This window comes from Microtus oregoni, unplaced genomic scaffold (genome assembly GCF_018167655.1).
Source record: "Microtus oregoni isolate MIOR12 unplaced genomic scaffold, Mior012 000016F_ref0000370, whole genome shotgun sequence".
In the NCBI taxonomy this organism is placed as follows: domain Eukaryota; kingdom Metazoa; phylum Chordata; class Mammalia; order Rodentia; family Cricetidae; genus Microtus; species Microtus oregoni.
The window spans coordinates 5,368,715-5,512,893 of NW_024543075.1; the positions used below are offsets into that span (position 1 = coordinate 5,368,715).

At 50.5% G+C, this 144,179-nt stretch overlaps 3 protein-coding genes across 4 annotated transcripts in view; 2 read left to right on the forward strand and 1 right to left on the reverse strand.

Annotated features, from left to right (window-relative positions):
- The first annotated feature begins 8,390 nt into the window (after positions 1-8,390).
- Positions 8,391-110,212, forward strand: Cfap46 (cilia and flagella associated protein 46). Its single transcript, XM_041666876.1, has 59 exons — positions 8,391-8,476; positions 8,707-8,831; positions 9,002-9,133; positions 9,748-9,812; positions 11,497-11,661; positions 12,499-12,622; positions 13,111-13,205; positions 14,189-14,299; positions 31,296-31,395; positions 37,109-37,207; positions 37,774-37,964; positions 41,648-41,876; positions 42,112-42,232; positions 43,884-44,007; positions 44,605-44,735; positions 45,467-45,591; positions 46,709-46,842; positions 47,840-48,052; positions 48,773-48,938; positions 49,232-49,381; positions 50,135-50,242; positions 50,758-50,924; positions 57,359-57,490; positions 58,019-58,181; positions 59,639-59,726; positions 62,892-63,030; positions 63,579-63,762; positions 67,046-67,217; positions 67,809-68,014; positions 68,528-68,833; positions 69,094-69,243; positions 71,670-71,818; positions 72,470-72,568; positions 74,546-74,678; positions 75,464-75,610; positions 78,121-78,321; positions 78,434-78,540; positions 79,230-79,406; positions 80,710-80,845; positions 89,624-89,812; positions 90,589-90,781; positions 92,277-92,413; positions 92,493-92,672; positions 93,078-93,248; positions 94,730-94,827; positions 95,341-95,417; positions 95,828-95,922; positions 96,436-96,533; positions 97,349-97,428; positions 99,438-99,590; positions 104,164-104,234; positions 104,335-104,395; positions 104,470-104,505; positions 104,853-104,955; positions 105,614-105,729; positions 107,446-107,527; positions 107,857-107,993; positions 108,096-108,173; positions 109,973-110,212. Exons 1-59 carry the CDS (start codon positions 8,428-8,430, stop codon positions 110,092-110,094), a joined length of 7,890 nt encoding a protein of 2,629 aa, XP_041522810.1. The 5' UTR covers positions 8,391-8,427; the 3' UTR covers positions 110,095-110,212.
- A 17,253-nt stretch (positions 110,213-127,465) lies between these two features.
- Positions 127,466-130,870, forward strand: Nkx6-2 (NK6 homeobox 2). Its single transcript, XM_041666419.1, has 4 exons — positions 127,466-128,117; positions 128,198-128,370; positions 128,560-129,396; positions 130,733-130,870. Exons 1-3 carry the CDS (start codon positions 127,712-127,714, stop codon positions 128,812-128,814), a joined length of 834 nt encoding a protein of 277 aa, XP_041522353.1. The 5' UTR covers positions 127,466-127,711; the 3' UTR covers positions 128,815-129,396; positions 130,733-130,870.
- Positions 130,704-144,179, reverse strand: part of Inpp5a (inositol polyphosphate-5-phosphatase A) — a 195,420-nt gene continuing 181,944 nt past the window's right edge. Inside the window, exons 13-16 of one of the 2 annotated variants that reach the window (XM_041666416.1) lie at positions 135,407-135,518; positions 132,944-133,012; positions 132,130-132,166; positions 130,704-131,995 (exon numbers count right to left, since the gene is read on the reverse strand). In XM_041666416.1, coding sequence (XP_041522350.1) covers positions 131,922-131,995; positions 132,130-132,166; positions 132,944-133,012; positions 135,407-135,518 — 292 coding nt within the window. In that variant the 3' untranslated portion in view covers positions 130,704-131,921. Of the gene's footprint in view, positions 131,996-132,078; positions 132,167-132,943; positions 133,013-135,406; positions 135,519-144,179 lie in introns of both variants that reach the window. The other variant, XM_041666418.1, reaches the window with a different exon arrangement.

Consider the following 144,179-nt stretch of genomic DNA (forward strand, 5'->3'; position numbering starts at 1 on the left):
CCCTGACAGTCTTCTCAACTTGCCAGGCGCCTAACGGAAATTACCCGTAGAACACAGTGCCCGGCTGACAGAAAAGGACAACAGCCGACATGCAGAGAAAGACGCCCTGGTTAGTGCAAACAAATGCAAGTTGGGACTCCTGTGGGAGCTGCAGAAAACATGTTCTCCATCACACTGGTGATACTCAGTGAATTTGAGCATCCTGTGTAGATTGGGTGTGAGGCAGCAGCCCCGTTGTTCCTTGTCAGAGGAAATAGAAATCAATACTTCACGGAAATGGGGGAGAGGTTGAGTCATGGAGACAAAATTTTAGATGCACAGGGGCCTGTGACAAGACAACTCTGCAAATTCCTTGACAGACTGACAGACAGAAAGACAAGGTAGCTAGAGGATTAAGGTGCACAAAAGGAAACCAGAAAATGGGTGCAAGGTAAGCCCCACCCACTCCTGTCTCACCTTACCAGACCACGGACTATCTTAAGTAACCTCCCCCCTCCTCTGTGCTTACTCCCCAGTGCCCCTTTCCTGAGTCTCCTGCTTCCACACTTCACCCCTCTGTTGAGATGCTGCAGGCACTAGGACCTCCCCAGCTGCAGCCTCACGTTCCTTTCTATCCTCAGGAGACCCTTAAGCACGCACAAAAATTAAAATATTAACATCAAATAAAATGTGTATCCCATTTCATTTCTAGGGTCCCAGATGCTAAACCCAAGAGGAAAGGGGGAAAGTTCTTACTCCCTTAAAAGAAATGGGAGGCCAGACAAGAAAGGTAAGTTCCTGTTGCTGAAGGTAACACATGCCCTTCAGACACCAGGTCCAGAGGACCCTGAGCTGGAACTGAACTCACTACCTCCTCCATGAGGACCACCTTTTAGGGTTCCAGAAGGCACCATGCAGGCTTCCAAAGGAAAGAAGCAACTAGTGTCCCACCTAGCAGTGAGGCCCATGAACTACAGTGACAAGCACACTCTGGTAGGCATGCATACATTGATGGGAACCAATGGCTGTCTAGTCGGATGTAAGACCTGCTCAACAGGAGGCAAATCACGCCTGGTACTGGAAACCTAGCTAACTACCCAAGGCTAGGAAAGCCATGGATCTTAGATAAAAACCTATAACCACTACTTAACTAAACCAGCAAAATCCCTAACTACTTTCTAAATGTTTGCTTTTATACCCACAGGTAAGTGTAGTCCTTACCCCCCATTAGGGAAACTTCTCTTTGCAACAGACAAAGACCACTACAGAAAACCACGACCAGTTGAAATGCAGAGCTGTGGAGTCTAGTCCCGAGAGATCAATCTACAGAGTGATTCCCACACCTAAGGTGCAGGGGACATGGCGGAAGAGGGGCCAGAAAGATCACAAGAGTCAGGCCAGGAGGTTTGTTTTGAGAGTGTGTCTCCTAGTAAATGTCAGAAGTTACACCCATAGTCTCACAACCATGACTGCATAAACAGGAGCTGAGCATGACAACATCAATAGACATAGTCTGCTGGATGAGGGTGGGATGGGGTACCTCATGAAGCCTCAACTCTACACAAAGAACTACAGGCAATCAGGGAATGCTGAGAACAGGAGACATGTAGTCTTCCCCAGAAGAGTATACCAATTGGTTATTTAGAACCAAATAGCCCCCAAAACATACAAGTAACATTATGCAGGTTGTATTTATGACCCTGTGTGTGTGTGTGTACATATAAGCATGTAACAACAATTAATGGGGGAGACCATGAATCTGAAATGAACAAGGAGGGGTAAATGGATCTGGAGGGAAGAAAAGGAAGGAGGAAATGATGTGATTATTATGATTTTAAAAATAAAATAAGTTAAAATGGTTTAAAACAAACAAAAATAGATGAGAGATATGGAGATAACCTGGGGGGTCTCTACTGCAGTTCTACCCCAAGGGATGCATGTTTGTAAACATTTTGGGGTGCTATAACCCAGGCGGGAAAGCAGTGCTCCTGACAGCTAATGCCATTCAACATCCCATTATGCACATGGCATTCTCTAAAGAACTATGCGATCCAGAGTGTCTCCGTGCTGAGCCTAAGAAGCCCTGATCTGAAGTGGCCATAGCTGCAGTGACTGCCACGTTGGCCCTTGGTAAATGATGCTGAGTAGATGGATGTCTGAGGTAGAAGAAAGTGCGAAAGACAGGTGGTGGTGCATCGCCACTTCCGTGGACAAGAACAGAATAGATGTGCACAGGTCACCTGAGCCACGCTGTGACTGGGGGATGCAGAGATGAAGCAAGAAGCACAGAACGACAGTTGCACACTCTCAGATGCAAACACAGGAAGCCAAGTAAAGTCTAAATGTCAGCTAAATAATGAATAAGCCGTTTAGCATTTCCATAGAATCCTTACATATGCTCGCGCGGTACTAAAATATCATCCGTTACGTGATACTGTGTTTAACTGGTCCCCGCGTGTCACCTGACTGGCTGGAATGGAAGTGCAGTAGGTTTCTGTGGCCTATTTGAACGTATTCCTTTGTGAAGGGGTGCTGACATACCAGAGACAAAAGGGACAAGTCTGGTCAATGAAGAAAGACTCAGGTTGAAATGCAGAAGGTGGTAGAAGCCATAGGACCATTTCCTGGAGATTCTGAGAAGTTTCTAGTGCTAGAGACACCCCCGGTACTCAGGATGCTGGGGTGCCAGGTGTTGGGTGCTGGGGATACTGGATGTTGGGGTTGTTGTGCGCTGGGATGGTGGATCCTGGAGACATTGGGATGCTGGAGATGTTGGAAAGTTAGAAGGGGGATGCTGAGATCCTGCGGATGCCAGAATGTTGGTGATATTGGCATGCTGAAGAAATTTGGGGGTTAGGGTTTTAGGGTAGCTGGGGTGCTGGGTTGCCAGGATGTTGTACCGCTTCACTGTTTGCAAGGTGGGGTTACAGAGCCCTCCCATGGCCCTCCAGGGAAGTGCAGGAAGCCATGTGCCCAGGGAGGCAATGTCCTTTCTGTCCTGGGCTTGTTCCTTGAGATAGGCAAAGATGGAAGCTAAGTTGTCATTTTCTCCTGCTCTGTGCTCTCCTTACACTTCCTAAAGTCATCAGCGTCCTCTTCCTGGAAGGAACCAGGTAATATAGGCTTGGTCTGTCCTCTGATCAACGCCCAGGGCCTGGTCCCACACACTTGCTCTGGTAACATCTGAGGGTAGGAGGACTGTACCTCTGCTCCCTGGGCAGCAGCAGGTCATATGCATGCTCTTATAGACACACTCAGGAACACTTACATCGCACACTGTATACACTCACCTTCTTGTGCTCATACACATTACTTGCTCAACACTCATAAACAACTCACATATCCACAGTCACACATATCAACACAATCCCATTTACACACACATACAACTCGCAGTCATGTTTCTGCACTCACACATGTGCCTTTAACTCACACACTCACATGTACATGTACACTCAGCACACACGGGAGATGACTTGGAGGACCCGCTGACCGGCTGAGCATTCCCTCCAGGCCCATCATGACCTCCATGGGACCTCCTCTGGAGCAGGCCATGGATCCGATTTGCACATCTCCTGATGGCCTCTGATCAGACTGTGCCCACTTAGGGTCACTGCAGCCCAGTGTTCGCCCATACTTCATGCTTGAATTCTCATCCCATCATAAAGCAGACTCAGTGGTTCTCAAAGTGAGCACACAGCCAGGAAAAGCCACCACGGGCTGCTGCCTGCAGTGAATAGAGGACTCACTCCCCACGGCGGTTTCTTCCTTGTGTGGGAGATGCAGACCAGCAGCCCACCCATTTCCTCCAGGGGACATGCAGCCAGGGATAAGCTCCAGCCCACCAGTGGAGACATGTGTGGGTAGTGGTTAGCTAGGCAAACCTTAGGCAGTCTGGATGGGCTCTGTCCGGAGGAAAAGAACCAATGTTTTGGATCAGGAGGCCACCTTTGTGTTTCCCTGGGGGAGTTACTTTTCCCTGTAGACCCTCCCTTCCCAACTTTGGAAACTCCCAGGTAACCATAGTACCACAGTCTTCTGAGAGTAGCTAGTGTCCCTCCTGCCCTTTCTTGCTATTGCTAGAGTTCCAGGTGCATTTGGGCTGTCCACCTTCTGGAGTTTTGCTCCCCAGCTGGCATGGGCAGGAGAGTCTATGTGTCTGCTCTCTTGGATATATTAAGCTCTGGTAAAATACTGGAACTTCAAGGAGTCGGGAAGTTGTAATCACATTAGATGGGTGTGTAGGAACTCCTGGGGCTCATTCTTTAGAAGCAGAGAACCTTGCAACACTGCCATAGCTTATGGCCCCCATGCCAACTCAACTCCGCCCAAGGTTAACTTATGGGACACCCAGTGGTGTCTAGAGAAGGTGGGAATGTCCCCTTTGTGGAGGAAAACACATCCCACAAAAACTTCAGAAAGCTTGGTTACTATCTTCCTGTTCGATACTGACCTCAGCACTGCCTGAAAGGATGTTAAAGACTTCCTGCTATAGATGGGTGCCAGTGGCACCTGGGCATCTGAGAGGCAGAGAGAAGTATGAGGAACAACTTGAATAAAAACGTGCCGACCCCAGTCCCAGGAGGCCCCACCTCGGAAGAGCCTGACACCAGGGTCTCTGCTGTCAGCCAGGAGTCGCTGCTCTGTCTCCAGCACTTCTGCAGACAAAGGATGGCGGGTGGCACCTGCAAGAAGGGATGTGAGTTTCAGGGGTGACACAAAGAACCCCACAATCTCACGCTCTCGGAGTTAAAGGCTGACCTGAGTGGTCCGTGGCAAAATGAGGCACATGTAGTCAGAAAAAAATATTTTGTGTTGCAGCCTTCATATTTATAGCTACTATGTAGCCAGAGAAATGAGTTTCAATATCTGATGTGCTTGGATTTGGAAACCGAGGTCTTGCTACATAATGCGTGAGCGATGGTTGCTTGGTGGAAGTAAACATCTTTATATTTACTGCAGTGTACACACTGCAGAGAATCTTTATGAATAAGCAAAGACTCATAACGGTGCCGTCTTAGGAATGGAGAGATGGTCAACTTAGAGGGACTTGGGGCTTCTGTCTCTAGGGTGGAATACTGCTCTGGGACCCTTGGGAAAATGTGACATTTAAGTTTCAAAATTGTATCAGCCATACCCAGCTTTATTATACACCCACACATAGACAGTCCATGGCATTTTCCTGCCTCATGAAGCTGCAAAAGAAGCCTGTATTCAGTAGCACACACACTTCAGTATTGGATTCCAATCTCTTCCCTGATTGACCTGTGAAAGACAAATCTTGGATGATACAAGGCAGTAGCTGGAGCCATAACCTCCTCCACATCCTGTATTCATGTTTGTGTCCTCCAGACCTCGGTGGCCACCCCAACAGATCTTCACCCTCAGCATCCACAAGTTCTAGAAAAGAAGAAAGTACCTTATAGATGCCCCAGCCTCCCAGTGCAAACCCAGTGTGATTGAAATCTCAGTCTGACCTGCCCAGGGCCCCAGGGAGCTCCTGGCCCCACTGCACTCTCTCCAGGTGGGGTTCTCTGCTCCTGGCCCCACTGCACTCCCTCCAGGTGGGGTTCCCCACTCCTGGACCCACTGCACTCCCTCCAGGTGGGGTTCCCCACTCCTGGCCCCACTGCACTCCCTCCAGGTGGGGTTCTCTGCTCCTGGCCCCACTGCACTCCCTCCAGTTGGGGTTCCCCACTCCTGGCCCCACTGCACTCCCCCCAGGTGGGGTTCCCCACTCCTGGCCCCACTGCACTCCCTCCAGGTGGGGTTCCTCTCTGGCTTTGGGTTTTGTTTGGTTCCTTCACGGAGGGAACAAGAACATAAACCAAGATGCTGCCAGCTAAGAGACCAATCCCAACCTCTGAGGTCTGATGACTATGTACCATGTGTGTATACCACCAAGACCTTCACCATCAATCCTAGCCAACAGTCAGTCTGAATGTAACACCCTAGCCTCTCAAGCTGAAACTGTCACAGTTCACCAACATACACAGACCACACATGCATACACACTTGGCTCTGGGCCCATTGTCTCCACATTGCCGGAACTCATCATGGTATTGTTGCCTGCCAAGGTTCATTTTTTTTTTAACTTTTATTCTCCACTGCAGTTTCTCTTCCTTCTGCTCCTTCCAGTCCCCCCACATCTCCCTTTATTAGGGTCTGAGAAAAAGCCCCCAAAGAAGACCAACAACCATGGGGTGGCAAAAAAGCGACCCCCAAAGAAGGTCACAAGCTCCTTTTGAGTGGAGTTTGGGAAATTCCAGAGAGGAGGGATTAATCTGGGGCTGATTGGTGGAAGGTCCCGGTGGTTGGGGACCTTCCAGCAGCAGGGTAGGAAGAGCTAACTTTAGCCTGCAGAAGTCTGGAGGTGGGGGATCTGCTGACGTAGCAGAAGGGCTTTTGGGGCCTGCTGATTCAGCAGAAGGGCTTGTGGGGGTGCTGGCTGATGGTCACCCATAGGTTGTGGTTTCATGAGACCTGCTTGCTCAGCTCTGTCCTACTCTAGAGAAGTGAAACTACGGTCTGGTCTCTATCAGAGCTCTGGTCTGCTGCCCCCCCTCTAGCCTTTTCACTTTCTCCCCCAGATCAACTCCTCCTTTTTCCCTTATTGCAGAGCAATCGCCCATTGTGTAACTGGCCATCCTTAGTGAGGCTTTTGTTGGCTATTTGGGTCATTTCTACTCTCGGGCTATCATGAATAAAGCAGCCACAAACACTCTCTACAGGACTTCCAAGGATAGATGCGTCCATCCTTCGGGGCAAGCACATGTGAGGAGAATTTCTGGGTCATCAGGCAAGTACCTCAGTTTACCTGGAGCTAATGGTTTCCCCGCGGCTGTCATTTTACATTCCCACCAGCTGTGTGGCAAATGCAGCTGTTTGTCCTCCCAGGCTTCTTGATTTTAGCTGCACTAATGGGTTTGAACGTGGGAGTCATCTCTTGGTGCTGTCTTTTGTGATTAGTGACAACGTCAGCACTCTTTCTGTGCTGGCTGGATAATCATGTATCTCACTTTGCCACGTGTCTGACATCCAAGTCTTTAGCAGCTTTTAAACTTGGCTATGATTCATCTGTTGAACTCTTGATCTTGTAAAAGAGATTTTATTGTGAATGTTCTCTCCCAACCTGTGCTCTACCTTTTTATTTTCCTAACAGCCTGTTTCAAAGTTCAGAAGGCTTTGCTTTTGAAGACAAATTTGTCTGTTTCTCTCTTTGTACCTGCTAAGGTCTCACGGGCACATGTGCTGACTCATAGTCCCAGCAGGTGGCGCTATTTTGAGAGACTCTGGATTCCTTAGAAGGTGGCTCCAGGCTAGAGGAAAAAGGTCACTGGAGGCGTGGCCTTGGGGACTGCGGCTCCTTCCTAGGATGCTTTGTTTTTTCTTTTTGGTTTTTCGAGACAGGGTTTCTCTGTGGTTTTGGAGCCTGTCCTGGAACTAGCTCTGGTAGACCAGGCTGGTCTCGAACTCACAGAGATCCGCCTGTCTCTGCCTCCCAAGTGCTGGGATTAAAGGCGTGTGCTACCACCGCCCGGCTCCTAGGATGCTTTTGTCCTTCTGCACTGCACTCCGTTCTAAACGCTTATTTGATCTTCTAGAGCCAGCTTTGTCTTTGCCTACGCGCCTGCTCACCTGATGCTCCGGGGGTCTCCATCGCTGCCCACCCACCATTGCTGAAGCACAGCCCCAACAATAACCAGGGGCTCTGCCCAGCTAGGACCTCCAAGACTACTGTGTCTTATTTGGAGTCCTCTGAGAGTCTTCTTCGGCCAACGGCCCTAGAGAGCATAAAAGGAGTCTTCCCACCTTTCCTGACTCCACGACTGCTCCCATCCCTTGGAATGGAGCTTCTGTCCCAGACGGCAGCTACAGGCGGATCTGCCCAGTCTTCACTCCTCACGTCCCGAAAGGCTCAGATGGATGTCACAAGTAGACCTGCCACAGGTGGCACCTGAAAATAGAAAGGGAGGCTCTTTCCCAGACTGGCAGCCTCCCTGTCCGCTGGTACCCAACAGCCTTCCTTCCTGCTCCTCGAGACATCCTCTGTTAGATTCTTGCAGACGTGCGTCCAACCCGCGCTCTCCCATAACAGGGAGGTCTTATGAAGAACTCATATTTTCCCTAACTCAACAAAGCGGGACCTGAAGAATGGGAGGTGAGCGCAGCCTGGCGAGAAACTGAGGAAAGCACGGCGTTGGTACCAAATCAACACTCAAAAGTTCTTGACCTGGCCGCACTCGGTGTCTGCCAGTCCTGCCCCACCCCTTCTTGCTTCCTTCCCCGCCTCTTTCCCCTCACTACTCCCGGAGTCACTTACCCCCTCCCTCCCCAAGTGTAGCCCCGCCCCGACCTTCCGCGTCCTCAGTCTGGATCCGTCTCTTGGCAACCAACCGCTACTGGTACAGCAGCGAAGTCGCTGTCTGGCTGTGGGCCTTAGGCGCCATGGATTTGGTTATCACGCAGGAACTGACCCGTGCCCAGAACCAACAAGGTGGGTCTCATCCTAGCTCTGCTGATGGGAATCTCTTGAGCCCAGGAGAGTGGCACATGATGCGGTGGCTACAGCTGTTGAGCCTGACCTAATTGTTGAGTAGGGAGGGTTGTGGGCAGCCTGACTAGGAATTCAGACCCGTGTTTCTGTGCCAGAGGAAGGCTTTTTCGGGGACTGTATCTCTCTGACACACCCATGCCGGGCCCCTCTGCTGATCCTCTGCCCGACAGATGCAGCTGCCCTGCGACGAGCTTATGAGCTGATCAAGTCCGCAAACCTGGGAAAATCGGAGTTCGACCCCTCAGAGAGCTTCAGCCCGGACCTGTTTGTGCTGTGTGCAGAGCAGGCACTCAAGGTGGAGCCCCGGGCCTGGCTGGCACTGGCACACGATGAACCTGCCCCCCCACCACACACACACACATTTGGGAGTGTTAATGGCACAGAAGAGGGTGGGTGGGACACCGATGAGTGTTGTGGGAACGGGGATGACCAAGCTTTACTTTCCCTGGTTTCGATCTCCTACAGATGGGAGAGCCTGAAATGAGCGACGACTGCATCCAGATGTACTTCAAAGTGAAGGGGCCAGTAACTCAGTTTCTGGGTCGAGCACACCTGTGCAGGGCCCAGCTCTGTGCCCCACAGTCAGAGGAAAACCTGGTGAGAACATCCCCGTCTGTTTTCACCCCACCCCCGGGGAGAGCAGCAAATCAGGTCTTAAGAGTGACTTTTAGCCTGGAGAGATGGCTCAGGGGTTAAGAGCACTGACTCCTCTTCCAGAGGACCTGGGTTCAATTCCCAGCACTCACATGGTGGCTCACAGCTCTCTGTAACTCCAGTTCCAGAGGATCCCATGCCCTCATCTAGACATATATGAAGGCAAAAAACACCAATGCATGTAAATTTTTTTTTTAAAGTGGCTTTTAAGCAAGATGGAGTTGAGGAACCATTCTCTCCTCTACAATGCTGCACAACAGTCAGAGTTCCCGTCTGTGCTTTTCTCTCCACTCGGCATTTGCAGTGTCCGGCATGAGTCCGTCTGACCTCCCATCCCCACGCGGCAGTGCTATGGTCTCTCTGTCTTCTAGCCATCCCTGAGCTGGGCAGAGAGGGAGCTGGGAGAGTCAGGCACTCAGGGGCACAGCCAGCTGTGGTTTCTGTGCAGAAGCTGGGGTGCCAAGCAGTTTGCATTTGGTGACGGAAGTGGAGATGCGTGGTGACAGCTGCTTGTGTGGCAAAAGCGCCTTACCTGTGCATTCGCTGGGCTCTTTTAGGAGGAATTTGAGAACTGCGTGACTCAGTACATGAAGGCTATAAACTTCGCAAAAGGAGAACCAAGGTAGGCATGCAGGAACTGTCTGCTTCTGCAGGATTGTGTAAGACTTTGGTGCCCAAAGGTACCAAGTGATGCTATTTATTTATGCTGCCCTCCATCCATCCCCTCTCCTTTCTGTTTTGTGTTTAATGGAGTCATGGCACAGGCTTGTCTTATTACCTGGGAGAACCAGCCATGTTCATGCAGACTTCCCAGAGCGGCATCCTTTGTCGTGCTCGGGACTTGTTGGGATTTGTTAATGGCTGTCAAAGTGTTTTCTCTATGGCCTCCTTTCCAATCCGTCCCCCAGTACCCCTTGTTCCTGACTTTGGGCGTCAGCCTTTCTGAAGGGAGAAGGGCACACTCTGGGGCTCCTCTGGTTGGATTGTGGTCCTTTACCCCTTCCCCTCTTCTTGTCTCTGCAGCTGTGAGTCTGTGAAACCCTAGCACAGACTTCTAGTTGGTGGCCGTCTTTTTTCCACTCAAACCCAAATTCAGCTATTGAAACGTTAAGTTAGCATACACTGGCATTGGCACACCTGCAGTGGGACCCAACATTAGAGGGGCTTTCATTCATTTTGCCCATGCCCACTGCTCATCTGTTGAAAGCCTTCTCAGGTCACACACTGCACAGGTACAAGGGTCCAGGGTCCAGCCCCATAGGCCTTCCCTCCAGGGGTCAGGAGCCGACCCTGCGCCAGAGAACTCAGCAGAGTGGATGTTTCCAAATACAGCCTGCAGTTCCTGGCCATGATCCACTGCAAGGGTCTCGGAGACAGCTATAGCTGGGCTGAGCAGGTCACTGCGACTCACTGGTCTGGTTGCTGGTCACTTGGTTTCCCTTCTTCCTTCCTGGGTAATGAGCAGCCATGGCCTGTCTGATGACCAATCAGTGATAGAACAGCAGGGCTGCCCGCTCCAGACAGTGGCTTTCTGGTAAGAAAGTCCTGAAGCTTCCCTATGTGACTCCCTCTGATGCTGCCCTGCCCCTCAGAGGGAGGTGCTTGGGAAGTGCCTCTCCACACACCTTCATCACCTCCTCAGGGGTTTATGCTCAGACATGGAGTTTGTCCTTCAGCCCCCATTTCCACCTGCAACACACTGTGTCTGACCATCTTTTATCTGCTCAGCTCCTGGCTGAGTCTTGGACTTCTTTTTGGTCATGGTAGGATGCTATCTCCTCCAGGAAGCGTTCCACGCTCTTCCTTCCTTCCTTCCTTCCTTTTTTTGTTTTTGTTTTTTTTTTTTGTTTTGTTTTGTTTTGTTTTTTGAGACAGGGTTTCTCTGTGGTTTTGGAGCCTGTCCTGGAACTAGCTCTTGTAGATCAGGCTGGTCTCGAACTCACAGAGATCTGCCTGCCTCTGCCTCCCGAGTGCTGGGATTAAAGGCGTGCGCCACCACCGCCCGGCCTCCACGCTCTTTCCTTCCTTGCTCATGACTGTGTTTTCATGGGGCATGGTTAATTTGTGGACTAAGGTACCATGTCATCACCACCACGAGACAGCCACTGCTTGTATGGAACAGGGCTGTGTGGGGCAGGGGTGGCTCTTCATCCTGGTGCTGATGCAGGCTGGAGAGAAGTGTGTCAAATGAAGTGCCTGCATCTGATGGTGATGGGACACACCTCCACATCCCTTCTGAATCGGTCCAGGAATCAGGATGCCCCAGCCCTGTGCCTCAAGCATTCTGATTTCCCCTCCCTGCCTAGGTATTACTTCTTGGTGTTCAATGCTTCTGTTCTCTACTGGAACATGGTGCGGCCATTCCTCAAGCCTGGATATCACCAATTTGTGATCCCCAGCCTCTCTCAAATCATCACCGTGTTAAACCAGACAGAAGAAGAGGACAAGGAGTGGCAGGCAGAGCTGATGTTGTGAGTGGGGGCAATAGAACTTAAAAGCCCTGGGCAAGTCCTATACTTATTGTGACTCAGGCCATATGAACCTCTTTCTCTCCCAAGGAAGGGGCTGGGTTCCTGACTTGTCAGGGCATTCTTTCTAGAATCTATGGCTATTGCAGCAGGTCTTAGAGATTCCTCGGGACTCAAAGAAGATGAAATGTGACTCCATCGCTGGTCCTGGCCCATGCTTTTAAAACCTTAGTGAGTAGAGTTTGTTGTTGTTGTTTGGTTTCGGTGTTAGTAGGCACTTTGGCAAGTAGCTATGCCGATATGAGCATCACATCTGGGTTCCCAGGTGCCTGAGCATGGGAGCTCTGAGGTCACTGCTCTGAAGCCACAAACTGTCAGCAAATGCCTGGCCACTGTGCCAGCTAGACCAAGAGGCGATCTCTCCCAGGTTTTCTCAGGATCTTTCTACAAGCACGAGACCAAGTGGATTTTGACAATGTAGATCCCAGCACCAAAGATGTCAACCCAAGTCTAGACCACAGTCTGCAATCTTGGGGCACCTGCTTGTGGCCAATGGGAGGAACCTCTAAGAGAAAGTTGATGCAAATGAGATCTGCCTTCAAAGTGCCATCCGGAAATGTCCTTGATAATTAAAATGCCAATCACCCCGTGCTGTCTGCAGTAGTTTCTTCCACTCCAGCTGGCCTTGCTGTGGATCTTGACGGGTAGAAGGCACTTTCCTGGGAAGCTTTTTTAAAGCTCGTGAAACACAGAGTTTGCAAAAGCCCAGACCCTGGCTCTCAGAGATTTGCAGCAGAAGACTGCTAAGAAGGCTAATGTCTGCTGTTTTCTGTTGTCCAGGGAACTTCTTGAATGCTACTTGCAAGCCGGGAAAAATGAGGATGCTGCCAAGTTCTGCTTGACGGCTGCACCATTCATCAAAACCCATGTGCCACGCAAGTACAGGCAGATATTCTCAGTCATGGTAAGCGGACACGTTACAAGGAAAGTCAAGGAGTGGCGCTGTCAATCATTCAGAGACTATGCAGAAAGCCTCAATAAGTCCATTTGTTGAGGAATATAAAAACATACACATATGTGAACAAAACAAGCAAAAATGATGAAGAGAACAGGCAGTTCATCTTATAGGGAAGAGCAAAGTTCTCTCACTACTATTGGTTAAGTATTTCTTTTGTTCTAGCATCAATTTTTTAAAAAAAATATTCACAGAAAACTTGTGAAATACAAGTAATTGCTATAGCACCATGTCCCCAACATCTACAACCTGCTAATTTTGATGTATAAGAATCATCATAAACCATATCTAAAAATGTATAAAACTTAGTGAGAATTTGTCTTAATTACAAACATTAATTTTATAGGGGAAATAAAAAATACGTAGACACAAAATCTGAATGCATCTCTCGTTCCTCATTTGAACGCAAAGTAACATGCAGTTGCATTCCCGGACAGGTGCGTCATGAGCTAATGGATGATCATCAGTTAAGGGAAGAGAAAAAGCATTCCATGAGTCTCTCCATCACTTACCACATCAATTCACTAAAAGCGTAAGTAGTCAGGGGAAGTTGAGCTCAGGCTGGGATAGGGACACCGTCTCTTCTCTTAGGGTGCCCTTTGTCAGTGAGAGGGAGTTTTAGGGCTTAGGACTGGCTATAGGGCCTGTCCTAGATGAGATGGTACTAGGGGTTTTGTGGGGAGGGCCTAAAGTAACCCCCATTTACTACATCCATTACTGAGAAGCAAGGGGGGGATGATCAGAGTCCCAGCAGGTGAAAAAAGTCCCCAGCTGAATCAGATGCTTCTCATAGCCCTGCTGGCCTGCCAAGGAGAGTGAGGAGGAAATCACAATGTGCCTGGTCCTGAGAAGAGAGAGGAGATTACAGTGTGCCTGGTCCTGAGGAGAATGAGGAGATTGCAGTGTGCCTGATCCTGAGGAGAGAGAGGAGATTACAGTGTGCCTGGTCCTGAGGAGAGAGAGGAGGAGATCACAGTGTGCCTGGGCCTGAGGAGAATGAGGAGATTGCAGTGTGCCTGGGCCTGAGGAGAGAGAGGAGATCACAGTGTCCCTGGTCCTGAGGAGAGAGAGGAGATTGCAGTGTGCCTGGGCCTGAGGAGAGAGAGGAGATCACAGTGTCCCTGGTCCTGAGGAGAGAGAGGAGATTGCAGTGTGCCTGGGCCTGAGGAGAGAGAGGAGATCACAGTGTCCCTGGTCCTGAGGAGAGAGAGGAGATTGCAGTGTGCCTGGGCCTGAGGAGAGAGAGGAGATCACAGTGTGCCTGGTCCTGAGGATACTTCCCTGGCATTTTCCTGCAGTGATATAAGAAAAGGAATATTTCCTGCAAAAAGAAAGCTAAGGAGGCATGGAAATTCGCCCGGGAAATTAGGCACAAAGAGAGGAGAGGGATCCTTTAAGATCTCCATTCTTTAGGAAGCATGGGTTCATTGATTGAAGACTTGCCCTGAGAATAATTTTTTTAACAAATATGACAGGATGATTTGACAACATAGCGTTTAATTAAATCAATTCTAGGAAATTGGATAAACATAATTTGCCAGAAGACATCGACCAGATTCTGAGGAAAGCCTATAAACACTTGAGTCACTACAATCACCAACGCTTCCCTTCCATCAAAGAAGAAAAGTAAGTGGAAGCTTTGCTTTATGCGCACACAGAGACACCCACACAGCCAGCACACAGCACTCAGAACACACCAGAGTGTGACACAGACCCACACAGCACTCAGAACACACCAGAGTGTGACACAGACCCACACAGCACTCAGAACACACCAGAGTGTGACACAGACCCACACAGCACTCAGAACACACCAGAGTGTGACACAGACCCACACAGCCAGCACACAGAACTCAGAACACACCAGAGTGTGACACAGACCCACACAGCCAGCACACAGCACTCAGAACACACCAGAGTGTGACACAGACCCACACAGCACTCAGAACACACCAGAGTGTGACACAGACCCACACAGCCAGCACACAGAACTCAGAACACACCAGAGTGTGACACAGACCCACACAGCCAGCACACAGCACTCAGAACACACCAGAGTGTGACACAGACCCACACAGCCAGCACACAGCACTGAGAACACACCAGAGTGTGACACAGACCCACACAGCCAGCACACAGCACTCAGAACACACCAGAGTGTGACACAGACCCACACAGCACTCAGAAAACACCAGAGTGTGACACAGACCCACACAGCACTCAGAACACACCAGAGTGTGACACAGACCCACACAGCACTCAGAACACACCAGAGTGTGACACAGACCCACACAGCACTCAGAACACACCAGAGTGTGACACAGACCCACACAGCCAGCACACAGCACTCAGAACACACCAGAGTGTGACACAGACCCACAGAGCCAGCACACAGCACTCAGAACACACCAGAGTGTGACACAGACCCACACAGCCAGCACACAGCACTGAGAACACACCAGAGTGTGACACAGACCCACACAGCCAGCACACAGCACTCAGAACACACCAGAGTGTGACACAGACCCACACAGCACTCAGAAAACACCAGAGTGTGACACAGACCCACACAGCACTCAGAACACACCAGAGTGTGACACAGACCCACACAGCACTCAGAACACACCAGAGTGTGACACAGACCCACACAGCCAGCACACAGAACACACCAGAGTGTGACACAGACCCACACAGCCAGCACAGAGCACTCAGAACACACCAGAGTGTGACACAGACCCACACAGCCAGCACACAGCACTCAGAACACACCAGAGTGTGACACAGACCCACACAGCCACCACACAGCACTCAGAACACACCAGAGTGTGACACAGACCCACACAGCCAGCACACAGCACTCAGAACACACCAGAGTGTGACACAGACCCACACAGCCACCACACAGCACTCAGAACACACCAGAGTGTGACACAGACCCACACAGCCAGCACACAGCACTCAGAACACACCAGAGTGTGACACAGACCCACACAGCCAGCACACAGCACTCAGAACACACCAGAGTGTGACACAGACCCACACAGCCAGCACACAGCACTCAGAACACACCAGAGTGTGACACAGACCCACACAGCACTCAGAACACACCAGAGTGTGACACAGACCCACACAGCCAGCACACAGCACTCAGAACACACCAGAGTGTGACACAGAACCACACAGCCAGCACACAGCACTCAGAACACACCAGAGTGTGACACAGACCCACACAGCCAGCACACAGCACTCAGAACACACCAGAGTGTGACACAGACCCACACAGCCAGCACACAGCACTCAGAACACATCAGAGTGTGACACAGACCCACACAGCCAGCACTCAGAACACACCAGAGTGTGACACAGACCCACAGAGCCAGCACACAGCACTCAGAACACACCAGAGTGTGACACAGACCCACACAGCCAGCACTCAGAACACACCAGAGTGTGACACAGACCCACACAGCCAGCACTCAGAACACACCAGAGTGTGACACAGACCCACACAGCCAGCACACAGCACTCAGAACACACCAGAGTGTGACACAGACCCACACAGCACTCAGAACACACCAGAGTGTGACACAGACCCACACAGCCAGCACACAGCACTCAGAACACACCAGAGTGTGACACAGACCCACACAGCCACCACACAGCACTCAGAACACACCAGAGTGTGACACAGACCCACACAGCACTCAGAACACACCAGAGTGTACCACAGACCCACACAGCCAGCACACAGCACTCAGAACACACCAGAGTGTGACACAGACCCACACAGCACTCAGAACACACCAGAGTGTGACACAGACCCACACAGCACTCAGAACACACCAGAGTGTGACACAGACCCACACAGCACTCAGAACACACCAGAGTGTGACACAGACCCACACAGCACTCAGAACACACCAGAGTGTGACACAGACCCACACAGCACTCAGAACACACCAGAGTGTGACACAGACCCACACAGCACTCAGAACACACCAGAGTGTGACACAGACCCACACAGCCAGCACACAGCACTCAGAACACACCAGAGTGTGACACAGACCCACACAGCCAGCACACAGCACTCAGAACACACCAGAGTGTGACACAGACCCACACAGCCAGCACACAGCACTCAGAACACACCAGAGTGTGACACAGACCCACACAGCCAGCACACAGCACTCAGAACACACCAGAGTGTGACACAGACCCACACAGCCAGCACACAGCACTCAGAACACACCAGAGTGTGACACAGACCCACACAGCCAGCACACAGCACTGAGAACACACCAGAGTGTGACACAGACCCACACAGCCAGCACACAGCACTCAGAACACACCAGAGTGTGACACAGACCCACACAGCCAGCACTCAGAACACACCAGAGTGTGACACAGACCCACACAGCCAGCACTCAGAACACACCAGAGTGTGACACAGACCCACACAGCCAGCACACAGCACTCAGAACACACCAGAGTGTGACACAGACCCACACAGCCAGCACACAGCACTCAGAACACACCAGAGTGTGACACAGACCCACACAGCCAGCACACAGCACACAGAACACACCAGAGTGTGACACAGACCCACACAGCCAGCACACAGCACTCAGAACACACCAGAGTATGACACAGACCCACACAGCCAGCACTCAGCACTCAGAACACACCAGAGTGTGACACAGACCCACACAGCCAGCACTCAGAACACACCAGAGTGTGACACAGACCCACACAGCCAGCACACAGCACTCAGAACACACCAGAGTGTGACACAGACCCACACAGCCAGCACACAGCACTCAGAACACACCAGAGTGTGACACAGACCCACACAGCCAGCACACAGAACACACGAGAGTGTGACACAGACCCACACAGCCAGCACACAGCACTCAGAACACACCAGAGTGTGACACAGACCCACACAGCCAGCACACAGCACTCAGAACACACCAGAGTGTGACACAGACCCACACAGCCAGCACACAGCACTCAGAACACACCAGAGTGTGACACAGACCCACACAGCCAGCACACAGCACTCAGAACACACCAGAGTGTGACACAGACCCACACAGCCAGCACACAGCACTCAGAACACACCAGAGTGTGACACAGACCCACACAGCAGGCACACAGCACTCAGAACACACCAGAGTGTGACACAGACCCACACAGCCAGCACACAGCACTCAGAACACACCAGAGTGTGACACAGACCCACACAGCCAGCACACAGCACTCAGAACACACCAGAGTGTGACACAGACCCACACAGCCAGCACACAGCACTCAGAACACACCAGAGTGTGACACAGACCCACACAGCCAGCACACAGCACTCAGAACACACCAGAGTGTGACACAGACCCACACAGCCAGCACACAGCTCTCAGAACACACCAGAGTGAGACACAGACACACACAGCCAGCACACAGCACTCAGAACACACCAGAGTGTGACACAGACCCACACAGCCAGCACACAGCACTCAGAACACACCAGAGTGTGACACAGACCCACACAGCACTCAGAACACACCAGAGTGTGACACAGACCCACACAGCCAGCACACAGCACTCAGAACACACCAGAGTGTGACACAGACCCACACAGCCAGCACACAGCACTCAGAACACACCAGAGTGTGACACAGACTCACACAACCAGCACACAGCACTGAGAACACACCAGAGTGTGACACAGACCCACACAGCCAGCACACAGCACTCAGAACACACCAGAGTGTGACACAGACCCACACAGCCAGCACTCAGAACACACCAGAGTGTGACACAGACCCACAGAGCCAGCACACAGCACTCAGAACACACCAGAGTGTGACACAGACCCACACAGCCAGCACTCAGAACACACCAGAGTGTGACACAGACCCACACAGCCAGCACTCAGAACACACCAGAGTGTGACACAGACCCACACAGCCAGCACACAGCACTCAGAACACACCAGAGTGTGACACAGACCCACACATCACTCAGAACACACCAGAGTGTGACACAGACCCACACAGCCAGCACACAGCACTCAGAACACACCAGAGTGTGACACAGACCCACACAGCCAGCACACAGCACTCAGAACACACCAGAGTGTGACACAGACCCACACAGCCAGCACACAGCACTCAGAACACACCAGAGTGTGACACAGACCCACACAGCCAGCACACAGCACTCAGAACACACCAGAGTGTGACACAGACCCACACAGCCAGCACACAGCACTCAGAACACACCAGAGTGTGACACAGACCCACACAGCACTCAGAACACACCAGAGTGTGACACAGACCCACACAGCCAGCACACAGCACTCAGAACACACCAGAGTGTGACACAGAACCACACAGCCAGCACACAGCACTCAGAACACACCAGAGTGTGACACAGACCCACACAGCCAGCACACAGCACTGAGAACACACCAGAGTGTGACACAGACCCACACAGCCAGCACACAGCACTCAGAACACACCAGAGTGTGACACAGACCCACACAGCCAGCACTCAGAACACACCAGAGTGTGACACAGACCCACACAGCCAGCACTCAGAACACACCAGAGTGTGACACAGACCCACACAGCTAGCACACAGCACTCAGAACACACCAGAGTGTGACACAGACCCACACAGCCAGCACACAGCACTCAGAACACACCAGAGTGTGACACAGACCCACACAGCCAGCACACAGCACACAGAACACACCAGAGTGTGACACAGACCCACACAGCCAGCACACAGCACTCAGAACACACCAGAGTATGACACAGACCCACACAGCCAGCACTCAGCACTCAGAACACACCAGAGTGTGACACAGACCCACACAGCCAGCACTCAGAACACACCAGAGTGTGACACAGACCCACACAGCCAGCACACAGCACTCAGAACACACCAGAGTGTGACACAGACCCACACAGCCAGCACACAGCACTCAGAACACACCAGAGTGTGACACAGACCCACACAGCCAGCACACAGAACACACCAGAGTGTGACACAGACCCACACAGCCAGCACACAGCACTCAGAACACACCAGAGTGTGACACAGACCCACACAGCCAGCACACAGCACTCAGAACACACCAGAGTGTGACACAGACCCACACAGCCAGCACACAGCACTCAGAACACACCAGAGTGTGACACAGACCCACACAGCCAGCACACAGCACTCAGAACACACCAGAGTGTGACACAGACCCACACAGCCAGCACACAGCACTCAGAACACACCAGAGTGTGACACAGACCCACACAGCCAGCACACAGCACTCAGAACACACCAGAGTGTGACACAGACCCACACAGCCAGCACTCAGAACACACCAGAGTGTGACACAGACCCACACAGCCAGCACACAGCACTCAGAACACACCAGAGTGTGACACAGTCCCACACAGCCAGCACACAGCACTCAGAACACACCAGAGTGTGACACAGACCCACACAGCCAGCACTCAGAACACACCAGAGTGTGACACAGACCCACACAGCCAGCACTCAGAACACACCAGAGAGTGTGACACAGACCCACACAGCCAGCTCTCAGAACACACCAGAGAGTGTGACACAGACCCACACAGCCAGCACTCAGAACACACCAGAGAGTGTGACACAGACCCACACAGCCAGCACACAGCACTCAGAACACACCAGAGTGTGACACAGACCCACACAGACAGCACACAGCACTCAGAACACACCAGAGTGTGACACAGACCCACACAGCCAGCACACAGCACTCAGAACACACCAGAGTGTGACACAGACCCACACAGCCAGCACACAGAACACACTAGAGTGTGACACAGACCCACACAGCCAGCACACAGCACTCAGAACACACCAGAGTGTGACACAGACCCACACAGCCAGCACACAGAACACACCAGAGTGTGACACAGACCCACACAGCCAGCACACAGCACTCAGAACACACCAGAGTGTGACACAGACCCACACAGCCAGCACACAGAACACACCAGAGTGTGACACAGACCCACACAGCCAGCACACAGCACACAGAACACAACAGATTGTGACACAGACCCACACAGCCAGCACACAGCACTCAGAACACACCAGAGTGTGACACAGACCCACACAGACAGCACACAGCACTCAGAACACACCAGAGTGTGACACAGACCCACACAGCCAGCACACAGCACTCAGAACACACCAGAGTGTGACACAGACCCACACAGCCAGCACTCAGAACACACCAGAGTGTGACACAGACCCACAGAGCCAGCACACAGCACTCAGAACACACCAGAGTGTGACACAGACCCACACAGCCAGCACTCAGAACACACCAGAGTGTGACACAGACCCACACAGCCAGCACTCAGAACACACCAGAGTGTGACACAGACCCACACAGCCAGCACACAGCACTCAGAACACACCAGAGTGTGACACAGACCCACACATCACTCAGAACACACCAGAGTGTGACACAGACCCACACAGCCAGCACACAGCACTCAGAACACACCAGAGTGTGACACAGACCCACACAGCCAGCACACAGCACTCAGAACACACCAGAGTGTGACACAGACCCACACAGCCAGCACACAGCACTCAGAACACACCAGAGTGTGACACAGACCCACACAGCCAGCACACAGCACTCAGAACACACCAGAGTGTGACACAGACCCACACAGCCAGCACACAGCACTCAGAACACACCAGAGTGTGACACAGACCCACACAGCACTCAGAACACACCAGAGTGTGACACAGACCCACACAGCCAGCACACAGCACTCAGAACACACCAGAGTGTGACACAGAACCACACAGCCAGCACACAGCACTCAGAACACACCAGAGTGTGACACAGACCCACACAGCCAGCACACAGCACTGAGAACACACCAGAGTGTGACACAGACCCACACAGCCAGCACACAGCACTCAGAACACACCAGAGTGTGACACAGACCCACACAGCCAGCACTCAGAACACACCAGAGTGTGACACAGACCCACACAGCCAGCACTCAGAACACACCAGAGTGTGACACAGACCCACACAGCTAGCACACAGCACTCAGAACACACCAGAGTGTGACACAGACCCACACAGCCAGCACACAGCACTCAGAACACACCAGAGTGTGACACAGACCCACACAGCCAGCACACAGCACACAGAACACACCAGAGTGTGACACAGACCCACACAGCCAGCACACAGCACTCAGAACACACCAGAGTATGACACAGACCCACACAGCCAGCACTCAGCACTCAGAACACACCAGAGTGTGACACAGACCCACACAGCCAGCACTCAGAACACACCAGAGTGTGACACAGACCCACACAGCCAGCACACAGCACTCAGAACACACCAGAGTGTGACACAGACCCACACAGCCAGCACACAGCACTCAGAACACACCAGAGTGTGACACAGACCCACACAGCCAGCACACAGAACACACCAGAGTGTGACACAGACCCACACAGCCAGCACACAGCACTCAGAACACACCAGAGTGTGACACAGACCCACACAGCCAGCACACAGCACTCAGAACACACCAGAGTGTGACACAGACCCACACAGCCAGCACACAGCACTCAGAACACACCAGAGTGTGACACAGACCCACACAGCCAGCACACAGCACTCAGAACACACCAGAGTGTGACACAGACCCACACAGCCAGCACACAGCACTCAGAACACACCAGAGTGTGACACAGACCCACACAGCCAGCACACAGCACTCAGAACACACCAGAGTGTGACACAGACCCACACAGCCAGCACTCAGAACACACCAGAGTGTGACACAGACCCACACAGCCAGCACACAGCACTCAGAACACACCAGAGTGTGACACAGTCCCACACAGCCAGCACACAGCACTCAGAACACACCAGAGTGTGACACAGACCCACACAGCCAGCACTCAGAACACACCAGAGTGTGACACAGACCCACACAGCCAGCACTCAGAACACACCAGAGAGTGTGACACAGACCCACACAGCCAGCTCTCAGAACACACCAGAGAGTGTGACACAGACCCACACAGCCAGCACTCAGAACACACCAGAGAGTGTGACACAGACCCACACAGCCAGCACACAGCACTCAGAACACACCAGAGTGTGACACAGACCCACACAGACAGCACACAGCACTCAGAACACACCAGAGTGTGACACAGACCCACACAGCCAGCACACAGCACTCAGAACACACCAGAGTGTGACACAGACCCACACAGCCAGCACACAGAACACACTAGAGTGTGACACAGACCCACACAGCCAGCACACAGCACTCAGAACACACCAGAGTGTGACACAGACCCACACAGCCAGCACACAGAACACACCAGAGTGTGACACAGACCCACACAGCCAGCACACAGCACTCAGAACACACCAGAGTGTGACACAGACCCACACAGCCAGCACACAGAACACACCAGAGTGTGACACAGACCCACACAGCCAGCACACAGCACACAGAACACAACAGATTGTGACACAGACCCACACAGCCAGCACACAGCACTCAGAACACACCAGAGTGTGACACAGACCCACACAGCCAGCACTCAGAACACACCAGAGTGTGACACAGACCCACACAGCCAGCACTCAGAACACACCAGAGTGTGACACAGACACACACAGCCAGCACACAACACTCAGAACACACCAGAGTGTGACACATACCCACACAGCCAGCACAAAGCACTCAGAACACACCAGAGTGTGACACAGACCCACACAGCCAGCACACAGCACACAGAACACACCAGAGTGTGACACAGACCCACACAGCCAGCACACAGCACTCAGAACACACCAGAGTGTGACACAGACCCACACATCCAGCACTCAGAACACACCAGAGTGTGACACAGACCCACACAGCCAGCACACAGCACTCAGAACACACCAGAGTGTGACACAGACCCACACAGCCAGCACACAGCACACAGAACACACCAGAGTGTGACACAGACCCACACAGCCAGCACACAGCACTCAGAACACACCAGAGTGTGACACAGACCCACACAGCCAGCACTCAGAACACACCAGAGTGTGACACAGACCCACACAGCCAGCACACAGCACTCAGAACACACCAGAGTGTGACACAGACCCACACAGCCAGCACTCAGAACACACCAGAGTGTGACACAGACCCACACAGCCACCACACAGCACTCAGAACACACCAGAGTGTGACACAGACCCACACAGCCAGCACTCAGAACACACCAGAGAGTGACACAGACCCACACAGCCAGCACACAGCACTCAGACCACACCAGAGAGAGTGACACAGACCCACACAGCCAGCACACAGCACTCAGAACACACCAGAGTGTGACACAGACCCACACAGCCAGCACACAGCACTCAGAACACACCAGAGTGTGACACAGACCCACACAGCCAGCACTCAGAACACACCAGAGAGTGACACAGACCCACACAGCCAGCACACAGCACTCAGAACACACCAGAGAGAGTGACACAGACCCACACAGCCAGCACACAGCACTCAGAACACACCAGAGTGTGACACAGACCCACACAGCCAGCACTCAGAACACACCAGAGTGTGACACAGACCCACACAGCCAGCACACAGCACTCAGAACACACCAGAGTGTGACACAGTCCCACACAGCCAGCACACAGCACTCAGAACACACCAGAGTGTGACACAGACCCACACAGCCAGCACTCAGAACACACCAGTGTGTGACACAGACCCACACAGCCAGCACTCAGAACACACCAGAGAGTGTGACACAGACCCACACAGCCAGCTCTCAGAACACACCAGAGAGTGTGACACAGACCCACACAGCCAGCACTCAGAACACACCAGAGAGTGTGACACAGACCCACACAGCCAGCACACAGCACTCAGAACACACCAGAGTGTGACACAGACCCACACAGACAGCACACAGCACTCAGAACACACCAGAGTGTGACACAGACCCACACAGCCAGCACACAGCACTCAGAACACACCAGAGTGTGACACAGACCCACACAGCCAGCACACAGCACTCAGAACACACCAGAGTGTGACACAGACCCACACAGCCAGCACACAGCACTCAGAACACACCAGAGTGTGACACAGACCCACACAGCCAGCACACAGCACTCAGAACACACCAGAGTGTGACACAGACCCGCACAGCCAGCACACAGCACTCAGAACACACCAGAGTGTGACACAGACCCACACAGCCAGCACACAGCACTCAGAACACACCAGAGTGTGACACAGACCCACACAGCCAGCACACAGCACTCAGAACACACCAGAGTGTGACACAGACCCACACAGCCAGCACTCAGAACACACCAGAGTGTGACACAGACCCACACAGCCAGCACACAGCACTCAGAACACACCAGAGTGTGACACAGACCCACACAGCCAACACTCAGAACACACCAGAGTGTGACACAGACCCACACAGCCAGCACTCAGAACACACCAGAGTGTGACACAGACCCACACAGCCAGCACACAGGACTCAGAACACACCAGAGTGTGACACAGACCCACACAGCCACCACACAGCACTCAGAACACACCAGAGTGTGACACAGACCCACACAGCCAGCACTCAGAACACACCAGAGTGTGACACAGACCCAAACAGCCAGCACTCAGAACACACCAGAGTGTGACACAGACCCACACAGCCAGCACTCAGAACACACCAGAGTGTGACACAGACCCACACAGCCACCACACAGCACTCAGAACACACCAGAGTGTGACACAGACCCACACAGCCAGCACTCAGAACACACCAGAGTGTGACACAGACCCACACAGCCAGCACTCAGAACACACCAGAGTGTGACACAGACCCACACAGCCAGCACTCAGAACACACCAGAGTGTGACACAGACCCACACAGCCACCACACAGCACTCAGAACACACCAGAGTGTGACACAGACCCACACAGCCACCACACAGCACTCAGAACACACCAGAGTGTGACACAGACCCACACAGCCAGCACACAGCACTCAGAACACACCAGAGTGTGACACAGACCCACACAGCCAGCACACAGCACTCAGAACACACCAGAGTGTGACACAGACCCACACAGCCAGCACTCAGAACACACCAGAGTGTGACACAGACCCACACAGCCAGCACACAGCACTCAGAACACACCAGAGTGTGACACAGACCCACACAGCCACCACACAGCACTCAGAACACACCAGAGTGTGACACAGACCCACACAGCCAGCACTCAGAACATACCAGAGTGTGACACAGACCCACACAGCCACCACACAGCACACAGAACACACCAGAGTGTGACACAGACCCACACAGCCAGCACACAGCACTCAGAACACACCAGAGTGTGACACAGACCCACACAGCCAGCACTCAGAACACACCAGAGTGTGACACAGACCCACACAGCCAGCACTCAGAACACACCAGAGTGTGACACAGACCCACACAGCCACCACACAGCACTCAGAACACACCAGAGTGTGACACAGACCCACACAGCCAGCACTCAGAACACACCAGAGTGTGACACAGACCCACACAGCCAGCACTCAGAACACACCAGAGTGTGACACAGACCCACACAGCCAGCACTCAGAACACACCAGAGTGTGACACAGACCCACACAGCCAGCACTCAGAGCACACCAGAGTGTGACACAGACCCACACAGCCAGCACACAGCACTCAGAACACACCAGAGTGTGACACAGTCCTACACAGCCAGCACTCAGAACACACCAGAGTGTGACACAGACCCACACAGCCAGCACTCAGAACACACCAGAGTGTGACACAGACCCACACAGCCAGCACTCAGAACACACCAGAGTGTGACACAGACCCACACAGCCACCACACAGCACTCAGAACACACCAGAGTGTGACACAGACCCACACAGCCAGCACTCAGAACACACCAGAGTGTGACACAGACCCACACAGCCAGCACTCAGAACACACCAGAGTGTGACACAGACCCACACAGCCAGCACTCAGAACACACCAGAGTGTGACACAGACCCACACAGCCAGCACACAGCACTCAGAACACACCAGAGTGTGACACAGACCCACACAGCCAGCACTCAGAACACACCAGAGTGTGACACAGACCCACACAGCCAGCACTCAGAACACACCAGCGTGTGACACAGACCCACACAGCCAGCACTCAGAACACACCAGAGTGTGACACAGACCCACACAGCCAGCACACAGCACTCAGAACACACCAGAGTGTGACACAGACCCACACAGCCACCACACAGCACTCAGAACACACCAGAGTGTGACACAGACCCACACAGCCAGCACTCAGAACACACCAGAGTGTGACACAGACCCACACAGCCACCACACAGCACTCAGAACACACCAGAGTGTGACACAGACCCACACAGCCAGCACACAGCACTCAGAACACACCAGAGAGTGTGACACAGACCCACACAGCCAGCACACAGCACTCAGAACACACCAGAGTGTGACACAGACCCACACAGCCAGCACACAGCACTTAGAACACACCAGAGTGTGACACAGACCCACACAGCCACCACACAGCACTTAGAACGCACCAGAGAGAGTGAAAAGATACACGAACACAAGCAACTAGACCCAGGTAACTACCTGCTCCACGCCAGGGGAGGATTTGGGGCTGCCTCCCTGGCAATAGCATCATGACATTTATCTCCTCTGTGAACTGCACTTGGGGTGTGGGCCTTCATGTCCTGCCTCGGAAAATCAAACTTAAACTTCTAAGCACAATCATTTTCAATTCACCGCCGTGCCTCGGAAACGTCTTAGTAGCTACACAGAAGAACGCATTGATTTGAGCCTTTCTGGGGAGCCTATCTTAATTCTGAGGTCTCTGGCATTTCTGGATCCTGGAGGAGTCGGGAGGAGCTCTGGGCTGGCTCCTGTATGAAGAGTGGGTGGTGTGAAGCAGAGTTGAAGATCTGGAGTGTTCTCTCACAGAGGTGGCAGGAGTCTGTTTCTCGCCTCAGTGGCTGTCCGTCACACCCTGTGAGCGCAGCATTTGTTTGAGATGATGAGATCATAATTGCCACCATGTGTGGGCTTTTGCTTTCCAAGTCTCTGATCACCAGAGGGGTTCAGCGTTCACCTATGATTGGGGCTTTCGAACCTCCTCCTCTGGGAATTTATCTTCTGAATTCTCAATGATTTTCTCAGTAACTTCTGTTCACTTCTGATGGAAGAAACCCATTGACCCCTTGACTATGATAATTGTTTAAGCCACAGAGCCTCTCCATATGAAGTCCACTGTTACCAGAGGCAGAGCACCGGCTGGCCTCACTGGTCATTTGGCCACTGACTTGGGCTGTGGTGTGTAGTTTTGTATACAAGAGGATGCACCCTTGATGGGAATGGAATCAGATGCAAACATGATGTGGAAACAGGCCCTCGTAGCCAAGAGTTCAGATATGCCACCCTGAATAAAGGTGGGCTCTGGCTCCCAGGACAGGTGTCCTTCTAAGGAAAGGGAAATTTAGGTCCAGAGACACACATGGGAACAGAAGGTACCAACAAGTACCGGCCACAACCTGAAGAAACAAGGAGGGATTCTCTGCTGAGTCTCTAGATGCAATGTAGCGTGGGGGAACGCCTCGATCTGAGGCCTGGCCTGAGAACTGGGAGACAATCGTGCCTGTCATTTTACGATACTTGGCCTGTAGGGCTTTGCTGTGGGAGCCCAGAAAGCTGATGGAGAGCACGTGTTAGCTGTCTGTGGCTGTGTGACAAATGGCCACTCGCTGGACCTCAAAACAGGGCACATTTGTATCTATCTGGTTGTGTCTGTGGGCAAGACTCCCATGCGTTTACCAACAAGATGTTAGCTGCCTCCCTCAGGTCTCTCTGGCAGCTAAGCTAGGAGAGAGCTGCCCTGCTCACATGGCTGCTGGCACAATTAGTTCCTTATGGCCCATAGGGTATCTCCACGGGGGATGGCTTGCCTTACCAGAACAGCCAGGGAAAGCACCAACTGTCTATAGAAGGGGCTATGTATGGTTCAGGGCTGGGGTAGACTCTACTTACATACAGGAGCTGTGTAGTGCTTGACACATACTCCTGGGGGGGGGCACGCAAAGGGCCACACTTGGGGTCCCAAAGGCCTGAGTAAGAGCCAGAGGAGAGGGATCGAGTGTACCGGACTCCCCATATCAGCTGCCAGACCCTCCCGTCAGGCTAATAGCCACTCTGAGAGGAGTGAGTGAACGTGTGGCCGTGTTTGTTCCTGGAAGGAAAGCCGCTTCCGTCATCAGATTCTCCAAATTTAACCGCAATCGACTCCTGCAGTCAGGCAGGGTATTCTCCCAGGGGTTTGGTGATGGTGAGGTCCCTGCAGTCAGGCAGGGTATTCTCCCAGGGGTTTGGTGATGGTGAGGTCCCTGCAGTCAGGCAGGGTATTCTCCCAGGGGTTTGGTGATGGTGAGGTCCCTGCAGTCAGGCAGGGTATTCTCCCAGGGGTTTGGTGATGGTGAGGTCCCTTTATGAGAACATGCTCATTGTTCTCCAAGGCAAATTCCTAGAAATAGGGTTGCAGGGCGCTGCACAGATAAGCATGCAGGGAGCTTGCTTTCTGATCTCTTGGTGACTCCTCTGAGCCTGTAAGGTAGAAGTTCCACTGCTTGACTATGATGAAGCCAGATGCTTACCTATGCGTGTATGAGTATTGGTTTCTTTGTTGGCCCCCCTTCCTTTCTTTTACCTGACTTTAAAAATACGGCCTATATCCCCTCTGTACTGCTCACTGATAACATTCTTGTACTGAGATCCAAGGATCCAAGCCCTTCAACTTTGTGATAGTTCCAAGTTATCCAGGTGACCAGTTAAGCTTTTTCAAATTTTGATATACAGAAATGTTTTACTTACTATAGAAATAGTGTGAGCTAGCGTTCATTCCCACCAATCCTGGGCCAGGTACTGTCTTTGGTCTTTTATACATGTGAATTCAGCTGCCTAGTGGAACCTGAGGGTGGATGTGTGGATTCTCAGAGGAACTCACTAACCCTGGCCTCCTGGCTGACGTTTTCTCTACCAACATACTTCCGACAGCATTCCCTACAGTGAGCTATGGGGAAGCTATTCTCTAAGGCTCCATTTCTGTGTGAACCTCTAGTTGAAATGCACAGGGACCCCCCAGAACCCATGTGTCTCGAAGGACCCCAGAACTCTTTCCGACCCCCAGTTCTTCGTGCAGTCACCACTCGCTGCCACTCCTAGGGAGCAGCTGTGTAGCTCCCGACTTGCCCAGGATACATCATAAGCAGCTCGAGCTGCCTTTAATGGCTGTAGGACCCTTCCCCACAACCTAGAGAGCCTTGGAGCTTCCTGACACTACGGGGCCCTACCGCCATATCTTCATTTGGGTTTCTGTGTCTAGAATTCTGACTAGAGAAGAAAATGTAACATCTGTTTAAAGCCAAAATGGTCCAGGGACCAGCTCTTTACCCTTCCCTGAGTTCCTCCTTTTTGGCCTGACTATCAAGCCCAGAACACAGGTGAAGCAGAGAGGCAGAAGTGCTAGGACCATGCCTTGAGTATGCAGAGCCTGAGGAGAGAAGGGTGGGCAGTAAAAAGCTGCCCCCACCTGGAAGAGCTCAAGACAAAAGAAAGGGAGGGTGGTGCCACCACGCGAAGTCACTGGGACTCAGCCTGAATGTGTCTCTAGCAAAGGCAATGAGATACTGGGTCTGTTCCTGCAGAATAGCTGCCAGTCTCTGGAGACACTTGATGGTCATGGACGGGGATGTTGCTGGAGTCCAGTGGGAGGAAAGCAGGGATGCAGTGGTGGGACTGAGGATGCTGAGATGCAGAAGGCCCGAGGATGCTAAGGTCAGGAAGCTCTGGCCAGTCTCCTAAAGGACCTTGGCCTAGCACACGTCTCTCCCAATTTGTTCTTTTTCAAAATTGTTCGTCTATCACAGGTCCCTGCACTTTAATACACATTTAAGATCACCTACTGAGACTCACATTAGTGACAATGACTGTCTTGACGCCATCCCATACGCCTGTCACAGGGAGGAAGAAGCTGGGCTGTGTCTCTCCCCGACATGGCCTTTTTTCAAACTGCGCTCACCAGGTGGGCGTCGACAGAGCCTCAGTGGGCACCTGTACAGGGAGTTCGCGATGACCCAGTATTGCCAGGGCATCTGGGCCGCAGCCTAAAACCCTGGGTGGGGACAGTGTGTCCAGTGGGGACTGATGTAGCCTTGTGGAGAGTTTTGGGCCCCGCAACAGCTGTGGGGGCAGGGCCAGCACAGCAGGTACAGCTGTAGCTTGGCACGTCTCACTTTGCTCTCAGCTCCTGCCCCTGCCACGCCACTGCCACGCCACTGCCACGCCACTGCCACGCCACTGCCACGCCACTGCCACGCCACTGCCACGCTGGAGCAAGACTGGCACTGCCACTGCCAACATGCACTTATGCCCTGTGCTGAACCAGGGCCTGCTTGTTTCTTTGTTTCCAGAATACTTCTGCTTTTTGAACTGGCTCGCCTGTCTCTGACCTTGAAGAATGAGCCAATGACAAACGACTGCCTCTCAGATCTGAAGAAAATTGAAACCAAAGTAAGTGATTAGCTCTGAATGGTGGCCACAGGGGGTAGCTCAGAGTTGGTGGGAAAGGCTTCCATTCTCAGCATGTGCCGCCTGCAGGAGTGTACTGGCCAAGTCCGCTGGTCTGCCCCTGTGTCTTCTCTTTTACCTCTGGCCCGTGTTGCTACCGCTGTTCAGGGAAGGGCTGTGTAATGCTCACAGAAGTAGTGATGTACCCCCTTGATCCTCTGACCCCTAGACATTTAGATCATGATGAATTTTTGCTTATTTCTTGAAGGACTACCATAAAAATTCTGTGCTTAAACCAGCAGTTAGGGACTCCTCAGTGACATGGATTACCAAGGAACTGTCACTGTTAATTTTTTTTTATGCTTATGACAATATTGCCATCCAAGGGAAATTTAGGACACACACAGTGGTGAAAGCAGGCTTTGGGATGGTGGCCCCTGTAACTTCCGAAGCTGCCTGAGGCATTTCCAGAGTGGAGAGTGCTCTTCTTACACATGCTGTCGCCTTCAGGAATGAGGTTGGATGATGGCGGGCTGGATAACCTGGTCCCTGTCTTGACCACTGCTTCCTGACATCTCCATTGAGGACTTGCTCTCTGCTCGGTCCTGGTGGCCTGTAAAGGTGATCTTTGGATATTTGTCAACTAAATAAAGCCACGGGGCTGGAGCAGACAGTCAGGGGCAGTTCACATTGCGAAAGGGAAAACGGGGGTGCAGATGGGGTGGCAATACAGGATTGCTTTAAAAGGAAATAAGATGCCATCTGGACTTTGATCATCAGGCAACCCTTGGATAGGATTTTCCAATGGGGTGAGGAGAAAGCAGTTGAGGCTGGGGACACATGGAGTGTGGAAGGAGCATATGATAGGTTTATTTTTCAGCACTTAACCAAAGTCTTTTGTGGTCCATTTTCCTTTTCTTGGTGTCTATGACACCAGCACCCAAACCCAGCATTGCCCCTTCTTCACCAAACACTGGCTTCCTTCTCTCTCTGAATCCTGGGTTTTGTCTATAAGGAGGCAGTGCTAACAGGGCACGTCTCAAAATGACATCTGCTCTTGGTGAGGGAAGAGGTGTGGAGACAGGTCCAGCTCGCCAGCTAGGCCTGCAAGGGCTCTACCCACAGAGCACTGCCCAGTCACAGACCTCTCATCTCCTCTGCCACAGCTACTGCCCATCCACCTCTCTGCCACCTGCTGGAGCAGGCCCCAGCTAACATTCCAAGGAGGCCGCTGGGCTTCCCGGCTCTTCCTTCCCTAACTGAAGCTGTGGTCTGTGTGCTAATGCACCTTGGCTCTGGGTATCTCTAACCTTCTCCTCCTATTCTGTCTGAGGCCTCCACCTCCATATGTCCAAGTGTGTCATTCTTATTCATGTATACTTGAGAGAAAGAAATTCATTTTTAGTTAAGGATTCTATAGGCAACTGTAAAATAGTATGTTTGTGTCAGTAAGTTTTCCAACCTTTTACCTTTTTTTTGGGGGGGGGGGTGTTCAAGACAGGGTTTCTCTGTAGCTTTGGAGCTTGTCCTGGAACTAGCTCTTGTAGACCAGGCTGGCCTCGACCTCACAGAGATCCGCCTGCCTCTGCCTCCCAAGTGCTAGGATTAAAGGTATGCGCCACCACCACCCTTTCCAACCTTTTACATCGTGTTTGATGTTTGCTTTGTGTTTACTTCCTGTGAGAAAAATCTCCATTCTTCACTTGTGAGATTGGATGTCTCAGTCTGGCCAAGAATATCTCTCATTTGTTATGTTCCTTGGTGTGAGTTCAGGGAAGACAGGTCATCCTTTGCCGGTGGAGTCTCCGGGGTCTTCCTGAGAAGCACGCTGCATTGTGTGGTCATTGTCCACCTTCCCTGCTGGGATGCAGCCTTCCTGAGATGGGGACATGCCTGCTTTACTCCCCACTACACCCCACCTCCTGCTATAGAAGCTGGTGCCTAAGAGCTCCTCAGGAAATGTCTCCATCTTGCTGAAGATGGCCAGATTCAGGCCTGCAGGAAACTATGGCTGAGAGTCAAAGAACCAGGCCACTACCAGGCTCAGTACAGAGACACCCCTAGGAGGAAGAATCCCTGAGCCCAAACATCTGGCACTTTGGCAAAAATGAAAGCAAAAACCCAATTCTATGCGACTGTCCAGAAATAAGCGAGCCTTTTGCCATGTGAAGCATTGCAGGGAGACGATGACGGAGTCTACCTTGTGGCCCAGGCAGCAGAGATGCAAGAACATTGTCTTTGAGTCGGAAGTAGCTAAAAACCAAGCAACATAGAAGAAACTGCAAGCTTCAAGACCCTGGAGAGCAAGCAGATAATGAGGGAAAGTTCTGTGCCATTTAACCATCTCAGGAACCTCAGGAGAAGCCTAGGGCAGGAACCTGTGGGAGGGGGTGTAGTGGGGTGCAGTGGGGAGAGAGCAGCTACAGGTCACAGGAGCAGGGGCGTCAGGCACACAGGAAAGCCGCCCTGACCCCTTAGCTGAGCGCTGAGGAGCACATTCAGCAGCAGCTCTCATGTTGGGGAAGCAGTTTACCTGCAGATGACGACAGCAGAGCTCTCTGCAGACAGCCTGGGTACAGGTCCTGTCCTCTTCAGCCAGAGACCAAACTCTGGATTCTCAGGTTGAGTGCCCAGAAGTGTGGTGAAGGGCCATCCCTTCTCTGCTGCGTTCTGGTTGTGTGTAACAAAACTTAAGGTCAGGAATAAAGAACTGAGTTATGATGAGATAAATTTAGGTGTAAACTCACAATGGCTGTGACTATTTGCACAAACAAGGTCAAGCCAGACAAAAGTCCCCATGGTGGAGGGGGTTGCTATGTCCCACTCTAGCTGGGGAATTATTGGCAGTTGATACCTGTTGGCAGGAGAGTAAGTGTTCTTCAAGGATGCAATCCCCAAGGAGGTAACTCAAACTCTAGTAGATTATCCTGGACCCATGCTCATTCTAGAGAACTAAGTAGACTCAGTGCATGAGAAAGAGAGAGAGAGAGAGAGAGAGAGAGAGAGAGAGAGAGAGAGAGAGAGAAAGGAGGAAAGAGTAGTGAGAGGAATATGGAAAAAGCTGGAGTAAGGCAAAGGGAGGCAGATCAAAATACGTTATGTGAATTGTGAAGTACCCAAACATTAAAGAAATCTACATTATCCAACAAGGTAGAATCGACAGTCTGTGGGACCTGATAAAAATTACCAGACATGCAAAGAGAGGAGAAAAAATGACCCATGAAAAAATGAGAGAGAAAAGCAATCAAAATCAACCACTAAATGATATAAATAGCACTATCGGTTGGCACGAGTGCTATTAACTCTATTATAATTTATCCCAGATGTTTAGAAAGGTGCTGAGAATCTCTGAGGACAGAAGAAGGGAGGGGAAGGAAGGAGAGGAGGAGAAAGGAAAGGGGAGGGAAAAGGAGGGGAAAGAAGAGGGGAGAGGAGAGGAAGAGAGAAGAGAAGGGAGAAGACAAGATGGGAAGGGAGAGGAGGAGGGGGTAAAGGAGAGGAGGGGAAGGGGAAGGGAAGTGAGGGGAGAGAAGAGAAGGAGAGGGGAGAGGAGAGAAGAGAAGAGGAGAGGAGAGGAGAGGAGAGGAAAGGAAAGGAGAAGAGAAGAGAGGAGAAGAGAAAAAAAGAGAAGAGAAGAGAAAGATACTGGAAGACATAATGATCCAAATGCTACAGTTGGCAACCTTGAAGAAGGAGGATTAAGGTATGTTAGGTATCTAGAAAGTGCAATTAGGGGTGGCATCAGCCTGCTTGCTGGAGACAGTAAAAGCAAAAGACAAGGATGGTCATTAAGATCCTAATGTCTAGTCAACAGACTTCCAGCTGTGGGATTTCAAGACTGCGATGGGGTCTTCACACAAGGCTCACTCAAAGAACTCTGCAGTGGTCACAGTGATGGCAGGGACAGGGCTTCTGTCACACCCATCCACAAGGGCAGGGCGCCTCATACCAAAACCAGGAGTTTTTGCTGCTCAATTATAGTTGCTAAATTTTATAGATGTTGTAAGGTAGTTTGTTATTTAAAAATTTAAGCCAGGATCTCACAGACTCCCCACTTCAACATTACATTTGTTCTTAGCTGCCCTCCAAAACTTGATGGCTTAGACCCTATTGCTGAAGATACCACAAGCTTTAGACATAGAATTTAAAGAAGTCAAGCCAGTATGTGGAAGCTTCATTCCTATTCAGAACTCTGGCTTTCAGAGTACTAATTCTAAACACACTACCAAGGGAGAAAAGTTGCCATTAGTCTTGCATGATTGTGAATCAGCAACTTCAAGCCGAACAAGACGTGCCCATGGTACAATAGTGGCACAAATGTTATAGGGAAAACCAACCACTTTCTGACTGCCGTGTCCACTCCACATGGCAGAACTCACGTCTGGCACTGCTAGCATGGCCCAGAATCCAAGGTTATCCAAAGCGAGGCAGGTTTCAGGCTCCAGAGAGAACCTAGTGTTGCTGTTCTACTGTAAGGGCATCGCAATAGACCGACTCCTGAAGACCTGTCATATTCATAGGTCAGCGCATCGCTCAGTCGTGAGAGAAGTTCTGTATGGTATAAAATGAACCCAGAGTCCCACAAATGATCAACATACAGAAAACAAAACATTGCAGCGTGCTCAGCCCTAAATGTATTGTACCCCACCTCCCAAAACTCAGGATTGTCGCAGAAGCGAGGGTGGAAAGAGTCTAAGAGCCAGACACAATGAAAGAGTCTCATGGGCTGTTGCACACATGAGCCAACTGTGGCTGTGACAGCAGGCACAGGACCCGTAGAAGATCAAGCCAACCCAAATCCCAGCATGCAGTGAGGAGGTCAGAAAGATTCCACACCTAGCTGAGAAACTATTGGCGATCAATGGCTGCTAAGAGAAGGAGGGATGCCACCCCCGAGAGGTTACCCAAGCTCTGGTAGATGGCTCTACACCAACGTACATGCTGACAGCAATAAGTGGGCTCTGTAGTTTTTTTTTTTTTTAAGTCAACACGGAATTTGGAGGGAGTAGAGGTGGTGCTGATGGAAGAGGCGTTAGAGGGGAGTGCATGGGAGTGAGTTTGGTTCAACCACATTGTATGCACTTATGAAGTTCTCAATAAAAAAGGCAAAAGAATTTAAACCAGAGGCTAAGGAGACGACTTGGTGTGTAAAAGGTGCCTGCCACCAAGCCTGAGCACCTGAGTTTGATCCTTAAAAATCCACATTGTGAAAGGAGAGAGCTAACTCTTGCGTGCTGCCCTCTGACTTCCATACTCATGCAATACATTTACATGATCATTGTTTGAAAAAATCTAGGCCAGGTGTGGTGATTTACTTCCATTGTCCTAACACTCAGGAAGGTGAGGTAGGGCTGGCGTGAGTTCAAAGCCTTCCTGAGCTATGTAGAGTGAGTTCCAGGAGTCTTGGCTATCCTGTGAGACCCTGCATTTTAGAAAAGAGAAAACGAAAAACTAAAGACAAATTCAAGGCCATCTAAAATCAGTGAGGGTTTTCCTCCCTCCTGTTAAAAGGTTTCAGAAGTCTCTCTCCCTTTGTGTCTTTCGAGACACATTAGGTTTTTGTCCCCGTGACTTTGCACTGCTCTCTGATTGTCCGTTTTCTGGTTCCTGTTTCTTCTGGGAGTGGAAGGCATTTGAAGGGTCTTTAGGGCTGATGAATGTGGCTTGATTGCCACCATTTGTGTCTTTGTGCTCCAAGTTCCACCTGCATCCACAGGATCCTGGCAAGCTGCTCGAAATCGAAGGCCTGGAGTGTGAACTGGAAGCTTTGAGACTGGAGAGTAGAGTTAAAATGTACTTTCGAGGAGCCGTTGAGGTAAAGCCCAAGTCAGAGTTCCCCTGGAGCCAGGATCCCTGGGGTCAGGCTAGCATTGCAAGCACTGGTGCAGCCTGACAGTGAGGTGCCTGGATGTAGGGAGCCGGGGACCATGGGGGATACGACTGAGAACAGGATCAGTGTGGGGCTTGAGGAAGGCTCAGAAATGGTGAGTGTGTTCCCCGGGCTCTGAAATCCCAGCCTGGAGCATTTCTTCTGGGAAGGACCCATAACACAAACCAGGGGTGATTCATCTCAGGTGGTGAATGAAAGAGGCAGCCCTAGTGAGGAGACGGCGATAAGAAACAGTGGGCTCTGACTCCACTTGTGCAAGAAACACGATGAACCACAGCTGTGTCTAAGCCCTTCATAAAGTGCCCACTTCAGAATAGGAAGGATCACTGTGGCATCCTCAGAGGGACCGGGGCCCTGGTCTGATGACCCTGCTAATCTGCCACCTACCCTGACTGCCATCCCCAGCACTGGCTTTTCCAGATGGCCACCATAACTAGTTTCCCACCCTCGCCTCCCAGCCCTCAGCCAGCCACTCAATATGCCCCCTACAGGAACTGCTGAATATCATCAAGAGACTGGACATCACGCTGCAGCGGGCCATCCGTTTGGGTGACTCCAAGCTCATCCACGTGCTGTGTACCGCACAGTGGAACACCTGCCTGCCCCTGCTGCAGCGCAACCTGAGGTTCTACCTCCGGAAGCCACTGACCACCATCGCTGAGATCCTGGAAAAGATTGATAGGTGGGCACCATTTCTCCTGTTCTCCCTAGGGTCGGCCTCTCAGTAGGGGAGAACTGGGAGAGTCCAGGGTGTGAGTGCCCTGTTCTTGGCATCACTTGCGGGACGCACAGGTACAAGAGCCCGGCTTCCTCCTCTTGTGCCTTTCAGTCACCCAGGCAACACAGATCAAGAATCCTCATGGTATAAACAGTCCTCATCCTGTCTACCTGTCAGCGGAGGGCGGTGGTGATTATCTGGAGGGAGACTTGGAAATGTAACCTCAGTAGCCATTGTGGGCATGTTGTGGATGGCCTAGCATCATAATCCGAAGACTCCTTCTAAGTGCACCGCCCTTAGCTTGCAGCACACTGCAGGTCCCCTGCCATTTCATGTCCTCACAAACACTTAGCTTGATTCATCCCTTGGCTTCGGCTGTGATGTGGACGTGCGCTTATATTCAACAGGAGATCCTTTTTATTTCCCTGGGTGGGCAACAGTCTTTTCTGTGCTGTTGACATTTGCCTGTCCGTTTTGGTGACCTGCCTACTCAGACCTTACGTCCCTGCCAGTTTAACATCAAGGCCATGCTGACTTCATGTGCTGATTTGTAAGGTACCTTTCTAAAATCGCTTTCCAGAGGAGTCGATACACCTGTTTGTCATGTTTGCCATCACCATGAGGGAAGTCGTCCAGGTCCAGGGTGTGCTTGTCTGATTGCCACTATCCTGAGAAGGCCTTCAGTCTGAGACAGTCCCCGAGTCTGGACTGAAATGAGTGAGCCCGTTCCCAGAGCACTGTGTCGCCATGCTTGAGTGGTCACGTGGCTCATGATCTGCATCCTGCTTTTGGCCAGTTGTAAAGATCTCAGGGAGGGGAGCACCACACGTCCTAGCAGGGTGTGATACCATCGCCTTCTCTCTGCTCTGGTAGATGCAGTCTCCATTAAGGCTGAGTGTGTGCCTAGCTTGGCATTCTGTGTGGTTTGATGCAGACTGTGACATGCCTGCTTCCTGTGCCCCCTGTTGCACAGCTTGGTCTACTAGAGCTTGCCTTGAGGTGAGCAGCCTGGGCCCTCACCAGAAGGCTGTCTTCATTCTGCCACTGCTCTGTCCCCAGGAGCTAGCTGAAAAGTCGAGAATTCCCTCTCCCTTCTGTTGGCCTCCTCGCTTTTATGTGTCTCTTAGGAGATTGGGGGGGCTCCTCCAAGATCATAACTGGGCTCCCTTTACCTAAGAGAGCCTGTATGAAGCACTCAGTTCCCATGATCCCTCTCTCCACTCATAGAGATGCCAGCCTTATACCACCATGGTGCCACCCCACAGCTAATCTGTGCCCATTGCTGGTCATCTTTTAATTCTGGGAAAACCATAGCCTTTTCTGTTCACCTCATCTTTGCGGCTTCCTGGAACATCTCCTTCTTCCAAAGAGCAGAGCTCTCCAGCTGGGGGGGGGGGCACCCATCCTGAAGCACAGGGTATGGCCGATGGATACCCTCAGCCCCGCTGAACAGATCCCACCCCATCTTAGTTTCAGAAACTGTTGCTTGTTACTGGATGCAGGGCTGGCAGACACACTGGTCTTTAAACACCTTGCAGGGGTTTTCCTTCCGGCCTCCGCCATCTCTGATGGACAGTCCAGGGCAGTGTGACTCTCTGTGCACTGTTCCCCCCTATATTTTCAGCATGTTGATTATAATATTCCTGAGAGCCTTTAAAATTTTTAATATAATTCCAGTATGCTAAATGACACTTTTATAAGATTTGGGGAGTTATGAGCTATTGTTTCTTTAGATACATTCCTCTTTCTGGGATTCTAGCTATATGCATGCAGAATGTGCTGTGTTCCTCATGGCTCCTGGACACTGCTTGGTGTTTTAACCTTTTTGATCTCCATTCCTCTGATCAGACCATTTCTGCTCCCAGGCTTGTGAGCTTGCTGGCTGCCCACTCTGCCATCATACTAGTCTAGAATGGCCCTTCTTTCACTCACTATGGATTTTGGGTCTGGTATCGACTTTTTCCCACTGTTTTGCTTTTTTTTTTTTTTTGTGAGCAGGCTCATGATCTGTATATTGTGATATCTACTTTAAAAGATTTATCTGCAAAACCCAACAGCTGGTCCATCTGCGTCCTGACCCTGTGTTAGAGTCTTCCATCTCCTGGCACAACTAATGGACTCTATGTTAAGCATTGCAGATGGTATCCTATGGATTCTTTGCATTTTTGTTTGTTTAAAACAGAGTCCTACATAGCTAGTAGACAACGAGGCCCTGACTAGCTCTGAGTTGACCTCCAGTTTGCAATGATCCTCCTGCCTCTGCTTCCCAAGTACTGTGAAAGCACCACCATGGTTGTTGCCATTTTAAAAGAAGTGTTGTTTCAGTTTTGGTGGGCAGTTTAATGTTGGCTGGTGCTCTTAAAATCACACTGACTGGTCCACCTTGCTCTAGCGTATCTCTGGGCGACCAGGTGTTTCCCATGCCCATCCCAGAGAGAATTTGCCTGCGACACAGGCTCTGTTCAGGCTGAGCTTTGTATCTTGCTGCGGGCAGAGGGACAGAGATCCCTGCCATTCAGCAAACCCATGCTCTGCCTACCGTCTGCTCAGAGGACACTGTGCCCAGCTGCTCTGCCTCTCAGGAGCCCATGGCTACCTCCTTCCTGAGTTTTCTTCCACGGGACCTCGATTTCATGCTTTCCAGGATCAGTGCCTAGAAACAGCTGCCCTCTTGTTAGATCACTTTTCAGATGCTGTGGGTGACTGGGTAACTGTCTTCTGGAAGCAGAAGCAACTGTAGCCTCAGGCCAGCTCTCTGACTTGTTTTCAGGTTGAGAACTCTGGTTTTACATCTGTTGGTTGTGATTTTCATTTCTGGCCCCCTGTGGGCTTCTCTTTATGACTCCTGCTGTCTGCTCCTGGCAAATTTCATGTGGGCCCCTCTTCCCCCATCCACACTAGGCACCGTGGCGCACCAGATCCCTGCTCCTTTGGGGAGCAGAACTCCAACACCTGTTAACCACAGACTCTCTCAGCTTCTCTGTACAGGTTCATAGTATTTCTATTACCCCTGAGGTCATGGGAATGTTACTATCACTTTTCTTTCTCCATTTTAGTAGAAAAACCAATAAGCCCATGCCCTAGCAGTCCATAGGTGGTTAGCTCTGTGTCCTGTGGTGGTGGTTAAGGTGGCCCCCTCCATCACCACTGTCCAAAGCTTTTACTCAGGTGTAGGGGCTTCTCTAACCCTGGCTGAGTTCCCACCAGAATGTGGCTAAGCCTCCTGGGCAAGCGTCCCGTGTATCTGTAAGAGTAAAGACAATGGACCGCAGCACCGACACCAAGCATGTTCCAAGAGACAGAGGTTCTTCACGGTAGACAGCAGGGCGACAGTGACATCTGGGTGGCCATGGGAAAGCTGAGCCTGCCCTTGTGCTCTTGTCACTGTAGGGAACACTACACTAACCTTTCCTCTGCTTCTTCTCAGCCTGGGCCCAAGGCTCAGGAGCACAACTCCAGCGGCCTATACCAACCGCTGCGGATTTTCTCTACCTTTGTGAGGTTTCTAGAAAAGACAGGAAGGAGGCTGGAAAGCAGGGCTCTGGGGCAGCTATGTCAGTCCATGCCTCTTGCTGGTGACTGGACATAAGGCCCCCAGGCATGCCAGCAGCCCACCATAGCCTCCTCACATGTGCTGTTATCTCTAGTCTCATGATCCTGATGCGCTGCCAAGTCCACATGGAGCTGGCGTATATCGACCAGGACGAGGACCGGCTGGAGCCCGCCATTGATCACCTGCAGAAGGCCATGCGTCTGGACAGCCTGGGCCTCTACGAGGACAAAGTGAAGGTCGCTTACAAACGGCTACAGCTGTGTACCATGCTGTACCAGTCCCCAGACCGTCCTGAGGACAAAGCCACCATGGCCATTGAACAGGTGCAGACCCAAACCATTGTGGGGCCAGCCTGCAAAGGAGGAGACTAAGGGGAAACCCTTAGTGGCCATGCACACCCACGCATGAGGCCCAGGCTTAGCTACGCGAGGTCTGTCTGGCATCCTGAAGACCTGTGGGAGTTCTGTTGCCTGAGTGTGGAACCATAAGTTACCTTAAGAGTCTCAGCTGTCCCTGGAGAGGGACTACCTCACATTGTGTCCATCATCCTGTCTGCAGGCAAAGAAAGCCACCATGAAAGACAGTGCCCGGAAGAAGCGTGCACTCCTGGTGAACGCAGGCCTGGCCCTCGCCCCTGACACCTTCCAGATTGTGCTGGACAGCGAGAATGAGGCCAAAGGTTAAGTGCTGCCCTTGACCTCGCTGCCCTTGACCTTGTGACACACTGCATTGGCCTCTGGAAGCACTAGAGAAGGATTGTGTCTACACGTAGCAGAGGACCACCGTCAGAAATTAACTTCTCTGTTCTAGATGCTGGACATCAGTGATAGGGATGCAGTGGGCTGCTCTCTTTCAGAGCCATCTCCCCTGGCTTGTGGATACTCGTCTTTGCCTTACGTCCTCACTGTCTGTCCTATACATCGACCTCAATGTCCTCTTTGCACAAGGACTCAGTCACCCTGTGAACAGAGCCTCCTGGTGGTTTCCTCAGCCTTATCATTTATTCAGACCCCATCTCTTGAAAATGAGGCTGTGTTTTGGAATCCCAAGGGCAGGGCTTGAAAGCAGCCTGTCTGGGTACACAATTCAGCCCACAGTGCCATTTGAGGAACAAAGGCAGCAGCTCTGGGGATGCTCTTTGTATCAAAACCGAGTATATTTCACTGACCTGCTTACCTGGGCCACCTACTTTGTCCCCAGGGTAGAAACAGGATTGTACTATACCCTAGTCGCAGCTGCTGAGCCCAGCTCTCAGGGTCCAACCAGCAACTCTGGCTAGATTGGTAACGCCTCTGTCGCTGGAGCCGCAGACAGGTCTTGGTTGGTGGGGGCACTCTCCTGGATCTCCCTCCAGCACAGCTCTGACAGAAAGCGTTATAGGGACGGGAGCCTTGGAGATGACCGTTTGAAGTTCAGTTGGCTGTAGCCCATGTTGTGGGTCCAAGACAAGGGGCAAGAAAGGGAGGGCGGAGTCATGGCCCTGGGCTGGGATCAATGAAGTCTCTGGAAAAACAGCCCTGCTGGCCCAGGAGCTGTCTGTCTTACTCCACCGCTTCCTTTAGACTTTTCACAACTCTGGCTTTGTTTTGCCCCTCATGAGTCTGAGAATGAGAAGCTGGAGGTCTGTTGACATTACATGGGTGGGCCCATCCTACTTGGTTGGTTCATTTCATTAGATGAATATAAACAGCCAAGAGTCTGCATTTTTACCAGACGACAGAGTGCCAAGCTGGCACCTGAGGGCTTATCAAGGCAAGGGGTGGTTTCAGGGGGGAGGGGACCCCAGCAAGTGAACACCTATGTTATATATGGAAGCACTGAGGAGGTAGGAGATCACCTGAGAGGAGACACACTCTCCCAAAGCCCCAGTTTCCACCTGGTGTCTCCTGTGGCTGGCTCTGCACTGGACAGCTGGTTCTCACTGGGAAGCTGAGCTCTGGGTGGGTGCTCATCTTAGATTTGGAAAAGGGGCAGTGATTCAGAACCTCCACATCAAGCAGACATGACTGCTGAGTTTGTGAGTGAATAGTGGGTGCTGCCTGAGAGGCCAGGGTGTGTGGGGCAGGTCAGAGGCTTGATGTTTCTGAGTGAACTTAGACTGTCTCGGAGGACTGGAGGCTCTACTCACTCCATAGTAGCTCAGTGTCCTTGCTGGTCCAAAAGCACTAAAGATGCTTTTAGTGATGATGATGGGGCCTCTTTATACCCCTAGAATGAGCTCAGCTGTCCAAACCTCATTCCTGACTTTGATCCCATTTGTCTGGGTCAGCATTGCTATCGCACGCCCAACCCTGGCCCACCTCCTCAGCTCGGATGTTTCCTGCTTTCAGTTTCCACAGGGAAAAACAGGGGTCGCTTCACCTACCTCTGCGCGAAAGCGCGACACCACATCCTCAGTGTGGACAAAGCTGCTGGGCACCTGAGGCGTCTGGGAAATGAGAATGACAAAGAGAGGTGAGCCAAGGAGGAGAGATAAGGTAGGTCTGTCAGCTGATGCCTTCATCCAGGCACTGACTCCGTGGCTACCTGGGACCCTGTGAGAGGGGACAAGTCACGTAGCTCCATGGGCAGCCTCTGTGCTGAGGACATGGCTTTTTCCTGTGGAACAACTGGGCCACTTATTAGGGCATTCTGGCCAAGGCAACCACAGGAGTCCCCAACCTACGGATACCCATCCACACCACACGCAGGAAACGACTCTGTGGGGACATTTCTCGTTAAGTGACCAGAAGTGTCACTGGCACTGGGGAAAGGCCAGCAAGAGAGCTGCATATGACTTTGGGGACAGTCGTAGCTCTGACCTCTGGGCCTTGACCCAACGAATTGTTCTAGCTCTGACCCCTGAGTTATGACCCCTGCATGACCCCACTGTCCAGGATGGTCTTCCCATTCATACCCTCAGCCAACTGCACTTCCGTGTCTCATTCAGTACTTGGCACCTGCTTGCCGTAGGGTGGCTTTCCCCCCCCCCTCCCGCCCCCGGAACCATCCCTCCAGTTGTTCCTAACTTCACCTGTGCTTCCTTTCCACCGCCTGGATCCTGATGCGCAGAATTGTGATTTGGGCCGAGCTGGCTAAAGTGGCCTGGAAGCAAGACGTGTGTGACGTGTGTCGCACAGCAACCCGCTTCTGCCTTCTGTATGACAATGTCAAGTCAAGGAAGTCCACAAAGCTAAAGCGAGGTGTGCATCCCTACCCTGTGTCCCCTCGGCTTGTGGGCAGGCTGAGCTTCAGGGCGTCACGAACCTCTGGTGACTGTGGCAGCCACGGCACCTCTGCACCAACAGAGCCCACCACGGGACAGCCAGCAAAGGGCGCAACCCGGAGCCAATGGCCACTTCCTGGAAGGATGCTGGCCATGGGTTTGGGTTTGGAAGGGCCTTTTCACAGATAGCAGCATCTCTGAGTACATATTGGGTCTGGCCTCTGTGTCTGCAGACTCCACATCCACAAGGTCAGCCACGAAAGTCTGAGAGTATCGGCAACAAAAACAAGCATTTCTGCTGAGCATCCATAGCCTGCTTCCTGGCCCTTAGCCCCTGACCATTGCCCTTTAACAGTGAACCACACGATGCATAGATGGCAGTCAGTGTCACGGTCAACTACAGATGGTTTATAGTTCAAAGGGGGACTGTGTAGATCCCAAGTTTACTTGGCATCGTTTTATAGAAGGGAGTGTGCCTCAGTACCCTTGGGGGCAGGTCCCAGCAATACTGAGCAGCAGCTGGACTTAATACTGATCAATAGTAACAATGAGGGCTACAGGGTTATAGCAACCCATGCTGCCCTTCTTGAAGGGCTTGTCCCACCAAGAGCTGGACAGAGACTCGGGGAAGCAGGTTGGTGGGGGAGGAACTGCTGAGGTTTGGCTTGCTCAAAAAGGGCCTCTCTGTGCCTGCGGCTGTTTTCTCAGGGAGGAAGAAAAAAGGTGCCGAGGCCTCCCAGCACGACTGGGGACAGTCTGAGGTGGTCCTGCACAGAAATATGCCCGCTGATCTGCTGAGGAAGATCGCGGAGGTGGCCTTCCTCAGTGCTGAGGTGCGTCATGAAGGTCTTGGCTGTCGTAGCTGCCAGTGTGGATGTGGCCAGTAACACAACAGAGAGACTTGTCATACGGGCTCCCCTTGGCACACACATCCCTAAACAAGACTGTACTCTAGAGAGAGAGAGAGAATTAATTGATGTCTTAGAACAGTGCATGAGAAAAGTGTGAACTGAGATGCATTGTGCTGTGTGTTGGTGTAACTTTTCTTCATGGGAAATAATTTCTGAATTCTCTGGATGTGAAGTTATATCTGGGGATTGAACGTGGAGGTGACTTAGGAAGTCCCTGAAGGAGGTGTGATCTCCGCTAGTATGACTCTGTCGGCTCAGCCGAGACTTGGGCTGGATCCTGGTTCCCCAGGACCAATAGGCCTGCTCCTTTACAGATGGGGTACTGAGACCCAGGGCTGGACCTACCCAAAGCTAACCATGTGTATTGTGACCTAGATGTATCTAAAGCCCTTGATGTGAGCTCTCAGTCCCCACACCCGTGCCAGCATCAGAGGCAGCCTTGGCCATGTGTTTAACCCTCACCGTGGTACAGCATTTCCATCGCTTTTACCCAGTGGGTTCAAAGCAGAGGCTGGAGGCGCTCACCTGTTTATTCCATCAGAGTCTAGTGACACAGGGTGACCAAAGACAAGCCCTGCGCTCAGGGAGCAAATTGCCAGATGGCAGTGCCGAGAGCGGACATGCAAAGAGACCTGTGGCTGAGACTGACTAACTGGCCTGCCAGCTCGGGGCCGGCCTGACCCATGTGTCCTCCCACCCCATCTGCCTGCCAGGTGGGCTTTGCAGAGGCCTTTGGTGCTGCAGAGCAAGATTGGGAGGCTTCAGGGAGATGAGCAGTTAGCCGGTTGCTGTGGGAGAACACGAGGACTGTTCTGCCCGCTTGCCAGAGTGTGATGTGGCTGTGGGCTGTGCTCCTGAAGGAAGCCCTCCTCCCCTGGGGATGCACGAATTGGCAGGCTGTTGAGGCAGGTGGGGTGTGCAGGCCCCTCGTGCACTCTTTACTTGTGTTTGGCTTTTTCAGAAGCAGAATTTGCTGTGTGCTCCCCGAGTGCTGTGGTCTGCCTAGCTATGACTTCTGTGACCCTGTACTTCCTCACAGGCCACGGTCCACTTGCTGCGCTTAGAAGGTGTGGAGCTGAATGAGCAGGCCATCCCCCCTGAGGACTTGAGCCAACACCCAGCTGGCTATGTGCCTGAACCACCAGAGAGCAATCCCGAGTGGATCACGTACAGGTGGGTGAGAGTCCCAGCCACCCTGTAGACCAGTGGCTCTCAACCTATTGGTCACAATACCTTTGGGTTCACATACCAGATATCCTGCAGATCAGAGATTTACATGATATTTCGACATAGTAGCAAAAATTAGTTATGGAGTAGCAATGAAATAATTTTATGGCTGGAGGTCTCCACAACATGAGGAACTATACTAAAGGGTCCCAGCATTAGGAAGGTTGAGAGCCACTGCTCTGGACCACGGGTTGAAGAACTGCTTCATTTGCCCAGACCCAGTTGTGGGTGAAGCAGGATATACAAGTGAGAGCCTAGGCTGTTTGTAAGCCGTGGCTAAGAGTGGCTTGGACAAATCAAACAATTGTAAAACAAAATGAAAGAAGCATGCTGCAGAGACTTTAGCAACTCACTAAAATACCAGCTTGGCTCCTGACAGAAGGAAGTTTCCCAGCCTGGGCTGGTAGAAGAGAGTTGCTTTTACCACGAGCACTGTGCAGAGCGGCTACATTGCCCTGCTCTAGGTACCACCCGGCAGGCTATGTGTGCTGGGGGCAGGCACAGCTATAGATTGTCTTGGAGCCAGGGGGTGAAGGCCACCAAAGAAGTGAGAGAAGGCAACCTGGGAAAGGCCTTAGGCCAGCACCCCTCCTCAAATCAGGGAGCTCTTAGCAGGGCCTGTAAGACTCATAACATGGATGAGAGGTAGCTTGCCAGTATCTGGGTCGTAAGGAAGGACAGACGGGCATTTCCAGAGAATACGGCAAAGTCTAGCTAGGACTAGGTGTAATCAGGGACATTTGGGGGCAGCTGCATGAGGAGATCAGCACCAAGACAGTCTCTCTAGAGCCTGGATCTCTGGCCTATACAGACAGTCTGAAACACCCTCCAGACCTAGGTGGGGATGACACAGAGAGCCCAGGCTCACTTCCTCAGTGGTGTGTGGGATGGGGAAGGTAGAGTCCAGATATTGAGCTGACCGCTACATGGTGTGCTGTTGCAGAACCTGGATAGAAAGCCTGTCGCAGTATGCCATGAACAACTGGCTGCGGGCTGCAGAGATCGGGCAGGAGCTAGGGGAAGCCTGGATCGTGCAGAACGCCGTGGTCTATGTTTTAAACCACAATCGTCACCTCATCGTGGCTGGGAGGCAGAAGGAGCTGGTGGATTCCCTGTGTCACCTCCTGAACACCCTCAAGGCCACTGGCTATAAAGGGTGGGTGTTGCCACCACATCTGTTTATGTTAGGGAGTCACAGCTGTGGCGTCAGGCATGGCCATTGTGGGGGCAATGAGTTGAGAGACTGCTAGGCACAGGTAAGGTCTATGCATGGAGGAGACGCTCAGCCTGCACTGGGATGACCTGCTCACCATGACCCAGGGTATTCACAGCTGCCTCACTGCCCCCTGCTGGCTCTGCTCCAACACTGCCCTCTGAAGGCTCTGCTCCAAGCCTTTGCAAAGAGTTCAGCTGAGGGCCCAGGTACTCTGTGAAGTAGCTCAGCGGTCACCCCACCTTGGGCTGGAGGTGGGGAGAGGGTGAGATCTCATGACTGTGTGTTTCTTTTCCAGATGAATGAGAACTTAGATTAATGTTTCCCCAGAATAAATTAGAAGCCTGAATGCATCATGTTAGGTTGGGTTTGAGGCCAGCCTGGTCTACAAAGTGGGTTCCAGGGCAGCCAGGGCAGCATAGTGACAATCTGTCAAGAACTAAAGAAAAAAGAAGGAAGGAAGGGAGGGAGGGAGGGAAGGAGGGAGGAAGGGAAGCAAACCAGCACTCAGCAGCACTCACCCGTGGTCTGTGTTAAACCACAACTATCCTCTCCTCTTGACTGGGAGGCAGAAGGAGTGGGCGTGGTGCTGTGAGGTTGTGCCTGGGGCTGAGCCTTGTCCTGCCCTTGCTGGTGGCACAGCTCGCATGTTACACCCTCCAGGGATTTAGTCATGCTGGTCTCGCTGTGTGATGCCCTTGCTCGAGGCCTGATCATCAGCTGGATTCCCACCCAGACATCTGAAAAGTCGAAAAAGAATGTGCGCCCTAACCTCGTTCATGTTCAAGCGGAGTTTTCTGCCTCCTCTGAGATCAGAGCAGCGTTGGAGGTACTCCATCCTGCAGCCCAGGAATGGGCCCTGGAGTGGGCCCTGGAGTGGGCCATGGGGTAGGCCCTGGGGTGGGCCATGGGGTAGGCCCTGGGGTGGGCCCTGGGGAGGGCCTTGGGGTGAGCCCTGGGGAGGACCCTGTGGTGAGCCTTGGGAAGGACCCTGGGGTAAGCCCTGGGGAGGGCCAAAGGTTAACTTGATGCCTGGGTACAGAGAGCCATGGAGACAGCCAGAGGGAGGATGGCTTAAGGACCCCTCTTAGATTTGCCTCGTGATGAAGACGCTTGTTTTAGGTCTGTGAGTTTGCGCTGCAACTCACTAATGGAAATGTGCCTGATGACATCGTCCCCACCAGCGTGCGTCAGCATCTCATCTCGACCTGGGTGAAGGCCAAGCAGCTACTGCAGCAGCAGATTGGGCAGCGACTGGGCACTGATGAGCAGGTGGTTGCCGAGGATACCCTGGGGGCTTAGGACCCACAGACTGCCTTTCCCCGGCGTTCTCCTTATTCAGTGTGGCCACAGTTGCTGGAAAAGGGGTGTTTCCGCCTAGTAAGGTCTGAGATTATTCTCTGCTGTCACCAAAATTGCCGCTCTTGAGAGCCAAGGCAAAAAGTCTTCACCAGGTCTGAGCGCTGGGCCTCTGGGAGTGCTGCCCACTCTCAGTGCTACTCAGTCATCGCTTTGATATGGCACCAGCCCACCCCCAACACTAAACCTGTGGGAGCCGGTCTGGGAAGGAGCAGGGAATAATTTGAACTCGCAAACCCTCCCTATGACCCCGACACAGCAGCAAGTAAACCCGGGGGAAGAGCGGTCAGGAGGGAGCAGGGGAGAGCTCAGGAGGGACATTTATCCTGGGCCAGACAGAAGCGGTTCATGGGATAGTCCCAGACCAGCAACTTCTTACCAGGGCTCAGCAGCCTTCTCCCTCTGGAAAGTCGTCCTTAGTGGCCAGACAACACTGTCTTCAAGGCTCAGAAATATGCAGATTTCATGCCTTGTTGCCTAAGAAGACAGCGTAGAGGTTGATTCCTACCAGAATAGCCTCAGATATCAACTTTCCGAATACTGTGGTCTGGCTGTCCCTTGCGGCTAATGCAGCACAGGGTTATCTCAAAAAATGGCTCAGATATCCACAGCTTTTCCTCCCTGTTTCCTGGGCAGTAAGACACTCTATCCCTTCCATCCCTCCAGGGTACCAATGAGGATATCAACTCCATAACCAGAGTCCTTGTGGCCCTTGAGATGTATTCGTGCAATGGACTGGGTCTCATGGACTTCACGGTTCCCCCGCTAGCTCAGGTGGGTTTCCCAAGAGGTAAGTCAACAACCCCCATCCAGGAAAGACGAGGAAACTGAGGCCTAAGGTCCTGCCTGAGGTAGTCAGAACTCAAGCCCACATCTCCCTCTGCTTCCTGACAGCTGCCATCTCTCTAGGCATACATATCTGGCTTTTGTATGGGATAGTCCTTTATACCCATGGGAGGAAGATGCTTCTCTGGGTGGCTTTTCTGTGTCCTTCTTCATCCCACAATCTCAGCCCAGGCAGAGACATATAAGAGAACAGGCATGCCTTCAGTGGTGGGAAAGTCATGAGGACGGAGCAACTGAGATCAGTTAGGCTTCACTGATCGCTAGCCTATCTAGGACTGCATATGCTTAGTAATCTTTGAACGCATGCATGCGAAGCCGTGTGCGGACATTGCAGGGTGGATGAAGCTCAGCAGGCTGGCAGCAGGGCAATTGTTGAAAGCCACAGACTCCTAGAGAGTCACTGTTGCTAATGCAACGTCCTTCTCCCCTCACGTGCTGGGAAGGTGGTGAAAATGGCTTCTGAGTGCAACTGGTCAGAGCCCCTCGTGGAGCTGCAGACCCTGACGCGCCTCACCCACTTCGCCTACGTGGCCCACGACCATGAGATCACCATGGCATGTTCTCACAATGCCACCCAGATGGGCCTCAAGCACCTGAAGTCATTTAATGAGTAAGTGACCTCCGCAATGGCATCCTAGAGGCATGCAGGAACATAAGCAGAGTGTGGACTATGTCCCATGCCACAGAGCAGGGGCCAGAGGTGTAGCCCTGCTGAGCAAGGGACACCTGGCAGGAATCTGACTGCCATGCCGCTTCCTCTGTGTGTACCACAGGACAGCACAGAAAACAGGACCCGCGAAGCTATGTGGGGTGTTAATGGGGACTCAAAAGACACATAGGTCTCAGTTAGGAGGTCTGTGCAAAAGCTCTCTGTGTGTGACAGATAGATAAGAGCTGATAGTTCTCTTAGATGAGGCTCCTGTGTTAAAATACCACAGCTGGGGAGGCCTTAAGAAATGGGGATTTATTGTTCATGGCATAGAAGCTGGACGTTCAAGTTCAGGGCATGATAGTTGGTATCTAGTGACTGTCGCTGCCTAGTTCAAAGTTGGCCACTTCATGTGGTGGAAGAGGGAAAAAGCACTGTTATTCTCCCTTATGGGGCAGGATTCCATCCTGGGGTGCCAGCCCCGCACTCCACCACCTTCATCTTCCAACAGCCCTTCTACTTATGCCGTCACCCGGGGAATCAGATATCAGCATGTGACTTTAGGGAACACATGTGGTTCTCAGATCAACCACGGTTCCATCCTGACACATGCAGCTTTGTCCGAGGGATTTTGGGAGAAGCAAGATGCGTGATGCTGAAGTGTATTAATGCCCCTGGACAATGCCCCTGGCTTGTTAAAATGGGAGACAGCTTCTCTGTCAGGTCTCCATGGTAACTGCTGGAGAATGCCAGTCACCAGGTTGTTTTTCTCACTGCCGCGAACTGATGAGAAGCAATGCAAGGGAGGCAAGGATTACCTTGGCTCATGGTTCCAAGGTCCAGTTCATTATGGAGGAAGGCATGGCAGCAGGATGCTGGAAGGCAGCTGAAGTGTGCAGAAGAGGAAACCGGGAGCAGACAGGGAGTAAGGCCAAGCCACACAAACATCATGACCTATCCTCAATGACTGGCTTCCTTTAGCATGGAAGTGCCACCCCTTGTAGGTCCGACAACCTCCCACAACAGTGCCTCCAGCTAGGAACCAATGCTCACACATGTGAGCCAGTGAGGGACATTTCTCATTCAACTACAGCAGCAGTGAAGCACCGGAACACGTCCGTCTTCCTTCATGGTTTCGACAAGGTTCCACAGTGTTGACCCATGATCAGAAATATCAGCCTTTCCTTCTCCCTGAATCTGGGGCTGTTGTAAAAGGCAGTGTTGTAACAAATGCCCATGTAGCCAAGATGGTTTTCTTCCGGGCTCTTCTTTTTGGCTTCTTTCCCAAGTCCAAGTATCCTGAAAGATAGAGTCAGACCCAGGACTATAAAGGTGTTTCCTTTGCCCAGTGGCCAGTTTGGACAATGGTCACCAAATCCACAGAGTTCTTCCCCATGCCCATGTTACTGGTCTTGCACCATGTCTACCAGCCTTGCTTTCTGAGCCGTTGATGTGCTCCTGGTGTGTTGGCAGGATTTAGTGGGCATGTAACATGTGCCTCTTAGTTGGTTGGATCCCTATGAGGACAAGGCCAAGCACGTGCCTTGCTCACAGTGACAGCACCAAGGCTATGTTCATACAACTGCCGAGAGTCTGAGAATCAGCAGAGCCCCATGCCCTGCAATGTCTGTAACAGAAGCATCCACTTGTCTAGACCCCCTGCACACACAGGGGCAAGGACATAGCATTGGTACCGAGGAGTAGGGTGCTGTTCCTTTGACCAACCTGCTCATGTGGTTCATGGGCCTTTAGAACTGGTTTGTGTGAGGAATGTGGAAGAGTTCGTAGGACTGAGAATTCCTAGAAACCCTGTAAGCAAAACTCAGTGGACCATTTTGATCAGAGTGTAGAAGAATAGAATGCTAGAGGGATCGGCAGGGGAGCCCCAGCTCGTGAGATTTTCAAGAGGAAGAAGAGCTTTGTTGGGGACTGGGTCACACTCCTGTTCTATTCCAACAGAAAATCTGGCTGCTTTCTCCCCATGTCCTGATTATTTTAGTAAGGCTGAATTCAAAAGTAATGGAAAATCCATTATAGCACAATGACCAGGCTGTGGCATGGTTACTGGTCACTGTTGTTAGTCAGATCTACAGTGATAAGGAGCAACAAGGTAAGAAAAGTGTGCAGCCTTGTGAGGAAAGGAGAGGCACAGGTTCCAAACTTGTGCCTGAGCAAAGCAGATGTGGTCTTAATGCCACTGGAAAGGAACCTAAAGTTCTGCCCTGAGAGCACAGGAAAGGTGCCTCTGGAAATGCAAAGTCATTTGAAAGAAAGAAAAAAAGAAAAATGACACACAAAGTATTTTCTGCTCAGAAGCAGCTGTCAGGGACATCTTTTCCCAGATTGAGCCAGGGTACAGAGACCACCACAGCTTTGGGAGAAGGGGACCTAACTACATCTCAGGCTAACATCAGAACTTGGCAATGTCCACATGATGCTGGTTTTGTAAGCAGGCAAAATTCAAGAGTGAGAGATTTACAGAGGCTTATACCCAAGTTCTGAAAAGTCGTTAGGGCCAGACAATGTGTGACAGAGTCTAGTTTCCAGAAGGGAGATGCTGAGAAGCCACCCTATGAAATGTGAAGGTGTTACTTAAGTTGCAGTAGGGAACCCAGGATGTTGGAGATGCCAGGACCACAGTAGCCAACAAAGGAACACTGTAGACATGAGCATAGTTATCCTGAGAGAGAGGCTACGTGTATCGCAGGTGATAGAATTGGAGGTGTGGGCTCCTTGGTGCTACTGAACCCATATGATTCCATTATAATGGTAATTCCAGATGCTGAGTGGGAGCTGCAGGGTTTGGTTCCAACCCTGCTGAGTCTGTCTTTCTTTGGCTTTGTGTTTCTTTGGATATGTTTGTTCTGTATCACTGTATATTAGAAGTTTGTAACTTTTAGATTGTATTTTATAGGGACTCATAAATGAGAGATGGCCAGAGTCTTAGAAGAGACTGAACCGCTTAAAACTCTAAAGGCTTTGGAAGTTAGAATTGCTTCATTTTCCATTATGAGAGGGCCGTGAGACTGGGGGACCAGTGATGTGCAAACACAGGGGGAATCAGAGATAGCTTTATTCTGAGCCACAGGGAGCAGGGCTTCAGATGAGATTGCTCTGAACGAAATGTTCCTCCTTGAAAACAGTTGCACCTTGTTAGGCACAGAACAAAAAGAATTCCTAAATCAATGTATTTACTCAACACACTGGTGGGAACGGCAGAAAGGCAGATTACAGACAAGCAGGGAACTCTGCTATCGGAAGACATTCTTCCTTTTTGGGTTGGTGGAATCCAGTGTCTTTATATTAATACATTTCAAAAGTTTGCCAGTAGTTAGGAGCATGTTAAGTCAAATACCAAGATGACACATGAATGGCTGTTAGGCGCACTAGCCCAAGGTAGTCTTGACTTTGGATCTGCAGCATTCCAGCTCTGACTGACTGGTCAGTCCTATAGAATCTTTACCACATTTTCCCCTAAAACTTCAGTTCACAGAGAGAATGTTATGGCTTAAAGTGATGTGTTTGGGTGTCAAGTTGATAACAGGTCAAGGTGTAGTGGTTAGTTTACTTCAATTGCCACTTGATCGTATTAAGACGCACATAGGACGTTAATGAGGCAGACCTCTGGGGCTGTCCTTGAGGGTGTTCTCACAGAGGTTTAACAGGACAGATGGACTCACCTTGAATGCTGATGACACCATCTCATGGGCTGGGGACAGAGACGGAATTACAAAGTGGGACAGGAGGAAGCCAGTGGAGACCAGAATCACCTCTCTCTGCTTTCTAATTGTGGGTCCCATCCATGTGGCCAACGGCCTCCTGCTCCTGCCTTTCCTGCTGTCACTCCGGTTACACGCACTAGCCATGAACTCTGAGGCATCCTTTGTCGTATCACATTAAAGGAAGAAAGAAAAACTCCTCCCCTTTGAGTCATTTAACTAAGAGCGAGTCCTGATTGAGTTCTCTGCTTCATGCTCCCTGTGTCTTCTGTCCTCTGTCTGTCTGGTGCATGAGTCTGAATCTGTGCCTGCCTGAAGACTGTGTCTGCCCCCCCAACACCCCCAGCATTCATCTGTTCTGTCTGTGTGTGTCTAACAAAGCGCTTCCGTCGGTCTTTATTGGACCACACAGAAAGCATCACTGGAGGAGTTTTACGAGGGATCAGGTCTCTGGTTCCAACTGGCCCAGACAACAGACACCAATCAGCATTTATCAACCAATATCCACAAATGGTGGCTTCCAACCATTATCACAGATTTTAGGGAGTGGCTTTCAACCTCTGTAACCATTATCACAGATTATAGGGAGTGGCTTTCAACCTCTGTAGTTGCTACTTTCAGCAAATGATACACACGCATCGTCTGGGGCAGGGACATGGACGAGTCCATAACTTAAGATCATAGCTATGCATTAGCTCAGGTTGGAGAAGTTGATGCTATGAAAACCCAAGGCAAATAAGGTTGATTGTTACATTGTTTCTTAAAGACAGGTTCAACAAAAGGTTTGAGTACACAGCAGTCTTAAATCTTGAGTGACCACACAGTGGTTAAGGCTGTGAGGTCCAGCAAAAGTTCTGGTCTCTTAGAGTGTGGAAGAGATATGTTCACAAGATAGTATTGCCACAAGTCATGAAGGACTATATTCCCTCAATTGTGAACCCAAACAAGCCCCCCTCCCCCAAAAAAATAGTTCTTCAGGAATTTGGTGACGGCCATGAGAAAAGCAGCTAATACAAAATCTTTCAGTGCCCTTGCCTTAGCGGGCAAGACTTTTACCACTGAACCATCTCACCCACACTAATCTCGCTCTTACTTAGACCTCATAGTGAGCTGGAAGGGGAAGTGGGCGAGCAGAGTAGCTGAAGTCCACTTACCACAGGCTCTTCAGGGAAGATTGACAACGCCACAAGGGTGGGGGTCAGGAACACAAGGTGACTACAGATTAGAAGTCACACCCTGTGGGGTCAGGCGAGGCCTGGCAGAGGTGGTCCTATTCAACCCTGTGCAAGATTCACTTCCATAACTCCAACATTGTCCTTAGAAGACGTCAACCAATTGCGCATCCCTCCAAAAAGGGTTGCTGTTAGTGCTTCCGTACGCAGCCACCAACTGCTTGGGCACCGGAAGAGAACTGGGCACAGCACCAGGCCAGGCTAGCACACTCTTCCATCAGTGATCCTAGCAACTCTAATTTATAAAGAAAATCCGTGTAATAAATAAAGCAAAGATATTCACGCTTACAAACAGCGACAGGAAACCTGGAGATTGCGCTAGGCCCTCTGAAGTTCTTTTGTAGACCACTGTTGTCCCCTCCTGGTGACTGCTGTCATTGCACCCTGCTGGCTGCAAGGGTCAAAATTCCCAACTGCCACTCCCCAGGCAAGGGTCACAGCCTTCTTTGCACCAGCCTACCACCTATGAAGGGGCGTAATTACTATCCAGCCTCCATTTACCTTCAGACCACGAATTCCCACCATACAGCAGGTCCTTGCAGGCTTAGGGTCAGACACACCTTCCCCCATTGCCTCCTTGGAATGTATTTGGCTGTTTGCTTCAGCAAGCAGGTGCCTCTTGTAGAGCATCAGGACCCAAAGGAAATGTTGCCAGAACAAGTATATCGCTCACAGAATAAAATCTGTGCTGCTGAGCTGAGCATGCCCTCCACCTTTCACCCCACCACACCCTAACTCTGCAGGTGCCCAGACCACTGCGGTGCCCCGGTTTGGAAACCAGGAGAGTATCTGCAGGGCTGCCGTGCTGCTCTGATATGGCACTGCAGGCCTGTGTGCCCCTCTGGGCAAAGAGTGCAGAGAGAGACAGGACTTTCTGTCCAGGGAGCAGAGCCTAGCTGAGGACAGAACCCAACAGATGGTTCTACCTGGCCCATTGATAGATGGGAAATCCACTCCAAAGAAATGACTAACAGCCAGTTAAGGAGTCTGTCCCATGGTTCTGTGGTTCACTGGACTCTGCAAATTCGTTCTGGTTTGGGATCTCTCGTAAAGGTCTCTCAGTCAGGCACCCACAGAGCTGATTCTCATGTCCCCCAAAGTTCTCTGTGGGTTGGGCATCTCCAGGAACTGCCACTGGCCTTGATGTGTAGTATCTCTGTAAATGCAAGCACCGAGAGACCATCTCCTCAGTGAATGCCCAGGACACCCAGGCCAAATGTGGGCATCTCAGTCACTGGCAAGGAAGGCCCCGAAAAGCAGAGCCACTTGTCCTGCATCATCTATCAGTTGGGCACGTCGCTCAGGCACAGGGTGGGTTGGAAACACGCCTCCATCTTTGAATGCACCTTCAGGGCCATGGATGAAAGGAGAGCATTTGCAACAAGTGGAGGCCAGCATGCATCACCCCCCACCTCTCCTCTAAATCACTCTGTGCCCTCTCCAGGACTGACGCCAAGCTGGCCGCAGAGATGTTGTGTACTGTGTCCTGCATCCGGGGCCGCAGCATCATGGAAAACTTGAAGGGTAGGAAGCAGCTACGCCTAGCAGCCTCCAAGACGTTCGTAGAGAGTGCCAAGTATGCAGCTGGGGATGGGCTGGCGATGTGTGGGGGAGGGGAAACTGGTGTAGTGCCACAGTGATGCTGTGGGAACATTCCTGAGTCCCAGGGAGGGAACGGGTGGTACCAGCAAGCTTTCGGCTACATCCTGTGGTATAGCCGAGCTCACAGACACCAGGACATCCGTGGGCAGTACTGTGAGAAACTCAATAGAGCTGTGAGTTGAGTGGGTACCAAGGCTGTCTGGAGGGTCCCTAAGCATACAGGGGCTTAAGTGGCAAGGGGCAGGTAGACACAGCAAAGACCAGACCAGAAGAACCCGTCACTGCCCTCTATTGTGGGTAGTACCTGACCCATACAATTTGCTAAGGTGGAGATATGGCAGGCTTGCCTTTTCATGGTGCCTGCTGTACAGTGCCAAAGCTGTACTGTTCAGATTCCACTCCTTCTCTACACAGTTCAGAAGCTTCAGGATTGGATGTAACAGGGGAAAGGTGTGGCTGAGTGAGCCACCTACGTAACTTGGGATGAGGCATGTCATTTCAGGTATGGGGGCCTGGCAGGCAACAGTTCCCTGGTGATGATGGCCGCCCGGCACTACTGGAACACATGGCTCCCACTTCTGTCCTCACCGGGCAACAGGAAGAAGGCCAAGGGATCCCTCCAGCGAATCATCAGCATCATCAACAAGACAGAGAGCAAGAAGCAGGTGCCATAGGGACATGGACTAGGGTCCTAGGAGGCCTTACCCTCAGGCCTGGCCAGACTCATAGGAAAAGACAACCTCGGCTTGCCTCCCACAGAGGACGCCTGCCTTGGGGCTTGACTGGGACATGGCCCCCATGGGACACGACTTTCACCAGACACAACTCCCGTGGGACATGGCTCCCACAGGCTACGACCCCAACCAGACACAGCCCACATTGGGCATGACCTCTACCAAACAGCTCCTTCAGAACGTCTCCTGGGAATAGCAGCATTCTCCAGATCCCAGAGAGGCCGGAGGTTCCTGGCCAACCTCAGTGGTGGCCTCTGACCTCCGGTCCCCAGATCCAGACTTCTCTCCCATTCCCTCTTTGTTTTAAACAACTTTGAAACAGCAGACTTCCCCTATTCTCACTTTGGTTTATTCTTCCCTCTCTGGTTCATAATTTTCTGTTATCTGGAGAATTAAAGGCAGGTTATTGATTTGAGATCCTCTACACCCACAGGAGTATTCACAGCTGTTGGCTTGCCTTGGAGCAGGGCTTCCACTATGTCCCATACTTTTTTTTTCTTTTTTCTTTTTCTTTTTCTTCTTCTTCTTTTTTTTTTTTTAGACAGGGTTTCTCTGTAGCTTTTTGGAGCCTGTCCTGGAACTAGCTCTTGTAGACCAGGCTGGCCTCGAACTCACAGAGATCCGCCTGCCTCTGCCTCCCGAGCACTGGGATTAAAGGCTTGTGCCACCACCGCCCTTATTTCACATCATTGAAAACAACTAGATCAGGGAGGAAGTAGTCTGTGTGCTGTATGTGTGTATATTACACGTGATGTAGGGGATGTGTGGTATGTGTGTGTGTTGTGCTGTAATGTTGTATGTGGATGGTACATGTTGTGTGGTAGGTGGTGTGTATTGTATGAAGTGTGGGTGGTATGGTGGAGTGTGTGTATGGCATAGTGTTTGATGTATTCATATAGTATGATACGTGTTGGGTATAACATATACATATGTTCATATATGCGTGTGTGTGGTGTGTTGGTTACAGTTTGGTATGTGTGGTGTGGCACATGTGTGATATCATATGTGTATGGTTATGTAGTATTGTACTATGGTGTGTATGGAATGTGTGTAGTATGGTGTATGCACAATGTGGTGTCTTGTGTAGAGTTTGAGAGTGTGTGGCATTGTGTATGCTTGGAACAGAAGATTTGGTGTGTATAGGATGTGCATGGTATGACCTATGTGTAGTGTGGTGTGTATAATATGGCACACAGTGTGTTATGTATGTGCTGTATTGTGTGCATGTGACATGAATGATGTATGGGCTTAACATTTTGTGACTTGATAGCTGTGAAATTTTGCTGCAATTTCTGCCTTTTGCTTGTTTTTACTGAAACTAATGACGAACAAGACGGAAGGAAACATCAGTCCCCTCCAACATGTTCCATTTGTTTATTTCACTTAAGGATACAGAGAAAACACTGTTTCTGCACCAGTGGCCAACAGCTGACTTCCAGGGTGGAGGCACAGGACCCGAAGGCCCATTTCTTCCAGGTTGGTAGCTGTAGCGCCAGTGAGAAACGGGGAGTTCTGGAAGTTTGAGCATTCTGTGCTTTACATCCGTATCCTTACATGAGGCACAAGTCATGGCTATGCCCAAGAGTCTATCTGCTTCTCACCTGATGTTTCCCTTAATATCCCATGGAAGCCTATTCTGGAGAGAGAACACCCAGGGTCCTCCATCCTACTAACATGGAGAGCCTTCACAGGCTAGCCCTTGACTCTGTTGATAACATGAGTCTCCTCTTTTTCTTTTTGGTTTTTCAAGACAGGGTTTCTCTGTGTAGTCCTGGAACTCACTCTGTAGGACCAGGCTGGCCTCAAACTCACAGAGACTTGCCCTCTTCTGCCTTCCAAGTGCTAGGATTAAAGGTGTGTGCCACTAATGCCCAGCTTTATATCACCTTAATCATATTTTCTGCCATAAAACATTTGGAGATGCATTCCTTGGCAAAATAAGGAAAGAGAAACACTGGCCACAGACCAGAAGAGCTACATTCGGTACTGTCTCAAGTTTTTTAAAAGAATACATTTTTTTTTCTCATGATACGATTCTCTGTCACTGAGCAGTGGTGGCACACGCCTTTAATTCCAGCACTTAGGAGGCAGAGGCAGGTGGATCTCTGGGTTTGAGGCCAACCTGGTCTACAGAGTGAGTTCCAGGATAGTCAGGGCTACACAGAAAAACCCTGTCTTAAAACAAACAAAACAAAACAAAACAAACAAACAAACAAACAAAATCAAGAGTCCTATGTATATTTGGCAATTCTTCAGCACTGTGAAATAGAGTAGTGGACCCTACCTTGAACATGTTAGAGTCTTTTCACAGGTAAAATTATTTAAAATTAGCAAAAGTATTGCCTTGTGTAAATAAGCATAGGGCACTGAACCCCCAGAGTTTAGAATGTTGACAAACATTTCAAGAAAAAAAATACAGATAGCATAGTCTGAGAGGAGGACTGCCCCAGACTCCAGGGGGATGCGGAGACTGGTGAGACCCTTTGTTCATATGGAGCCAGACGGAAGCTGGAGGTCAAACTGCCATCACCTAGGAAACAGCCATTAGATAGGTCAGAATTTTGTGTCTTTAAAAATTTCCATTCTGATGCGGGAGGGGTAGCACTACTGTCAAGAACACTTGGTGTTTAAGAGGACCTGGGTTCGATCTCCAGCACCCACACAGTGGTTTGCAACCATCTGTAACTCCAGGGCATCTGATGGGAATCCATGGGCACAGTCATACATGTGGTACACAGACACACATACAAGCAAAAAACTCATACACACAAAACAAAACACTACCACCACCAACAACAGCAAAAGAAAAAAAAATACCCTCCCATTCCGGACCAGGTGTGTTATCACACACCTTTAATCCCAACACTTGGGAGGTAGAAGCAGGCAAATTGCTGTGAGTTAGAGGCCTGCCTGGTCTTTATAGTGAGTTCTAGGCCAGCCAGAGTTACAGTGAAACTTTCAAACAAATGCACAACAACAAAACCACCTTCTACTCCAGAGGAAAAGCATCAGAAAGTAGCATCGGGCAAGCAGAAATTCTGTAGAAAGAGGCATACTTTCAAACCGATCAAAAAAAAATTTACAATGATAAGAAAGAAAGAAAATTAAGGAATAACAATGTGAGAAATCCCCATATCCATGCGGCAGCGTGGGAAATCCTCATATCCAGTGTGACAGTGTGGGAAATCCTCGTATCCAGTGTGACAGCGTGGGAAATCCTCATATCCAGTGTGACAGTGTGGGAAATCCTCATATCCAGTGTGACAGTGTGGGAAATCCTCATATCCAGTGTGACAGTGTGGGAAATCCTCATACCCAATGCAGCAGTGTGGGAAATCCTCGTATCCAGTGTGACAGTGTGGGAAATCCTCATACCCAATGCAGCAGTGTGGGAAATCCTCGTATTCAATGTGGCAGTATGGGAAATTCTCATATTCAATGTGGCAGCCGTGGGAGGTCAAAGGCCCAGCAGCTGCTAGTGTTAGCCTGATGAGAAGGAGCTCTGGCTCAGGGCTCAGCTCTCCCAAGCATTGCTCCCTTTCCGCAGCCTGTACCCTGAGGCTCAGAACTGAGCCTCCATGGAAGGACAGCACTGAAAGGCAGCCCACTGTCCTGCTGCTGGGTGGATGGGAGATCTGACAAGCTGGGTCTCTGACCTAAGTCTTTCACACACTCATTGGTGAAGCACCAGGTGGACAGGGATATGTCCGTGGTATGCTTCAATACACCTAACAAGGAACCAAGAACGAAACGTGGAGTCTGAGCTATGCAGGATTAAGAATGAGCATGTGTATAAGTGTCCCTCCCATTCCGATGCAGCTGGCAGGTTCAGAGAATAAGCTCAAATAATAAAGAAACTGTGAGGTCCCCAACTATCCGAGGTTAGCCACTTTTTCCAGCCCACCTTGGGTTTGGGGAAAGCTAGCAGAGCCACCAACCTGAGCTGTGCCTCATGGTGCAAGAGCATGGGAGTGTTCAATTCTTTACCCAGCGCCCCTATGCGAGAACACTCAGCATGAGAACCAAGAGGAAAAGAAGCACCCTGCTGACCACTGCCACCCACACCCACCTTCATGCTCAGTGCCAGGATTGACCCTGGGGACATGTGACAAATTTGGTGGCAAGGCCTGCAAGGCCTGCCACTTTCCCTGAATGTTACTGGGAACATGTAATATACAGAGGCAAGAACAGACTTCCATTTCCTCATGGCCATGCTGTTTACTTGAGATGAAAAGTAACAGACTTTCTGAGAAGAGAAGAGAGAGGTCATGGGACACCCTGGCCCTCGGACCATGTGCTGGGCAACCAAGAGACCCCATGAGAGTTAGAGGGAGTTCCTCAAGGCCAATAGACAGAGATAAGTAGAGACCAGAGTGGGCACTTAGAGCTGGTTCCTCCAGATAGAGGAGTACCTGAGCCATGAGGTGGGGGTGCTGTAGGCAGGGGCCACATTGATCTACCACCGGCACTATAGGACAGCTTCCAGCCTTCTGATACACAGTTGCATATGAATGGAAGACTGTGACATGGCTTGTGAGAGAATAGGGGTGGGGGGTAAGAGGTCAGAGGGCATCAAGTCAGTTGGCAAGGAGCTGGCTGCCCAGTCCCCTTGAGACTCCATCTCTTCTCCCCCTCCCCCAGGGTCTGAGGATGACCTCACCCTCCGTGCAGTACTCTATAGCCTGCTCTTCCATAGCCACGCTGACCAGAATGACTGGGAGATGGGCCTTAAAGTGCTGGATGAGGCCGTGCAAGTGCTGCCAAGGACAGCCCACCGCCTGTGAGTGCTCTTACCCTGAGCCCCCCGGAATGCTCTCTGTACTCCTCAGCGGGGCTTCCCTGTGGTCCCTTTCCACTAAAGGACCTCACCTCCCACAGGAAGAACCAAATATACAGCACAAAACCTCAGCTAGGTCCCTATCTGGTTCCATCCCTGCCCGCAGGAACACGGGCAGCAGTAGTTCTGTATGTCATATGTCACATGTATGCAGTAGTTCTGTGTGTCATATGTCACATTTATGTAGTGGTTCTGTATGTCATATGTCATGTGTATACAGTAGTTCTGTGTGTCATGTGTCATGTGTGTGCAGTAGTTCTGGGTCATATGTCACATGCATGCAGTAGTTCTGTGTGTCATATGTCACGTGTATACAGTAGTTTTGTATGCCATATGTCACATGTATGCAGTAGTTATGTATGTCATATGTCACATGTATGCAGTAGTTCTGTGTCATGTGTCACATGTATGCAGTAGTTCTGTGTATCATATGTCACGTGTGTGCTTAGCACTTTGTCATCTCAGTTGACCCGTCCTTTCCTATTCTACAGCTTGATTTTCAAACATATGGTAATTGTGAAGGCCAAACTTGGCCAGAACTATAGCATGGAAATTCAGAAGTTCAAGGACGAGAGCGAAGACTATTTGGCACACATGTGGTACCAACTGGCTCAGAACTCGAGGAACATCTGTGGAGAGCTCACCTGTTATCAAAATGCTATCCAGGCACTGCAGGTCTGTGTGGTGTCCACATTGGTGATGGTGGGCGGATTTGTTTCCTGATTGCAGAGAGAAATCATAGGAAAGCTTCAGACTTAGGGACTTCCTGGGTCAGCTCAGAGGAAGCCACTGTGTAGCAAGCCCTGGCTAAGGCCAGAGATTTCCTTCTGCTGATCCGCCCCTTTGTCACCCCTCTTGGAAAGGAGAGAGTGGGGAGAGCCCTGAGGTAAATGCCTGGGCTCCATGAAGCCTGGGACTGCTGAGCAAACAGGGCTCTGCATGCAGCTGGCTGGGACAGGCAGGCCTTGCTGTCCCCATTCCGAGCACCTGAGTGGCAGGGTGCTCTGACTTCTGACTTGATGACAATGGTCCACGTGGGCTCCTTGGAGTCCTGAGTGTGGGACCAGTGGTGTCCCGGACCTCTGAATTGAAAGGCTTGGACAGTGAGGAAGCACCTTGAAAGGCTGGTCTATTTCGTGAGGTCCTGGGTGCTGCAAGGACCAGGCAGCTCTCAGCCAGGGAACTATGTCCATCTCAGGGCACAGGCTGTGGCTTCAGAGACCTGACACTCACACACGTGGTTAAAGGGAACCCTGCATTTTGCTCTTGGTCATCCTGCTGGGTCTCATGGTCAGGCAGTATGTGGGCATCTCAGTGAGGAAGCTGGAAGGGCAACAACTCCCTGAGAAGGGGAAGTCAGCAGGCTACAGGAAGGGCAGAGAGCTCACACATTCAGCTGGACACCGCAGGTTTATCTGTCTTCAGTGACCTTGAGTCTTATCTCTGATACTTGCTTTTATTTACTTATTATTTAAATGTACTTGTGTATAAAATATGTGTGTGGTATGTATATACGTGTGTGTGTGTGTTCACATGTGCAAGCATGAACATGCACGTGCCATGGCAACCTGTGGAGGTCAGAGGACAACCTCATGGGTCAGGCCTCACCTTGTACCTTGTTTGAGGCAGGATCTGTTCCCCACTGTGTATACCCGGGTAGCTGACCCACAGGTTTCTGGGCCTTCTCCTGTCTTGGTCTCCCATCTTGCTGTAGGCGGGCTGGTATTACAGGTGCCACTGCCACATCCAGAGTTTACATGGGTCCTGGGAACTCAAACTCTGGTCATCAAATTTTGCACAAGAAGCACTTTATCCACTGAGCCATCTCTCCAGCCTCTTGAATTTTTTCTTTCTTTCTTTCTTTCTTTCTTTCTTTCTTTCTTTCTGTCCCTCAGTCTTTTCCTCCCTCCTTCCATTCCTTTCTTTGGCACAATACAGTCTCTAGCTTGTTCTCAATGCTTTTACCACAATCTGTTTTAGAACATTTTATCACCCTGCCTACCCCCAAATCATATCTGTTAGCCGTCACTCTCCTCCCCAACCCTCCTGCAGTCAGGGATCACTGACCCATTGTGCTGTCCGAACCTTTCACAGAATGAAATCAGGCCTACCACGTGGTTGCCATAACTAGCTTCTTTCACTAAACACGGTCTCGTTCTGTTATAGTCACATGGTATTGTGTGACTGTCCTGAATTCTTTCCTGTGACTAAGCAATACTCCATAGACACCCACGCACTTGGCTCCTTGGTTGTTTGCCAGACCCTTGCATTGTTTCTGAAATTGCTTGGCTCCTGTGAGCAGGGCTTTCGTGAACCTGCATGCACAGATTTTTGTGAACCTGTGTTCTTAGTTCCCTTGAGAATGTTCCTAGGAGTGGAACTGATGAATCACACGTGACTCTGTGCTTAGCCAAAGAAGAGCCGCCAGGTTATGCCCTCATGGACTGACCCTGCTCTTAGTATTGTTCATAGCACAGATTTCTAATTGTGATGAGGTCGATGTCTATTTCATCCTCTGTCGCTCATATTTACGATACTATATCAGAAAGACCATTTTGATCCAAGGTCAGGAAGATACATTCTTCGTTTCCTTCTGAGAATTCGGTGACTGCAGACCTTCTGTCCTGGTGGCTTGTCCATTCTTAGTTGTATTGTGTACAGGAGGCCGGTCCAGCCTCGTTCTCTAGCTGAAGACTCTCCACTCAGCCTTACGCCTTTGGATGAGAGGAGCATCCTTTCCCTCCTTAGTCCCTCTCTTGAGGCACCCACACTTGCCCACGCTTGTCCACGCTTGCCCACGCTTGCCCACGTTTGCCCATGCTTGCCCAGCTTCTGTCCAAGCCACAGTTTCCATGGCACATCCTAGACTCTCTCTCACCTCCATAAGATGCCTCCTCCCACCTCCACCGAGATGCAGGTTCCAAGGGCTACCTTAGGCCCTGACACCTGCCTGGGGTTCACATCCTACCTGTTCCCCCCATACCCTGTGACACTTTTCCCTCCCAGAAGCTTTGCTCCTCCTTCCTCATGAGACAGCATCCATGTCCAGCTTGCTATGCCCCACCTGAGGCCACCACTTGACCTGCAGCGCTTGTTTATGTTTGCTTTTCTTGCTTTGAACCCCACGCAGAGGTGGGCACAGGCTTGCCTCTCATGGGTACTCATTTGACAGGGAATGAGAAAGCACAGGCAAACACTCAGGAAAGCTACAGAGTCAGCAATAGAGGCAAAGGGCCGTGACTCTAGGTCCTGAAAAGTGTGGGGGTGATGCCTTGAGGCTGGGCCAAGGAAGAGGCCTGGAAAGGAAGGGAGTATGGAGCAAGTCTACACATTAAAGCTCCGGGCTGTGCATGGGTCTTTGAGCTTTGAGGCTGGCCTGCAGCTTTCAGCAACCATAGGCCAAGTACGTGTCATGCTACCTCCCTGGCTGTAGTTTCCCTGACACCCCCTCCCACAGGCCCGCAACTATATCTAGAAGTATTCTCCACAGAAACGCCTATCTTCACGCAACAAGTCATGGAAGCTATCAATAGTTGAAGCAAAAAGCTGAGCATGCATGGGGAACAAGGCATGGGGCCCTCAAGAGAGGACCTAACCCCAGAACCACCCATTCAAGGTTTCAGATTAGCCTGACTACCTTGCAGGGAGCCCTGATCAACATCTTCTGTGTTGTAATGGAGATTTGGAGAATTGTTAGGAAATACAGGGGTCAGTGGGACAGATAGGCCTGGGGGATTTTACCAAATTTTTTCCTACCATACTTCTATCCACAGCTGGGGTCCTCGGGGAACTTTGGTGGGAAGACTCATCTTCCTGGAAGGGGCCTCCACAGTGACTCCATGGTGACTCTAGGGTGGCATGAACCATCAGGTCTTTACTGCTCTTTGTGACTTCCCCATGCTAATTAATGGCACATTGACCTGATTAGTGCCATATGCTTTTCTGTCTTGTCCCAAAGAAGCCAGAGAGCAACTGGCAGAAGGTAGATTACATTGTGAAGTTCAGTGAGTGGCTGTATTACAAGCAGTTCCCTATGAAAGATGTGATTGCCCACCTCGAGTGGGCCATTGAGATTCTGCTATCCATGAAACCCATTGAAGACTCCCCTGAGCCGGAGCCCAAGACAGAAGGTGAGGGGGATCATGTTGGCTTCTCCTGATCCACGTACTGTAGGCCCTATCTGGGCCCAGGACAGCCGGATGTAGTGGGACTGTTGTTGGGCCACCAATGTCCTCTGGTCTTATACAGGCTTGCCATCAGTTTTGGCTCATAGCAGTTAGGAGTGGGGGAAAGAGACAGAATGGGAAAGTTCCAGAACTTGTGTGAAGAAATAGCTGTAACCCCATCCAGCTGAATACAGCAGTTGAAACACACTAGGAACAAAGCAGAGCAGGCCAGCCTAAGGCCTGTTCTGACAGGACACCAGCTAGGCACCTGCACGGGTAGCAACCCCAAGGCCAGCGGCCCTTTGCTTCCCAGAAAATGGGTCTTCTTGACTCCTGGACTCAGAGAGACAAGTCTGGGACACAGGACAGGCGGAGTAGAAGGTAACCCTGCTGGAGAAACTCCAGTCTGGGGCTGGCAGCAGCAGCACACATCTAGGCACCTGGTGACGGACAGGTAGCTGGATCAGCATCACAGATCAGGAGAGGAGAAATCTGGAGCCTGCAGGGGCCTAAGCCTGTTCACGGCTCCAGACTCACTCCCACCATGCCCTGCAGGGCAGGCCTCCCCTACCCTGTCTGCCACAGGGAGTGCAGTGTCCTCGAATCTGGAGACAGTCTCCTTAGACCAGTTTCGAAGTGTGAGGCAGTTGGAGGCCCTGGCCCGTGTGCACATCCTTCGGGCCTTGATAATGTCCCCAAGCTCCTCTTCCTATGAAGACGACTGCTTAATGGCCTACAGTTTCCTCAGGCGCATCTGGCAGGTAAGGCAGGCTGGAGATGGGATGCCAGACAGTGCGGGTCCCCAAACCCATCCTCCAGCCCCTGGGAGGAGACTCTGAAGGGCTCGCCGCTGCTGTTTTCTTGGTTTAAATCATCATAGCATTTTTTCAAAGAAATCAGAGCCTTCCCAGGTACTCTGTGAAGGCCTTTGAGAAGCACACAGACATGCAGACTCTTTTTTCTGCACCATCCACCTTGTGCTCTGTGCTGAAAGATAGGCCAGCATCTCTCTTGGTCCTGCCACACTTGCGTTTTGGAGGCTCCTCGAAGAGGATGCTCCCCAAACCCACCCCAGCTCTGCTGCCCATCCACCATGAAAGCTTGTAGGTCCAGGCCACTGACCAGACTTGCTCTGTCCTGTGGGGGCTCCTGGGTTTGACCATGGCTGACTAACACCCTCAGATCCAAGAGCTACCTCCCCCCAGGTGCAGAAAAGGGAAAGATACGCTCTGCTTTTTCTGCTCTAAGTTCGTATTTTCTCCCCCTCCCTCCAGATTTCCTTGATAGCAGGAGAAAAACTAATTCCAGAAAAAACTTCACAAGTAGCTAGTTCACAATTGTTACCGCCAAAAAAGGAGAAGGAACGGGGGAAAGAGAAGGAGAAGGAAAAGGAGAAGGAACGGGGGAAAGAAAAGGAGGAGAAGGAAAAGGAAAAGGAGAAGGAGAAGGAAAAGGAGAAGGAACGGGGGAAAGAAAAGGAGAAGGAAAAGGAAAAGGAGAAGGAACGGGGGAAAGAAAAGGAGAAGGAAAAGGAGAAGGAGAAAGAGAAAGAGAAGGAGAAAGTCAAGGACATGAAACAGGTGAGGAGTGGGCGACATGGTGTACCTCACCTGAGGTGGGAGCTGGAGGGTAACCCCAAGCCCACTGCATCCATGTTGGAGGTCTTTTGATTGTCACATGCCTCAGCTTCCCATTCTGTAAGGCATGTTATCCCAACCCTGGTCACAGCCTCCATCCACTGTGCCAGAGGCTGGCAGCCTGTCCTTCCATATTGTGCCACAGGGGCATCTGTTTCAGAACTCCATGTTTTACGGTAAATCTTGCTTTCTCTCATTCACAGATCTCAACTTCAGTTCCCATCAAGCCACCTGATGATATCCCCTCCAGCATAGAAGAGTGGGCCTCCTACTCATGCCCCGAGGATCTGTTGTCTGTATTCAGGCAAGACAGGAGTGACTCCACTATTAACCCCTCAAGTTTCCAGAAGCCGGTGAGTGGATCTGAGAAGCCAGCCAGGTCTTTGCCACAGGGCTGGCAAACCCAACCTCCCTCCCTCAAAGCTATAGCTGCCATTTCTGCTGAAGATATTACCAAAGAGAGACCCATGAGACAGAGGTTTCATAGAGAGGGCTAAAAGGGAGCCATTTTCTGCCTTTAGCACCCACAGCCACAAGGCTCCCTCTCGTCGGCACCCTCTTTCTTCCTAATAGCTGCCAACATCTATGAGAAGCCCCATCCTGCTACATCCATACCCAGGTACACATAGTCTTGGCACTGCTTCTGCCTGCTGTCATAGCTCCACGAACTAGGCAGCAATGACCACATGAAACACAGGAACTTGGTATCAGCAGGAACTTGGTCCCTCCGGATGCTTCACCCCACCCCATCTCCACCACCAAGGCCACACAACCTCTCCTCTCTAGAAAATCCAGCACTTGTAGAGACCTCCAAGGTTATACACTTAGGGCTGTACCTTGGACAGAGCCTCACCCTGGTCGTAGAGCATAATAAATCCCTTTGGATGCAAAGTCAGACTGAGAAGTTCCATGTATTAGGACTCCATGTTCTTAGGGGTCCGTGGTCCAGCCATCTTCTTCTGCCTTGTTGGGGATTCATGGGGATAGAACTGTTTGGCATATTCTTCTCGGTCAGTACGTTGGTAGGGTTCACCCATGCTGTTTGGGGACAACTATTTTTAGTCCCTATCAATGCTGCAGTGCCCACTGCAGTGAACAGGCCTTGGTGAGCCTGTCCACTCCCCTGCTAATGAACATCATGCTGGTGGTTCCTACAAATGAAGCATGTTTGTTGCTGGACCACAGTATGGGAAACTTTCCAGTGGCGATGAACATTGCCAATTGACAAATCGCATCCCAGGGTTGCCGAGCTGACATCCATCCTTGTGCTTGCAAGGGGAGCTCCTGCTGCCCATGTCCTGGCCAGCCTGTGCTAGAGTGCATGTGATGGTGTCTCCCATGGCTACAGCAATGCTGGGTGCCCTGTCGGCCTGTCCTAGCCCTTTCTCTTTTGTGATGTGGCTAGCCAACACACCGCCACAATTTAGCAAGTTTTCTTTTTCTCTTGTGGAATTGAAAAAAAAAATCACAGGCCTTTTCTGAGAGGGACATTCTGACTGTCCTGTATACAGTCACTTTGTGACTTGCCTTTCCTCCCATGATGGGGTTTTCTGTGTAGAAACGTTAACTTTAGTGTTACGAAAATCAGGAATCTTTTGCCCTGTGACTGGTGCTTCCTTCTGTCCTTTTTTTTTTCTTTTTTTCCTTCTGTCCTTTTTGAAAACAAAAACAAACAAACAAACAGTTTTTTTTTCCTGAGGTCAGAGATAGTATCCTCCCCGCTAAGGCACAAATACCCGTCACCTGTATAGCCTAGTATCAGATTCAGATCAAGTCTACCTTATATGGTTTGTGTGGACAGGGGCCAGGAACCACTCAGGCTTGACACTAATCCTGGGAATTAGCTGGGTTTTTTTTTTCTCCCCTAGATAGCCAGTTGTATACATATACGAAGAAATTCTGTATTTGGTGGATCATGAGTTTTAATTGGAAAAAAACTAAATGGAATATGAAATTAATGAATTAATGGTTGCATCTCTTGTGCGGATCGTTAACAATACTGTGGTGCTGACAGCCATGGCATTGCATATGGCAAAGTAAAACCTGTAATGACAGATAGGGAAGAGGGTACCCCACACACGTGTAAAACCCTTGCTGAGTGCTGGCATGCAGGCAAAGCGGGGTGTATTAGCTAACTTTTCTTGCTGTTGTGACCAGAATACCAAAGCAACTTAAAGGAGAAAGCATCTGTTTTGGCCCATGGTTTGAGGGTACAGTCTACCCTGGTGGGGAAGTCACAGAAGTAGGAACTTGAGGCAACTCATCACAACCATCAGCATTCAGGAAGCAAAGAGAAATGAATGGTCCATGCCAAGCCAGCCTCCTCCTCATTATGCAGTCCAGGACCCTAGTCCACGGCATGGCCCCACCCATGACCCTAGTGCATGGCATAGCCCCGCCCATGACCCTAGTCCATGGCATGGCCCTGCCCGTGACCCTAGTCCATGGCATGGCCCTGCCCATGACCCTAGTCCATGGCATGGCCCTGCCCGTGACCCTAGTCCATGGCATGGCCCTGCCCATGACCCTAGTCCATGGCATGGCCCCACCCATACTTAACGTGGGTCATCTCACTTCAGTTAACCTAATCAAGATAACCCTTTACAAAAGAAACCCAGAATCTCTAACCTACTCTAGATCATCTGTCCTAGGCATGCCCAGACTCGTCTCCTAGGTGATCCTAATCGTGCCAAGCTGACATCAGCATTAGCCATCTCTCTAGGGGACTAGTGTGCTACCCCTGCCTGTGACTACACCCATTTGCTATGTGTTGCTGCAGACGTACAGTTTGTACTACATAGACCATTTGGTCAAAGCCCTGCAAAAGATGTACCTTCACGAGCTCAGCATCCCGATCCTGCAGCTGGCTGTGCTCATTGCAGATGTTGTGGTGGAAAGCAAGAGCCTCACAGACCTCTACCACCTGCGGTTGGTATCTCTCCTTTATCTGAAGTGGTGAGAGTGGCAGTTTGCCCAAAGCGATATAAAAACAAACAGCGCCTTAGATATTAATTCTGTAGCTAATTGTATAAATAATAAATGCCCAAGACAGCCAGACAGTGAAATGGTACCTTTATTGTAAAACTTTACCTGCTCCTTAGAGAGTACCTTTTTTTCCCCATGAGACACATACTGGGGTATTTAAGGATCAAGGGACACTATACTTCCCATCAAGGGTCTAGGAGGAGGAGAAATGGGGGAGACAGTGGTAAAGAGAACATGTCGACACTCAGGGGAGGAGGAACACACAGATAACGCTAGAGTGTGTCTGCATGGCTACAGCCAAATGAAGTGCTTTAAGCAAAACCTCAGTTGAATTTCCTGCTGGAGGCTACGGCAGGGTTTGGCAGAGCCCATATGGGTACCTGGCTGTTAACCTCTAAAGATGTCCCTAAATGTACCCACAGGGAGTAAAGTATGTGAGTGAGTGACAGAGAAATTACCACCTGAAGTTTCACAGAACCACCTAGCATGTTTAGTTAAAATATATATATATTAAAACACCAAAGTACATTTGCTTTAGTTCCCCAGCCTTGATTAAGCACCCCAATCCAGGACCACTTTCTTTGGCCCCTTCAGACTTTTACAGGTGTGCTCTGACCTGAGGTTGCACAACGCAGCAGCTCATCATGAAGAGGTGGTTGGACAGACATACATTGGGGACATGGAGCAGGCCAGGTGTGTGCAGCGCTTGCTTCCGGGTGTGGGACTCCTCTTTGCAGCGAAGTAAAATCCAGGCTGTTTAGGACAGTGCTGAGGAAACCCTAGCCCCAAGCTGTGGCTCCTCTCAGTCCCAGGCCCATTGCAGCTACTGGATCCTCAGTCTGGGCTTGGAGGTCCTGGAGGAAGTTTCTAGGGAGGAGCACCTGGGAGGGCAGTGCAGAGAGAAGTATGAGCATCTCTTCCACGGTTTTCATGGCAGGTTTGGGGACTGCCAAGCCGTGGGTGCTCCACAGAGGAAAGGGAAGAGGGGTCAACAGGACAGGACTGGGACGGCTGGCCTTCACCAGTCCCAGGCTCCTCCCAGGGGGTGCTGGAAATGATGGCACTGAGTGACACACATATTTGGTTTGGAGTTTTGGGGTTACTCTGAAGCTCTTGTGGTTGGTTGATAGTAGGCTGTCCAACAGTTAAATTCACCAATTGCAGATTTTGTAGCAATCCTTTTCAGACTTAGAGACCACCTAAGAATACATAAGAATGTATACATAGTCATATTATTGTTGATTGTTGCAATGTGACTCACACACACACACATAAATTACATGATCATTGTGCGAAATTTAGAAAACAGGTAAGGGAGAGAATAAATGTCAGTGCGGGCCCCATCCCTTGGCAGCAATCCCCTGGGGTTTCGCCATCGCACGCTGGATCAGTCATGAAAATGTAATTCCACTGCATACACTTTTCCCTCTGCAGCCTTTGGCAGTGAGTATCTGTCTGCAAAACCATTTTTTGTGTTCTTAGCATAGTCATTTGTCTGTGCATTCCTGCACTGACTGGGAGATGTTTGCTGAGGAGGTTCAGAAATGCAGCCGCCAAGCCCTGGAGAGGCGCCTGCCTCTGCCTGCTCTTGGGTTCACTCTGAGAACCTGCTGTGCGGTATGGGAGGCACTGCAGGTGGGCTGCAAAAGAAGAAGGTAACCGAGACTGACAAGAAGGGTTGGTGCCAATGGAGATGCCAGGGCTGGAGATGCAGAGAGCCCTCAGTTTCAAGAGCATGCAGCCAGGGAGTCCTGGGCAGTTGGATGAGCAAGACTTTTGGGGATCTGTGAAGGGACATCATTTGGGTGAAAGTGTTGGATGCTCTGATGGGAAGAACCATTGTACGAGTGAGAATTTGGCCAGACTGGGTTGAACGCTGTGATGCACTGGCCCACCTCCCAGGGGACCACTCTGGATGTAGTATGGTGGGTGACTCAGAACTGAGGTAAGTGGTGAGGGAGGAGGAGCATCTTGGGTAGAGGGGCTACCTGGCTGCTCTGTGGGAAACCCTGAGCGCTAAGTGGCTTTTACTTATTTGGAGGGGTACCAGAGGCAGGTCTGCTCTTCATACATTTGTCTTGAGAAGCTCGTTAAACTACACTCAGCTTGTCAGACAGCTGCAGAGAGAACGGGGGGCTGGTGTGGTTCCAGGACCCAGGCTGCTGCCCAATTGGAGACTGGCTTTCGTAGTCGTGTGTTGACTTAGTTTGGGTTTTGGTTGCTGTGAAAAGACACCATGACCCCGACAAAACTTATAAAGGAAAACATTTAACTGAGGTGGCAGCTTACAGTTTCAGAGGTTCAGTCTATTATCATGGTGGGGAGCACGATGGTGTGTAGCAGACACGGTGTTGGAAAAATAGCCAAGTGTCCTACATCTTGCAACAGAAAGTTGACTGTAGTCACACTGAGCGAAGCTTGAGAAAAGAGACCTCAAAGCCCGCCCCCACGTTGACACACTTCTTGCAACGAACAGGGCCACACCTACTCTAACAAGGTCATGCCTCCTAATAGTGCCACTCCCTTTGGGGGCCGTCTTCTTCCAAACCACCACGTGTGCGGCTTCTCCTGGTTGTGTTAGCATATGTTTCTTTGACTTTAAACGAAACTCACCAATGTCACCAGCCATTGCAATTCTTTTGTTTCATGATGTTATTTCACTTCATCTAGCTGCCGAAAAGATATTGCATTTAAGAAAGAGAGGAACAGGGAACCTGTGATAGAAGAAAGCCAGCCAGCCCTTTATGAGCAGCTGGCTCCAGCCCGCTCTGAAGAAATGAAGCCACTAATAGCTCAAGACAAGGTAGGCTGCCACTGCCTCGGTGGGCTCCACAGACAAAAGGTGACACTGACTTAGCTTGACTCTGCCACAGTGGGGTCCAAAACCTAGAGGTGATATCAGCTTGGTTGCAGTGTAGGCGTGGCCTGAGTCCAAGAGCCATCATTGATTTCTGAAGTGCTCACTGCATACGCTCTTAGGTATGGTTTTTATGGGAAACTCAGAGATCTGACCAAGTTTGTCCTACCCTGGGACTCTGAATTTCCTCAGGGAAGGCAAAAATCATATGTAAAACAGATAACCTGGGGCCTGAGCATCAACTTAAAGCATCAACAGGCTTGGAAATACAGTGTTATTGTTTACCTAAACTATTTAAGGCCCTGGGCTCAGGCCAGGGGAAGTAAAATGGGGGAGGATTTCTTCCAAGAAGAGTACATCCAAGGGGGTCTGACTAGACTCTCGCTGTCCTGTCACCAACTGGCTGTCTTCTTCAGTCCACAAACAGGAGAAAAAGCCATCCCAAAGAACTTTGGTTCCTCAGAGTGCCAACTCTGTGAGCCTGTTAAAGTCAGTACTTGGGGCATAGTGGAAAGTGCCCAACATGGGGTTTGTTTTGGGACCTGAACTCAGAACAAATGAGGGTCAAGGACTCAGCGAGCCATCCACAAGGGGGGTAGGGGATGCTGACAGGTACACAGAAAAAGGAGAGAAGAGCTTATCACGGTGGGACACAGACTAGGGGTGGGACACAGACTAGGGGTGGGACACAGACTAGGGGCAGAGTCTCTAAGGGACATGGTGTCTCACAGATTTTGAAGATAAATGGAGAGACTGGCAAGGGCCTGGATGGAACATCCTACCCCCAGCTGTGGATGCTCAAAGGGGAGGTTCTACTGGAGCTGGATCTGTACCAACCAGCACGGCTGCTCTTGGCAGAGGCCCAGCAGACATTCCAGGTAACAGGACTCACCCATCCCCATTGAAGCCATCTTGACCTGGGCCTGAACTCTTCATATGTATTCTTACTCCTCATCTAAGGACTTTCAGAGGCACCTGACTTCTCAGAGTCTCCACTGAGTCCCCCAAAAGGCTTGAGTTAGCATCCTTCCACAGAACACTGCTCAGGGTCCTGCTCTCTATAGACTTGGGGGCTTTGACTGTTTTTCTCTAAGGAGATGCTTACTAGAGGAACTTGCACCCAGACCTGGGGACCCAGTACCCACTCACTCCCTAGATTGACGTTTTTTGAGTCTCAAGTTCCAAACTACACTCGGCAGGGATTCTTCTCTCCTGGACTCTGACCCCAGTGAAAAGCTGACCTTGGACAATCTGGATGGAAGAAGCTACTTGTGTTGTCTGCTCTGATGATGCCATTCTCCCAAGTTATAATCCCCATGACTCCCCCAAACCCCTGCAGACAGACTTCGAATTGCTGTCCATAGGAGGATGAAGCCAAGATCCTGACACAGCCAGCCTGTGCTTGTTCTGAAGAATTTAAGGACTAGAGGAAAATTCAGCAATGACAAAAAAAAATCAGTATTACCAGAAAGCTGTGAGCCCAGGCCCTGGTCCATACAGTGAGAGCAGGGGTGCAGTTACCAGAGAGGGCATAGGCATGTAAGTAGCAGGGGTGTGGCAAATGTGCAGGTGCTGGAGTGTGGGAATAACTATGCAGATGTCAGGGATGAGAAAGATGTGTAAGTGATAGAGACGGGACAGATGAACAGGTGCAGGGAAGAAGTCAAGGGTGAAGGTGTTGGACAGGGAAGAGATGCGCAGGTAGCAAAGAAAGGGGGCAGGTGAGGAGGTGTTAGGGAAGGGAAAGGTGTAGACGACTAGGAAGGAACAAGTCAAGCAGGCAGATGTTCAGGTACCAGGGAGAGAGTGGAGTGTCTTAGTTAGGGTTTCTGTTGCTGCAATGAAACATCATGACCAAAATACAATAACCACATTGGGGTGGAAAGGGTTTATTTGGCTTACACTTCCACATTGCTGCTCATCATAGAATAAAGTCAGGACAGGAACTCAAACATGGCAGAAACCTGGAGGCAGGAGCAGATGCAGAGGCCGTGGGGATGAGTGCTGCTTACTGGCTGGCTCCCCGTGGCTTGTTCAATCTGTGCCCAGCCACCAGCACCACTCAGACCCAGGATCTGTGTACTAGAAACCTGGCCTTGGTTGGAGATGATCCTACTTGTGTGCTAACCTTGTTCTCTGGGCCCATTAGGCCCCTGACTCTCCCACCTTGGAGCTCGGCACCCTCCTGACAGGCTCTGGTCCAGAATCTAGAAATACTCTTGTATAGAAGAAGGTCACCTTCTACCCTCAGACAGCCAGTTTGTCCTGTGGATCTGGAGTCCAGCATCCTCTCTCACCACCAGCGCAAGGAGGTTCAGGGCACGGAGTCCAGGTGGGACAAGTGTTGGTCAGGATTGCAGACGCCTGGTCCAGCTTATCCCACTGACCAATGAGATTTGAATATGTGAATAATCTTATGAACCACCCTGACAGGGATGCTCACATCGCTCCCAGAACTTGCCTGTGTCTGGTCCTCATCACAGAGGCCTGATAGCACCCCATGGCTCAGTGGGGTTTGTGAAAACGACCTGTCTGTCTCTGTCTGAGCAGACACACGACTTCACATTTTCCCAGAAAGCAATGCCCGGTACTTTCCTGTTGTGAGGACAGCAGTGTCCGACGCTGTATGAGTCTTCACCTTCCCTTGGTGCTTAACATAAATCGCATTATTCGCCCTGGTATTTGGCACACAACCGCCCAGGATAGATGAGGTTGGATGCTGTGAGCTGATGGAACCTTCTGGACACCATAGACTTGCCCTTGGGCCTTGACTCCAGGAAGTCTTATGCAAAGAGAGATCAGTGCCAGCAAGAACCTGGGAGGACTAAGGAGCTGGCCTTGTACTGCCCAGATAGCTCACCACACACCCTCCTCCAAAGAATACCCTCCAGCCCGCGTTCAGGCCTGGATTTCCTCAGGTCCAGGGAGAACCACCATGGGTTGTCTGTTGATTACCTGACCAGCTGAGTAGAGCTACTGACAAATCCATGTATGCTGTCTCAGTTAAGTTTTCTATTGCTGTGATGAAACACCATGACCACAACAACCCGAGGAAGAAGGGTTTATTTGGTTTACACTTCTATATCACTATTTATCAAAGGAAGTCAAGACAGAAACTCAGAAAGGGCAGGGACATGGAGGCAAAAAATGTTGCAGAGGCCATGGGAGGATACTACTTACTGGCTTGCTCAGCCTGCTTTCTTGTAGAACCTCAGGCAGCAGGGCTGAAAGGCACTACCAGTATGACCAAAATCCTTTGCAGGCTGAGTCCCATGACTCCTGGAGCACACCTGGCATTTCTGAGGGCTATCACTCCCAACTAGTGCCTATGCCCACTTGCGTGGAGCTGCCCATCTATCTATTGCATATTGTCTATTTCTGCTTTTAGGAACTAGGTGATAACTGTTCAGAAGCACAGTGCATGTTGCTTCTAGCACAGTTGGCCAATAAAGAAAAGAACCACGGACAAGCTATGCTCATAATTGAGAGGGCCCAGCAGCTAGGTGGAGCTGAAGACTTCTGGTACAAATCAACCCTGACTCTGGCTGAGGCCATCTTATCCTCTGCAGATGATGAAAAAGAAATCTCAGTGAGTCGCGGTGCCCGGTGGACAATGAGGGGGGCATGGGGGAGGGTATGTGTTAAGGTCTTGTCCCCGGGCCCTGCTGAGTGACTTGGTGGCATGTGATCATCACATCCAGGTTTGCAGACTGTTTCAGAAACTCATAGATACTCTCAAGGTCCTCCAGCATGAACGGCCAAACCGAGTGGCCCTGCTAGAATTCTTCATCATGGAGCTGGAAGCCAGGTAATGATGCCTTGTGTACCAAAGCTATGGCTGCTTTCCCCACACATTCCCTCTCATGCTATACGTGCCAAACCCAGGAAGGCTTAGACTCAGTGGAACCATGAGTCCCTTCCCTGCTCTGTGTGCCCCATGCATCCTCAGCTTCCTCTACTATGTGCCTCAGAGGAGTCATGGCCTCCTCCCAGACAGCCCACATTTCCACAGTGTCTTTGCAATGACTCCTGGAGCCTCTGGTCTCTGTCAGAGAACCCCTCCACCACCACCGCTCCCACCCCAGCTCTTCCACACATGCCAGTACAGACTTCAAGTCCCATCACAGGCCCTTTCCCAGGAATCCTCTGAGCTCACTGACCACAGATGCAGGGATCCTTGTCTTCTCTAATTCCTCTCTGGAAAGTGCTGTATGCTCTGGGTCCCGATGTAAGTCTGTAAGCAGGCCCACATCAGCATCCTTTTCCCGTTTTCCAGGGGTGAACTCAATACCTGGGTGGGATTGCTAGATTCTAACTTCACTGATCCAGGGCCATGACTGCATGACATCAATCTTGGGACAGAAAGTCTCATTGGTATTTGATTCAGTGTCCCTGAGTGGGCCCTGGGCAGAAGAAGGGTTGCTGTGGTCTTGGGCTTTTGAATCTGGTGTGGAAAACTTCAGTCTCCACCATCCTGAGAAGTTGCCTGTCTAACAGGTGCGTGGAACTTCAAACTCAACTTGCCTGCAACCTGGTGAACAAAGAACTTCTTGAGTACCCATTTTTGCTGTTAGACCTGGAGAAGCAGTTGTTGGAAGTCCAAGAAAACCTTATTCTCAGTGGCTGCAGGAAAAAATATGTCGACTTAAAACTAGAGCATGCAAGGATAAAGAAGTAAGGGCATCATCACCCCCTCCAACCACACCACTAGAGCTGCCGGAGGTTCCACCCTCTGAGCAGGGTCCACCTTTGAGCTCCCACAGTCAGCCCCTCCCCTCCTCAGCCCCAGACATGACCAGACCCAGCTCCCTCCCCATCCTCCCTGCCAACCCACCCCTGCCATCCTGCAGGGTGGCACAGCTGTGTTTTTCAATGGCTGTGCTGCTCTCCTCTCACGGCAGCCCCCAATGCTTCTCACAGTGTCTCTGCCCACTCTGGGTGCCCACAAGCTCTTTACACATGAGCAAATCCTGTGTAGGTATGAGCCTGCCTTCAGGAGTCATGATCAGCCAACGCCCAAGTCACATCCATTACTCAGGGCACCATTGTGGGCCCCCAGGGAGGCAGGAAAGTAGGTGACTGAGCCAGCAGGTGGAAATTGGTGCGTTACTTCATCAGACACCTCTCAGGCAGAGATTCCTTAGAAATGACATATACTCTGTCATTCCAACTGTTCAACATCGTGTTTTAAAATGTATTTAGAAGGCTGGAGAGATGGCTCAGTTGGTAAACCACTTGCCTTGCAAGCCAAGGGCTTGAGTTCATTCCTCAGAACCCATATAAAGAAGCCAAGAACGGTGGTGTGCATTTGTAATGCCAGCACTGGGGAGACAGAGACAAGTGGATCCTTGAGGGATGCTGGCTAGCAGTCTAGTCTACTTGGTGAGTTCTAGCCCAGTGCAACACCCCGTCTCCAAAGGATGGATGACACCTGAGGGACAGTGCCAGGGTTTATCTTTGACCTCCACATGCGCATACATGTACCTGTGCACAAAAATGAACAAATCTACATACACATTGAAAACAAATAAATAAAATTTACTGAAAATACCTTTTGTGTAAAACACATAACTGTAGCCGGGTGGTGGTGGCGCACGCCTTTAATCCCAGCACTTGGGAGGCAGAGGCAGGCGGATCTCTGGGAGTTCGAGGCCAGCCTGGTCTACAAGAGCTAGTTCCAGGACAGGAACCAAAAGCTACGGAGAAACCCTGTCTTGAAAAATCAAAAAACAAAAAAAAAACACATAACTGTAAAAGTTTAGGTACTGATAAAATGTATATAATAATTATGTAGAAATTAAGTATTATAATATTATATAACATATAATTATAGTGTGTTATATAATATATAATATACTATATTCCTATATATGTATGGCATACTATATATATCCCATCTATATGTATTATAAGAGACATAATATATTAATTATCTTTAATATCTTTGTTCTAAATTCCACTCTTATGTTATATAAAGGTTATGTGCTGAAAGGGAGAAAAATGAAGAACAAAAAACTGCCTATCGCCTGGAAGTGTATGACTTGTCCCAGAAGGCTATAGCTGAGGAAGAAGAACAATTTCACAGAGTCCAGGGGATACTGTCACTTCATGATGTAAGTATGAGCCTGCACTTCGCAGTCATTTCTGTGTACAGGACAGCACTACATGACAGATAAGATCTTAAAACAAAACCAGCCAAGCGCGGTGGGGCTTGCCTGCAATCCTAGCACTTGGGAGTAGCATGACTAATAAAAATCAAGAGACAGAAACTGGGACTCAAACTGAAGGTCAGAAAAGCAAAACAGCCAACCACTGACTCTTACCTCTACCTCAGTCCAAAATGGCAATCTTGCCTCCAGGACTCTCAGAATGAGACTGTGTGAGAGCTGTCTCCTCCCGTTTTATATTCCTCCCTAGTGCTGGGATTAAAGGCGTCCACCACTACCACCCGGTTTCTGGGGCAAACTAGTGTAGCTAATGGGATTAAAGGTGTTTGTCACTACTGCCTGGTCTGTAAGGCTAACCAGTGGGGCTGTTTTACTCTCTGATCTTCAATCAAGCTTTGTTTATTAAAATATAAATGAAATATCACTACACTTGGGAAGCTGAGGCAAGAGGATGGGAGTTCCAGGCCAACCTAGTGAAAACAAAAAACTGCCTATTGCCTGGAATAGGCTCCCCAGTGAGACCCAGTCCTATAAAACCACACACACACACACACACACACACACACCAATATACATTTTCACAAAACCCATATACAAGGACTGGGGACCAAGTTCAGTCGGGAAAGTTGTAGGTATTCTCTGGGCCTACTGGGCCTCAGTGCCGTCCCCAGATCTGATCCAGAAAGTGGAAATTCTCTTGTATAGAAGAGAAGCTCACCTTCTACCCATGGAACCTTTGAACCCATATAGCAAAGAAGTAAATGTGCTGGTTGTGCTTGTCATCCCTGCACTGGGGAGGAGATGGGGGATCCCCGGGCTCACTGCTAGGCATCCTGGCATGCTCGGCAAGGTCCAAACCAGCAAGAGACTGTGTCTCCAAACAAGTCAGATGGTTTCTACAGGACAGCTCCTGAGGCTGTCCACTGGCCTCCGCATGAATGTCCGCACACATGCCCACACATTTGCACTGAGCATGCGCACATATACAAGCACCTACATACACTATATACATACTTGAATATATACATATCACAGAGCACAAAGCACCTGATTTTCACTTTTTGGCCAAGATAGAGTGACAGTAATCAGACTCTTGCACCAACACAAAGCAATTAAAAAAAAAGAAGAGACAGAATACAAGGCTTTTCGAAACCCCATACATCAACCATGCCAGTTAGTGATCCCTGTGCTTAAGTCCCAGCTAACTGCAGCTACAGAGATGTAACCAGGTAGAGCCTAGATGAAGACCTGAGTCAAGGAGATTGAGTCCTGAGAGTCTAGAGAAAAGAAGGCAAAACAGAGCCCACGGAGAATGCTGTTCACAGATGTCTAGGGATACCACCGAGTGCCTAAAGACTAGTTGCCGGTTCATGAAAGAAGGAAGCTACCCAAGACTGGGAAAGAACCACACAGAAGGATTACAGAAAACACCCTGGTGCTGACTGGGGGGGGTCACAGAAGTGGGGTGGGAGGGGCTCCAAGACCTCAAGATAGTGAGCAGAGAGCACAGAGGGCCTGACCTCAGAATTTGGCAGTAAGTAAGTAAGTGAACCCTACCATGCAGTGCCTACAAGAAGGCCATTATGGACATAAATACAGAGATAAAAAAAAGACAAGTCAAATGCTGGAAAGAATATCCCATGCAAAGGCTGATCGAAGGACAACTGCAAACATCAGCAGGGATGAAAAGATTTACCACATAGAGGAAACTAACCAAGAAGAAAGCTAACCTAAACATTATGACCATGATAGGAGAGCTGTAAAAGCAAACATTGGTCTTTAAAAAATTGTTAAATCTATCAGAGCCAAAAGCTTCAGTATCCTTCTCTTCAATTTTTAGTAGAACAAATAAACATGAAATCAGCAAAGAATGAGAAGATTAAAATATTATCAACAACATGACCCAACAGACATTTTTTAATGTTTCACTCAGCAATACTGAAATACATTCTCATACAAATGTGGACTGTCTTCCAACATAGGCTATACTCTGAACATAAGATGAATATCATTAAATATGAATCATATAGAGGATTGTATGAAATTAAATTGGGAATCAAAACCAGGAAGTAAGGGCTGGAGAGATGGCTCAAAGGTTAAGAGAATTGACTGCTCTTCCAGAAATCTTGAGTTCAATTCCCAGCAACCACATGGTGGCTCACAATGATCTATAATGAGATCTGATACCCTCTTCTGGCATGCAGGCAAACATGCAGACAGAACACTGTGTATATAATAAATTATTAAATCTTTAAAAAAAAACAAACAGGAAGTAGAGTAGAAAAATCCATAGACAGAGAAAAGAGACTAGTGGCTTCTGGGGGACAAGGACAGGAACAAGAAGTGATGGCTAATGTTAGTATCCAGGCTAGAATCTGGGTTTCTTTGTAGAACAAACACTGTGGGTTTATCATGTGCTACTGAATTGCATACTTCAGTGATTAGATTAATTTTATTTTATGTGTACGAGTGTGCTGCCTGTTAGTATGCATGTGTGCCTGGTGCCCATATAGGTCAGAAGAAGGTGTCAGATCCCTTAAACTGGAGTTACAGACAGTTGTGAGCCACTGCATGGGAGCTGGGACTCAAACCTGGATCCTTTGCAAGCATAGCAAGTGCTCTTAACCACTGAGCCATCTCTCCAGCCTTTATACTTCATATTTGTTGATTCATTTATGTTACTTTTACCTCTGATTAAAAAAAAATATTGTGTGCATGGGAAGCCCCTAATGTTTAGTATATAAGTAGAATAAAGCCGACAGCTCTAGGTCACAGAAAAAGCCAAAGATGGAATGTTTTGAAATGAAGGGCAGAAAGGACATCGGGGAGTTTAAGATGTCATCATTATAGTACTTGGGGGGACCTGGAGCACTAAGCACCTGAATAATAGCAATAATAGCAATGGGCCAGACATCAGTGAGCTCAGCCTTCACCTTAAAAACAGAGAGCAGACTGAATCCTGAACAAGTAGCAGATGGGAATTAAAGGTGAAACAAAAAAGTCACTGAAAATCCAAAACAACCTCCAAGCCAAATAAAATCCACGAAACAAGAATTGTCAAGACCTTGGGTATCCAAGGGTAGTCTCTGAGCTGAGGTTCAAGCTCATTGCAGCTCCTTAAAGAAGAAGGTCACAGCTGGGCACAAACTATTAATCACAGCACTCTGGAGGTAGAGGCAATTAGATCTCTATGAGTCCGAGGCCGGCCTGGTCTACAAAGAGTTACAGGATAGCAAGAGTGGTTATGCAGAAAAAGAAAGGAAAAACAAAAACAACAACAACAAAAAAAACCTGTCTCAGAAAAAAATAAAATAAAATAAAAGGAAAGGAAAGGAAAAAACAAAACAACAGAGATGATCACTAAAGTCAAAGCTGGTTCTTTGGGACAGATCAGCGGTAAACTGAGTCAGACTTATCAGACAGTCCGTCAAGATTTAAGTGCCAAATACCAGAAATGAGTGACCTAGCCCTGCCATGGACTCTGCCCATGTTCAAAGGACAGTGAGGTGACATGTGAATTTTACAAGTTAGGTGAATTAGACCCACACTTGCTCAAAAAGAAATAACTCTATGGCAACACTGTGAATGAGGGGAATTGAGTTTGTAATTGAAGACCTTATCACAAAGCAAATGTCAAGCCCGGGCAGATCTACTGCTGACTTCTACCAAATAGTTTTTCAAAATACCACCTCTAAGCAGATGATTTTAGAAGTTGAAAGGCAGAAAACATACGTGAATTTTTCAATGAGATCAGTGTAACTCCAAAATAAGGTAAAGGAGGGCATAGTGGCACTCACCTTTAATCTGAGAATTCAGGAGGCAGAGGCAGAAGAAGCTCTGTGAGTTCCAGGAGAGCCTGGTCTGTATAGTAAGCTCCAAGACAGCCAGGACTACATAGGGAAACCTTGCCTCAATTTAAAAAATTTGAAGCTCAAACAAACAAACAGGCAGACCAGTGCTACACCTGAGCAGAGCTAACATAAAAGTATAACACCATTTTTCCTGGTGAAAGACTCCCCGATTCTGTTTTTGCTGCTAAGGACTAAGACAGTGATGTCTTACTACTTCTATTCAGCCTTGTTCTGGGTGTTCTAGCCAAAGCAACAAGGCTAGGAAAGAAACTAAAGCAATCAGATAGAAAGAAAGGACATGCAAGTAAAATACTTTTTCACAATTGAAGAAGAAGCTGGAAAATGACAAGCTCTCCCATGCTCTTGGGTTGGCAGAATCAACCTAGTAAAAATGGCAATCTTACCAAAAGCAATCTACAGATACAGTGCAATGTCCATCAAAATCCCAGCAAAATTTTTCACAGACCTTGAAAGAACAATACTCAACTTCATATGGAAAAACAGAAAAACCCAGGATAAGGAGCAGAAGGAGGGAGAACATGAGCAAAGAAGTCGAGACCACGAGGGGTGCACCCACCCACTGAGACAGTGGAGCTGATCTATTGGGAGCTCACCAAGACCAGCTGGACTGTGACTGAAAAAGCATGGGATAAAACTGGACTCTCTGAACATGGCAAACAATGAGGGCTGATGAGACGCAAAGGACAATGGCACGGGGGTTTGATCCTACGTAATTAATGTGATGGCTTTGTGGGAGCCTAGCCAGTTTGGATGTTCACCTTCCTAGATATGGACGGAGGGGGGAGGTCCTAGGTCTTACCACAGGGCAGAAAACCCTGACTGCTCTTTGGACTGGAGAGGGAGGGGGAAAGGAGTGGGGGGAGGGGGAGAAGGGTGGGAGGAGGGGGCATAGGGTGGGAGGAGGGGGAGGGAAATGGGAGGCTGGGAGGAGGTGGAAACTTGTTTTTTTTTCTCCTTTTCTCTCTCTCTCTCTATATATATATATGAAAAACCCAGGATAGCCAAAACAATCCTATACAGTAAAGGAACTTCTGGAGGCATCACAATCTCTGACTTCAAACTCTACTACAGAGCTACAGTACTAAAAACAGCCTGGTATTGGCATAAAAAACAGACAAGAGGACCAATGGAACCGAATCGAAGACCCGGATATCAATCCACATATCTACAAACACCTGATTTTTGACAAAGGAGCAAAAAATATAAAATAAAAAAAAAGAAAGCATAATCTACAAATGGTGCTGGCATAACTGGATATCAACATGTAGAAGAATGAAAATAGACCCATATCTATGATGATGCACAAAACTCAAGTCCAAATGGATCAAAGATTTCAACATAAAGCCAAACACACTGAACCTCATAGAAGAGAAAGTGGGAAGTACACTTGAATGCATTGGCACAGGAGAGCATTTCCTAAATATAACAACACTAGCGCAGACACTGAGAGAAACAATTAATAAATGGGACCTCCTGAAACTGAGAAGCTTCTATAAAGCAAAGGACGTGGTCAACAAGACAAAATGGCAGCCTACAGAATGGGAAAAGATCTTCACCAACCCCACATCAGACAGAGGGCTGATCTCCAAAATATACAAAGAGCTCAAGAACAAAATGTCATCAAAAGAACAGATAATCCAATAAGAAATGGGGTGCAGACTTAAACAGAGAACGCTCAACAGAGGAATCCAAAATGGCTGGAAGACACTTAAGGAAATGCTCAACATCCTTAGCCACCAGAGAAATGCAAATCAAAACAATTCTGAGATTCCATCTTCCACCTGAAAGAATGGCCAAGATCAAAAACACTGATGACAACTTATGCTGGAGAGGTTGTGGGATACAGGGAACACTTCTGCATTGCTGGTGGGAGCACAAGCTGGTACAGCCCCTTTGGATGTCAGTGTGGCGATTTCTCAGAAAATTAGGAAACAACCTTCCTCAAGACCCAGCAATACCACTTTTGGGTATATATCCAAAGGATGCTCAATCGTGTCACAAGGACATGTGCTCACTTATGTTCATAGCAGCTTTGTTTGTCAAGGCCAGAACCTGGAAACAACCTAAATGCCTCTCGACCAAAGAATTGATGAGGAAAATGTGGTCCGTTTACACAATGGAGCAGAAAAAAATAATGACATCTTGAAAATTGTGGGTAAATGGATGGAACTAGACCCAGAAAGACAAATAGAATATGTACTCACTCAGAAGTGGCTTTTGGACATGAAGCAAAAAAAAAAAAAAAAAAAAAAAAAACCAGCCTACAATTCAACAATCCCAGAGAACCTAGACAACAAAGAGGACCCTAAGAGAGACATATATGTATCTCATCTACATGGGAAGTAGAAAAGGAAAAGATATCCTGAGTAAATTGGGAGCCTGGAAACCATGGGAAGGGGTTGAAGGGGAGGGGAGAGAAAGGGAAGGGAGCTAAGAAAAATATATAGCTCAATAAAAACAATAAAAAAATTATTTTTCACAGGAAGCATGATTTTATAGAAATTCATGTTATATACCAAAATTAAAAACTAGAAATAAGCTAAATTAAAGTTAATAATAATGTTTAATTGAGTTTCAGGGTCATATTATATGTCTATACAAAGAATGATTGATTGTATATTAAAAATTAAAACAGTATCATTTATGGCTACTTAAAAATAAAAATTGTCCTCCAAAATGTGAATGCTTATACAATAAACCTTTGCTGAGTATTGTTAAGGATGTCTTAAATAAATGAAAACAAAAGTCGCGTTTCTACATCAGAAGACTAAATATTGTTAAGATGTCAATTCTTCCTTAACCATAACTAAGATTACTACAGACACTGTTTAATATATGTTGGCAATATAATTTTAAAGCGTGAAACGTCTAAAATAGCCAAAACAATTCAAACAAGAGTAAAGTTAGAAGCCCAATAGTACCGGACTTTATACCCTGTTATAGTGCTACAGCATTCAAGACGGTGTGCTTAGTGGGAAAACAAACAAACACGCAAACAGATCAAGAATCCAGAAATAGACACACACGTAGAATCTAACAGAGGCACAACTCCATGGACAAAGGATAGTCTTTAGGTGATGCTAGAACATCAGGAAATGCATGTTCAAAAACCTCACCTTCCACTCACACCTCAGCCTGAGGTAGAAAATAGCCTCAAATGGATCAGAAGCCTAAACCAAAAGCCTAGAACACACAGCAAAGTCCCTTGGTGATGAGATATTTAGCATAGACATGCGCCTAACACATGATCCAATAAAAGGATAAATAGCTAAATTGGTCTTTTCTTTAAGCTACCAAGAAAAGGTGAAAAGACACAGACTGGGAGAAAACATTTGCAAATTTCATTCCTCGATAGCAGTAATGGATCAGGAATGCATAAAGAACTCTCAAAATTGTAAGGGTGAAATATTAAAAATGAGCAAATTATTTGGAGAGGTATTTCCTCAAATGTGTGAGAAACAAGCACACATGGAAAGACAGACATCATCCTTGTGGCGTATGGAGGAGTCTCAAAACAACCAGACAGAGGTAAAGCAGACAGAACGACCACGCGCTGTAAGACGCCACGTCTCCAAAGCTGATGCTGCACCACGGAGCAGCAGACTCTTGGGAGATGGAAAGGCTGTCTTGAGCATGCCCTGCCAGAAACAGAGACAAACACATCTGTATCTTTTTACAGCATGGGGGTTTGTTGAAGAAAAATTAATTCAAAAGGATTAGGAGTGTTCATGGCAAGCAATTTGCCAGATTATCTGGCTGCTTTAGTAATCTGGCCAAGGCAAATGTGGTTCTTGTCTTCCAATCTCAATTACAAATATTAACTCATATTACACCGCACACAGTAAGTACTTCTGTATATACATATGTGTGGGTTGCAGAAGGAATACAAGTTAAAGAGGCTACCAAAGGGTTCAAGAGGTTTCAGAGGCGGGCTGAGAGAAATTTTATGGAGTTTGAATTGGAAAGAAATCCAGGAAAGAAGCTGTTGCCACAGAGACTGAGCTGAGGACCAGTCAGGTTTGAGAGCAAAAACCTAGTCATCTGCAGAGATGCCAGGGCAGAGCCAGGGCAGAGCAAGTTTGGGTCTGAATGGGCACACACGTAGACAATCAGAGACAGCTGCGTGACCAAGGGAAGCAGAAGCCTCCAGATTAGAGATTTTCTGCCTGGTGTTCTGCATGCACACACACCAGGTATCAGATGATAAACTGGTTTGGGGCCATGCCTTCACAGTGGTAGGTGTCCATCACTTTATGGGTGGTAGGTGAGAGAGTCATGTCCTTTCCCTGGTGTGACATTCTGGTAACGTTCTTGGGCCTGGTTTCCCTAATATGATTTTAATATACCTATATACCCTTATGGTTTCAGTTCACTCCAATAATTGTACAAAGCGGCTTTTTTTTTCTCCCAGGAATAACCCATGTATCTGTCCAGACTGCATAGGTTGTGGCAGACAGATGGTGGTGTTTGTGGGTCCAGCCAGGAGCTCAATCATCCTCCATCTTCAAAACCGCTTGCAAAATGGAGTCTCTCAGGGCAAAGGCCCAGCCTGAAAAACTACTGTTTATATACACAATACGAGCAGCTTAGAGCAGGAAACAGCCTGATGTCAACACAGGCTCAAGAGAGGACACGGGGGAATCCAGAGGGTGAACACCATGTTCCTTCCCTTAGGTTGGTAATAGTTTTGGTATCTATTGGCATGTCAAAATGTATATCCATTTTACAGTTCAATTTCATACTTAAAATGCATTCTGCCTATGGCAGGTCGGCTATGCTTTGTCAGAGTACTTAGCAATAGTTAGTGTTCTCGGGAAAAGGACCCTGCTTTACCCAGTCCCAACCATCTCAGTTACAGAACATCAACTCCCCACTCATGAGGAGACTGGCTCACCTCAAACTCCGCCTGATAGAAACATGCCTGGACATGCAGCAGCTCATCTGCAAGGAGGCCTTGGAGCTGCAGCTGGAGCAGGGCTCCTTTGAGAAGCTGCTTGCGGACTTCCTGCATAACACCAGCGACTTCTCATCCATCGACTTGGTGACTGCAGGGTTCCTTAGCCCCTGTTCTCTCCTGGGGGGCTGACAGTCACACTAAAAGCAGGGTGCCAAACTGTGGGACCCCAACTTCCACCCACCCCACCCCTGCCATGGCAGCTCTTGATGACTCCCATACCTTGCTGCCGGATCGCCAAGAGGATTTAACTAACAGTGAAGAGCTTATTGGAAGGCATTTCCTTTGTAGGCTTACAGCTTCCATTCCCAGGCCTTGGGGTTAGCCCCCCTCCCCCATTCCCTCCCAGCACTGCAGACAGAACAATTTGAATAAATGAATACCAATTGGAAAGAAAACCCTTCTTCCCCTTCCTTTCTTTGCTTCTTTCTCTTCCTTCCTTCCTTCCCTTCTTTCTCTCCCTTCCTTCTTTCCCTTCCCCTTCCTTCCTTTCCTTCTACACCTTCCTTCCTTCCTTCCCTTCTTCTCCCTCCCTCCTTCCTTTCTTCCTTTCCATCTTCCCCCTCCCTCCCTTCCTTCCTTCCTTCCTTCCTTCCTTCCTTCCTTCCTACAGTTAGCCTCTATCTATAAGAGTTCTGGTTTATATTAGTAGAAGTTGTCTTTGATTATCGTCCCAATATCTAAGTCCCAGAGACACCCCCTCATATTACCACACAGGACTGCATAGAGCAAAGACATCTCAAAGTGCCCAGAAGTTCCCTGCTAGGCAGTCCTGGAAGGCAGCTATCTGAGACCTCAGGGTGACTGGGTGGAGGTCACATGACAGCCATTGGTGGTGACAGAATCTCCTTGTCTTCCCTAAGCAATGGTTCATACTGAAGCGGACCCTGCCTCACACAGTGCTGGCACAGCTGGAGAGTCTGCAGCCGCTTTGCGTGGGCTGCATGGACATCCGTGCCCAGCTTCTGGTCCTGGCTGGGAAGGCCCTCCATCTGCTTTCCGTGCAGACAGACCCGGTGTACCCTTCCTTCTGCTGGGAGGAAGAACTCCTGGTAGGTGGCCATTCTTCCTGCTGAAGTCTACTCCCTGATTGTTCCACCTCGGCTGTAGAACTGGGGCATAAGAGGTGTTCCAGTAACTCAACTAGGAGGGGTCTAGCCTTGTCATCCCTCTGTCTTGGTGGCTTGTGTCTGGTTGTGCACAGGCCCCCGGGAGCTTCAAAAAACTCATGCACTGCTTGGGATACACCTAGGCCCTGGGTGTTGACCTCCATGCTAAGATGCGCCAGGATGGGTATTGTCTGCCTCTATGGCCCTCTATATACCACACGGCCCGGGAAATCTCTGAGAAGGGCAAATGACTCCTTTTCCTCTGATCCTCCCAGGGCCCACCCTCTTTTAGGCCTGGGTTCTCTAACAGAAACACTCACTAAATTCAGAAGCCTGGTGACAGTTCTTGCAAGCCTGCCTATCCCTGGTCCCCTTCCTCAGAGCCTGCACAGAGATACGTCTACCCCAAGATGGCACCAGCCTCAACAGACAAGCCAGAATGCCTAGCAGACAAACCCCTGTGGGGTTCACCCTCACAACCCAGTGTAGCAAGTCATGGCCCAGAACTCAGCGCCCAGAGAAGCTCCCAGCCAGCTAGCTCTGAAGCCCTTGGCTTAGAACCCGGGGTTATTTGTGCTGAATCCTTAGGGTATAGACAGCATGAAACCAATAAGACCCATGCTGGGTGAGCAGACGTTTGTAGCTCCTGTCAAGTCACAAAGTCAGGCTTGAGATGCGGAAGCACAAGCCCCATGGCTCTCTGTCCTGAGTTAGGGTCTTCATCTGTAATACAGTGGGGACCACTGTCTCTAGACATGTAATGATGACAGTGGGGAGCTCAGGGACTCCAGGAAGCACACCTACTTCCTCCCAGACCCCGGAGTCCCCGCCTCTTGGCATTTGTTCCTTTTCCTCTTCCTCGGTTATGCCTGGCTGCTACTGTCCAGTTTCCTGACACCAAAGCTCACCCTCCTTCTTCCGAGTTTCCTTCTTGTTTTCCAGGCGCGCTCTTTCCTCTAAGCGCCTCTCCATGAAGCCTGCTAAGTTCAATGTGGAGAACTCTCATTCTCCAAGTTCATTTCCCCAATGCCACTGTGATGGCTTCCTTGATGGGCTTGATGGCGCTAAGTGGCGTGTCTGACTCTGAGGCTCCTGCACTGTCACAGGCGTCTGTTCCTGATTATTAGCCCCATCTCACTCGTGATCACTGTCCTTGGGGATCTGCTGGTGGTCAGGGCCTGGTGGGTTTTGGCAGCACTGACACTCTTGAGAGGTGGCGTTACCCGATGCCAGGTGGGCCAGGGCCTGACTTTTCTCCCACTCTGTATGTGGGCCATGGAGAGACTGCCTTTCAGTTCCTACCAAATTGGCAACACCATTGACTCCCCCCAAACCCATGGCTCCTGAGCACTGGCAACTTCCAGGACCTACTGATCCCTACCATCTTCCCCTTCCCTAGCATCTGTGTTCCTCTCTTAGCATATGGTGTACATTGTAGGAAGGCCCCAAGCAGAACAGCCTGCGGTCGCTGGAGCCGGAGACAGACACAGAAGACAGGAATGTGGAGACCACCTCCAGGGACTCGACAACCTTGAAGGAAGCCCCCAAGGAACAAAACCGGAAGGCTGAGGGTCTGAAGGTACGCAGCCCTCCCTGCGGTATTCTGATGGCCTCTGCCTGAAGAGCCGGCCTTAGCTTGAGCTTTGCGCTGCCCGCAGAAGAGTGTGGCTCTGGCCCAGAGGTTCCTGGCTCAGACATCGGAAGTACTAATGCAGTGTTTGCAAGTCGCCCTGAGCAGCAACCTTCTGGACATCGCAGCCACTGCCAGCTTAGAGATGGTGGAGTGTATTGGCACCCTGGATCCCATAACCACCTGCCAGTTCCTGTCACTGTCGCAGGTACGGACCTCCTCTGTGCATCTCCAAAAGGGGCCTTGTCTGTCACCTTGTCTGTAAGTACCAGGTGCTGCTCTCATTAGGCAGGAACGGGGTGGCCCTGTGACTGAAAGAAGAAGGGACCCTCCTTGTTCTCTGAGTCTTAGGTTGTGCTGGTCTTCAAGGAGTGGAAGCCAGCCAGGTACCGGTTCTTGTAGCTCTGCAAACACACGCTGTGCTTACCCTGTACCCCAAGTCTCCATGGTGGAAGGTACTTCTCTCCCTCCCGTAAGCTGGCATAGTCCAGCTACACGGTGGACAGAGGTCCAGCACAGGGTGACCCACACAGACTCCCAGATGCCCATTTGAGGCTCCGTCACCCTCAGCCCTTTCCCACCGCACACACCACCCTTTTCTGCTCCGTTCCAGAGCTGTTCAACCTCAGAGATGATGCGAGATGTCCTACTCACAGCCACGATCAACACCAGCAGCTCCCAGCTGGCGGCCCTGCTGCAGCTCCACCAGCGGCTGAGGCAGCAGGACAGGACCTCCACCAGCCTGTTTGCCAGCGTGGAGCAGAGGCTGGCCTCCACTTCCAGGGTAAAGGGCAAAGGAGCCTGCCGAGCTGCTCCTGTGGCCTGGAGGCCTCTGAGCTCACTTGCTGACTGCTAAGAGGACAGCTTCTAAGTGACGCTTACCTTACCCCTTCTAGCTGTGTGGGTCTGGAGGGCCATGCAACTTCTCTGAGCCTCATGTGCTGTGGGTACAAGGACAAGAAAGCTTAGAGAATTGCAGTTCCTTCCCCCCTCTTGCCCCAGGGTAGCCTAGGTGTAGTCGGACCTTTTCATGGGGACCGCTAGCTCACAAATAATGACACGTAGATTTATTATTAATTAGGAATGCTTGTCTGCTGGCTTAGGCTTGTTCCTAACCAGCTCTTATAACTCAAATTAACCCATTTCTATTCATTCTTGTGCTGCCACGTGACTCATGGCTTGTTACCTCATCCCCTCCATGCCATGCTTCCTCTGCATCTGACTGGCATCTCCTCGTAACTCTGCCCTGAAAATTCTGCCTAGCTATTGACCGTTTAGCTTTTTATTAAACCAGTCACAGTGACCTACCTTCACACAGCGTAAAGGAATATTCCACAACACCCAGATCTTGGTAAAGTCCAGTGAGTAGCCAGTTTCATCTGTGCTCTGACCAAGTGTGTCAAGAAAAACGGTGATGACATTTCACCAGCCGCACACAAAATGGATGATGAGGGTGGCCTGGCCAGGCCACTTTCACTCTTCCTCAATCCTGACTGCCTCTTGGTCCTCCTCGGGGGTGGCCCTGCCTGCCTCTTCACCTGCCATGTGGGTACAGCCATTGGGAAAAACCCACCAGGTGCTTATTCGCTAACAAAAAGTTTCCTAAGGAACAATTGCAGTTTTGCAAACTCAAAGTTCTATCTTGAAACCATGAGCATTAGTAGCTCATAGAGGAGATCCCAGGAGACTTCCCAGGGCCCATGCTGGCTGCCTGCCCTGGGCAGCAGAGACCTTGCAGTGTGCAGTGTCTAGGATTACTCAGATTATCCATGTACAGTACTCTCGGGAAGCAGAACTGGAGGTCTGGAGTAAACCGACCCCAAGCTGGATCAGCAGCCTGCAGACTCAGGACTAGGTGGATGCCTTCAGTTAGTCTGGAAGAAGCAGTAAGGACCCCGTTTTTGTTTTGTTTTGTTTTGTTTGAGACAGGATTTCTTTGTGTAGCCCTGGCTGTCTCTGTCCTGGAACTAGTTCTGTAGACCAGGTTGGCCTCGAACTCGCAAAAATCCGCCTACCTCTGCATCCCCAGTGCTGGGATTAAAGGTGTGCGCTACCACCACCCAGCAGTTAGGACCATATTGAAGAAATGTTGTTTAAGGTTTCCAGAAACCACACCAGCAAGCCAAGCTGGACATTTTAGAGGCGCCTGTAAACGTCTCATGCCTCTGCTGCCCTCTTGTGGTAGTAATGCATTTCACAGCCCAGACCACCTGGGAGAGAGCAGTGGCCCTGAGTCCTGAGTGATTTTCCCCCTGTCACACACAGGCATGGCAGAGCCTCTGTGTCACAGATCAGCATTTCACCTTCCTGAATGAGATCCCATCCATGTTCCGGATCCTCTTTCTACAGCACTCACCAGACAGGTGAGGTCTCCCCTCCCCATCGCTGTATATTTCTACCCTGTTGAGAAGCGCAGCCAGGAAGCACAGCAAGGAGGCATGGGCATAGCAAGCTCGCCCCACCTCAGCTCCCGTCCTGAGGCAGACTGGGCTATCTAGAAAGCATACTGGACAGACTCAGCTAACCCACTTGTCAGGCGTGGGCACTCGTTCAATCCAGAGACATGGGAAGTTCTCTTCTGACCCTCCTGGGAAAGGCCAGGGTGAATTTCCGTGATGATGGGGGTGCTCTGTGATCCATGCCCACACAGGGTCTTTCTGTTAGGTCTGTGTATGCCTACGCTCCTGGGTCTTTTGTAATTTCAAGTCTCACTTGGGTTATATAGACTGATTTGTGGGCCTCTGCCTGGCAAAGGAAGCAAGGAAAGGTACCGATTGGGCGCCAGTTGCCGATTGTCTCGATGGGCTCCTGAGACCCATGTGCCTTGCCATTTACCTCCTGTGGGAATGAGCTTGTGACCGTCATTCTACCTGCAGGTCCTGTCTGTATGGTGCTGCCTTTGAGAGACCAAAGTCCATGCCTGCACCCAAGGGGAAAACGGTCTCAGTGGGCGGTAAGCTTGGGTGTGAGCAGGGCTCCTCCCATTGACTGCAGATGGGGTACAGTGACTGTGGGAACCCCCCCGCCCGACCATACAGCAGGACCTCCTGCTTCCAGATGCAGGGCTGAGGGGAGGCTGAGCCCAGGATAGAAAATAAAATCATCACGTGTTTCTAAGAGATCCAAAGGAGTCCTGCCTCCCGAGAGCTCCCCACTGTGTTTTGCCTCTGCCTGAACTTTCTGGGTACCAGACTCTGTGCTGCCCAGGGAGGAATGGGGAAGGCCATGTGAAGGCCTTCCCATCACACGCCTCGCCTCTGAGACATCAGAGTTGAAGATGTCCTCAGGGCCTCTCACATTTCCACTTGTTCACACGGAAGCTCTGCTCTGAGCCCTGTAAAGGCCGTGGGTGTGTCTCTACAGGTCACTGCAAGGTAATGCGGGTGACTATGAGTCGAACTATGTTCTCAGAGCTGTTGACCATGGTCCAGTGGATGCAGAATCAGACACAGGCCCAGGTACACAGCAAAGATAAGACCCTGAACCCAAGCCCTTGAAGTCTAAGGCTCCATCTACAGACTGCAGCTCATCCTAGGGAAAGTCAGGCTTCCAAGTCTTGGTTTGGGCAGAGTTCTGGGCCCAGATCTCAAGGGGATGAAGGTGAAGCCCTGGGAAAGGTGGGGAGCTCTCCTGACTCCTTGAGTTGAGTCTGGCGCCAGCAAAGGTACCTGCTTACCTCTTCTCTACAGAGCATTGGGGTTAGCTGTCCTGGGTCTATCCCTACCACTGGGATACTCCATAGTGTCAGCAGAGACAGGGACAGGGCTGAGATGTCAGGACAGTCTCCAGAAAACCACTAGGAGCACTGTGCTGGGAAGGACCAAAGCATGTCAACACTCTGTCTGGAAGGGTTGAAGCTCAGTTCCTTCCCTGGGTTTTTCCCAGTTTGGTAGGAAGTCCCTATGTAGACACCCATGAACAATAGGCTGTGCTTTGGGTTGGGACAGAAATTGGACACCTTGAATGATGAGGAGCAAGACCCATGTGTGCAGAGGCTGAATAACATCCTGGAATACATGGAGGAATATATGAAGCCCATCGCCCCCCTGTTCACCTTCCCAGATGCCAGGTATCAACACGTCATTTCCTCTGAAAGTTTCCAGGAGCAGCCAGCTTCCTGTCACCAGGTGATGGGCAGTTGTCCCTAGCTGAAGCAGGAGCTAGAGACTGTTGGGCATGGGCTACAACTCCCGCAGTAACCAGAATCTTCCCGGAGCCCCAGGAAAGGTCAGCCAGGTGTAGCTGAAGGCCAGCTCTGACTCCAGATCTGAACAGCAAAGTACCGATGTGAGCCGAGTAGCCAGCTGTGATGGGTAGAAAACCAGAGCTGGGTCCTGAGAATGCCCTCCACATGGAAACTGGTCTCTGAGTGTCCGGTCCCTACTAAGAACAAACCGAAGAGCCTGGCTGCTGCTGCCCCTGCCCCACTGACCTCCTGCTCTGAGGATGGTGTAGGAGAACTAGCAGGTCCCCAGGACTCAGGCTGGGCATTCATTCTGAAAGAAGAGAAGGCAGGTGGAAGGAGGCGGTGGCCTTCTTGTCCAGCAGCAGGAGCCCACCCTGAGGTCCCTGTCTGTTGACACTCTGTGAAACTCCTCTGGTATAGAGATGGCCCTCAGTGATTGCTGGGTGTGGTAGCACATGTCTTCAATCCCAGCACTGAGGAGGCAGAGGCAGGTGGATCTCTGTGAGCTCAAGGCCAGCCTGGTTTACATGGAGAACTGTGGGCCCAGCGAGAGCTGTATTGCAAGACTGGTTATGCCTTTAAGAAACAAAACAAAGCAGCAATTATTGGCTGAGGAACAGGCTGGGTGGTGCCTCTCATAGTCTTTGAATATCTTCCTATGCTTTCTAAAGTCTGAACACAGTCGCTCTGAATTTCAGAACACAGATGGCAATGTCAATGGCGGACGCAGGAAAACACAGAGCCAAAGAGAAAGATAGGAAGCTCTCTCTCCCTTTAGGTGAGTGGCAGGAGCAGACCCACAGGCCACCACTGGTTCCTGAGGAGCCTGTGTGGGCACTCACCCTCCCATCGGGAAAAACCTAGGTGGGTCAGGAGTCACAGGTTCCATGCCCAAACATTCCCACACCCAAGTGTTACCCAGGCGACTTGAGGTCCCCAGTACACAATTACCCAATGCGAGGTGAAAGGTCATAAATCAGTGCTTCTTGGTCTTCCTAATGCAGTGACCTCATGCTGTGGTGACCTCAGCCATAAAATCATTTTCATTGCTACTTTTTACAACTGTCATTTTGCTACGGTTATGAATCATAATGTAAATATCCATGTTTTCCGATGGTCTCAGGCAACCCCTATGAAGAGTCATTTGGTCCCCAAAGGGGTCTCGACCCATAGGTTGAGGACCACTGCCCTAGAAGGTGCTGGGCACGGAGACTGACGGCTCACTGAAAGGGGTTGTCCAACAGCAGAGCCACCCTGCCCTTTCTGAGAAAATGGTCACTTCTTGACACCCGCAGTGCCTATAAGCAAGAGCAATAGTGCTGACCCAGCCCTCGCTCCCCTGGCCAGGCAGCAGGAGGTGGCTCTGCTGATGTTTCTAGGAAAGATGGGTCTTGTGGGCCTGCCTTAGGGAGCTCATCAGAGGCAGCCATGGGAAGGCGCTCTGTCCCATCCACCTGGTACTCATATGTGGTCTCTGCTGGAGGCACTGTCTGTGGGTATCTTTAGCATAGCCCTGCAGATTTGATTCCTGCTGAAAAGAATGGGAGGGTGCTCTTTTTTAAAATTATAGTATAATGTGGCATTTTATTTATTCTGTCAATTAAAAATGCAATTAAAATTATAATATTAATTGAACTTAATCTAAGAAATCAATTATCATGTTTTTACATGTCAATATTCGGTATTAAAAGGACAGTCAATATAATTATGTTCAAAATTATTCATCCCCAAACTTGTAAATATTTGGTGTTGGGATGCTACATAACTCCTGGCAGGAAGGTCGAGTGAGTGCCATCTTGGCTACTTCTGTGATTTTACTAACTTCTTTTTTAAAAGGCAATTTTCTATCTTAAATGTTGTCTGCTTTTCTATTCCCACAAAGAATTATTGACATATGGCCAAGCAGATGGCTGCTTGCCCTCCTCCCCCTCAAAAAAGCCACAATCCCCCTCCCAAGTCAAGCTGGTCACACTGCCATGACCCAGACGTTGTACGCACTGCAAGACCTGCAAGCTGTGAATGGGTTAGACCTGAATTGGGGCAAGGGGAGGTGGTGCAGAATTATTGCCTCAACCAGGGGTGTGGAGGCTTCACACTCTGTGGACAGGCTGGTCAGGCCCTGGGTCCTCGCTCCTAGACTGGGTCTCTGCCTTGCATATAATTCCCAGGATTACAAACACCAACAAAGAGTCACTGCTGGGTTTCAGGCAAACCTGCTCTGGCTCTGAAAATTAAGAAAACACAGCTGAAGTGTCCGTGGCCCCGCCTCTGGGTACCAGCATAGCTGCAGGCAGAGTGGCAGTCCTCAGCAGTCTGTGGCACATATCTGTGGGCAGTGAGAGGCTACCGTTTGGGTCAAGAGAGCAAGCCTTCCTTCCAAGATGCTCTGGAGGACTCACTGTTTGAGAAGTCCTCTGGGAGGAGTTTTCATCAGCCTGGACTTTACCCGTCCTGCTTTGGGAGTCAGGTGTCCTGAGATGTAGCATCCTTTAAGGTGTGCCACTAAGTCTGGGCTCTGCCCAGGTCCACGCTGTGAGCTTGATCTCACCATCCAAACCAGCAGCTGCCTCAGGGACCCTAGCACGCCATCAGTACAGCTGTGCATCTGCAAGCTGGGCTGGGGCTGCCCTTTTCCCTCATACCTCAATGCCGGGTACAGCTGCCACCAGGCCAGTTACCTAGACACGAAATCAGGGCTTGGAGTGACGAAGCCCAGGCTCTAGGGTCTGCCCTGCGCCCAGAGCTAGTGTTTCTCGTGTTTGAGCTGCTGTTGTTTCCCTTCCGCAGGGCAGCCTTACCCCGAGTACATGATCCTGATCGTAGACAAGCTCCTACTAGAGCTGCCCCTCGAGGGGCTCTCCATGCTCAGTGAGGTCACCTCCCTGTCAAGAGAATTGTCTCTCCAGATGCTATGGAACCGTCTCCACAAGGAGGAGCTAGGTGAGTCGTGCCTTAGCCACAGTAATGCTTAATCTCAAAATGGGCATTTTGAAATTACATTTCAGATAAAACATCGTGAACTCCTGTCAAAAGGTAAGGAGCAAGGCACTGGGGGTGCAGCCCAGTGTGGAGCATTGACCAGCATGTACAAGGCCCTGGGCACTATAGCCAGCCTTGCAAACAATTGCCAAGTGTTTTTAACATTTTCCTTGGCCCTTATTCACTCAAAATCAGTTCCAGAATAGACACTTGATGCTGAGAATGGAAAGCCCACTTGAGTCCCTGTTACCACAGTAAAGAAGAATCCTGCTGATAAAAAAAAAATAATAATAACACCCAGAATCGTTTGATTAGATGTGGAGGGGCAGTGAGGGAAAACAGGCCCTGAGTCAGGCCTGGGCAAGGCGGAAAACAAGGATTTGGGGACCATCACCTGTGAGACCGCAAGATACTTCAGTCTGTGAAAGTCCTCTAAACTATGCCTGGGGCATTCTGCTACTTTGGAATACATGTCATGCATCAATAAATAGCAAACTGGAGCTGAAAATGTGGCTCAATGATAGAGCATTCACCCAGCGCCAACAAAGCCCTTGGTTATAAACCCAGGACTGCAAAAAGTGAAAAGCAGTCAGTAATCAATAAATAAAGTTAAAAATCGATTAGACTTCTGCTGCTACTCCAGATAAAATAATGCAAGCCATATTCTTCCAACCAAGATGAAGAGAAACCGGAAAAAAGGAAGCAAGGTACCAGCCAACCCAGGATGGCAACATCCTCCAAGAGAGAGGAAATGCATGCTGTCTTAGTTAGGGTTTCTATTGCCCTGGAGAGACACCATGACCACGGTCACTCTTGTAAGGGAAAAAGATTTAATGGGATTGGCTAACATTTCCAGAGGTCATGTGACATGGTGGCATGCAGGCAGACATGGTGCTGGAGCAGGAGCTGAGGGTCCTACATCTTAACTAATAGGCAGCAGGAAGTGGTGTGAGACACTGGGTGATATCTTGAGCATGTGTGAGACCTCAAAGCCCGCCTCCACAGCGACACACTTCCCCCAGCAAGACCACACCTACTCCACAAGACCACACCTACTCCACAAGACCACACCTCCTAATAGTGCCACTCCCTTTGGGGGCCATTTTCTTTCAAACCAGCACACTTGACCCAGGAGCTTCTTAGAGACTTGTGACTCAGACATGGGCAGGAACACAGGAATAACCCAGGAGGCTCCTGGGCTGAAGGCATGCAGTTAGGAGCCTGGAGGAAAAGCTGAGAAACTTCGGGACAGCATAGCAAGAGGTGACAACTGTTTAAAAAGATCTACAGAGGACCCCATGGAGGCCAGTGAAAGTGAGGCCAGCAATAGTGACCCCAAAGATCAGGGAAAGAAGCAAGCAGCCATGGAGCAAGGGGGTGATAGCTTTTTATTTAAAAAAAAAAAAAAAAAGCCGGGTGGTGGTGGTACTCGCCTTTAATCCCAACACTTGGGAGGCAGAGGCAGCAGATCTCTGTGAGTTCGAGGCCAGCCTGGTCTGCAAGAGCTAGTTCCAGGACAGGTTCCAAAGCTACAGAGAAACCTTCTCTCGAAAAAACAACAACAAAAAACTGTTTAAAATATCTTTGAACAGACAGCTGAGTGAAAGGAAATAAGGAAATAAGAGCAATCCTTGTGGGATCTCCTGACAGGCACGGCAAGACCAGAGCAAGAGCTGCGGGGAGCTACTATGCAGGCTCTGCCAGGGCCCTATGCGGTAACTGATGCAGGGCAGCATCACTTAAAGGGGGATTGTGGTAAAATGCAAGCTAAACCCTCAAGCAAACATGAAGAACAATCCAAACCCCAGTGTTCACTCAAGATTGGTGCTGGTGGGGAGTGGGGGAAAGAAGCGGACTGTGGGAGGCACACACTGAAACTCCACACACATCCACAGCTGCTAGGGCAGCTGCAGTTGGGCAGGCCAGTGTGGAGGGTGAGGACTGGAGGCCTCCGTGCCCAAGGCTGAGCAATGGATGGGCGAGTTTGGGATGGTGGGTAGATACAGTGGGTGTCCATCAGAAGAAATGGGGTCTGCCGGGTGAAGGAACACCTGCTCTCTTCCCATTCACAGTGGCCTAAGCGTCCATCCCTGGATGAAGAGTTACAGAAGATGCTGTGTATCTATACAGCAGCCGTAGAGAAGAGGAGGGTTGCTTTAAGACAACATGGATGAGCCTGGTGGGCCTTATGCTGGGCGCAGACAGCAAGCATACACTATGCCGCTGATCCTGGGAATCTCAGAAAGTTCATCTCCACAGCAGAGAGAAAGGCAGGGGCTGGAGCCAGGAGCTGTTGCCAAGGGCACAAAATCCTAATTGCAGGAGAAAGTTTGAGAGCTCGGTTGGGTGACATGGTGATGGTGGCCAATGCAATGCCATGTTTCTTCTGGTTTTTTGTTCTTTTTTTTTTTTAAGTGGCAAAGAGTGGGGCTTAGGAGATTGTGCCAAGCAGCAGCGAAGGGAGTGTGTGGTGTGACCATTTGGCAGGTTCAGCTCCACCAGTCCAGTGTATATGTGCTTCAGAGTGGCCTGCTGTGCACCAATTGTGTTTCTCAATTCACGTAAAGAATGAATGATTAAATTAAAAATTTTAAATAATAATTAAATGGAAAGATCCGCTGTTCTGTGTAGTGGTGAAGAAGCAGAGGCACACGCTTGCCCACTGTTGGTGGGACTGCTGCTATTGCTGGGAGGGCACGCAGGACAGCCACCCTGGGAAGTGGTCGGGGGGGGGGTCATAAAAGTTACACGCTGGCCCACAGGTGACACATGCACCCCTCTCCTAGGTCTTTATACAAGAGATACAAAGGCATGTGTAGACAGAAACACTCTTAGGTCATACAACTCCCTGTGACAGTCCAAACCTTGTCCTTGCAGAGTTCTGGAGACTTGATCTGACTGGGACCGGTGAGGGAACGAAGACATCACACACACACACACACACACACACACAGAGAGAGAGAGAGAGAGAGAGAGAGAGAGAGAGAGAGAGAGAGAGAGAGAGAGATTGGGTGGACTGGGCCCAAAGGACCTTGCTGGAAGCTTGGCATGTTTGTTAGAGAGTTGAACAGAAAGACAGGGTTATTGCATAGAGCTGGACAAGGGGATGGGTTATTACAGACTGATAAACATGGAGGCAAAATTATTATGAAGAGCTAAACATATCAGCTAACCTCGGTAGGAGTGGTAGTGGAGGAACAGTCCTCAGACTGTAACTTACTGCAGGGAGAAAGTTTAGCACAATTAATAGAAACCCAGAGACAGAAATTGGGTTCAATCTAATGGTCAGAAAAGCAAAACAGCCAGCCACTGGCTCTTACCTCTACCTCAGTCTGAAATGGCAATCCTGCCTCCAGGAATCCCAGGATGAGACTGAGTGTGAGAGCTGTCTCCTCCCATCTTATATTCCTCTTTAGGGCTAGGATTAATGGCGTGCACCATTACTGCCCTGTTTCTATGGCTACTAGTGTGGTTACTGGGATTAAAGGTGTCACCACTGCCTGGTCTGTAAGGCTGACCAGGGCAGTGGTTTTATTCTCTGAACTTCAGGCAAGCTTTATTTATTAAAATACAAATGAAAATCACTACAGAAAGCCATGGTGGACTTTTCTTAACACACTACCAACATCCAAACATGGACTAGAGGAAGGTTTAGCGTTTCCTTCCGAGTCTTACCTTGGGGTATGGGATGGACTTTGCCGTTTTCCTTTTCATTAAGGTCTTTCTCTGACCCCCACAACTGAGCAGGCTCTTGATGGTCATTTGAACACCCTCTTTGAATGGATGGCACACGGTAACATATCATCAGTGAGGAGACTTATGCCCAGAGAAAGACTCAAAAGAGGGCACACAGCAGAGGAAAATTCTAGAAAAGGCAAATTGATTCCTCTTCGAAAGCAAATAAGTAACTACTTGGTAAGGATAAAGGCCTCAGGAAGCGCAAGACTGAGACGCATCTGAGGGCCTGTGTGAAGTGCAAGCTGACTCTGACAGAAGTCACCCTCTTAGTGTACCCCTGAGAAGTGTCCTTGGCAAAATGAGGATGGCAGAGAGCCAGGCCTATATCTCAACCCCACTGCCTGTGGAAGCCCTACCCTGAAAGACAGAAAAGGGAGTGGAAGGCACAGGGTGGAAAAGGGTGAATATGGTCACAGTGGGGTACAGAGTCATTCACACGTAACCTCTGGAAAGAACTGCTCACTGTCCCAGCTGAGCATAGGAAAGACACAGGCTATAAGTCTCTGTACAGAGACCCTGAGACCATCAGGGGCCCAAATACTACAGGCATTCTGGTGCATTCCTTGTGTGAGAGGTCAGTGGTCAGAAACGGGTGCCTAGAAGCCTTGGGGCTGGTCGTTCCTCAAGAGCTTTTCTTGGGCCTGGGAAGCTTTGTGTTTTGACACGACAAAAATGGGAATCAATGGTTCTCAACCTTTGAGAGTCACAAAATTCAAAATTCGACCTGAGCAGCACCTAGCGCCTTCGCGGTGCTGCGTGCCTGCTGACACGTCACACTTGCCTTTGTCCTCCACAGAAGGCAGTATGAAGAAAGAGATCAAAAACAAGGAGTTCAAGAAGAAAAGCCCAGGAAAGAAAGGCACGAAGGTAGGTGGGTGGGAGCCCAGGGGCCCCTTGCTCCGCTCAGCCTGAGTTCAATAAGGCCCAGCTGGTGGCCCAGGCGTTGATGCCTCTCTCTGTGTCGCAGAGCGCCATAATCCGGGTCATCCCACCGGAGTGCATCCTAATCGACTCGGACACTATCAAGTGTATCCTTTGCTGGGTGCTCACGGCCCCCCGGACTCTGCTTTGGTTCTTGAGCTTGTCCTTGACTCGGACCCAGTTGTCGTGGACCCTTACGAGAAGGCCCATGGCAAGGGTGAGAGCGTCACAGGGCCCTTGGTATCATGGATGTAGGGAAATCACCTCGAGTGGCCTTGGAGCTTTGGGTCTGGACACAAACTGACCGCCTTGACACTCTAAATACTTTGGGGCCTCCTCCCCTCTTCCTTCTCTCTCCCCCTCCCCCCTCTGTTATTCATCTCTTCCGACTGCTTATCCTCTGCCAGTTCCTCCATCTAAAGAGGAAAGCAGAGGCGCCAACACTCCCACCTGCGCTTAACACTCTCTCCTCCCCAGCCTCTGTCCAATCCCAGCGGCACAGGGCCCCATCCCTCACGCTCTGATGAGGAAGCCATGGCCTGTCTCTTTCAATTCTTGTTGCAGAGGTGCTGAGCCCCTTTTCCATAACCCAGGACATCCTGGAGAAGTTCCGAGATACTTACACTGCACGTTGGACGGGGCATCTGGGAAGCTTCAGCATTCCAAGGTTGGAACCTGGGTCTCCAAAAGCTGACTAAAGAGGCTGGTGCCCTCATGTGACTCCTTCCCTGCTGGCTGGATCTGCTCTGTAGAGCCCCAGGCGCAGCAATAGGCAAGGGAAGCTGTTCTAATCCCAGGGTCACTCGCCTACATGTGACCTACCCCAAGTGACCTTAGGTCCCCTTCAGGCCAAACCACCCAAAGAAGGTATACTACTAGCATAGGGTTAGGTAACTTCATGTCACTGGCCCCTGAGGGGCACGCCTTCTGTCTTCTCTGTCCGTTGATATGTATGGAACTGGGTCAGAGGGAGCCAAGTCAGTTGGTACAGGGGTAGAGGAGTAAGGCTGTCTGGGGCTGGGGTAGAGGTAGGACAGGGAGGGTGACTAAGACCATATTAGAGGTTCTATAGTACTTCCCAGAGCCAACCCCACTGGTTTGAGACGCATGTCTGTTTTTAAACTACCATTCTCAGTGGGGCCGTCCGTCTGAGGACAGCTATACACTGGGAAAACAAAAATCGTCTGGGCCCCACGACAACATAAAGGGTTCTGTATGGGTGGCAGGGGACATTCCCTGCTGGACAAACAGATCTGGAGGAGGGGCTTGCAGATACATGCCCCAGCCCAGATGTGTGATCACACCGCTGTTTCCACCCTGTGTAGCCAGACTGACTGGGAGCAGGTATTGGACAGCTGCCGAGGCTTTTTCTTCTATGGGATGGAGAGCAGCTTCCTGTCCCGCCTGGCAGTCGAAAGACTGGTAGCCATGGATCTGCAAGGTGAGACCCTGTCCCCCATCGGCAGCCCCAGCCAGGACTGCTGCTTCTTGATCCAGAGTCCAAGGCTCGGGTTGCTTCAGGAAGGCCTAGCACCCTATCCTAGCCTGTCCTCTACCTATCTGAAAACTGTCCCTGTACTCCTTCCAACAACGGTATGGCAGCCGCAGGGCCACTAACTGCCCTGGTTGCCCTCAGCACCTCCTTATATGCAGAGGACCCCTGTTCAGACCTCCAGACCCCCCCCCCATAAGAGTCAGCTGTGGAGTGTCACCTCCTATGGCTGGTCTGGTAGATACCAGAACCCTTCCAGTGTGAACATGGGTGTTTTGAGAGCCTTGTTCTCTCTGTGTGTCTGCTGACAACAGGCCCAGGAGGCCAGTGAGTCCCAGAAGTGCTGTACCCAGACATCCCAGGGAACCAAAGGGGTTCAGAGAGTTGGTAGAGGACACAGAACCAGGTGATGTATGGAGTATGGTGTGCTCACAGGCACCTGGCCAGCAAGGCCATACCGACATAGCCCTGACAACACACAGCACTCCAGGACAGCAAGCTTGGTGTTCAGACCCATGGAGAATGTGCTGCAGTGTGCTGGTCTCTGTGGGCCACAGCCATCTCAGCAACATGGCCACAGACCTCTCTGGTGTGTCCACATTCTTCCCCATACTCCAAGGTCTTATCCCCACTCACAGGAGGCTGTTTTCTCTTGGCTGCTCAGGGCCAGCCGCCTTGCATAGCCAATAGATAAGCCTTCTCAGGACCTCAGAGATGTCCCTTCCTCCCTCGTGAGCCGTATGGTCACTCGCAAGTTTACATAGCAGCTGTCTGAATGCTCTTTCCACACCAAGACACCCGTGTCCACCATGGCACGTGCTGGCCAGGAATACTTCCACGTGCATACACCAGTCATTCGCGAGTGGAGTGAGCAGGAGCCCCATGGCCAGAAACACTCAGAAGACATTTCTTGTCCCAGTGATGGAAAAAGCCCTCTTAGAAGGACTAATTCACATAAAGTAGGGGGACACATGCTGCGGTCCTTTCTAGTGTCCCCTGTTCCCAGGAGGCCATGTCCCTTCACAGATGGACATTTTCCCTTTGGGGACAGTTGCCAAAGCCCATCTCAGAGCTCAGGAACAAGAACAACCTTCGCCTCTGGGTCCATGTTGGTCCTGTAGGTAGTCACGCCAGAAACACACGCTGCCGCTTGTCTCAGTGCGCATGCCTGTCTGGGAGGGGGGGCACTCATACACAGACACTTGGGACCATCTCACATCCCAGAAGCTCTCACATCCACAGCAAACTGAGGGGTGGTAAGTTTGGTCAGCATCCAAAGCCTCTAATATTACAAGGGTACCTTTGTCCGGTCCCTCTTCAGGACCAGCTTCTTATACCACACCACACTGCAGGTAAGTTCTGAGGTGAGGTTCTCTCTCTCTCTCTCTCTCTCTCTCTCTCTCTCTCTCTCTCAACCAGTATGGAATCCCAGAAGCTTCCATAAGCGATGGGGGAGTAGAACCACTTATGCTAGGAAGAATTAGGGGTGGCCCTGAGTGCCTATTTCCTATTGCTCCCTATTTCCTGTGTGCACTCACTGGGTACCTGAAAAAAAAAAAAAACTGTTGAGAGCCCAAGCCTCAGGCGAATTAGTCAGAGTACAGCTCCCGTGGGGGTCTGGTAATGGTGTGGGTGACCACTGAGGAGCCTCACTGTGTCCTGCAGATTGCCAGATGATGGTCCTACTGGACCTGACCAAGTCCTCTGAGAGCCGGAAGCGGAAGGCAGATTACTCAGAGAACAAGAGGTACTTAGTGTCCTTGTGTCATCGGGAGCCTGTGGATGGGGAAGGGGGTGTTGTAAGCAAGTGCTGGTACAGTTCAGCTCACCCCAGGGATGGGTGGACTACCAGAGCTGGCTGGCCAACACCTTCCACCTCATGGTACCAAGTCCACTGCTGGTGGGCTCCAAGCTAGGGCTAGGAGCTGTTACCGGATGGTTTTGACAATACTCAAAAAATGCTATTTCCTGTTAAATGACATTTAACTTTTGCATGTGAGATTGAGAGCTGTTGGTGTAGGACAGGATGGAGGGAGGGACAGCAGTCCCTTGGTACTAGTCTGTGTATCCCCACAGCACATCACAACTGTCTTTGGAGAAGCCCATTGAGACCGCCATCCTTCTGAGCCTTGTAGGGGTTGAGAGCATTGTGGCTAACCAATGGCCCACGCTGCTGCAGGACAACGCACTGAGGGCCACCACCCTATGGGATAGTGAGTGGGCACCCTGGCTATCCCCAAATCTCCTTGGGCTTTTGCTAGAAGCCTGCCAAGGGTGTCCATAGCCCACCTGAAGGGTCTTTTTTTCTGCCCTAGACCTGCTAGCATTTGGCAAGCCACTTGGGAAAACAGTTCGTCTCATTCAAAGGCTAGGCAATGAAACCATTAACCAAGGTAAGGTAGAGACTGCCCTTCCATCTGCATGCCTGTGTAATGTGGTTATATTGTATCTGCCCTCGAAATGGGGAGCACCCACTTCATGAAAGAAAAGGAGAGGGAGAGGGAGGGAAGGAGGGAGGAGGGAAGGAGGGAGAGGGCATAAACCAATAAGCATTGTTCTTGTAGAGAAGCCAATGTGATCTGCTCAGCCTCTGGGTGAGGTGGAGCTGAACAAGAGCAGAGAGAGAGGGAGAGGGAGGGAGGGAGGGAGGGAGGGAGGGAGAGAGGGAGGGAGGGAGGAAAGGAGGGAGAGAGAGAGAGAGAGAGAGAGAGAGAGAGAGAGAGAGAAAGCAAAAGAGCTCAGCTGTATCCTCTAAGCAGAGATGGAGAGACCTGGGTGGTCTCTGTACTTTCTCTCTGCCCAGAGAGAGGACTCTAGGAATTTGGTCACCTAGGCTGCCTGGCCCATGGGCTCCATGCAGCCACATGGTCTCCCTAAGCCAAGACAAGAAAACATCTAGGAGGAGGAACTCCCAGACTGAGGGTGTGTCCTGCTAGAGCCAGGAGGGTCGCTCTACTCTCATCTCCTGTCCCAGTAAAATTTCCAACAGCCTCTAGCCTGGGGCAGGGGTGGGGTAAAGGTTCAGGCAGGGCTGGAGGATGTTGCCTGTTCTACAGGAGACAAACTCCACCTACCCATCCTTCAAACAAACCTTGTGCCAAGATGCGCCAGCTGCGGTGAAAGAATTTGCAGATAAATTTCACATGTGGATACTAGTGTTAAAAAAAATCAGATAAAACTCTGGCTAATTGCATTTAGCAATACACTAAAGTGAAAACGGAACATAACTCATGAAGATTTATCCAGGGAGGGAAGAAAATTGAGAAATCTGAAATACATTCGATACAACTCAGTAGGAGATTAACTTCTGAGAAATCATGTGCTCTCCGGTGCCTGGGATGCAGCTGCCAGGGAAACAAGGGGAGCTGAGTGTGTAAATGAGTTCTGAAGAGTGAATGAGTGGACAGCAGCGAATGAGTGGCTGAGGAGTGGGCGGGCGGGCGAACATGTGAGTGAAGGAGGGAGGGATGAAGGGAGGAAGGGAGGGAGGAATGAAGCTGCGAGCTAGGGATTGAATGAGTACATCTGTGAGAATAGGTGAGAGCAAGCAGCTGAGCAGTCAAGTAGAAGAAGAGGGACCAGCGAGGTGGACAAAGGTGGTGGAGCCTGGCACTCCTTCCTAACAAGCCAGAAAAAGGACTGGGCAGAGTCATGCCCAGTCCTTCTGCTCTCCAGAGTGGCCAGTGTGCTTCTTTGCCATAAACAGAGAAAGAGCAAACCGTGCAGGTCTCTAGTTCCTGTCATCACAGAGGGGCCCAAGCATGTGTTAGGGAGGAAGGGACCAAATGAGGCTTTTGCCTGTGGGTCGTCCTGCCCAGGGTAGGGGTGCCTCTGGGCTTCACAGAGGAAGCTATGAGGCCTGTCTCCAGGTTCTAGATGCGTCAGGAAGTCCAGGGGAGTAGACAGGGACTGCGATTAGATGTGATCCTGTTCCGGTAGCGTCGTTGACAACCACAAAACCAGACCACCGTAGCTTCTACACTTGACAGCACCGAGGAGCAGGAGGTAGCTAGGCTGTTGTGGTCAGGCTGCAGGGAGAACTCATGGCTCCTTGCAGCCAGAAGCACCAGCCTACTCCCTGATGCTCTCCTCTCTCTGGTATTATGCCCTTGGTGAGGCTGGACATCCTGGCAGCACCCAGGCTGCTGCCAGAGAGCTCTGGGGTTTACAGCTTGTGTCTCATGCTCCACAGATGAGGTTCCCCAGGCCTCCAGGGAAGAGATATTCTCCGAACTGCAGGCTCAGCGCTTCGAGCCACGCCCCACCTCCCTCGGCTTAGTTCTGTATGGACTGCCTCACCAAGCCATCGTGTGAGCTAAATCCCGGAATCTGTGGGGCCACCGTCCCTAGCTCTAACCCTCCGAGGAGCCTCCCCACTCAGGACTTTTCCCTCGCTTTCTGGGGTTCACCCCAGCATTGACACAGCCTGATGTGCGTCCTTCTGTCCATGACACATATCCTGAGAAGACGGCTGTTGGTGGGTATACCACTTACGCTCCTGTTTGTCCTCTTTAGCCCGCAAGTTTGTTTCCTGCTTCAGTGTTTTAGTAAACAGCTAAACTTTACACATAACTAAATGTGTGGTGTGTTTCTGGAGGTCCAGGACAGGAACTGGGGTGTCTGGCTATGATCACCACCACATTCGGATGCCGTCAAAGCTGACAGGAGGACACTATCCTTGTGTGAGCTAAGGGCAGCCACACTCACCCCACACACCTCTGGAGACATGTGTGGTCCTCCTGCCCACTGCTCTCCTGGCTGCTGTGTCAGGGCTCTTGGGAAAATATCCATCCTCTACATGATCCTTCTACAGTTCCCTCAGGGTGGTCCATGAGGTCCCGGAGGATGCTTTCAGCCATGGACAGAAAGCTGTGGATTCTCTTTGCCCATTCTGGCTCTCTGGCCAGGAAAGGGAGGGGGAGAGCAAAGAGCAGTCTACAGGGCAGAAGCTTGAAGTCCCAGTGTGTTTCATGAGCTTCCCTGACTGCTACCTCTACTAAGGGGTCAGGGTGGAGCTATTTCCCATTTTCTCTGCTAATGGCACATGCTACAGAAAGAGCAGAGGGTCATTTCACCTCATGGTTCTGGTGGCCCAGGGGATTGCTTCCAGCAATGGCCTTCCTGCTAATAAGAGTTCTGTGTCCCAAGGTGCCGCACACATCTGACAGTGAGGGGGAGGGAGTTGACCTTCCCTGGTCTCTGTCCTTCCTTTCGTAAATCCACTAGGATCCAGTCGTAGGGTCTACACCATGACCCTGTTAAATCTCAGTCACTCTTGAAGCTGGGCCCCAAACATCCACCTTTTCAAAACTCACAACAGGTGCTGACTTCTGGATAGCAGCTCTTGGGGGGCACACAGATCTCAGAAGTGGGGCTCTTTCTTCATTCTGAACTAGAGCAGTGAAAGCAAGGCTGCAGGGCTAACTGACAGCTGTTCCTCGTCCTAAGCCTTGTGGGGCCCAGAGCTGTCTCCATAGAACTGGTGTCAGATGGATCTCCCTGGGGGAAATGTCACCTAAGGGAAGGACAGGGTCTGAAGGAAGCATTCTTGACAGCTGGGTGCATCTCCAGAGAGCCAGATGTGCTCAGTGCCCCTGTACCTTGCTAGTGTGTGCTCATCTCTCCTTGCTCCTGGCTGTGCACAGAGGGACTGACGCCAAGGCTTCCTGGGTCAGGACACATGTGGTCAAAAATTGTGTTTAACAAAACACACATTAATATCTACTAAAACAGCTGTCAAAAGACAATGCAGTCAATGCCACACAACACAGCTACCATGCCAGGAGAGGTCTACACAAAACAAAACCTGCAAACCCTTCCTCAGCCCTGAGTGCAGTCTTGGATCCTTCTTTATCCCTGAGAAGTGGCGTCTCATTCCCCAACCCTCATACATATACCTGAGTGTTCAGATCAGCCTTGCTCGTGCTGATCAAACACCAGAAACAGCACAAATGTCCTTCAGTAAGCAGAAGACACCATCCATGTCACATCACAGTGTGGACCAGTGTCCCCTCACTGTGACAAAGGATGTAGGCTGATTCTAGCTCCCAGTCTTGCTCTGAGCCTGTGAAGAGGCAGTGCGGCATGGTGGAGACTGTGGTAAGTAGAGCTGCCTGCTCTATAGCCAGGAGGTAAATGGAACAGAGGCTGGGGTCCCCCAAACCCAAAGACCTAAATAACCCCTTCTTAACTGGGCCCAGTCTCCTACAGCATCACTCTAGGAACCAAGTTTCTGGCATATGGGCCTCGAGGAATACTTCAGAGATGACTGTAGCACTCATTCTTGTACTGGAAACAGAAACAAAACACAAGCCATCGATATAGTCACCTAGATGGACCTGGAGGGTCCCTGCTGGGAAATAGAAGCCCCTGTCAAAAGTTACAAGATTGCATTATCAAATAGCAACGCGTAGAGACCAGTGAGTCAGGCTTGCCAGAGCACAGGGACAGATCTGGGAACAGCAGCAGGAAGCCTGGTGACAGCCCCATTTGCATCTTAACTGTGGCAGTGACACCCACTTGCACAGGCTGCAGTATCTCAGCTACTACCCGTGGCAGAAGCATGATGACCTCACCAATAGCTAGGATGCCACCGGCTCTGTTTGTTATGCTAAGTGTCACCACTGGGGAAGGAGGGAGAGGGACTGAGGCCTTATATCCTGAAGGCTGGGATTAAAAGAAAACCACGGACAGCACCAAACCCCAGAGGGGGGGGGGGGAATGTAGGAAAACACAAGAGTTGTTACCAGGGAATACCAAAATCAGCCTCTGCTGGAGATGGGTTCCCTTTTATGTCCTCCTCCCTCTTAGGTGCCACAGATTTGTGCTTTGTTCTATTAGCTGATAGAACAAGTCCTGAGATTCCAGGACAGTGAATCTGACATCTTGAGATGGTGGCCCAAGCCTAGCAGGCAGGTAGCATATAGCGAGAGCCACCTTGGTGTGACACTATGACGTCATACCTCATGACAGTGACCATATTCACAGGCTGCACAGAACAGTGTGCAGCTTGTCTCAAGCTGCTGAATTGTGGGCTTTTCCTCTTGTTATTCCCAACCTCACTTGAAGTCAGGCGCCTGAAACCATCAACAGTGTGGGATGGGCATGGGGGCTGCACACTGGTTTCTGGCTTCAGTGAATCTAAACTTAACCCGGCACACACATATGTCAAATGAACATCTCCGATGGCATTGGAAGGGTTGTGCATGATTCTCCTCTATTTTGTTTGATTCTTTTCCTTTTAAAAACAAATATGCATACTTGTTCCAGAATTAGAAAAAAAACTCAGAGTTAACTAATGACCAGGGGATAAATTCAAATCTGAGCTGTACTGGAAATATGAGCTTTCCTCTACAAAGACGTTGGCACGCACCCAAACAACAAGAATAAAAGCTTCTGAAAATATTTCATCTGCAGTATCACATTCTTCACCTCACACCGTGTCTGCTCATGTGAGAAATATTAAACAGTGAGTGCTATTCCATGTATCAAAGGCGTTAGAATAACTTTCTGAATTATGTCCCAGCAACATAACAAATCACATTATCAATTAGCTCCCGCGGCAGAAGTGGCATTCTGTAATATATTCAAGCATGAAAAAATTGCACAGGTGAAATTTATGTAACCCTAAAAACTATGAGGAGAAAAAAGATTGCTTGGGATTTATTGGTCATAATGGGAGACAGGATGTAATTCCAGCGGTGGATGGCCTCCGAGTAAGGCACCCAGCCCTGCCTCTTAAGATGCCTCTCCTGGAGGTAATAGACTGGAAAGGAGGCAGGGGCATCAGACACAAGGGTAATAGCTACTGTCCACATCCAGCTTGGGCTTCCCTGATGTCAGGTGACCCTGAACCAGTGGGTACGGTGGGGATGGGGCCATCTGCAGGCTGCTGTCACCTCTGAGCCAGCACAGTGAGAAAGGAGCCAGGCTAGATGGTCTTTACCTCAACCTTAAGCAGGTCACTCAATAGTCCCACCTTCTCCTCTGGGAAATTCCCAGGAGAAGCAGGAGCCAGGAGTTACCTGTGTAGGGCTAGGAAGAGTAGGGGGCCAAAGATCTGACCCCATTCAGCCCCTTGACAATAGTGAAGGGTGTTGTCCACATAACCGTCAGCCCACCATTCACTGTGGATTCTCTGTAAGTGTCCACACCAGGCCAGCCTTCTCCACTACAGCTTGTCAATTAGCTTCTAATTGTTCCTCTAGTCTCTTAAGTGGTGAAAATTTCCAATTTTTAAAATAAATATTTTTGTTAACTGTTTACAGAAGAAAATTTGGAAAATAAGAAAAGCATGCACGGGGGGTAAAAACTCTCTTGTAGTCCATACCAAAGCTGCATCAATGCCTGGTGGGAACGTTCCTTCCTGGCCTTGTCTCACCTCCCCCAGAGTCTTCACTTTAGGAGGTGAAGTATACTGTATCTCATGTTTTTAACCAAAATCCCATTTAAAACATCCTTTCCTTCCAACATGGGGCAGCCAAAGCTGGGAATAGGCCAGAGGTCCCCAGCAAAACCTTTCTGCTGATGCTGTAGCCCTTATCTCCTCGAGATAAGATCCTAGTACCTATAGTTATCTAGGCACAGAGCTTGAGGCTACCTGGTGGACCACCTAAGAGAGGGACAAGAGGACATGGGGGACAGTGGAGACTACAGTCAAGTGGACTGCAGTACTGGGCAGAGACACAGATAGGCACATCCCGTGTCCTTGACTCAAGTCTGATCCCAGCAGCCATCTCGTCTCCCTTGTGCCTGGTGCCCCTTGCTCACACTCCTTGTCTATTACTCTCGCCCAAGGAATTTGAAAGGCAGAGCCGGGTGCCTTCCTCTGGGAAGTTTTAACCCAGCATGAGAGCCAGGCCTTTGAAGATCAGGACCCCCACTCTGCTCCTATCCACTCAGGAGCCACCCCTGGTTTCTGGAGGGGAGTCACCAAAGTTAAAGCCTGCATACTGTACCAATACTTCCCAACCATTTCTCGTTCTTTTCTCCAGAACATCATTCTTGGGGGTCACTCTGCTTAGGATAGCACTCAGATGGTGGCCCGAGGCCCCTGCTCTGTGGACTGCCCAGCCTTAGGCCACCATCGGCCACACAGGAAACCATAACCTCTTCTGCCCAGGTCTGGTTCCCCCAGGGTCATTGCATGTAACACACAGAGCTGCTGGTGGAACTTCTGGGGCTCCTTGAATTGCCCCTGGAATTCCAAGGTAAGACTCCCCTACTTCTGCATGGCCAGACTGCCCATCCACCAGCCACTTCCCAGACGCCCGCCTGCCCCTGCCCTGCCCATCCTCTCTGCCCTGCCCAACTTCCTCCTGTCCAGTCAATCCAAGCAGTGAAGTTGCAGCCACAGCTAAGGTAGCCTCTGGCTGGTCTGGATTAAGGAATTAGGCAGGTTAATAAAACTAAAATGTTCGTAGACACTTGTATATAAATTTCTATTAAGTTGCCTTGTCCAGCATTGGTCTGTAATAGTTTAATTTCTGTATTAAATAATTAAAACCCTATTTTCAATTGCTGTGAACAATTGTTTGCCTTAATGATCTTCCTAGAGCAGCCAGTAATTTTATATCTTGTAAAAATGATTAAATGGCATCATTATCCCATATCTCTGAAATATAACTCAGCAACTCCCAGAAAGGCCATTTGTATTCAATTAATGTTCCCTCGCATTAAGCCAGCACAATATTACTTCATGCCACACATAACCCCACTGTCCTCTCGTTTTATTATGACGATGATGAAGAGAGAAACAACCGGTTTAATTATCCCATTTCCAACAGAGAAATCAATTTCAGTACGTCTTCACCCCTTGTAAAAGAGGCTGCCTGGTCCCTGGGATGGGCAGGGCAGGTGGGTGTGTTCAGGTGACTGCTACAAGCTTGAACACAGACACAGGGAGCTGGGTCAGTGGGTGCTGAGAAAAGCAAACCCAAGGCTACCCTCCTCGGTGACCTTGGAGACTATCATTCTCTACGGTCAAGGTCAGCAGCCTCTCCATTGCGGGTTATCCTCAGGTTCCTGGCTATCTTCCACCTGTACAATCCCAGGGCCCTATAGTTTCCAGAGATGGGTTCTGAGGAACCCCAGGGTGGCAGGCTTCCAAAGGACACGCCCACTCATTCACTCACTGAGATGGACACCACCCTCACTCCTCAGCTCCCTGCCAAGGTCCTGTGGGGGTTTACCGCCACACAGAGTCGGCTCTCTTGGTCTGGGTGATCAAGGGCTGCTCCCTGCCTGCCATTCAATCACTACAGCGCTGTGACTGGAGTGGTCTAATCATCAAACATTTTCATCACAACGCACAGAAACCCGAGCAGTGACTAGATTAATACCCCCGTGCCATCGGCTAATGACCGGGATAGAGCTGATGACCAAATTACAGGGAGTTCTTAAATGTCCTTATTAAAGATTTTAATCTTTGTGACAAGAGGTGAGAGATAGAGTTGCCTTGACTCGGAGGACGCCATCGCCCTCTGCCTGCTGTCCCATCCCCCACTGTCTGCTTTGAACCAGACTGATGAGGGGAATGGAAACACAGTTGACTTGAGCAGCCAGGCAGAGACCAGGGACCGACCCTGCCTGAGCTCTACAGCCTGAGTCTAGAGCGGAGCCTGCAGGGGCTGCTGTCAAGACTGAGCCAGGAGCAAACTGCGCCCGGCAAATGGAGTTATATGGGCATTTTCAATGACTTTAGGGCTTTTCCTGAGCAGCCAAATCCCTGAACGTCCTGCCCTTTGGCGGGTTCGGAGATCCCAGACCCTAAACCTTAATTAATGATGGACACTATGCAGAGAGGCAGCTCAACCCTAGCACCTGGATGCCCATCTTCTCCAAACCCAGTGTTCCAGGGAAGCCAGGTACACACTGTACTTGCTGTGCCAGGGACAGAGTAGAGGCACCTCAGGGTCCCTGGGCTGCAATCCAGCTTTGTAAGGTTGTAGGAACCAATGAGACTCAGAAGATTTCCTCAGTAGCAAAGACAGCATAGCCACACTTCTGCCTGACAACACATATGGCCACTTTACCAAGTTCCTGCAGAGGGCCGCCCCTTTCTACAGGCTGAAGTGAAACCTGACGCCTGGCGCTTGGCAGTTCTTCATTTCTGATTCCCTCCTTCCCTTCTGTCTTCTCCTCCCCTCCCCCTCACATCCTCTCCTCTCTCCTTCCCTTTCCTTATCACTTTTGCCTCTAACTAGCAAAGGCATGGGAGCAGTCACACATCGCTTAGCAGGGAAATGCTTAAATAAAGTAAGACTGAACTTTGACAGTGTGCAGAGACCTGAGGCTAACCAAGAGGCACATAGCAGGCTTCCCTCTCTGTGAAACAGGACTGACTTTGGGCCACATTGATGTTTGCTTGTGTGTCTGTGTGAAAGCGCCGCAGCTCCCCGAGACTTCCCCTTGAACCCTACAAGGCAGGGGTAGGCCAAGACTGTAAGGAAATATCTCACCTTTCGGTCACAAAAATTGGAATCAATTACAATTATCAGACTTCTCTATACTTCTCACTCTGTAAGGCAACAGTTCCCCTATAAGAGATGATTGAGCCACAAAGTTAAATTGGAAAATGCAGACAGAAACATGCCTATAATTTATTTCACTTTCTCTCTGCGTGTATTCTGAATCAGGATTTAGCTCTTACATCAGAACAAGGCTCCATTACCCGTGAGAGGGTCCAGTAACCTCCTCTCAATCCCTCAGATGGTCGCCCCTGATATTATCTACTGCCCCCTACCCCCTCTCACGGCCTCTATAGGAATAGCCTGCTGTGCTGTCCCCATGGACCCTTAGGTCTGAATGAACTGTACAGGGGTGCCCCGGTGATACGCTTAGTCCTGCAGGATCCATGGAGCTTAGGTCCACTATAAACCCACCAATGAGAACTTTAGGAGATTACATGGTATCTGGACCCTCATCAAGGCCTTCTCACAGGCCCATCTTCCTCTAGCATGCAGGGTAGCACACGGGAGGAAAACCGCTGCCCCGGAACTGGGTTGCCTAAAAAAAGAGCTGACGTTCCTAATTTAAGGAGCCAGAGTGTTGGGGTGACAAGGGGGTTTGACTGCTCTGAGATGCTGTTTCTTTCTGTTTGTGTATTTCAGGTGTGAAGCATTGATCAGTCACATTGTCAGGCTGGCTTTTCACTGCCACCTGGAGGCCACATTTGGAATAGCTTCTGGACTCACTACTGTGGTGGGCGCGCCATCCTGAAGCTGTGATGTGAAACCTGGACTTTGGCAAGTGATGGTGAGAATAATAAGCACAAAGGCATTTGGGAAGTGAGAACAGAGCTAGGCAGAAGAGCAGTGTGACAACGGGTGCTACTAGCCACCAACTCATACATCAGGGTCCTCTGGTTCAGACTGCCTGTTTCTAGGATCTCGCTATCACCTTCTTCTCCAAGGTCAGCGGTTGCTGAGTGCAGACAGTAGAGTCTGAACTGAAGCCTCATCACCTACCTTAAAAGTGGAGACAGAGTCTTCTGCTGCCGCCAGCTAGTGCTCATCGGGCTTGGGCCTTGTGAACCACAACCTGTCTCAGACAGACTTCTCCTAGGGCTGCTGCTGGCAGGGACCCAGTATCCCAATAGTCCCCATCACACGGCCTTTCGATTCTGCTCACTGATTGTTGTGATTGCTATAAAGTAATCTACAGAGTTAGTGGCCTCTGGACCTGGTTTTGATTTGCAAACAGAGGTTTCAATGGGGCTCAAGTCAGGAGGTCAAGCTTGGCTGGCTCAAACCTAGGATTTGGCTCCCAAAGGGCATGAAGGGAGGTCCAGATGGATCCTTCCTTCTCTTCCTGCTCCTCTCAGAACCATCTCCCATGCCTCCCCCCTCCTGGCAGCTCCCTTTCCCTGGAGTCGAGAGGAGGGCTTTGAAGAGCCGCTGCTGTGTGGTCAAATGTACACACGATTCCTCAGTTTGAGATTTGCAGGACATTGCCCAGAGGAGCCTCTTCTGATTCATCATCCCATAAACGATGCTGGTTGGCAGCTGAAGGGACCCCAGACCGCTCCCAGAGCAGCACATCATAGAACTCCCAGGTGAGCACCCAACTTGGGACTCAAAGGATAAGTTCAGTGGTGCTCCCAGGGTAAGTGCTCAAGAGTATAACCTACAAGTGAAGCTCACTTACACCAAAATCTCAGCTCACGGCAGACCCGGGCACGAGTGTTCACCACGCTTCCCTACAGGGGACAATCTGGGAGAAGTCCTCTGCTACAGACCAAAGCTATCAGGGGAAAATGCAAGTGTCAGGGAACAGCTTTATCCACCCTCTTCCCCATGAATTGAGAAAATAACTGTCAAAAATAATGCCAAGAGCAGAGCCAACTCTTTAGGGTGAAACCACAGCTCTGTGGGGTAGGCAGGTTGATCAGGAGTATGGGATATGCCGGGGACCCCATGTGACTGACCTGTCAGGGGCTAGAGTGAGAAGTGTAAAGGGTCCCCCAGTTTAACTTTACTACATGCACAGCTTCTTAGGCCTGCATCTGGCCACTGCACCCCCATCCCTCTCAGACACCCGTGCAGGGCCCATAATTCATTCTTTCTCCCTCTGATTATGCACGTATGCACAGGTCAGAAATATTCTGTGTATCCTTCATTTCACGTGTGTATTTCCTTCTTTTCTATATAGACACAGAGATGCACACACACACACACACACACACACACACACACACACACACAGCGCATGCTCACGACTGCATAGAGTCATCTTTGGCTACAGCAATTGGGTCTGTCTGAACTTAACCTCACTCAGATAAGTCTTTGAGCTTAAACAAATGCAATGCTTCCAGGAACACTCAGAGCCTGATCCGTCAGAGAGAAGGAGCCACTTGTCTTCCACTCCTTTCTGAAGATCTGATCTCTCATTGTTTTTTTGTTAATGGGAGTGATGTGTGCTCTCAGGAAGAAAGCCCTGTGCTAAGCAGCAAAGGAAGCATGGGTCTGTCTGTCCACCAGTCCTGCATGGTATCTGCCTGGGTGTGGGGTGCCCTCAGGGGCTTCCAAGCCTTACCAGAGTAAATGCTGTCTATTTCACAATGAAGTATCATAAACCTATTTTAATGAAACATTGAGCATATTTTTAGAATTGGTTCATCAGACTTGCAATGCTGCCGCCCCCACTTGGCATGTTTGTGGGCACTTCCTGTTCACACTTGGCCCTCTCCTGTGATGGTGGTCACCAAATATGAACAAGTGTGTCCACTTTGCATTAATTGGGGTGTCTCGTTTGAGGACAACATGTAGTCTGCTCTAGTAACTGTCACGGTGTTCACACAGTGTCTCAGGACAGAGAGTCCACCATCTTTACTGGTTCCTCCACAACTGATGGAAGCACACAGGGAAGAGAAGAGCAGGGCAGGGGCAGTTCATGACCACAGGGTTTCTGTTCACTATGCTTTCTTGTCATTTCCACCTTTAATGTTATGGTACCACACTTGTCCTCAGAACAAGCAGCACCTCCCCCACCAGCATCCACAGGAACAAAACACTACCCCTTGTGGTATAATTCTATAGTACATGGTAGTTGGCCTCCAATCTACTAATTCGCTTAGTGTCCATCGAAGCACCCAAGGAAGCACCCAGGACAGTTCCCCCCCCCCACCCATCTAATCATATAGGGAGGTGGACAAAAGCCTGGGGGCTCTGGAAAAAATGATTACAAGCTAGAACACTCAGATCGCATACCTCAGGAGCAATTGTTGCTGGTCCTCCCCATCCCAGACGTGGACAGCTGGGGCTGCAGGGAACCCTGGACCAGGGTTTTGCTTGTGCAAGGTTACTCAAGAAAAGTTTTCCAAGATACTTGGAGATCACCTGCTTCGGAAGGCACTCACTTGGACACCAACTGAATCTCTCATCATCAGAAAAATACCTCCACTCGCAGAGGGCCCTGCTCCTGCCTGAAGCATGCCAAGAGCTCCTCTGGACACACACACACACACACACACACACACACACACACATTCACACACACACTTTACCATTTCCCCCAGCCGGTGTGGTCCAATCCCATTCCTGTATCACAACAGCGATAGCCAGAGCAGTAGCCTTAACACAAATCTTTTACCAGGCTCAGCACTCAATTAGCTCCTGTGGCACGTGGTCAGACCCCCTGGAGGCCCCCAGAGAGAGCTCATTACAAGCGATTGCACATCTGTGCCTGAGAGGCCCTGGGGAATTAGCTCTGCACTGTGATTTACAGTCTCTTCTCTTTGTCCTTCCCTGAAGGAGACAAGATTCTTAGACCCCCGGGAAGACTGCACCTTGGGTGGCATGTTACTACCCCCTAGAAAGCCTTAGCCCTCTCCACCTCTTGCCGGCTTGCTCCTAGGGCAGGCCCTTGGGTGATTTAGGCAGTTCTGCTCGCCAGCCCCCACCTTGCCTCCCACTCAGGTTTCCAGCACATGGGAGAGGGTTGGGGGAGTTCTGCTGCCCAACTTGCTTGGACACAGACAGCTGTGGAGGAGGAAGATGCCCGGGTCTCCAAATGAGAGCCAGGTACTTTCCAACAAATCATGGCAGTGGAAGGGACCGAATACCCAAAGGCAGAGGAGAGAGGGCCAGCCCAGGAGATGAGGTCGGGGCTCAGATTTGTTTGGAACAGAACACCTCATCGAACACCACATCCTTGAGCATCCAACTGCCACCGTGGCAGGGTCATTAGCCATTGGTTCATCCAAGCTCCTTGAAACTTGGTACCTGGTGGTCTCAGTGCTAGCTTGGGACTAAAGAATCAATTGGATGGTACCAAAACCCAAGCCCAGCAGCCCAGGAACGTTGGAAGCACCAAAGATTTTCATTCTCCCAGAAGAGGGCTTCCATAAGGAGGAGTGAAGCCTTTGTCTGGGAACATTGTGGCAGCCACAGGAACTGAGGTCCCCAGTGCTGAGCATGGGAGTCAACCACACAGTGTGAATGAAGTATACCCAGCATCATTCTTGGAGACTACAGAAATGGGAGTCTCCCAGCAGGGCTGAGGCTGAGCAAAAGGAGGCCTTTAGATATTTCTGTGTCAGTGGGGTAGTTGGAATGTAATTGCCCCCCCCCCAACACTATTAGGTATGGCCTTGTTGGAGTGGGTGTGGCCTTGTTGGAGGAAGTGTGTCACTGTAAGGGCAGGAGATCTCCTATGCTCAAGCTACCCCCAATGTGGACACAGACTCTCTCTGCTGCCTGCAGATCAAGTTGTAGAACTCTCAGCTCCTTCTCCAGCACCACATCTGCCTGCGTGCCGCCATGACACACCATGATGATAATGGACTCAACTTCTGAAACTGTAAGCCACCCCAGTGAAATATTATCCTCTATAAGAGTTGCCATGGTCATGGCGTGTCTTAACAGCAATAGAAACCCTAACTAAGACAGCCAGGCAGAGATCAGGCTCCTAGAAGCCACCTGCATCCTCCCACCTTCCCTGACCGCAAGTCAGGCCTGAACAGTGTCACAGAAGCCATCTAAACTGAGGAGTTCTAGCCTCTTCTTTGCACACAGATAGGATCTTTCCTGGTTCCTGAATGACATACAGAGGAAGTGTGCTGGAAACGGGTCCACACATCCTTGTGAGGACCTTTCCCTATCTGTGACTGTCTGACCATCTGCCCCCTTGGCCATTGATCAGGCTGTGGACCACGCTAGCAACCTAGGCATCTTAATGAGGTAGTCCTGGGGTCATTGCAGCCTTTTCCCCATCTAATACCTGGCAGGGCAAAGCTAACTCCCTGGCACAGTTGCCCTTCTTTGAGGTCACCCCTATGCACGGGCAAGCAGGGATCTGTCAGTCTGGGAATCTGAATCTCTGGGAAAGTAGGAAGACATAGACTCTCCTGCCCTGCACTGGTTATGCCAGCTCTCAGAGGCTCTTCACCGCCCTCAGAGAGTAAGGGCAGTTTCTTCTCCCAGGACCTCAGTGAAAACATGGGGAAGAACTTCCCAGTCCAAGGTTCCCTCCCCACCCCTCCTTCTGGAGATGCTGCTCCTGACAGCCTGGATTGACCCTAATACCCAGAGAGCTATAGGAAAATAGGTTTGTGATAGAGATCAACTCCTCCTGCATTCGTGTGGCGGGAAGACTGCGCTGCAGAACAGGCTCCTGGATGCTGCTGGCAGTATTTTCCCTGGAGAAGGGAGCCAGTTCCGCCGAACCATGAAAGAAACTGGGTGGCACAATCTTCAGTTCGTTACTTTTCCCTGGAAGATGCCGCACATATAAAAGCAAACGGAGTGTAAAGGAGAGAACTGGAGTGAGGAGATGGGGTGGAGTCTGTGGTGGGGCTCACAGGGAAGAAGATACCTGGCCAGGTTCAGCAAAGCCCAAAGGTCTGGGGAAAGAACAAGGGATCCCAACCTTCATGATCAACCTCAGGGGGCTCACCCTTCACTGACACCTGAACCCCTCTAGCCCTTCCTGTTGCTCAGGTGGTTTCCCATCAAGAGGCAGAGGGCAGACATCCATCCTGCCTTGGACTCTCTTTCTAGCTCTCCTTCAGCTTCCTCTGGTTCTTGAGTCCCAGAGCCACGTGTGCTATTCAAACAAATAGCAGCCCAACTCAGAGCTTCCCTCCCAGGCCCAGCTGTATACTTGGGCCTCTTGTTGGGGAGCACTGCCACTTGTTGGGGAGCACTGCCACTTGTTGGGGAGCACTGACACTTGTTGGGGAGCACTGACACTTGTTGGGGAGTACTGACACTTGTTGGGGAGCACTGATGCCCTGCTCCCCATCTTCTTCCTCACTTCCCTCTCACCAGGTGTTGGCAGCAGGAAGGTCTCAAATGAAACCTCCACGTGCTGTTTTGTTTTTGTCTTGAGACAGCATCTTCTTTGTAGCCCTCTGCCCTGGCTAGCCTTGAACTCATGAAGATCCACCTACCTCTGCCTCGTTGTTGCTGAGATTAAAAAGATGGGCTACCACCTAGCCTCTCAGACACTTTGGAACCCACTGTTCTGGCATATGTTTTATTTATTTAATCTTTTTTTTTCTTTTTTCTTTTCAGTCCCCGAGTACACAGAACACGGGGCCCTTCATCCACAAGGGACCTGGAGCAGGCAGCGTGGGCTCCAGCCTGTTCTAACTGACCTCTACTGGAAAAGGAGTCAGGCAGGTGGCAGCAATTGAGCAGATGGGACATGAAGAGGCCTCTGCCTCAGGACCTGTACCTCCCTCCATGGGCCAATGCCCTTCTCCCAGAGCTCCTGGCTGGGACTGGGGTCTATAACACCCTTAGTCCTCTGCTGCCCGGGTAGGGTTAGGACACTAGAGGGCGCTGGAGAAAGGAGAGCCATTTTTTCTTTTGTTGACTTTAAGGAACCCCAGAGCATCCTGGTGGACCTCTTCAAAAGTCCCAAAAATAGTGAAGGGCGGGCTTTAGCTTAGGTAATCCTTCGGGGCCTTTGTACCCCGCCTCTTCCCTTTTATCCCAAGCCCGGTGAGTGTGGTCAGGAAGTTCAACAGCTGTAGTGACTCTGCGATCCTTTTGCACCCCACTCCCCTTCCACCCCCACCTCCCCGCACCGGTGAAAGTACCCCAGCCCTGACGCTAGAACCCTGCTTGCTGGGTCACTCACAGACAAAGCTACCGAAGGGCTGCCAAAACTCCCGCCCAGAATGGGCGAGCCCAAGGCAGGACGACAAGCAACTGCCTTTAGTCTATCCTTTAAGGCTAGGGTCTCACCGGCGAGTCTGGCTTCCTTAAAGCATAGTGTCCACGCGTCTGGGCGCCTCTCATGCTTGCAAGGTCACTGTGACAAGCTGTTCCCTTCCACGAACCCTCTGACAAGGTGGTTTCCGGGTCACCTATTCTCCATGCCCGCACTACTCCGGAATTAAGTTACATTCACCTTTCCCGTAGCGGGAGGAGTTGGAAGCCTTAATTAGCTACCTTCAGGGCACTCACCCAGGACAGGGCCACTAAGCACACGCGGGTGCACGACAAATAAACGTAGACTAAGTGAAGTATCGACCGGCGAACAAATGGTCTTCCAATCCGAGCTAAGTTTGCTCAGAAAGAGCCAGCAGTCTTCCTCATCAGACATTTTCTTCAAGACCAGGAGATGGCAAACCTCTCCATAGCCACAGGGAAGGAGCCCCCAGGGATCGCATCACCCTGGGCAGGCTGAAGGCTTTAGCGCCTTCTGACCGAGAGGAGAGAGCGGGAACGGGAGTTGGGAGGGGAGGGGCATCGTCTTTGGCCCAACCGAGAGGGCAGAGCCTGGGGGTACCGGAGGAACTCCGGGAGTGGGAACTCTGTGGGGAAGAGGAAGTTTAGTTCCTCTATTCTGACAGGCTGTGCTGGGGGAAGATGAATTTTGTGCCCAGTCCTTTCAGGGGTAGGAAGCGCCCCCACGAGCTAGGTAAGACAGCACCTACAGAGAGCAAAACAACTCACTCCGCTCCTCATCCCGTACTCCAGTGCTCCAGTTTTATTCATCGGGAACACTGACCTCACCGCACCCAGAGTCTTTGATCCCAGGGAGAGCAACGCAATGTGTATCCAGACAGAACGCGGGTGTCAGACCCAATGGAGCGGGCCGGGAGGTGTACACAGATCCAGGGCCGCTGAATTTCTCGATTCCTATGTTTAATGAGGCTAGGACTTGCCTGTGAAAAAAATCAGAAAGTGGAACTGCAGCACTCCTCCTGCCTCACAACCGGGGGCTTCGCGAGCATGCGAAAGGTCAGCGCACACCAGCCCTGTCTCGCGGTGCGCCTTTCCGAATACTTTTTCCGAGGATCTGCTGTCTTCCTAGCTCTCGCTTCTATGTTCAGAATCTGCTTGAAGTAGGGTAGGAGGTTTCAACACCTCCCACTCGGCCCGCCCTGCATTCTCCCGCCCCATCCCCTCGCTGCTCCCAGCTCTGGGTCCCTCTTCGCAAGACCTGGAGTTTCTGAATTCCCTCGTGGTCTTCTACAAGCCCAGCAAAGTCCGCACTCTACCACAGACTGTTCTTCCGAACCTCGGAGGGCACGGAGATTCTAACCAAAGTGGAACAAAAGTGAGGCAAAGGGCCGGTCTAAAGGCTGGGTACCATCAGCAGCCCAGGGGTCCAGAGGGCAGTGTGCTCTGCGCCGGTGCGCTGGAGGCAACTCAGCTCCCGCTGATCGCTAGCGCTCAATCCGATCCGGAGAGTGCAGATTCAGCCTAGGAATCCACTACACTGAAACCTCTAGGCGCTAGGGGCCATGAGCCAAATCTTTCAGTTGCTAGGTTGTGCAGGAGTCAGGGGCCACCACAGAGCTTATTTCCAGTTCTCATCATAGAATGACTTTTTAAGCCTTGACCTGTTGGAGACCCGTGGCGTCAAGACCCTGGCACAAACTGTAAGAAAACGAAAACGAACTTGTAAGAGGAGCAACGGGAAGGGACTTTAGGCCCCTGCGTGGAGCCACTGGGATCATTTTCTTCCATGACAAAGAAACCCTGGAGACCAGGACAAAAAGGGGAAGTCGTTATTAACAATCTGCCCCACAAAGTCACAGGGCCTCTAGATCCCAGGACAGGATCTGTGGTTCTATTTCCACAGGTTGTATCACAATCACTAGTAGTTATTGCATGGTTAACCGGAAGCGCCACCCAAGAGAACGAAAGAAAGTGTCAGTGTGCATCCTTCTCATAGCCTGCCTGGCTCTGCTCTAGCCCACTACAATTTCATTCACCCCAGCAATTCTATGGGGGTGAGAGGCCGCTCTACTAGGAAACTATTTAGAGCCAAGTGAACCCCACAGGCCAGTCTATAGTCCGTGCTCTACCCTCTAGACTGCAAGCGCACACGCACCTTAAGTCATTGAGTGTGGTGATTTTTTTTCGTCTTGGATCTTGAATTCCAAGGTCGCTGCCTGCATCCTGGGCCTCGCCGCCTGATCAACTCGCTGGAAACCCACGGGCAGGCGAATCCTGGCCCTGAATCTCAAGGTCTGGCTCAAGTAACCTCCCAGGTGAATGCCTAATAATCAGAAAACCTCGAAGGGAAGGCAGATTCCCACCCAACTACAAGGAGTTCGGACCCGCGGGGCTGGGCAATGTATACACCAACAGGCACATGCATAGTACCAGGGCCACCGGCCTTGCCTGGACATTACCTGGAGCCAATGTCAGTTGGCAAATTTTGGTAGATCTGAGAGAGCCAAATATAACTATTTGGTCACTAGACTCCACCCTTTGCGTTCAGGAAAGTGATACCCACAAGTTCACTCCAGTTGGCACCACAAGTTGGGGAGGCTAAGAAATTGCAGTATGGGGCTTGGGCTCTGGTCCAGGATGGAGCCCCGTAGACCTGTGGCATCCAGCCCTCCCAGGCTTTTCCCTGAGCTGGGCGTACTGAGCTTGCGGAGTGGATCTTGAAATCTACATTCTTTCGGTTGATAAAATATGTTCTCGTATTTTTTCCTGATTTTCTCATTAAAACCTTTGCCTAACTAAACTCCCATCCAACGGGATTTATTTCATCTCTGGGGAGATAAATCAGGGGGCAAATTTACAGCCCCGGAGGCACCTGCCGCGCTAATGGGCCCTTCATGGAGTGCACGGCTGGCGGGGGCGCGCACAGACGGGCGGGACGTTGGCCAATGGCTTGTTCTCCAGTGCCTACAGCCAATCAGCGCGCGCGCCGCGCCCAGGCCCCGCGGTTATCAGTGCGTCGGTCCTGTGCGGCGCTGCTCCGACCTGCCCCGGAGCAGCCGCCGCCGCCGCCGATCCTAGTATCCCTGCCTTCTTTCTGTACGCTGTCCATTCCGCGCTGTAGCCGTCGGTCCTCCTGCTTTCCCGCGGGGGCCGTCGGCTTCCGTCTGAACGCGTTCCACGCGTCCCAGTGCAGCCGGCGCCCGTCGGCGCTGCGCTCAAACTTCCCGAGTCGGAGGGCGCGGGCGGTGGCAGCGGGGCCCGGATGGGAGCCCGGGTCGGCGGCGGCGGCGCCCATGGACGCTAACCGCCCGGGCGCGTTCGTGCTGAGCAGCGCGCCTCTGGCTGCGCTGCACAACATGGCTGAGATGAAGACGTCGCTGTTCCCCTACGCGCTGCAGGGTCCGGCGGGCTTCAAGGCGCCCACCCTAAGCAGCCTTGGTGCGCAGTTGCCTCTAGGCACTCCTCACGGCATCAGCGACATCCTGGGGCGGCCGGTGGGTGCAACGGGTGGCGGCCTTCTGGGAGGTCTGCCCCGTCTCAACGGGCTCGCCTCGTCAGCAGGTGTCTACTTCGGGCCCGCGGCAGCCGTGGCACGGGGCTACCCCAAGCCGCTGGCGGAGTTGCCTGGGCGCCCGCCCATCTTCTGGCCCGGAGTGGTGCAGGGCTCTCCCTGGAGGGACCCGCGCCTAACCGGCTCGGGTAAGTGACCCGCGCGGGTTGCGGTGAGGAGCGGGGCTGGGCGCGGGCCGTGGACGGCGCTCATCCGCTCTTCTTCGCAGCCCAAGCCGGAGGGGTCCTGGACAAGGATGGCAAGAAGAAACACTCGCGGCCGACGTTCTCGGGCCAGCAGATCTTCGCGCTGGAGAAGACTTTCGAGCAGACCAAGTACCTGGCAGGCCCAGAGCGCGCGCGGCTTGCCTACTCTCTGGGAATGACCGAGAGCCAGGTGAAGGTGAGCTCGAATGGGCCGGGGTCCAGCAGTATTGTGGCGGGGCCAGGAGCCCGTGTCCTGCGAACGGCGGGAGAGCGGCCGTTCTTCTGCGGCCTGACCGCGGAAAGCGCTGGTGCCAGGCAGGTCCGGAGTGCTGGTTGATTTGGCGAGCCTCGGTGCCTGCCTCATGGTCCCTCCCCAACCCCCCAGGTGTGGTTCCAGAATCGGCGGACCAAGTGGCGCAAGAGACACGCGGCAGAGATGGCGTCGGCTAAAAAGAAGCAGGACTCGGATGCCGAGAAGCTAAAGGTGGGTGGCTCAGACGCGGAGGACGATGACGAGTACAACCGGCCCCTGGACCCCAACTCCGACGACGAGAAGATCACGCGGCTACTCAAAAAGCACAAACCCTCGAACTTGGCGCTGGTTAGCCCGTGCGGTGGCAGCGCGGGGGACGCCTTGTGAGGATGCGGCCAGGCCAGAGAACCCGGGAACGGGGGCGCGCGGCATGCCCCGACGCCAGCCGCCCAGCCGCAGTGTGTATATATATTTTTACAGAATAAGTTATAAAGCGGACATTGGCGCGGCCTCGGCGTGAGGTGCGGAGTGCGGGGTTTGGGCCGGTCACTTTGTATAATCAATAAATTATTTAACACGTCCCCGTCGGAGTTGTGGCTCCCAAGGCTGCACATCGTGTTTCTTCCTTACGGAGCTGGCGCCAGCGGGCGGGCAGGCAGCAGGACCCTCCGGACCCCACCTGTTCCCCATGTGGGCGCCAGGGCCTGGTGCAGGGCCAGGGCACGACAGTCCTTGATGACGACCCGGGACCCGTGTGCACCTTGGGTTCAGAGGCTGAGCGCATGGTGATGGTCCCAGAGCGCACAGTGATGGCAGTTTACAGGAGAATGGACCTGGTGAGACTTGAGCGTCTGGAGCCCAGGCCAAGCAAAGGCAGTTTTCGTTGCTCCGGGAAGGGAAGGACACGGCAGCTCAGTGCTTGAACGAGCCGGACCAGCAGGGAACTCGGTGGAAGAGACCCCAAAGCAGGTATGATTTCTATTTCCTGTGGCCAGAAGTATGGCATCCTCTGCACCCCTACCAGAGATGTTCAATGCTGACTCAAATGGATGAAGTTGGGACAAACATTCAACCATACTTGAAGGGGGCCCCAAAGTCCAGCAAGGCTTGCCCGCATCGCAAGCAGCTGGCGCCCTCGCGCTACTCTTTAATTTTTTTTCTTTTTGTGCAAGCTGGGGCAATGAATGTGCCTGTTTTTCAGTGCCCTTGTCCTGGTTCGGGCCAAAATCAGCTCTGCTTCAAAGACCCCACCTGTGGGCTGCGTTCTATCACAAGTATTTCATAATGATTATCCCATTTAGCCAGAATTCTAAATGTTTTAGATTTAAGTACTTACTGAAGTCCAGCTGCCGGTAATAAGGCCTGAGGCTCTGCGCTCCGCTGGGCCCCAGGCTATCGGTCTTAACAGAGACTAATTGGGAGAAAGCATGGCTTTAAGCAGGGCTGCAGAGATGGTGAGAATCCTTGCCCGCCTGCCCGCCCATGCAGCTCAAAGCCTTCAGCCTGTTTTAGCCGCTCTGACACCCGCCACTGGTTTCTGAGGGCCCTCAGCGAGGGTCACTCCTGACTATCAGCCAGCTTACTGTCACTTCACTCCTACCTGAGCTAGTATGTAAAGCAGCTCTTGCCCAGCCAGGGAAGAGCCTGACTTCCCTCCGCGGTAGACCCTTTCAGGGCTACAATTCTCTCTCTCTGTGTGTGGGGGGGGATGGATACCCCACGTTCAGCTTTGGTTCTCTCCGCCCTGCACAGCTGCACCTTTTAATGCACGGATCGTCGATTGTGTAATTTCAACATGAGCTATTCACGACAAGATTTCTATTGCACTGCATTTAAAAGATATTTATTAGAATCACGAGAAGCTAATGTTTTGTTTTGCCTTTTGTGCTGTGGCTCCATCAACTAAAGTCAAATGCTTCTTTCGATCCACTGGCTTTCTTTAAAAGGAACCCAAAGATTTTGTTTTCTTACATGGGGCAGTGTGTTGTTTCTGTGTTGCTTCTCGACCAAAGTTCAGAGCAGAGCAATTTTGTTGCAGGTTTTGTTCAAAGCAAAAAAAAAAAAAAAAAAAAATTCCATTTGAATTAGTGAGGGACCAGGCTTTTTACACTACAGTAAAAAGTCTGAGGTGATTTTTCTGAGGGCTTGGTGCCCTGTGGCAGAAGGGGACACTGAGATTCCCAGAATGAGAATGGGCCGAGCAAACGGTACAAAGGAGACCGCTCTGGCACTTAGCATGTCAAAGCCACGGGAGAGAGAAGCAAGAGACAGGAACTATTTCACCATGATCAATTTTATTGCTTAGGAACCGAGCAGTCTTCAGAGGCCTTCAGAGGAAGGACCCACAGCTGGAACCCACAGACAACCGCTGCGGACATGGCACATTGGCAAGCAGCGACCATGGCAGTCACAGACCCGACCCTGGCATCAAGGACACAGGCCGGCTTTTGGTGATTTCTAGGGAAACCGACATTAACTCGCGCCTCCGCCCCATCCAGGAACTGTAGTGTTCAGAAGTAAATCAATAAAAGCACGCTGTGTTTCCTCAGCAGGCTCCGCAGGCGCCTTCCGTGGTACTCAGTGCTGGGTGCGAGTAAGGGCAACAGGCTGTGCCCAGCATCACCCATCGCTTCTCTGCCACGTTTACACACAGCCCATGCTAGAAGCGATCTGTGGGAAGTGGACGAGGCTACTTCTAATTCTCCCACGAGATTATGGTTTTAATGTAGGATACTTGGCACCATAAAACGGTAACAAAAGACAGACAAAACGGTTTACAAAATTCTTAAAAGGTACACCCAGGCTAGCTATAAACTTCACATTCAGTATTACACAGAAAAAGGCAGGAGAGTGACAAGCTGCTAGTGCAGGCATGCCGCAGGAACCCTCTCCCCTGGGCACTCGCTAGGCCCTGTCTCAGGAACCTGCTGACTGCGGATGGACTCGCCGCCGTTCACCTAGACTGCGGTTCTGCCTGCTTAGGACACTCGTGCACTCATACTGGAAAGTATATTCAGCATAAGTTTTGGTAAGATTTATAAATTATTTTTAAAAAGTATATATTTATATGTATTTATATATATAAAAATGGAAAGCAGCTGCAGTGTGATTCAGACGCCATGGAACATGGCAGTAGAGTCAGACCTCGGGGCCTCGGGCTTGAGCACACATGGCAGCCTTGCTGCCTGGGCTAATGCCCGGCACACTCCTCCTGGCAGAGAGGGACGCTGGACACCTGGGGCTCTAAATGGAGAAGCTTCCTCCACAGACAATCATTAAAAATGGAAAACTGTGAAGTCTAAAATACAGGCGCTCGGCTGTCTGTTAGAGTTTTGGCAATAGGACTGTGGCTTGATTAAACCCAATATGTCTACAATGTCACGTGACAGACACGACAGTGAGGTATGTGAGGCTTTCCGGAGGTCCGGAGGCTGAAGCGAAGTGTGGGGCCGGCCGTCTAGCAGGTGATGCTTGGGCGGGTTCCGATGCAGCTGTTAGGAGGATGAGTTCGATACACTGCTACAGGGAGGTCTCTCGAGGATCCTCTCATGGCGCTGGCACCTCTTCCCTGGAGTGGAATTAGTAATTTGTTAAAGGATCAAACACACCAGGAAAGCTGCAGAAAAGAGAGCAAGGAGGAGCCATATTTACCACCACGTCACTGCACGACACAACACTTGTGCACATGGGCGTGAGGTTTACCTGCCCCAGGTGCGATTCGGAAGGCCAGGAACACCGGCTGCAGTGGGAGAAAAGGGGGATGTCAGCATGCACAGCTTGCCGCCCACCATTCCCAGACTCTGGGCCTCATGTCTCCTGAGCTTCTAGAACTCAGTCTAGAGGAGATGAAGGCAGTCCGTGTATATGAAGCAGGGATTGAGACAGCCTGGACCTGGGAGCTAAGAGCTGGGCCATGAAAGGACCCACACAAACTCTCTGGGTTCCAGAGAGGAATCAGTGTAAGGGACTGTGGAGTAAGTTCCAAATGCAGAAGGATGTATGCACCTGTGACCAGGGTATGCAGTGTCCCTCCCTCAGAGCCCTTAGATATGGAGGATGTGGACTTGTCTAATTTGGCTAAGATTTGTCACCTGGCCTCATGCCACTGGGGTGGTGGGCTACTCTGGGTTCAGGGCAGCCATGCATGGGAAATCTGTGCAGATGGTCAATGCACACACACCTGGTCTGTGAGACACACCTGGTCTGTAACCTCACTCTGACAGGAGTGAGCCCTGCATAGGAAGGCCAGGAACACAGCCCCAAAGTATACTCAAGAAGCAGCCTTCAATCATAACCAGCTGACATGATGTTTCCCACACAGTGAGATTATCTTCTGTTATGATTGATCATGTCTTCTGCTTACTCATCCACGCATCCTTTGGTATTTTATTAAAATGAAATTAACTCAGGTTGCTTGCTTGGTAAAGTCAGACAAAAGGAAATGATATGATACCCACACACTACCCACCCACAGGGGTTCAGCCCATGAACCTCAGCGGCACACTGCACACATCACCTTGTGGTCTCCCATGCAGACATTAGGCCCGATGTGGTCGTATGTGGCAACTTTCTCCTCGCTCTCTGACTGGAAGCAAACAGAGAGGGGGGGTGTAAGAAGGCTGAGGCAATGTGCAGTCCTTCCAGGAGGGGACAGGCAGGGGCTTTTGGGTATCCTTGGGCTAAGAGGGGAGGGGCTGTTGCAAGAAGGCTTTGGTGGGGCGGGGTGGGGGTGGGGCTAGGCTGGCTGGCGATGTGGCTGGCTCTTCTGCTGAGAGGAACCCTGCCTCTAGAGGAGAGGGGTGGCTGGTCAGCCTAGGGGTTGGGACACCCCAGGTCTCCTCTGCCTGTCCACTGGCAGGCACACAGTCCATAGCCCTGCAACAGTGCCACTAGGAGCTTCCTTCCTAAGGGTGTGTCCTTATCTGAGTAGCTCATCTGTTTCCTATTTTCCCTATTTACACTTGCTTCTGAAAGCCTGCTTTATTAACCTAGCGCAAGCCACGTACGCATATTAATGGACTGCTCCCTGTACTTCCTGGCAGACCCTTGGCTTTGGGTTGGAAGGCAGAGGTTTTGTCAATGCTAATCAGTCAGTCAACTCTGACCAGGCTGGAGTTTTATACCTGCAGCTGAAGCATCTACAACGATAAAGTTAAAACTGACTTATCTTTAATGCAGTAGGAAGCTTAAGGTCAGATTTACTCTCCGGCACGATCGCCTGCCAGAAAGTATGAAAACATAACCTTCAGCACCGCATGCATGAGCACTTGCCCATCTTTCAGGAGCATGTGGCCGACTCCTCGGAAGTGGAGGAACATCCATCAAATGCTGCATGGTAATTTACAAAGGCAGCATAAAATCGTGGGTTTTCAGCTGCATAATCTTTGGACAGATAAACAAATTACAGAGGGGCTCAGACAGGACACAGGCACACCTCACTGAGCATTCGTCACCGAGGCTCCCAGCCACCATGCCGCCTGGTGGTTTAGGACTCAGGAGGCAGAACAGAACATGATGAGGGCACCAGCGCATGGCATGATGGATGGTACCGGGAGGCGGCCTGAGGCACTCTGGAGGTGCCTTACTGTGAGCCCCAGGGACTCCAGCCCCCGCAGGCGGAAACTCTCCTAAAGGCTTTATTCTCAGCTTATATAAAGGGCAGAGCTGGTTCTGCCAATGTGGCCCTGGAGACCGGAGATGTGAGCACATGTAAACAAGCTCCACGGCTGCCTTCCCCTCCCGAAGGTGTGCATGCAGGGCGCTGCCTGACCTCACAGGTTCCTGGCAGCCTTCTGGTCACTAACCAAAGTGCACTTATATTAGGAACCTTACTACCACAAGGTGCACTTTTTATGATCTTATGTTTTCTCGGTGGATGACATCAGTTTCTTTTGTCCACCCCAGTCCCATGGAGAGGCTGAGGCTGCCGCTGTGGAAAACTGGGGGACTCTACTGCATGCCTAATTCTTGTGCTCATTGGCTCAAGGGAGCAAATGAAAAGGCCTAGGTCACAGATAATGTAGCTTTGGGTTGCCGAGTGGGCTTTCCACAGAGAGGGCATATTGGGGCACAGGACCTGCCCATGAGGCTAGAAGGTAGGGCTGTGTGCTAAGGCTGCTGCAGATCCAAGAGGTTTCTGGCCACCACCCTTGGTTTCGGCATACCTGCCTGCAAACTCCTCTCTATGGCCAAGGCCTGAACACCAGCTGCACCCATTATGTTCTCGAACACAGGAGTGGTGGTGAAAAGCCTGGGACCTGGGTGACAGTGGCTACACAGCAAAGACCAGCATCCTCACTCAGGTAGAGGATGGCAGGCCGATCCCACAAGCTGGAGGAGGACCAAAAGTGTGTATGTGGATGTTTGGCACGGGGATAGCCAGTGGCAGCTCATGGGGACTACAGTGCAATCCAGCAGCACAGCAAAGGTACTAATCCTCCCTCCCCAGCACAGGACTCCAGCAGTAGGGACGGAACAGCAGAACACAAATGCCCCAGTTCACTGTAGGTCCTCCTCTCACTTCCTCCTCACCAAGGGCCCACACCTTGGTCTGACTGTGGCTCTGCACACACTCAGCCTCCAACTGCTGTCCCTGCATGAGTTTGCCCTTTTCACTATTAGATTTACATGGGTGGGGCTGTGAGCTAATTCAGATATTGATACTTTTCAAAACATGCAATATACGTATAAAATATGGGGAGTAAAAATAATAGGAAATCTGGAAACCCTCCCTATCTGTGACTTGAGCACATTACCCCTTCATCCTAATCCTGCTGAGCCAAAGGCAACTTGTTTGCTTTACATAACCTGTAAGTGTTCCTGCGAACCCTACAGAACACCATACAATAAACTATGGCTAGACTCTGCTGTCTTAGACATCTACTAAGATGACAGCGGTGCCTACAGGGGCCTAGGTGCTCTACTCGTGTCCCCAGACTGTGCAGTCCTTCTCCATGGCCAGCTCAGGGCTCCCTCCTACCTTAAGGACCAGTTCCTTGGCAGACAGGGACATGAGGATTCGATCACACCATGCAGGGCATCTTGTGTTCATATACTGCTCTCCCTGGCTGGAGTCCTCGCTGTACGGGTAGCTGTGGAGACAAAGAAACAAAGCGTCAAGCGCACTCTGGTCCCAGAAATCATCCAAGTTATGAAGGGAAGGGTGTGTTGCTATCCAGGAAAGAATGCACACAGTGAGGTTTCTAGAATATGAAGCCAAACTTGAAACTCAAGTGTCCCCATCAAACTTAGTTCTCCCTGCATATACCTACAGATTGCATGGGGCTGGCTGGCTGGTTCCTATATACCCATTACTCACACAGAGACCTCACACTCCCAGCCTGAGCCTTGTGAAGAGGACACCTGCATCCTGTACCTGCCACCCAGGGGACCTACCAATTTACCATAGCTGCAAAACAATTACTCTACAACACATGGGCACACATGCTGGACTGTGCTGCAGAATGAATTCCATGTAGAACTGACAAAGGGAGCGCCTTGGCCGGAATTTGGCTGGCCCAGGTGTTTGCATATCCACACTCTATATGGTTTTCAGACCATAAAGACTGTCTTTCAGAGTGCAACGTGTTTTCTCATGTCAGTTCCAGAGCACCAGGCTTATGCTCCAGTACTCCTGTTGACTTCAGCTAAGAATGTGACTGGCTTTCCAGTCTGTGGCTGTCAGGCTGCTTACCAGCTGGTGCCTGTGGGAAGGGGCTCATGCCACCATCAGGCCTGGCCCCACTCCCACTACCCTAAGGAAGCTGGGAAGCTAATATCTCTGGACCTCAACCACCTAAAACTGGCAGATGATGCATGAAGCATGTATCCTTCATAGAAACCATGACTTATGACCCTTGTCTTCTATTTACCAGATTAAATTTACCTCAAATTAGGCTAAAAACAAAGTCTATGTAATTCCTGCACATAACATTATCATTTTAAAGAATGTAAAATTTCCCATACTTTCATTTTCAGGAAGAACAAAAGGCCAATGGCCAATCCCATTTCTGTACATCACAGTGACAATGACCTTGTTCAAATGCTCCTCAGTCCACACACAAGATACAGGCTGAGTCAGAAGGGACATCTCACTGTGAGCACACACATGTTAACAGGGCCACCCCGAGCAGAGTTGTAAACTGCAAGATGGGACCACATGGCCTTTCTGGCTTCCATGATGGTGAACAGACATGACAGTCTCTTTCACAGGGAGAAAGCTTCACAGTGAATATAACCAGTGTGGTAAAGGCTAAAGTGAGAAAAGCGAGGGACCAGTCAAAGTGGGGCTGGGAAAACCACAGGGCTGTGTGGTTCAATCCTCTTGTGACTTTGTTAGAACAGGAAGCTGGTTGCTTTGACCAGGTGCTAGGCACCCTAACTCAAGACCCCTTTCAGACTTGCACATGCACTGCAATGGAGTCTCCATGGAAACAGAATACTCACTCACTGGCCATTCCCGTGGTCTGGCAGGGTGCTGGCCAGCTGGCTCTTCTACAGGGGCTATGTGGTTTCAGGAGTGAGACCTCAGCAGGCAGAGTGCCTTTGTTTGTGCCTACTGCCATTGTTGGCCTTGATACTGTCTTCAGATGGGAGGTCCAGTGTTCAGCTAAATGCCCAACAGTAGCCCAGTGAGGCCCAACTTGAAAAGGATCGCTGGGAGGTGCCAACTTGGAAACAGGATTGAACAGAGCATGCTATCGGTTTAAAATAAAAACTAAAACTATATTTATTAACATGGGACATACGCAACGGTGTGTGTGTTTAGGCCAGAGGACAACTTGTGGGAGTTGGTTCTCTCCTTCTATCATGCAGGTCCTGGGAATTGAATTCAGGTCACCAGGCTTGGCAGTCAGTACTCTTACCTGCTTGGTCATTTCACTGGCCCTCTTAGTTTTCGTTTGTTTTTTGAGGCAGGGTCCCCTGTATCCCAGGCTTCCCTTAAACTGTGTAGTCAAGAATGACCTTGAACTCCTGCCTCTACCTCCCAAGTGTTGGGATCACAAGTGTTCATTACCCTGCCGTGTACTTAGCATGCTCTTAGAAGTCATCATCTCATGACTGACATCAGCCCTGACACGGTGTTTAAGCACAGGTCACCATCTTTGGAGACCCTGTTGTCCTGGAGACCTTGCTGGATGTTTTACTGCTGGCCCAGGACCAGAGTCCAGTGGAAACACTGAGGTCTGGGTTTGGACATGACAGGTGACCTGCCAGTGAGTCTGTAGACAGATGTAGTCAGTGAATAGCCTGAGAGCTTGTAGACCTCCAAAGCCAGAACAGGTGGGAGGCAAGGAAAAACCCTTATGCCACCAGGGATAGGATCTGCAGGTGGTCACTGATTAGCCAAACCAGACTCCCTGAGTTATAACAAGTCCTAGGGAGGGGTCCCTGTTGCCTTGGACTCAAGGCAAACTCTGCTGCTGGAGGAAGTTGAGGGGGAGTGCCCTCAGCTCCATAGCCTGAGGTGCTCTACAACACCCAAAATACAGGAAGTTCTGGTCCAGGAAGGCCTGGAGAGGTCAATACTGGGTATGGAGTCATTAATTCCATCTTCTGTTCAGGGGCGAGGGGCTGCTCAGCTGAGTGCAAGGCCTGGATGTGGCCGCATGTAGATGATTAATGCAAGCAGAGCTGTGCATGCAGACTTATCTGGAAGCAAACCCAAAAGGGGTGGGAGGCAGGGCAAACCTGCCTATCTCGGCTCCATACAGCTCCGGGAATAATCGTCATAATTAATTGCAGTGCTGATAAAATTAACAATTGCCCACCTGTGCTGCCTCCACGCTGCCTCCCTTTCTCTTCGCCCCTCGAACTTGGTCAGGATGTGGGCAGCGGCCCTTTGCTGGCTGTTTGCTTGCAGCCTGCCTGGCTCTGGTGACAAGGCTAGGCTCAAGACCTGGGCGGGCTAGGCTTGGATAGTGTTGCCATGGCCCCCATGACCACACTGTGGGAAGCACAAAGCCTGTTGTGTTTGAGAATCCTACAGTGCAGGCCTAGGGTGATGGGGAGAGGAAACCAGTGTAACTCATGCCTTTGCTTCAATTCTTGGCCCTTATTGGGCCGTAGGAAAATAAGCACAAGAAGGTCATTAGGTAGTATTGAGGCTATCCTCAGAATAGGGAGAGTGGAAGGGTTGAACCCCATTTTGCCAGGCAGGGAGCCTTTCTGCTTTCACCTGGCAAGAGGTCATCTGTTCTCAGTCCCCACACTGCTTTTGATGTTGGTTACACAGCACATCAAAGGCACTGGCATCAAGGGCTACTTAGCCCTGGCACGTGTATCACAGAAGGAATTTCATTGGGGGAAACATCTACATGCACCGAGATCTAGACACAATGAGCAGACACTAGGTTGCAAAGATACTAGCTGCTATCAAAATGTCTGAAAAGGGAGGAACATGTGAGATAGAGCCAAAGAAAATGAACAGAGCACAAGGATTCTGAGCAATGAAGTGCCTAAGTAGAAGATCCTAGCTGCCGAGGTGCCACAAGTGTCCTGGAGGCTGGAGGTGAGGCTGGAGCCTGCCCTGGTTCCCTTTGCAATGGCGTCAGGAACAGCTTGCTCATACTGGATCTCAGGTGACCACAGCTTGCAGGCATGGCTTTTCTGTCCACTGGTTCACCGACTGTCCCAAGTTGCATGCACAGACTTTGTGCAACCAGGACCCAGTGACAGGCCAGTCCCATGGCCTCTTTGCTCCCTGACTGGGTTCTAAGTCACAGATATAAGTCCGATTTCTGGATTTTTGGCAAATGTGACCAATGCTACTTCCAATGCTGAAGTTACTGGAGGTGAAACATCCATGTTATAAACATACGTGTCATTTAAAATACCGATCTTATGCCAAGTTTGTCCACTGATGAGGGTGGAGCTCTTCCCATTCAGTGTTCCCTGAGTAAAGGTTCTGGTCTGCATAGCACTTAAACTGCCCTTTCTAAATTAATCTTTTTATTAGGCAAAGTGCACACGGGACAGAAATGCATCAGCAGATCCCGCCGAAGGTGGAGGATGCCGAGCTCAGTGCCTCAGCAGGTGTGGCTGGTAGTGAAGTGCATACAGGACCCCAAAGGGGCCAATTCACATGGGATGGCTCATGCACGCTTTGATTGTGGATTTGTTCTCAGGGCCTGAAGGTGTTTGCTTATACTCCAAATGTCCATTCCACAGTTCTTGGCATTTTGGTTATTGCTGCTTTGGGGCTACATGGAATTTGGTGTGTGAGCCTCAGGGTGAAGGAACCCTGGATCCTTCCAAGATCCAGGAGGTAAAACCACTCATCATGGCACCAAGATGACAATGGCTTCCATGGTGCTCCTCCTGCACAGATGGGGCAAAGACGACTACGGGAAGGGCAGAAGTGCCTGGGCAAGAAGTGGGCAATGCTCCACATCATCACCCTCAGTGCTGCAGTCACAGCAGGGCAGATCCTGTGCAGAGTAAATACTTACCCTCCCAACCCCAACTCTGGGAGAAACATGATTCCTGGGAGTGAAAGCTGCGAAATGTGAGCATCCAGGCACTTGGTGCCACAGGCCAGGCAGATAGGAGCTCAGGCCAGACATAGAGCTGTGCTACTGGACAGCTGCCTGTGTTTGGGCAGTGCCACTTCTGAGGCAGGCTGACAGACAAGTACAGAGCCTTTGCAAGGACGCACAAAAAGAGCTGTCTCCCTGGGGTTGGATCTGATGGTGTTTGTGACCAACCACAAAATTCAGGTGCCCAATGAGCCTGACAGCCCTCCCCTGAGGACATGTCTGCTGAGGTCCATTTGATCTCATGAACGCACCATGAGCTCTGGAGTGATGTCCATCATCTGCCCCACTCAGTATCCAATACACACTACCACCAAACCCCATGGGGCAGGTCCAGTCTGAGCCCAGAGTATGTTCTCAATACAGCACTGTGGTGAGGGGCTAGGGAATCACCACTTCTACAAGTCAGCAGAAAGAAAGCAAAGTACCCATAGCCAGGGGGTGGGTGCTCCTCTGCCACATTCCTGTCACTTGTCTAGTCAAACTTCTAAGTAAACTTTTAAATATGAGACACTGCCATTCTCTTAACATTACTTTTGTTTGAAAAATATTTCATTATAGTGCTACTTATTTAACATGCAACAAAATTATTATTATTATTTTAAAATAAAGTAATAAATATTTAGGGATCAGCACGGTCAGCAGCATGTAAATGTACTTGCCACCATGACTGGAAACCTGAGTTTGGTCCCAGAACCCACATGGTAGAGGTTATGTTCCTCGAGATAAAGCCAAAATAGAAAGAGCTTGGAAAATGGAAGTGGTGGGCAGGACTGCATGTTATGTGGGGGCTTCCTAGCTGCCCAGTGTGGCCTGTGCCCTCAAGGATGCATGGAAGCTGGCTGGCTCCCAACACATGCAATCTAGGTACTCAGGAGCACCTTGTTCTACACGAGGGTGGCCACATCTCAAATGGCCAATGAGACTTACTGGCTCCTGGCCATCTGGTCATAGAAAAACAGAGCTGAGATGGGAGTTATAGGCCTCAAAAGCTGCTATTAAAGGTAAGCAGTTTTACTCTGCCACAGTGGTTCTAGTGTTAGTAGAGCAAGAACAGATACTTAAGATTCACTCTGGGCATCTTTGTAATGGGAACACAGGGACTCTGGGGCACCCCCGGGTAGTTGTATGTCAATCAGACACTAGGCCTAAGTGGTGGCACTAGTCCTTCAACAAAAGGGGCGCACTTCTGAGGGGGACCCAGGCTTCCTGCATGGTCCCAGAGTCTGTGATGGTGGAGTTATTATGAGCTTCCCATATGCTCATCCACCATACCTGGTGATAAGATGCAGGCAGAAGCCTAGGATGGGAAAGAACTCATAGGGAGAATAGGTACTTCAGGCACTGTTGTCTCCCAGGAAGGCTTCTCCCAGTCCATTTGAAGGTCTCCACGGATAACACAGTGATCAGGCTATAGTGCAGTCTCTTGTCTATGGAACAGGGCTACAGCAAAGCTCACATTCCCATTTTCCCTAGACAGTATCCTGTGGTCCACTTCTCCGCTGCAAGTGGAGTGAGTTCTGGATGGACAGGTTGAAGTCCCAATGCATCAGTGACAGGCTGCTGTGTTAGCAACTATGCACACATACAACTGTACTCACACAGATACATGTGCTTACTCATATACATACACATTCATGAATTCACTCCTCCCATATCTAAACCTTGTATGTGTACCTACATACACATGCCCACGATTTACACACTCATGCACATATGTACATACTACCTACGCAGGTCCTCAAAGTATACATATGCACTGACGTATATACATACACACATTGATGCACATGTGTGAATACCCATTTTCCAGCAGAAAGGTCTATGCACATATGGACAGACTATATATGCATATATTATATTATACTCATGTATACAAATAGTTCATCATATACACAATCCTATATATCACATATTCAAGCCCCATATAGTGTGTGCACATGCACATATATGAGCAAAATATGAACAGCACTTTCTGTGCAAACATCATCACCCATGGATATCTACACACACACACACACACACACACACACATTTTTATGCATACAGTATGCCTAAGGCTAGCTTTTTTTATTTTTTATTTTTTTGAGGCAGGGTCTCCCTGTGTCACTGTGAAGCCCCGGCTGACCTGGAACTCACTGTGTAGATCTAGCTAGCCTCAAACTCAGAGATGGTACTGTCTCTGTCTCACAAGTATTAGAATTAAAAATGTGCACCATCACACTTAGGCCAAGACTACCTATTCTATTATAGACTAAGAATGTATCTGGTACATACTGTTAGGTTTAAAACCTGGGAAATGTGGGTGGGGTGTCTACTTAATATATCAAAGCAGACCTGGCTGCCAAGTTCTCCTGGCATCCCTCAGTCCCTACCTGTTACAGGGTTCTCCTAGCTGGCACATCCTGCCCCCTACCCTAAACTTCTCCAGCCTAGGGGCTGCGCTGCCCTTCCCTATATAATCCAACCATTTTCACTGCCCCATTCCCTTTGAGCCTCCTGGCTGCTGCACCTGGCTCCTCTCTCCCTTCCCCTTCCCCTCTCCTCACATGGCTCGCAGTCATGTTCTCTCTGGACTCTCCCAATGCCTCCCTTCTGTCTAAACTAAACTCTCTCTCACCACAGCCAGAAGCAGTCGGGCCCTTCCCTTTTTTCTTTTGTCATTCACACACCACCACTTCAGTCACCAGCTCCTTCCCAGCTTACACGTCTGCTTCTTCTGTTCACACTGGAATGGCACTCCAAACCGCACATGACAACACCACAGGGACTGCGAACTGTTTGATCGTCTTAAGTGTTTTGAGACATGATTTTCCATGTATTTTCCAGGCTGGCTCCACCTCCTGATCTTCCCAAGTAACTGAGATTACAATCATAGCCACCATTCCAAGCTTGTCACAGTTTTAAATGCAGTAGAACCAAATGGAGAAGGAACATCAGTGCTCTCTGGGCGTGAGGGGCATCATCCGTGAGGTGGTGGTGGAGGACACTATGTGTATCCTGAGTTCTGGGGACAGGTCTCTGGAGCCTTTGCTGAAGCCCATGCTGAAGAAGCATGTTATGACCAGAAGAGAGTCAAAGGCCTCTCAGAATGCGGACTAGAGCACACTCTGGACATAACATTCAATTCAGATCATCTCTCCTTTCTCCCTATCCATCGTGAAAACTTGAATGCTATTTCTAAATAAAGAGAAATATGTGTAAGACTAGCCAACAGGTACTGGTGCCCTCCATGTGTTCAGTATACAATACTGAATATGTTCAGTTCATGTGGTCTCCATGGAGTATGCCTTCTGAGCTGGCAGCTGGCCTGGGCACACACATCCTCTGATGTGTGATGGTGAAGCCATAGAGGCAAGATGTCCACAGATGCCAGGGAGGGCAACTTATTCAGGCTTCAGGGGCATGAGGGTCTCTATTTTCTATGTCTGGATCCTGCAAGGTAGTAACTGACATGGACAGGTGGTGAAGTTTGCCTCAGTACCCAACTCCAAGGGGTGGGAGGCAGAGCAGGACCCTGACCACAGGGCAAAGCTCAGTCTCATGACCAAAACAGACAAGAGCTACAAGATGGGAGTATGAGGCCTGCAAGGCAGGGTGCTTCTAAGATAACTGTGACCAATGAGGTAGATGAAGCTTGCTGGTGGGAGCCTCTGTGATCTGACATGGGATACAGATGTTCTCACAGCAAATACCCCAAGTCCTCCACTAACCTTCACTGCTGATATCTGTCAGTCTAGCAGACTACCAGTTCACAGAACAGACTGCCCCTAAGTCTCCCTGGCCTGGGTGGACCCAGCTCAGGGTCTCAAAGTCCAAAGAAGAGGCAATAACCCTGTCATGCCTAAGAGTGCCTCTGCTCATTGGGATGATGGCATTATGATTCCATTTCATTACTGGCCTTCCATTGGGTGACTATTGGTTCTCTTCACCTTTCAGGCTAGTATGACATGTGAATTCTCTTCACAACTCAGAATGTGACACCCTCACCAAAGAAGCCCTGCTTTTGAGGGCTCACATTATTTGCCTAGCTCTACCCTAATATCCAGGATGCTACCATATTTTAAGGGTAACTTCCTCAATTGTCTCTGAACATCCCCTATGACGAGTCACGTAACTAACTCAGCTCTGGAATAAGAATACAGTCATCTTGGTGGGCGGTGGTGGCACATGCCTTTTAATCACAGAATTCAGGAGGCCGGGACTCTATGAGTTCGA

Bases quoted from the DNA above. Each gene is read 5' to 3' on its own strand.
- Nkx6-2 (XM_041666419.1), top strand. From the start codon at position 127,712: ATGGACGCTAACCGCCCGGGCGCGTTCGTGCTGAGCAGCGCGCCTCTG. The intron at 128,118-128,197 runs GTAAGTGACCCG...TCTTCTTCGCAG, and splicing joins CCCGCGCCTAACCGGCTCGG to CCCAAGCCGGAGGGGTCCTG. The intron at 128,371-128,559 runs GTGAGCTCGAAT...CCAACCCCCCAG, and splicing joins TGACCGAGAGCCAGGTGAAG to GTGTGGTTCCAGAATCGGCG.
- Cfap46 (XM_041666876.1), top strand. From the start codon at position 8,428: ATGGATTTGGTTATCACGCAGGAACTGACCCGTGCCCAGAACCAACAA. The intron at 89,813-90,588 runs GTGACTGCAGGG...GTCTTCCCTAAG, and splicing joins ACTTCTCATCCATCGACTTG to CAATGGTTCATACTGAAGCG. The intron at 107,528-107,856 runs GTACTTAGTGTC...GTATCCCCACAG, and splicing joins GATTACTCAGAGAACAAGAG to CACATCACAACTGTCTTTGG.